Source organism: Equus caballus, chromosome 2 (assembly GCF_041296265.1).
Source record: "Equus caballus isolate H_3958 breed thoroughbred chromosome 2, TB-T2T, whole genome shotgun sequence".
NCBI classification, from domain to species: domain Eukaryota; kingdom Metazoa; phylum Chordata; class Mammalia; order Perissodactyla; family Equidae; genus Equus; species Equus caballus.
The window spans coordinates 27,719,263-27,837,345 of record NC_091685.1 but is presented as its reverse complement, the minus strand read 5'-3'; the positions used below and the strand labels follow the sequence as shown (position 1 = coordinate 27,837,345).

At 45.0% G+C, this 118,083-nt stretch overlaps 3 protein-coding genes and 2 long non-coding RNA genes across 8 annotated transcripts; 2 read left to right on the top strand and 3 right to left on the bottom strand.

Moving 5' to 3' along the window:
• Nucleotides 1–17,633: 17,633 nt before the first annotated feature.
• LOC111772121 (uncharacterized) lies at nt 17,634–41,867 on the bottom strand. Of its 2 annotated transcripts, none has more exons than XR_002806012.2 (3): nt 41,771–41,867; nt 18,550–18,682; nt 17,634–17,887 (listed from the first exon to the last, which is right to left on the bottom strand). It is a non-coding gene; the product is annotated as an uncharacterized lncRNA (long non-coding RNA). The 2 variants fall into 2 exon arrangements; XR_002806014.2 differs by lacking the exon at nt 41,771–41,867 and adding an exon at nt 35,424–35,560.
• A 1,145-nt stretch (nt 41,868–43,012) lies between these two features.
• PTAFR (platelet activating factor receptor) lies at nt 43,013–70,033 on the bottom strand. 3 transcript variants are annotated; one of them, XM_023635058.2, is made up of 3 exons: nt 69,882–70,033; nt 67,993–68,063; nt 43,013–46,589 (listed from the first exon to the last, which is right to left on the bottom strand). In XM_023635058.2, exon 3 carries the CDS (start codon nt 46,540–46,542, stop codon nt 45,514–45,516), a length of 1,029 nt encoding a protein of 342 aa, XP_023490826.1. In that variant the 5' UTR covers nt 46,543–46,589; nt 67,993–68,063; nt 69,882–70,033; the 3' UTR covers nt 43,013–45,513. The 3 variants fall into 3 exon arrangements, with proteins under 3 accessions (XP_023490826.1, XP_070116745.1, XP_070116746.1); XM_070260644.1 differs by lacking the exons at nt 67,993–68,063; nt 69,882–70,033 and adding an exon at nt 65,553–65,824; XM_070260645.1 differs by lacking the exons at nt 67,993–68,063; nt 69,882–70,033 and adding an exon at nt 63,528–63,913.
• LOC138923202 (uncharacterized) lies at nt 66,985–72,548 on the top strand. The gene is made up of 2 exons (XR_011436485.1): nt 66,985–67,144; nt 70,260–72,548. It is a non-coding gene; the product is annotated as an uncharacterized lncRNA (long non-coding RNA).
• An 11,668-nt stretch (nt 72,549–84,216) lies between these two features.
• DNAJC8 (DnaJ heat shock protein family (Hsp40) member C8) lies at nt 84,217–105,008 on the bottom strand. The gene is made up of 9 exons (XM_001503994.5): nt 104,848–105,008; nt 102,541–102,642; nt 95,753–95,809; nt 92,712–92,778; nt 92,098–92,192; nt 90,460–90,531; nt 87,913–88,004; nt 86,130–86,205; nt 84,217–85,045 (listed from the first exon to the last, which is right to left on the bottom strand). The coding sequence occupies exons 1-9, from the start codon at nt 104,923–104,925 to the stop codon at nt 84,923–84,925; spliced, it is 762 nt and encodes a 253-aa protein (XP_001504044.1). The 5' UTR covers nt 104,926–105,008; the 3' UTR covers nt 84,217–84,922.
• ATP5IF1 (ATP synthase inhibitory factor subunit 1) lies at nt 104,923–109,149 on the top strand. Its single transcript, XM_023635050.2, has 4 exons — nt 104,923–105,056; nt 107,037–107,230; nt 107,324–107,415; nt 108,882–109,149. Exons 2-4 carry the CDS (start codon nt 107,144–107,146, stop codon nt 109,027–109,029), a joined length of 327 nt encoding a protein of 108 aa, XP_023490818.2. The 5' UTR covers nt 104,923–105,056; nt 107,037–107,143; the 3' UTR covers nt 109,030–109,149.
• The last annotated feature ends 8,934 nt before the right edge of the window (nt 109,150–118,083 follow it).

Here is a 118,083-nt window from a genome sequence, read left to right as displayed (position 1 = left end):
GGGACATATCTAAAGAAATATGGCAAGAATATGATTTTGTGGGGCCGGCCCCGTGGCCGAGTGGTTAAGTTTGCGTGCTCTGCTTCAGCGGCCCAGGGTTCAGATCCTGGGCATGGACGTGGCACCACTCATTAGGCCATGTTGAGGTGGCATCCCACATGCCGGCAACTAGAAGGACCCACAACTAAAATATGCAACTATGTACTGGGGGGATTTGGGGAGAAAAAAAGCAGGAAAATAAAAAGAATATGATTTTGTTCAAGCTGGCTTGTAAGTACTTAGATATTTGTTATGTTATTTTGTATTCTTTTCTGTAGATTTGAAATATTTCATTCAAAATTTAACACAAAAGAAAAGCTATTAAAATAGTCCAAAAATATTATAACCAAATCTTTCTGAACAAAAGCCAAAATGTAAACCAAAGCACAAGCCTAATTACACTAAAGCTGTCTAAAAATAAGGCCTCTGAATTATATATTTCCATTAAAAAAGAATTAATGAGTATATCATCAATGTTTTATAACAAATATCAATTTAAACTCTCCTGATTGATATATCTGAAGTATAATGGTCTGGATTTTGTTTCTGTTCTCTACTGTACTTAAAGCAATAGCTTGTTATATACATGACAGTTGAGCCTCTCCAACCTACATTTGGTGAGATTATAAAATGACGCAACTACTATGGAAAACAGTATGGCGGTTGCTCAAAAAATTAAAAATAGAACTGCTATATGGTCCACCAATCCCACTTCTGAGTATATATCCAAAAGAATTGGAAACAGGATCTCAAAGAGAAATTTGCATGCCCTTGTTCATAGCACAACTATTTGCAATAGCCAAGAGGTGACGCAACCCAAATATCCATGAACAGATGAATGGAGAAACAAAATGTGGTATATACATGCAATAGAATACTACACAGTCTTTAAAAAGAAGGAAATCCTGTCAAATGCTACAATATGGATGAAACTTGAGGACATTATGATGAGTGAAATAGTCACTAAGGACAAATACTTTATGATTCCACTTATATGAGGTACCTAAAATAGTCAAATTCATAAGTATAGAAAGTAGAATGGTGGTTACTGGGGCTGAAGGGAGGGGGCAAAAGGGAATGGCTTAAGTGGTATAGAGTTTCAGTTCTGCAAGATAAAAAGATTCTGGAGGGGCTGGCCTAGTGGCGCAGCAGTTAAGTGTGCACTTTCCGCTTCTCGGTGGCCCAGGGTTCACTGGTTCAGATCCCAGGTGCAGACATGGCACTGCTTGGCAAGTCATGCTGTGGTAGGCATCCCACATATAAAGTAGAGGAAGATGGGCACGGATGTGAGCTCAGGGCCAGTCTTCCTCAGCAAAATGAGGAGGATTGGCAGCAGATGTTAGCTCAGGGCTAATCTTCCTAAAAAGAAGAAAAAAAAAAGATTCTGGAGATCTGTTTCAAAACGCTGTAAATATGCTTAAGACTACTCAACTGTACACTTAAAAATGGTTAAGATAATAAATTTTATGATATCTTTTTTACCACAATAATTATTTTTTTTAAAAAGCAATCTATAACAATCTATTCATTACTATAGTAAGCATGTGGGTCACTTTTTGCCTACTTGGCCCTGCGTAGAGTTTATTAGAGTCTTTCTCACAGTTTTGTTCAAATTTCCACCAGCAAGAAACCTTTGGAGTGGAATAAATTCACGTTTTCAAGATACGCGGTAACTATTGCTATCTTCAGAGCAAAACATTTCTAGTCTCCTGAATATATTATCTTCACTTTACCCACAGGCATCTTTTCCACATGGTCACTGTTATTGTTCATCTTTTTTCCCCAACAAATCAGTATCATTTGGCAACATCCAAGATCTCTTGCTTTATAGAGAATGATTCTTGAACAAAACTCATGTGTTTTAGGAAGACCTCATAGAAATGCATACAGGATTAAAACTGTAGTGGAGGAAATAAATAAATAGGACATTTTCTGCATCCTTACCATAGTGTATTTACTAAGACCACACTTGAAGTGTATTCTGGTTATCTGTTGCTACATAACAAACTATCCCAGAGTTCAATGGCTTAAAACAACCACTGTGTTATATCTCACAAGTTGTTTCTTTTCTAATTTCTTGAACTCTTCCCGCCCCCGCCCCCCCCCCCCCCCCGCCCCAAAGACTGGCACCTGAGCTAACAACTGTTGCCAATCTTCTTTTTTTTTTTTTCTGTTTTTTCTCCCCAAATCCTCCCAGTTCATAGTTGTATGTATTTTAGTTGTGAGTCCTTCTAGTTGTGGCATGTGGGACGCACCTCAGCGTGGCCTGATGAGCGGTGCCATGTCCCTCCGAGCCCAGGATCCGAACCAGCAGAACCCTTGTTCCCAGAAGCGGAGTGCGTGAACTTATCCACTTAACCACGGGGCCAGCCGCTTTCACAAGTTTTGAGTCAGGAATTGGGCAGGGTTCAGCTGGGTGATTCCTCTCTTCCTTATGGTATCAACCAGAGTCAGTTGGGGGTATTCTAACTGGCAGCTAGCCTAGTCTGGAGGCTCCAACACAGCCTTTCTCATGTGCTTGGCACTTAATGGGGATGGCTAAAAGGCGAGGTTCAGCTGGCCCCCTCTCCATGTAGTCTCAGAGCCTCTCCATATGGTCTCTCCATCAAGGTAGTTGAACTTTTTACATGGCAGCTCAGGGTTCCATAGAGACAAGTTTTAAAGCTGTCATTTTCTCAATGCCAGCCTGGAAACTGACACAGAGTCACTTCCATCCTAGTCTATTGGTCAAAGCAGTCATAGAGCTCAGGGAGATTCAAGGGAGGCAACATAGAGCCCAGCCATTGTCAGAGTAACTTAGACCTGTTGCTACTGCTGTTGTCTATCTGATGTTCATCAAAAGAACTCCCAAGGAAACATGCGTTTTGATGTGTGTCTCCCTGTTTATTTAGCAACTACTTTGTAACGTTCTAGGCCCTGAGGACACAGCAGAAAACAAATCAGACAAAACCCTCTGCCCTCGTGGAGCTCACATTCCAATCAATCCATAGTCAGAAGTGTAGCGTGTTGAATACGTTCAGCTGCGGCTCAGCAGCATTCCCACTTCCTTCTAGTGAGCCTTCTTGTACAGCGGAGGTGGGAAGGTTAAAGATGGCGTTTCTCAGGCTCCCTTACAGCTAGGGTTCTGGATGAAAACTGGGTGTTGTCAATTACATGCCCTTGGGTAAGATTTGCAAGATAGAAATGAGAAAGAGGCCTTTTTCCTGCACGTTGGCTGTTTCTGCTGGCCAAAATGATCATCACTGGAGACATGGGGTTTTCTGCAGCAGTATTTCAGTTTCTAGTCTCCAGCTCCATGAGTTTTGAAAGGCAGTTGTAGCAACAGCAGCTGTGAGGGCAGAATTATCCAATCCTAACTTTCTGACCCCCGAATCTTGGTTGTAGAAGTATGTTCCTGAAATCAGTAATTCCAGAGTTGGCCTCCTGATTCTCTCTCCTCCATGCTTTCAAAGATTTTGTAAGCACCCAATTTCCTGAAATGAATTGCTTTCTGTTTAAAACACCTAGAATGATTTGTTTCCTGAGCTGAAACCTGAGTGAGAAGGTATGACACTAAAATTGAAATACTCACTTCCCGCTATCTCTGCCTTCTACGTAGACCCTTCCATCTTGACTTGATGATTACATTAGGATACCTCACATGGAATTCTGAACATCTGATGTTCTTGCCTTTAACTCCTCCCAGACGTCTGGAGTCCCAGACAGCTCTACAGCTTTCCAGGGACTGTGGACACGATCAGCCCCCTGGCAGAGAGAAAGCCGAGAGCAGACTGCCAAATGTTGTAGCAGAGGCCAAGTCCCAGAAACCAGGGGAAGCTTGGGAAGTGCAATCGCTGCAGTGAAGCGTCCCGGGACACCATCTCAGCATTGTCTCTTCAGGGGCAGGACGGCCTGGTCCCTCCCCTGCTCCACAGCAGCGTGCTTTTCAGCTATAAAATGGGACTAAGTGGGCCGGCCCAGTGGCGCAGCGGTTAAATTCGCACGTTCTGTTTCTCGGCGGCCTGGGGTTCCCCGGTTCAGATCCCAGGTGCGGACATGGCACCGCTTGGCAAGCCATGGTGTGGTAGGCGTCCCACATATAAAGTAGAGGAAGACGGGCATGGATGTTGGCTCAGGGCCAGTCTTCCTCAGCAAAAAGAGGAGGATTGGCAGTAGTTAGCTCAGGGCTAATCTTCCTCAAAAAAAAAAAAAGGGGGAATAAGAATACTATTCCTGATTCAAGGAACTTTGTAAACTATACAGTTAAGATGCTACATATTATCTATGCTGGTGGTTCTTAAAGTCTGGTCTCTGAGACACAATCAGGGGGTAAGTGAAATCAAAATTACTTTTAAAATACTACTAACTCCGTAACTTACTTTTTCATTCTTATTCTCTGAAAAGTGTGATAGAGTTTTCCAGAGACTATGTGATGATGTCATTGCTCTGATGGCTAATGGAATATATGCCTGTATATTCTTTTTTTTTTTTCTGCTTTTTCTCCCCAAATCCCCCAAGTACATGGCTGTATATTTTAGTTGTGGGTCCTTCTAGCTGTGGCACGCGGGATGCTGCCTCAATGTGGCCCGACGAGCGGTGCCATGTCCGCGCCCAGGATCCGAACCAGTGAAACTCCAGGCCGCCGAAGCACAGTGCGCGAAACCAACCACTTGGCCACGGGGCCAGCCCCTCAGTTTTAATTTCTGAAAGAGCAGATATTAATAGCTATAACCAACATAAACAAAAGCTCTTGGGGGCCTCAATAATTTTTAAGAGTGTTAAGGGATCCTGAGATCAAAACATTTGAGAACCACTGACTTGGGCCATTGTGTATACCCATTTTTGTACTGTCTACAGTGGCCCCCACTTTAACCATTTCTGGATGCCTGATTCCCACTCATGGTCATACGCCTGCCATGTCCAACACTCTTCTACTAGGATGCCTTTCTATTTTGATTAACACACTTGAGACAGAATCTTATTGCACACATGTCCAGTAGCAGCTGTCTTGCACAGCCTTGGGATTCCACATAGCTGTGAACTGTCCTCATGGGCAACACGAGACCACAGACCAGCCACTCACCTTACTGGTGCTGGATCATACTTTCTGGATGGACTCATCTGGGATACCTGGTTTCTGACCCTGCTTTCACCCTATTTAGCTTTAGTCTGACCCACTTTGGCCTCCTGCTCCCACTCTTGCCTCCCCTCCTGTTCAGGCGGCCCCCCGCTGTAGGGATCATTGCCAGCTGCCCACGACCAAGCTGAGCCGTCCGCATTTCTTATCCCTGTCCAATTCCAGAGCTTGAGTTGGGTCAAACTGAAGCCTCTTGAAAATTTCCTGGCAACCAGATGGTGGATTAATATTTGCTTTTAATTGCGGCTGTATCTCCCCCGAAGAATGCTATTATCTGTGTGCTCTGTAATTAGATTTAAAATTAAAACATAAACTGTTAGTAAGGATATTTCTTGTGGATAGGATTAAGGAAACTATTAATTTCTATGTTATATATATCTGTCAAGTTTAATTTTTTTTAGAATTTTCCTATAGTGAGAATGTGTAGAGATTAAAAACAAAAGCCCTGGAGAGAGATTGTGTCCGTTTGAATTCTGGTTTTCCCACTGATAGTTGTGTGACATTGGGCAGGTCAAGTAATCTCTTAGTGCTTCAATCTTCTCACCTATAAATTAGAGATTTTAAAAAGCACTTATCTCAACAACAGCAACAACAACAAATGAAGGAGGAGGAGAAGGAAGAGAAAAGAAAAGAAAAAGCCCTATCTCATAGAGTTGTATGAGGATTAAATGTATATAAAGTGCTTAGAATTATGCCAGACACATACCTATATAAGTGATTAAAAATCAGAAAAGAATGAAGATATCGAATATATGCCATGAAGCTTGTACAAGTTTAGAGATACTTTAAAGAGTCATGATAAACCCTGAAGTCCTGATCTTTATCAGGAGATTTGAGAATATGAGAAGCTATTAATCCCATGTGCTTTAGTGAATGCCGAGCACCGGATTACCCATTCTCCCTCGTTAGAAAGATGAGAGAGAAGGTTGGTGAATTTTTACATAGGAGTTACCATAAAATTTAAGCTAGATCTAAATGAATTCTGAATCATGTCATTATAAAAATTATAAACATGTAATTATAATTTTGAAAAGACAAAATTATAATTTTGCAAAGAGCTTTGCTATAATATTGGAATACTCCTTTTACTAATTCCAAGGAGTATTTACTTATAACCCTGAGGCGGATAATTTTTATTATAGGAAACTACATTTTTTAAAGAATGTTCATTGTAGAAAACAGTGGTTATTCATTTGAAACTGTAAACTATGTTTGTTATGGAAGGTTAATTTTATTCCAGTTTGGTGATACATTAACCCACCGCCTGTGACCTCACTGATCTAGCTCTCATTCACTTGACCAGTATAAAAGTCTGGGCAGATTCTCTTAAATTTGGTAATACATTTAAATACATTTCTTGGTGTGAAAAAAGTTGTCTTATAAGAAAGTAAATATAAGATTCTAACAAATTAACTTTTAAAAGCAATGGAAGGGGTCCAGCCTCATGGCCTAGTGATTAAGTTTGGTGCACTCTGCGTCAGTGGCCTGGATTCACGGGTTTGGATCCCGGGTGCAGACCTACACCACTTGTCATTGGCTGTGCTGTGTCAGTGGCCTACATACAAAATAGAGGAAGACTGGCATGGATGTTAGCTCAGGGCGAATCTTCCTCAAGCAAAAAAAGGAAGATTGGCAAGAGATGTCCGCTCAGGGCAAATCCTCTTCCTCAGGAAAAAAACGGAAAAAAAAGGGCAATGCAGAGAATGAAGTTCTGAGACATGCTACAACATGGGTAAACCTTGAAAACATTACACTAACTGAAATAAGCCAAACACAAAAGGACAAATATTGTATGATTCCACTTGCTGAGGCACCTAGAGTAGGCAAATTCATAGAGACAGAAAGTAGAATAGAAGTTACCAGAAGTTGTGGGGAGAGAGAATGGGGATTTATTGTTTATTGGTACAAAGTTTCTGTTTGGGATGCTGGAAAAATTCTGGAAATAGATAGTAATGTGATTGTACAGCATTGCCAGTGTGCTTAATGTCACTGAACTGTACACTTAAACATGGTCAGGGGCCGGCCCGCGGCCGAGTGGTTAAGTTCACGCACTCTGCTTCGGCGGCCCAGGGTCTCACCGCTTAGGATCCTGGGCGCGGACATGGCACCGCTCATCAGGCCACCTGATGGCGGCGTTCCACATGCCACAACTAGAAGGACCCACAACTAAAAAAATATACAACTATATACTGGGGGGGGATTTGGTGAGAAAAAGCAGAAAAAAAAAAGATTGGCAACAGTTGTTAGCTCAGGTGCCAATTAAAAAAAAAAAAAAAGGTTAAAATGGCAAATTTTATGTTATGTATATTTTACCACAATTTTAAAAAGTACTGTAAAAAATACAGACGGGGCCAGCCCTGGTGGCCTAGTGGTTGTTTGGCGCACTCTGCCTGGTCAGCCAGGGTTCACTTCCTGGGCGTGGGCCTACACCATTTGTCTGTCAGTGGCCATGCTCTGGTGGCAGCGCACATACAAAAAGAGGAAGATTGGCAACAGATGTTAGCTCAGGGCAAATGTTCCTCAGCAAAAAGCAAAAAGCAAAATAATAATAATAATACAGAGAGAAAACAATGTAAAATTTTCTACAAGACAGCTAGCCTGGACTCTCCAAACTGTCCATGTCATGAAAAATCCAAAAACATAGAATTGCTCTAAATTAAGAGAAAATAAAGAGACCCGACAACCAAGTGCAATGAGTGACCTTTGATTCAATCCTGATTTGAAAAAAAAAATCTCTAAAATACATTTTTGTATCAGTTGAGGAAATCTGAACATGAACTCGCTATTAGAAGATATTATGGAATCTTTATGAACTTTCTTAGATGTGGTAATGCTATTGCGGTTATGTAGGAGAGTGTTGCTATGTTCAGGAGATATAGGAAGTATTTAAAGGGTAAAAGGCCATGCTGTCAGCAGCTGTCGAATGGCTCACGAAATAAAAATTGCAGAGAGAAATGAAAGCAAATGTAGCAAAATGTTAGCAATTGTTGAATTTTGAACAAAAAGTATGTAAGTGTTCATTGTTTTATTCTTTCAACTATTCTGCATATTTGAGAACAATTGAAAAATTCTGAATCTTAATATTTCCACACGGAGAGAACAGTATTTGTTGAGGACACCTGCTGTTTGTGCTCACCCAGTATATCTACCCCTCTTCCAGAAACAGCACCTCCATCTACCTTCCCGGCATTGCTCTCCCCCTGTGTGTGCTCAGTCATTATGAATTTCAGTCAAGGTGCTCTCTCCTTCCTGGAACAAGGGAGTAGGTGCACAAACCGAGTGAGGTCGATCAAAGGCTCCCTTGGAAGGATTTAGCCTTGGGTGGATTAACACTAGACACATCTGATAGTACCTGGAGAGAATGCTCAAGACTTCCTGCCCCCTAGATCCTTGGAGCTACCCTGGGGGCTTTTTCTGAGCCTTGACGCCGTTCAGCTCTTTCTTCAGTGAGCTATCCCATATCTTTCCAATCACATATTTTCATTGTTGCTGCTGTCATTAATGATGCGGGGTCGGTGAGCCAAGGAGTCGAAAGAAAGATTTCTTAGACTCTCAAGATCTGGCAGTAGTGCTCTTTTATTTAGAGAATAGTGTGGAATAGCATGGGGACAGGACCCACGGGCAGTCAGAGCTCCTGCTGCTGCCGCTGCTGCTGCCCCCGCTGGCATGGGGACAGGACCCATGGGCAGGCAGAGCTGGTACGTGGGGACAAGACCCACGGGCAGTCAGAGCTCCTGCTGCTGCCGCTTCTGCTGCCCCCGCTGGCATGGGGACAGGACCCATGGGCAGGCAGAGCAGCTGCTGCTGCCCCCACTGGCATGGGGACAGGACCCATGGGCAGGCAGAGCTGGTGCGTGGGGACAGGACCCACGGGCAGTCAGAGCTCCTGCTGCTGCCCCCGCTGGCATGGGGACAGGACCCATGGGCAGGCAGAGCTCCTGCTGCTGCCCCCGCTGGCATGGGGACAGGACCCATGGGCAGGCAGAGCTCCTGCTGCTGCCCTGAGTTGAGGGTTAGGGCTAATTTTATAAGGCATGGGTACGTGACTTATTTTTACTGGAAAAAAAGAAAAGATGATGTAAAAAGTCATTAAATGATTTCAGTGCAGATGGGGTCTGGTTATTGTGCGGTCATATAACTTTAGATACGAATCTGGCCATATAGATCGGCATGCAGGTGAGGATGCCCCGGGCTTCTCTCCCTGGGGCAGTCCTAATTCATACCATAAAAAAAGTCCACTGGGTCGTATAGTTTGGCACGTAGGCCAGGTCACCTTGGGCTTCTCTAGCTGGGGCAGCCTTAATCCACATCAATTAAGACCAGAACTGAGGGGCTGGGCTCCGTGGCCGAGTGGTTAAGTTCGTGCACTTGGCTGCGGCGGCCAAGGGTTCGGATCCCGGGTGCGGACATGGCACCGCTCGTCAGGCCATGTTGAAGTGGTGTCCCACATCCCACAACTAAAAGGACCTGCAACTAAGATATACAACTGTGTACGGGGGGGTTTGGGGAGACAAAGCAGAGAAAAAAAAAAAGACCAGAATTGGTCACTGATGTTTTTAACCAATGAACCATAGGTAATCCAATGTTTTACCTGCAAAAGACATAGCAAAAGAGCATAGAGAAAATTCCTAGCTTGAAAAATCTATTGCTTTTATATGACAAAGTCTAGGCATGAGACAAATTAGAGTTGTGAAATGAGTTGTGAACCATAAAACCAATAAAAAATATTCAGAGAATGAGCAAATGAAAGGTGAGAGAGGCACTAAATTTACTCCCTTCCTGGAATGCAGTCTCATTTTCCTGCCAAAGTTGGCAATGGCAGTGACAGTAAGCAGAAAGTAGAAAAAGCATCACCGGCTCCACTGAGGATGGAATCTGGCGATAATATGGCGGCCATTTACCAGGCACCCACCATCCCAGACACTATATTTGTCCTTCATAACCATTACCTCACTGAATTCTCTCAACGGCACAATTATTATCTATTATTTGGCTATGTATACTCTGATTATCCTCACTTTACAGAAAACTGGGGCTCCTAGTTATTAAATCACTAAGCCGAGGTCTCAGGAGGAGGAGAGACAGGCTCCAAACCCAGGTGTGTGACTCCAGTGCTCTGGGACAGCGGCACCAGGATGAGCAAGCTCCAGCTTCCTGGTCCAGCATCCCTGAGGCCTAAGCCCCTCCCCCTCAAGTTTCTGAGCCAATCCGGAGAGAGGTCAATGGATAGTGAGATCTGCTTCTGCTTGTCTCCGCCCACTCTGGACCAAAGAGCTTCGTTTGCTGTCACCTTCCACAGCACTCCACTGCTGGCTCCTGAGGATCCACTGAGTCACCTCTGCCGCCCTCAACAACTGGGTCTGGGGGAGCCCCAGCCACCTCTATGCCACACCCAAGTTATGGCTCTTGCTAACCTCGGCTTCGCCATGTTATCTTCACCACAGGAACTAGATTTCTCCCGCTCCCATTCTCCCTGACTTAGTAAAGCCTAATGATTGAAAGTAATGGCTTTGAGGCCAGACACACCTAGGTTCAAGCCCCTGCATGACCACTGCCTATCTGTGTATAAGGTCTTCATCTTCACGCCCCCTACCTAAAAATAGGAATGATAACCCTCCCTTTTTAGTGGGATTGTTGTGATGATAAGGCTCACCAACCTATAGGAAACATCTAGCACAGTGCATGGCACTCTAAACACTAGATAAACAGTAGTTATTGTTCTCATTACTTATTATTCTCATTATCTCCAGGCTAGAGTCTGTCCAGCCTCTCAACTCCAGTTTTCTGGTTTGAAGCCTGCATCTCCTGCCTTCTCTTGGCATTTTTTTTTTTCTTTTTTTATCTAGAAGTGAATCCCAGCCCCGGAAGGATTCCCAGCTCACTGGTGGGTCTTCTTCATTTAAACAGATGTTCCAGAAATAAGAATTTAGCCTGCCTGCGCGTTGTACTTATTAAACTTATTTCCAGGTGGAGTTTTGCTGCAACGCCCACCAATTTTCACCTAGAACTTGAAGGTAGGTGATATGCCCCCGAGAGAACCAATAAAGGATGGGGGGTCATGAGGTGGAGCTGGAGCCTGGGCTCTCAAGTCAGCTGGGCCTGACCCTGCACTTGCTGGCTGTGAGGCGCACACACTGCTTCTCATCCCTGAACCTCAGCTTCTGCAGCTATAAAATGGGGGAGTCTTACTCTTAACTTGCAGGCATGTAGTAACGATTCCGTAACGGCTGGAAAACCAATGTGCATGGTGTAGAGCAGGCGTGGATAATGTCAGTTCCCTTCCCACTGGGAGACCATCGCCATCTTGAAATACTGCCACCAGCATCTTAAAAGAGAAGTCCCAGCCCTAGGGAAATAGCAAGACTCCCACTCTGCTATTGCCCCTTCTACCTTCTCTCTAGTCACTTCTTCTTTTCTTTGTCTGAATCTTAGTCATTCTGAAATTAGGAGTGGGGTGACACAGGGCAGAGAGGCTGTCCCCCAGTCTCACCCTGCCCCAAAGTGGCCCTGCTCAGAGGCCATTTGGTCAGGAGCCAGACTTGCTGCTTAGAAAAACACATCCGTTCTGGGCACCACTACCTAAGGGAAAACTCTGAGAGACTTCAAAAACAGCGGCAAAGATGATTAAAGAGTAGGGGAAGACGGCCTGTGAGGAAAGTACAGAACCTGGATTGTTTAGGTTAAGGAAGTGAAGGCAGGAGGGGAAGGCTGGGCTGCTGAGAAACAGTTTTCAAAGAGAGCCAAATAAAATACAAAAAGTATGCTGGTAAGTCTATGCTGTAGATTGAGAGGGGTGGGTGGCAGGGCAGTGGAAGGGTTCTTGGCAGATCCACTGCGACGGGGCCTTAAGTGTGAGGACCTCTTGAAGAGAAAGAATGTAAACTCACCTGTACAAGACTGCTAGGGCCTTCCTGGATTTTGGAAGGGGTCTGTGCAGGTGAGGGGCCCTGAAGCTTAAGCTCTGTTGATTTCACAGTAAATTTGCCTGTAATCAAGGGTATGAGAAGTGAGCCAGTAACAAGTTTGAGAAATGGTCGCAAAGCTTGATTGTTCTGCAAACTCTGCCTGGAAATGCCTTCTCTCCCTTCTTCCCCCAACTAATGCCTTCTTAGGCTGCAAAACGTAGTGGAAGCCCGCCTTCCTTGCAGAAGTCTTACCAGGAGCAGCCCTTCCCCACCACAGTGGTTTGGTGCCTCACCGTCGCATGTGAACCTGTTGCACACTGTGCTTCTTTGTACCGCTCCACTTGTGTATTAGTTTTCTATTGCTGCATAACGAATTTCTCCAAAATGCAGTGGCTTAAAACAACACAAATTCCTTATCTCACAGTTTCTGTGGATCAGGCATCCAGGCACGGCTTGCCCGTGTCCCTGGTCATCTTAAGGCTCAACTGGAAAAGATCTACCTCCTAACTCACATGATTGTTGGCAGGATTCAGTTCCTCACAGCCTGTTGGACTGAGGCCTCAGTTCCTCAAAAGCTGCTGGCCAGAGGCCTCCCTCGGTTCCTTGCCATGTAGGCTTCTGCATCAAGCAAGCATGGCAGCTGGCTTCATCAGAGCAAGCAAATGAGGGGACAAGAGAGGTAGAAGTCACAGTCCTTTGAACCTGATTACAGAAGTGACGTCTCATCACTTTTGTCATATTCCATTCATTAGAAGCAACTCACTACATCCAGTCAATACTCACAGGTAGGAAATTGCACAAGGGCATAAATACCAGGAGGCAGGGATCCTTAGGAACCTTGTTAGAAGCTGCCTACCACAATTGTCACGCCTTCTACTCTGTCTTGTCATTGCCTGTTGTCTTGCCTGTCTCTGCTGTTCCATTATGAGCTCCTTGAAGACAGGGACCACATTTTACTCACCTTAGTGCCCTTAGTGCCAGCATGGGCCTCTTGGGCTTGTTAAGTGAATGGACAGTGAACAAATGAATGACTGGTTACTCAAGATAACAGAAATAGAACTAAAGGCAAGTGTATCATTTTACTTACAAGAATGTGCTATTTGTTACTTTTTACCCAGTCTTTTCATTTCTAGAAAATTAAGGAAATAATCAGGAATGTAATTACAAGGATATGTTCAGAAGTTTCCAAGTTAGTTGCAAGGATCTCCTATAGAATTGTTTATAATAGCAAACTTCCCCCTCAAAAACCTAAACAGCTAACCTGTAAACTACCTGAATGTCTGATGATAAAGGATTAATTAAATGCATTATGCTGCACTCATGCAGTGGATAGTCTGCAGTCATTAAAATAAAAAATGTTGAACAATAGTAGATGACAGGGGAGGGTGCTTACAATATTGTACCTTATTTTAATATTGTATAAAATTGCACATTATTTATTGTACATCTGGAAAGCAGGTTACAAAGGAGTATATCTATTTCATATTTTTACAAAGTAAATATACACAGAAAAAATTTGGAAGGATTTAATCAGTTTCAAATGGCCATGAGGTTCAGATAAACCAATTTTAAATTGCTTAAACCAGCGAGATTCAACAATTTTAAATTGCAAAAACAGGTGTTTTTGTTTTTTGTTTTTTTCATGTAACCAGATATCTGGAGGTAGGCAGCCTCTGGCCTTGGTTCCTTCTGGCACAGTATCACCCCAATTCTTTTGGCCTTCTCCTCATGCTTGTCACCCCATGGTCATTAGGTGGATGCCCCAGCGCCAGGTATCACACCCATATTCAAAGCAGGAAGAACAGAAAAGGGGAAGCTCCAGTCATGGCTGGCTCTTTACTAGGAAAGCACAAGCTTTCCCAGAAGTCCCCCACAAGACTTCCCTAACTCTCTCATTGGCTGAGTCACTTGGACACTCCCAGCTACAAGGGAAGCAAGAGACACTAGAAACAGAAATTTCATTACTGGCTTAGAAAATCATGATTTACGTCCTAGTTACACTACCACCCAAGCAAACTTGGAGGTCGGTTAGCAAAGAAGAGAGAAGGGACATTGGATAGGTAACTAGCTGTTGCCACCTTTACACAGGATATAGTGCTGCCCACCTTGTCACTGTCATAGTCACCTCACTCCTTCTAGTCTTATCCCCAGACTGCTTTATTCACTTAATCACCTGCTTGCCCATGATGGCATCTGAGCTTTCAATACATGAATATAAGACTCAGGGTTAGAAAGTGTGAAAAAATTGATAGTTGTCCTCAGTTATCCATTATTTTCTTCTTCCTTCTAGCAACAAACTAATTCTCACCCCAGGATGTAGCAGGGCAAATGGCTGCCCAGCTTGAGATCATATTTCCTAGCCTCCCTTGCAGCTCGCTGTGTGTGACCTGCAAGAACTCACCACTGGAAAGTGAATGGAATTGATATGAGCATCACTTCTCAAAAGTAAATTGTTAGCGATGTACTTCCTCCTTTTTGTTTTTCCCTCAGGCCAGGAATGTAGATATAGTGGTGAAGAACTTTCTTCAACAGTGTCCTAGGAGATGGCAGCCAAACAAGACCAAAGGAACCTGTGTCCTTAAATAACCACCTGGAACAGAGCCACTTACTACTCACCTCTGGACTCCCTCTGGACCACTCATATACTTAAAGAGATAAAATAGCAGCAACTATTAAGCAAGAGATTTTTTTTAAATGTGTCCTATATTTTTGAATCCCTTTATTAAAACAGCTTATTCTGTTCCCTAACTAATATAGAAAACAAACTGTATTATGCTAACAGGTGTGGTTAATAGTTAAAAAGGGAGATAGGAGCTAAGATGAGAAAAGAGAGGAGTCAAATAAATGCAGGAATAGGAGACGATGTTTTTATAAAGAGGTCTTGGAAGATACAAAGGCCTGTTTTACTGGAGGAGACAACTGAACTATTAACAGGTAGGACATTGGCAGAGCTTGGTCAGAAGCCCTGCCGGGCTCTGCTTTTGTCTAGAAAGGAGTTAACACAATTGGGGCTGAAGCTAAATGCAAAGATCAGGGTAAAGTTGAACCAGTGCAGCCTGTGTATGGTGCAAAGGCCCACGATTCGAGAAGAGTCTGTGCAGCTATGAGTTAGGTGAGAGGGCCGTCAATCAGGGTCTTTAGGTTGCCAGAAACAGAAATTAACTCTGATTCTCTCAAATAAAACAAGACCAAAAAGGAATTTAGCAGAAGGACACTGAGGAGATCAAAGAATCTAAGGAAGGTCTCAACAGCCAAGTGACAGGAAAGGACAAGATCCAGTCAAGCTCTGGAAATCCCACTAGCAGAAACTTCTAGTTTCTCTAGGGCAGAATCACCTGGAGAGCTTGTTAAAACACAGATTGCTGGGGCCTACTTCCGGAATTTCCGATGTAGTAGGTATAGGGTGGGGCCTGGGAATTGGTATTTCTAACAAGCTCCCAGATGCTGATGCTGCCGGTCCAGGGACCACACATGAGAACCACGGCTCTAGGTAAACACGTCAAATGACTCAGCTCCAACCACCTTCCCTCCCCACATGTCTCCACTCAAGGTTCCAAAGTCCTGAGAAAGTCAAGTTGACTCAGTGTTGAGTCACTCTTGTGGTCAGAGAGGTAGAGTCCTGTGATTGGCAGCCCTGTGAGTACGCCATGGGGCGGAGGTGGGAAGGAAGTTCCCCAAAGGAAGCAATGCTGGACACACAAAAATAAATGTCCTTAAAGTGGTAATTGGCCAAGTTGAATGCACAGCTCTCCCCTTCCGGAGCAAGATCTGCTGCAGCAACTTCTCCGCTCAAGGCAGAAACTTCCAGAAGAGAGAATTTAAAAATGAAGGAAAATAAAAAGGAGGGAGAAGGTGGCCTCCCGTGGTCCATTATCTCTATTCAAACCTCATTCTATTTTCCTGCCCAAGAGAGGAGATTCCTGCCCCCTAAAGGTGGGGGATCGATTCCGCAGCTGCCTTGGTGACTTAAGAAGCCTGAGGAGGCTGTGGACTTTGCATTGGGGCCCACTTTGACCAGTTAGGCCACTGCCCAGGACAATACGTCATCATACATGATGTAAATTTTCTCAGCCTCAAAGAGACTGGCACTAACAGATAGTTCCTAAAAAGCCTAAACATTTCATTTTTGCATCTTATTTTATGTTCTCACAACGAATTTTCTCTTTCAGAAAAACTTTGTAGACAGAGAAAAGGAAATCTTCATTAACCTAAGCAACCAAGCCTATAGTTGTGTAAGTCTAGATTGTCATCTCTCAAATTTTCCTAAAATGAGGTCCGCTTGAGCTTATAAACCAAGATGGTGATTTAACATAGCAACACGGAATGTGTTAAAAACATCGTGTTAATATTTCTTTACACAGCAATCAATGTAATACACCATATTAGTAGGATAAAGGACAAAAACCACATGATTATCTCGATAGATACATAAAAAAACATTTGACAAAATCCAGCACCCTTTTATGATAAAAACACTCAACAAACTAGAAATAGAAGGGAACTTTCTCAATCTGCAAAACACCCAGAGCTAACATCAAACTTAATGAGGAAACACTGAATGTTTTCCTTTAAAATCAGTTGTTAGGATTAGTGGTTGCCAGGGGCTGAGGGAAGGGGAAAGAGGAAGTGACTGCTAATGGGTACAGGGTTTCTTTTTGGGGTGATGAAAATGTTCTGAAATTCCATAGTAGCAATGGTTGCACAACCTTTTGAATGAATGTACTAAAACTCACTGAACTGTATGATTTAAAATGGTGAGTTTTGTGATGTGAATTATATCTCAAATAAAATTGTTATTAAAAAATATATATTTATTCAGGGGCAACTAGTAAATGTGTAGGTAGAGGGGGTGGGGAGCGAGGGATCCCGTAATCCCTGGGAGCTTGCTTGGGACAGAAGGAGAAGTATTTGTTATAGTATTCTCTTTAGCTTCCCAAAAACTGATGGGAAAGGGAGCCCAGCCTAAGAATTTAATTTTGTTAAAGAAAAAAAAAACCCTGTCATTCTCAGGTGTACTTGTTCCTTTGTTTCCAGCGGCACTTTAATGAGTGTTCAGTGGGTCAGCTTCAGCCTGAAGTTTATACTTTGTATTGTAGAGTAAGAAAAGTTTTGGAGTAGACGGCTAGAAACTAGAACGGAGCTGGAGAGAGGCTGGAGGAGAAGACAGCAAGCTCATTCCCAAGGACGGATATAGCTAGAAAGAAGTTCTTCTTGGCAGTAATGGAATGGCCCATGAAATTTTAGGACAGTGATCATTTTGAGTTGGTGCCTATACTGTGCTGAACTTCTCCCTGTTTCCCCAAAACCTCAGTAGAATCTGGTAAGTATTAGAGATACTTGGAGGAGTGAAGGAATCAGGAATGTGTCCAGAAGGGGCTAAGGGGGCCTGCAAGAAAAAATAGCATCCAAGGAGTAAGAGTAACTGTGAGAAGCAAACCATTCCTTAGGCTAGCCAGAGGTATGTCACCCCACCTCCACGCTATCCCTGCCAAGATCACAGGAAGGAGGCGGAGAGGGCTGGAGATCAAGTTAAGGATGGTTTTAGCTACATTTAATAAAAAAAACAATTCAAATTTACTTAACCAATAGGGAAATTTTATTATTTCACATAACAAGAAGTCCTAATTGAGATGGGCTCCAGGGTTCGTTAATTCAGCAGCTTAATGGTGTCATCAAGGGCTCAAGTTCTTTGCCTCTCGTTGCTCTGCTATCCAAAGCTTGTTGGCTTGTCTTCAGGCCACCATAGACCAAGTCACTCTGTTTACATATTATGGTGAACCTGTGTACTGGTCAGAATTCTTTTGGGTGCAATTGTCAAAGATCCATCCTAGACCAGGTAAAGGAAAATAAAAGTCAAAGGGGACTTCAGGCTTGTGTGGATCCAGGAGGGCATCAGAAAGCTTTCTTTCCCTCTTTCAGGTTTATTTGATTCTGCTTGGCTTCACTCTCTGCAAGATGGCTACTGGCCATACCAAGCCTTCAAAACCTTGTAAATCATGATGATGATGATGATGATGAGAGAGAGGGAGAGAGATGTGTTTTCTTCCAATGTCCATGTAACATATTTCATGAAGGGATTCTGATTAACTCACAGGCCTATCCCTGGACTAATCACTGGGGACAAAGGATGTAGAACTTGGCTAGAGCAGCCTTGGGTCTTCTGCCCACCCCTGAGACTTGGGGTGAGGACCACCCAAACCACAAGGACTGAGCTGAATTTGGGGGGTGAGGAATGATTTCCCATAGTAAGACAGGCTGAGCAATGAAAATGTCTGCCACGTCCCAGAAGGCTGTAGGACACGAGGACACCAGGATTCCAATGCAAACTGAGGCTTAATAGGCACTTTCCAAGAAACCAGAAGGAAAGAGTAAAAGGAACTAGGATTTTTGGAGGGCCTACTATGTGCTTTCCCAAGGTCCCAGAGCTAGGACATGGCAGAGCCTAGATTTAAATCCACGCCCTTTTAGTTCTGAAGTCCATGCACTTACCACTGGGAGGACTGAGCAAAGGCTGAGGGGCCAAGGCAGAGAGAAGCTTTGCTATTGTGATAGAGAAGACATCCAGCAGGCACCATGGCGGAGCACTTGGTCCAGCCTGGGAGTATGAACCAGGGAAGACTTCCTGGAAAAGGAGATATTTGAACTGAGTCTTAAAGAACTGTTGGTGTTTATCAAAGGAGTAAAAGAGAGAAGCAAGAAAAGAGGTCGTCTAGGTAGGCACAGGGAAGTCATGAAGCCCAGAGTTTCAGCTTTGGACAGTCACTGTCTCCGTGGGACTGGGGCTTCCTTATCCTGCCAGCTGCTGCCTCCTCCCAGCTCCGCCACATGCCATTGCGCCACGACAAGCCACCATTTTTCTGACACACAGAGTTATTTTCATGGGGATTTTCCAGAAGCTTTCTCACAGTGATTGGGACAGTGGCTCGGGTTCTATCAGTTACTCTCTGTGTAACTTTTGGTTAATCACTTCCCCTCTTGGGAATGGAGTTCTCTTACCCATAAAATTATTGTGGGCAAACTGTCTATGATGATGATTGTACCTATCCATGACTATACTGGAAACCATTGAATGGTACACTTTAAATAGGTGAATTGTATGCTATGTGAATTGTATCTCAATAAAGCTATTTTTTAATAAAATTGTGGTGAGCTATTTGATGGGGAAAGTTTGGTCTAAGGGCTGTAGAACTGTTGCAATCAAGGCTTGGCTACTTTTTTTTTTTTTTTTTAAAGATTTTATTTTTTCCTTTTTCTCCCCAAAGCCCCCCGGTACATAGTTGTGTATTCTTCGTTGTGGGTTCTTCCAGTTGTGGCATGTGGGACGCTGCCTCAGCGTGGTCTGATGAGCAGTGCCATGTCCATGCCCAGGACTCGAACCAACGAAACACTGGGCCGCCTGCAGCGGAGCGCGCGAACTTAACCACTCGGCCACGGGGCCAGCCCCAAGGCTTGGCTACTTTATAGCCAGGTGACCTTGGGTATGTTTCTTTACTTTCTCTCTCTGACCCTCATTTTGCCCCTTGTAAGAGGGGAATCATATCCTTATCTTGTTTAGGTGGTCAAGGAACAAGTGCAGCCTGGGGTTGGAATGCTTGGTTAGAATTCTCTTCTGTCGTGACGATCTCTCTGTGCCTCCCCTTCCTCATCTGTTTAACGGCATCTACTTCATCTGTTTAATGGTACCTACATCATAGCATCATTGGGAAGATTGAATTAATACTTATAAAGTTCTTAGAACTATGCCCAGCATGTGGTTCAATCGTTCAGCAAAAATAGTAGCTAGTTTATTGTATCTATTTCATATCCTAGATTCTTTTGGGGATCTTCCTGACAAGGTGTAACTGCTTACGCAAACCTAGGACTGGACTCCCCAAGGACTGAGGATTCCCCACACATGAACCCTCCTTTCAAGGTGGTACACAGGTTGGGGGTGGTCTGCCAGCCCGTGCTCCTCTTCTCTGAAAATGCCTTTCCCGCAGGAATGGGATTCAGCAGTCCCCACTCATAATGGAGTAGAGAGGGGTGGACCCCTCACCCAAGCCGAACCAGCCAATTTCTCTCTCCTGGAAAATTGGGATTAGGATTCCGAGATATGTTAGCACATGACGCAGAAGCTAGGAGGTGACACAGCCCCAGGCTGAGGCAGCCATTTTATGCCACGTTTAATGTGGGTGCCAAGAAGCCAGAGAGGAACCATGGAAGAGAGTCACAAAGAATAACAAGAAACCTCATAGTCACAGAGGGTTATGGAGACAGGAGTGAATACTTGAATCCTGGTGCATTTCCATTCAGTCATTTAACAAATTTATTGAGCACCCACTATGTGCCAAGCCCAGAGATACAGCAGTGAACAAGCAGGACAAATTCTTGTCCTCAGGTATAACAGGAAACTACTGAAAGGTTTATGCAAGGAAACAACACAATCTTACAACATTTTAAAAAGATCACTCTAGCTGCTGTGTGAAGAATGGATTGTGGGGGGACGAGAGGAGAAGCAGAGAGAATGTTGCAACAGGCCAGGCAAGAGACGATGATGTCTAGGACTAGGGTGGTGGTGGCGGGAGTGGTGAGGAAGAGCGGGAGTCTGGACCTATTTTGAAGTTTCCAGTTCCTGGTTCTAGTTCCTCATGAGACCTGTCTACTTCCTGCCCCTGAGTTCATCCAGATTCCCCCCTATTTCCTCCCCCAAAATGTCTGTCTTGCTTAGGCTGGTGTGTGGGAAGCATTCTGTTACGTGCAATTGAACCATCCCTAACTAAAGTGCCTTAGCTCTTCAGGCTGGTCTAATTCACCACCAACTAGGAAATGACTGGTTTCATTTTCCCCGTCCTAAGGAAAGTGTTTTCTCTTGTGAGTAATACATATAGGAATTAACCTCCAGAGGGAAACTTTTCTTCCGGAGGAATTTCAAAGAAAGCAGTCAAAGAGGATTTATTTTACGATGTGGGGAAAATGCTTATGATATATCATATGCCACCTCCAGTTATGACTACAGCATCAGATAAGGGGAACAGATAATAGGGAGAGTTACTAAAATGTATAGCTTATTTTGTACCAGACCTCATCCTAAAATATATTTAAAATATTTAATATAAATATAAGTAAATAAAAATATATTTTATAAAACTCGTAAAATAAAATATATGTATTACCTCATTTAAGCCTCAGGTCAAGCCTATGAGGTAGGCTATCATTGTTCCTATTTTACAGATAAGGAGACAGATGTGGGGCCAGCCCCATGGCGCAGGAGTTAAGTTCGTATATTCTTCCTGGGCGGCCCAGGGTTGCTGATTTGGATCCCGGGTGCAGACCTACACATTGTTTGCCAAGCCATGCTGTGGCAGGCATCCCACATATAAAGTAGAGGAAGATGGGCATGGACGTTAGCTCAGGGCCAATCTTCCTCAGCAAAAAGAGGATTGGTGGCAGATGTTAGCTCAGGGCTAATCTTCATCAAAAAAAAGAAAACTGAGACATTGAAATGTTCAGTGTCTGAGGCCACAAAACTAGTAAGTGGCAGATCTGTGACACAACCTAGGGATTGGGCTCCGTGCTCTTGGCCAGCGTTTCTCAACTAGGAGCACTAATGGCCGTTTGGGTGAGATGCTTCTTCACTGTACAGGACTGTCCATCTCACTCAGCGTGATTAGATCTGTATCCCTGGCTTTCCATACATTAACTCAGTTTCATCCTCTCCACCACCCTAGGTTAGTCCCATCTCCATTTTAGAAAAGAGGAAACTGAGACCCAGGGAGGTTAAACAGCTTGCCCTGGGTTACCCAGCTCATAAGAGGGGGAGTCAGCTTTTGAACTCAAGCAGTCTGGCTCTAGGGCCTGTGCTTTTAACCATTCTGCTATCCTGCCTCACTAAGAGTTAAGAGAATAAACGAAAGCATGGGGTGCCTTGGCCAGATAACACCCTTGAGGAGAGTCCAGCAAGGCTGTCAGAGTGGGCTCAGGAGCTCAAGGGAGCCACCAGGCTGGAAAGGTGAAGACTAACAGGAACCGGTGACCCTTTCCTCACGCATGACTGGCCAATAGGTTAAGTGGGGAAGGGGGATGTGGTTGGAAAAGGCCTAATCTGTAAAGGACACAGCCCAGGAACTGGGGATAATCAAGAAGTGGGAGTCAGGAATCCACAGCAGAGGGAAGCCGAAGGAATGTCCAGAACGCTGGGTGCTGGATGAGGTCCTTGTCTTCCCTGACATTTTTTCTGCATCTCTTCCTTCCCTTAAAGCTGCAAAGTTGCCTGGGCCGTCCTAGGCACTCCTTTGCCTGTAACTCTGCACCTTCATACGCCCCGATGGGCTCACGTGTGGCTAATGCAGGGCCGACTGGCAACATTTTGGGCAAAGCCATTGGTAGCTGGTACCAAGAGTCAAATCTTCTGGCTTTATAATCCCACTCCAAAAACAATTCAACAAAAGCCAGAGGCCAGAGACCTGGAGATATTGGTGGCTCTCGTCCCTGACCTTGTACCTTTAAGCCAACTGCACGTTACAGGCTGTGGAGACTAAAAAGCAAAATTGTGAAAAGTGGAAGTGAGCCATTGCCCAGCACCACTTCACTTTGAATTCAATCTTCACCTCTTCAGTTACAATTCATTCAGCTCCGGGGCCCAGGCCTGGCTCTTAACTCTGTCTTCCATTTTCTGCCCCATTTCAGGCCATTGAACTTGTGGGAGATTTTGGCTTAGACTCTCTGCTCTGCTTCCTCTGGCTTCTTCCCACTTCAGGAGGAACACCCCAATAGGGTCATGTCATTATTAGGACTTGTGTCTTGGTCAGCAGTCACTTGTTTGCAAGTAGAAGAAACCCAATCAGACTAGTAAAAGGGAAGAATTTATTACGAGAACCCAAGGGTCTCATAGAACCCAAGGCAATAAGAGCAGCCATATAATAGGATGTTGAAATGGGGCCTTTCCCCACCTGTTTCTACAGAGATGCCAGTACACGGATATCATATCCCAAAGCGAATGTGAAGCCATTGCCTACGTAGAAGTTACAAAGGAAAAGTATAGAACCAGTTTTACCACTTTTGGACCTCTCAGGCAAATCAAAGAGATTAAAAGGTGGTCAGAATGTGGAAAGGAGAGAGGATTTGATGAAGACACATCTTCGGAGAGGGCTGTTATCTGTACTGTCATTCTCACTATCTTACCACCCCAAGATGAGAAGGGGGAGAGGTGGAGAGGTGTAGCATATATCATTTCAAGCCCAGGGAGGCAGTTCTTAAATGATGGGGTGCCTTTCCATACTGTGGCCCGGGGGCTGACTTCTCCCTAAGAAATCCTGAAGATGAGAGATGGCTCACCAACTACTTTGGCAACACGTATCAAGAACTTTCCTTTTGCTAAACACTGTTCTATGTGCTTCACACACAATTAATTAATTAATTAATTTTTTTTTAAAGATTTTATTTTTTTCCTTTTTCTCCCCAAAGCCCCCTGGTACATATTATATATTCTTCGTTGTGGGTCCTTCTAGTTGTGGCATGTGGGACGCTGCCTCAGCATGGTTTGATGAGCAGTGCCATGTCCGCGCCCAGGATTCGAACCAACGAAACACAGGGTCGCCTGCAGCGGAGCGTACGAACACAACCACATGGCCACGGGGCCAGCCCACACATTAATTTATTTACTCCTCCCAGTAAGCCTGTGAGGTAAGTGCCGTATATTGAAGCCTGATGTATTCGCTCACCAACGTATTGTGAGTATTTTCCCACGTCAATAAACATTCTTCTGCCACATGGATTTAATGGCTATGCAGTCTTGCTTTGCACAGCCACAAAGCATCATGGTTAAGCACATGGACTCTGGAGTCAGCTTGCTTGTTTTCAAATCTTATCTCTACTAATTACATATGATACAGGATCATTTTTATAAAGGAAATGAAGATATGTAACCCAAGAGATGGTAGCCTGGATGTCCCCCACATCTCTAGCCCAATAGGGTCACCTTACACTCCATTAATATTTGTTGAACATCTAGCATCTTCCAGAAACTGGAGATACAACATGAATGAGGCAGATGCATTCCCTGCCTTCATGGAGTTTATATTCTAGCAAGGGCGACAGACAGTAACAGGTAAAAATGCCAAAGAAGAAGAACGCAAAGTAGTGGAAATGACAAATTCAATGGAGCAAAAAGAGAAATGGGCAGCTGAGATAGAGAAAGTAGTAAAATTGGCTTGAACGCCCAGACCCTGAAGAGTGGGAATCTCTCTCAATATCTCTAAGGATGTGATTAGGGGTGGAGGATAGTGAATCTAAGACAGTGAATCTTGGATTCTTAACCCCCTGTCATCCTATGTTCCTAGGGTGAACAAGCAGGACATTGAGACTCACCATGCCGCTTAGTCTTGGCTTAATTCCTCCTCCTCCCAAGACATGTTTTGCCAGTCAAGTCCTTTCAGGTCTTTGCAGGCCAATGAAGCTGCTCACTTTCAAATGTAGGGCCCTTTGAGATTACCTCATCCCAACCTCTCCCTCCCATTTTACAGATGGAGAAACTGAGTCTCAATCATCTTCAATAATTTTCTAGAGAAATTTAAATTTCTCCTCTGAATTGCAAAGTTGTCATGATAAAATGCATGTTTAAAGGGACAAAGAAATTGATCTGAAGTTTCATCAAAAGTGTGTCTTGTGTTGTTAAATTGTTATCATTAAGGGCACTTCCACATTCCAGATCTACAAGTGTCGAAGCCAGGGGAACTGAACAAGATACACAGAAAAGGATGTCTCAGAAAAGAGAAGTAGCAGTATTTGACAAGAAGAACAACATCCTCAATTTTCAAGATATTTACAAAGTGTGTGGTTTTTTTCCTTTCTAAGTTTCCTCCCCAAAGAAATTATCCCTCTCCAGTTCTGACAAACTTTTACTTAGTGCTCCATCCTGTTCACATTTGCTGTTAAAGGGACAAAAACTGAGTCAACTATGAGGCACCTTATATATTAGTAAAAACTGAAAATAATTATAATGGTCTGTGCTGGCAAAGATATGACAAAACCAGTATTTACACAATTTGCTGATGACACTGTAACTGGCACAACCCTTTAAAATGTAATTTGGCAAAATATTTTAGAAGGCAATAATTCCTCTCCTGGAATGTTACCCTAATTAAATTATACAAAGAAGAAAAAAAATAAAGAAGCAAAAACTTGGAAATAGATCAAAGGTGTTTTGAGCGCTTACTTTGCAGCAGGTGCCACATTATACACTTGACACAGATGGTTTCATTTAATCTTCAAAACAATTCTAGGTGGTGTATGCTATTTTGCCCTTCATATACCAAGTGGGGAAACTGAGGCTACAGGAAATACTGTGGTTTGCCCTTAGCTCAACAGAGTGAAGGCTAAGATTTGAACCCAAGCAGTCTGCCTCCAGGGTCACATGCTCCACCACTGTGTTTTGTTGCCTCCGCCTGGTCCAGCATAACTTCCTGTTCCCAGATTGGCCCCCAGCACATGCTGATATCTTGATCCGATAACAGGCTTATGAAAAGCTGAAGGGCAAGGGACAGCTTAAATAGTTGAGGAGTAATGATGATACAGAACTCCTTTTCCTTGTACAGTGGTGTGTGAAGGGGCAGTGGACAGCCGTTTCTCAAGCTTCTACAATGTGCTGGCTACTATAGATAGGTCATGGCATTAAATCCTCACATCTCCGCAGTAGAGGATCATTAGCCTTTTTGACAGGTGTGGAAACTGAGACTCAGAGAGGGGAGGTGACTAGCTCAAGGCCACACAACAATTAAGTGATAACGGTTCCAGAATCCTAGCCTGACTGTCTGATTCTAGAGCCCACGCTCCTTCCCCAGGCTGTCTCTTGGACAAAGACTCAAAATATAATTACTGTAGTCGACTCAGGCGTGGGGAATGCTGAGCTGGCGGAGGCAAGGAGGATGCTTGTCAGGTGGGTCTAGGATACACTGACCCAGCTCAAGTGGAACATCCTGGGCAGGAAGTCAGGCAGTCCTACGTTTGAGATCCAAGGATGGGTGGGGAACTTGGTGTGGCCTTGGCAGATGCATGACTTGTGCAGCTAAAAGGAAGGTAATATGCCTAAGGGAGGAAGACATTTCCTCTACCCACTCTGGGTCCCTCTGGCCAGACAATGAGTTAAATTCACATGAGACAGAATAACAGGAGAAAATTAAATAAAGCTTTATAACGTATACATGGGAGAGGCTCAGGCAAACCGAGCAACTCACCAAAATGGCATAAGCTCTCCCCTTAAATACCACCCTCAGCTAAAGACAAAGGAGGATGTTGGGGGTGGGAGGAGTCAGTTACAGGAGATTACCAGAAAAGCACAGCAAACAAGAGTAAGGTTATTATGCAGACTTAAGTCCTTGCCTTCCGCGTTAAGAGTGTCTAGAGATAAGGTCATCCCGTCTTCTTCCTTGTACAGAGAGGGAGACACCTTTACAGACAGAGATTTCCTTTACAAATGTAAATATCTCTTAACAAAGGATAACTTCTGCTTCTCAGAGTTCCTCTCCTGTCTGCAGTTTTTTTTAAAGTAACCAGCCCAAAATAATCCTCATGCCAAAGAGACGTATCTTGGGCTGGCCAATTCCAGTCCCCCACATATGCAAAGTCTGAAGCTATGTTCATGCACCAGTAGAGAACTAAATAGGGAAACTGAGGCAGAATTCCAGTCAAGGACAAGGCCAACATGCCAGAATGAGAAGGCTGCAACACCATGAATTTATGGGTCTCCAGAAGTATTCTCCAACACTTTATGGCCTTTTCAGTGTCCACAACTGTTTTCTCCACAGGAGAGAAGGGGAGGGGTCAGGGACAATGATGACAGCTGACTCATCTCTAGGGATTGACAAATAAAAATGGCAAGTAATAGGATATATTGGAGTATATGAGGAAGCCATTTGGTGTAAACCTAATTCGACCTGACCTTGTCTTTCCAAAAGGGCCTGACCGGGCGTTGAGCATGCATTGTATATCTGCTTTAGATATTCCCTACGGCAAGAGCAAAGACCCTTGAGATAAAGGTGCAACTTCCCTCCCCCTCCCATCGTTGCCATTTCTTTAAGGATTAAGCATCTTTCCTTAGGCTAGGAACTGATTGCTGCGCTCACCTGTGCTCACCTGTGACCACCCAGCTCAAGACAATAGACTTGCCTCCTGCTACGCCCTCTGAGAAAGCAGACCACTACCTGCTGTGTCCATCAAGTGCTGTGCTGACAGGGCAATCTTGTGACTATTGTGGGAGGGACATTTCAATCATATGTGAAACACCCTGTTTGGGGGTATGTAACCACTCTGTACACCTCACTTCTTTGGTGCCCTTTCTTCCCTTGGGAAGAAAGACCCCGGGCCATGGTCCTCAGATTTCAGTTCAGAATAAACTCACCCAAATTTTCATTTATAGATTGGTTATGGATTATTTTCGTCAACAGGATCACTCTCCCACATGCCCACCGCACCCCCCAGATGCAAATGGATCCAGGAAACACAGCTGGTTCTAGAACCTCCCACTCTACTTACCCATACCTCTTGCCCTTGCTGGTTTGGCCCAGGGGCTGGGCTGGGCTGGCTTAGAGGAGGGGCCCCAAAGGGAGGAGCCAGGACTGTTGAGAAAGCCAGCCCAGAGGGAGAAAAGCTCCCTGTCAGGGACTTGCTGTCCACCCTGGAATATTATCACACAAATCAAGAAGTTTTGTTCACATCTCCAAGCCTCTTGCTTCTGTCCTCTTAAGGCAGTGGCACACCCTTCTCCCTTCCTATGTAGCTCCCAAGTAAAGGGATTGTGCCAGCAGGGGACAAATGAGGAAAACCAGGTTCAGCTCCCTGCCCCCACCCCCAAGGGCTGCTGTGCCCTGAGTCACTTCTCCAGCAATGAGAAAATCTAGAATACATCCGGAGATGAAGTCTTCCTGGAGGAAGGCACCTCACTGATGCGGGCTCGGTGAGTCGAGGAGTCGAAAGAAAGATTTCTTGGACTCTCAAGGTCTGGCAGCAGTGCTCTTTTATTCAGAGAATAGCATGGAGTAGCATGGGGACAGGACACATGGGAAGTAAGAGCTGCAATGTGTTGAGGGTTAGAGCTAAATGTATAAGGCATAGATACATGAGTTATTGCTTTACAAGACAAAGGAAAGACCATGAAAAAAATTGTTAAAATGGTAGCAGTGTAGGTGGGGTCTAGTTATTGGGTGGTCCTATAACTTTAGATAAGAAATCAGATCAGATTAAGTCAGGACATCCTATGCTTCCTGGAACATGATATAGATCAGTATGTAGGGCAGTATGTACCTTGGACTTCTCTCCCTGGGGCAGCCTCGATCCTCATCATCAGGACCAATGATTCATTCCTCCGAGTGCAGAAGGAGGTATCGAGATGTGTGGTTCTAAGAACCTTGTCAGAACAGATCTGACTCACCTTGCAAAGGAGCCAAACTAAGCTGTGGGCAGGACCATCCTCACCAGAAATACCGTCCTACACACTTGGCCCCAGCCTGGCCAAGATGAGTGAAAATGGTTGGAGTCTGAGAAAGGTGGGGTAGGAAGGATGGGAAGCGCACAAATATTGGGTACCTACAGTGTGCTAGGGGTTTTGCTTATCTCATTTAATCCTCACTACCATTCTAAATACTCAAGAGTCTTAACTTTCCCCATTTCTCAAGCAAGGAAAGATAGTAGTTCAGTTCTTTGCATTGGAATCAACAATCCACTGAAGTGAGCTTTTCCTAAGGAGGGGAGGATATTAATTTTAAGGATCAAAATGTGTGCCTGGAATCCATAGACATGGATAATAATAACACGTAATGCTTACTTAGTACCTACCACGTATTAGATATTGTTCTTTGCACTTTTATTTAATCATTATAGCAACCCCATGAAGTAGGTATTAATGTCATTCGCATTTTACAGATGAGGGCCAGGGCACAGAGAAGTTAAATGACTCAGGCAAGTCACACAGCTAGTAAGTGATAAGGTAGAATCTGAACCAAGGTAGTCTGGAACCAGAGACTATGCCATTAACCACTACACCTGTGGTTACCTAGCTACCTACCTAGCTGTTTGAGAGGAAGCTGGGCCTAAGAAATAATCTGGAATAATATTCTTCTCTCCTGCTGCAGACCTGCTCTCTTTGGTGGAAAATGGCCATGGCCAGTTCCTGAGTTCCTATCTCCTCAATTTAAGAGGCCAATCAGACAAAGAGTGGAATTCCAAATTCCCGAAGAACAGACTCTGATTGGCCCATTTGGGGTCAGATGCATACTCCCGGTCCAATCAGTCGGGATAGGGTTAGAAGAGGGGGACAGGGTCATGTAATACGAGAAGCCTCATCAATTAAACATGTGAAGATGGAAATGAGGAGGTTGCACTGGGAAGTCACCCCAAAAGATTTTGCAGGGAAGGAAAACTTTTCCTCTATCCAATGTGGGTTCATCTGGCTGGAGAACGAATTAAATTCACATGAGACAGAATAGCAAGAGAAAATTAAACAAAGCTTTATGAGGACCATGGCCCGGGGTCTTTCTTCCCGAAGGAAGAAAGGGCACCAAAGAAGTGGGGTGCACAGAGTGGTTACATACCCCCAAACAGGATATTTCACATATGATTGAAATGTCCCTCCCACAATAGTCACAAGATTGCCCTGTCAGCACAGCACTTGATGGACACAGCAGGTAGTGGTCTGCTTTCTCAGAGGGCGTAGCAGGAGGCAAGTCTATTGTCTTGAGCTGGGTGGTCACAGGTGAGCACAGGTGAGCGCAGCAATCAGTTCCTAGCCTAAGGAAAGATGCTTAATCCTTAAAGAAATGCCAATGTTGGGGGGGGGGGGGAGGGAAGTCAGTTACAGGAGGTTACCAGAGAAGCACAATAAAATGCAGATTTAAGTCCTTGCCTTTGGCATTGATTAAGAGTTTCTAGAGAGAAGGTCATCTCCTTTCTTCTTCCTGGTACAGAGAGGGAGGCACCTTTACAGATAGAGATTTACCTTACAAATGTAAATGTGTCCTAACAAAGGGCAAGCAAGTTCTACTTTTCAGTTGCTTTCCTGTCTGCAAAGGAACCAGCCTCAAATAATCATCATGCCAAAGAGACATATCTTGGGGTGGCCATTTTCAGGTCCCCACAATTTCTACTACAGGAAACTGAGGCTCAGGAAGACTGGACAATTTGCCCAAGTTCACCGGGTAGTAAATGACGAAGCCCAGATGCTAATCCATGTTGGTTTGTCTCCAAATCTAAGTCTTTTCCTCCATAGCATGCAGCCTCTCCCACAAAAGTGAAAAACTCTGGTGAGATGCATAAGGTAAGTTCACGAGGTAATTGTCTTCAACCACCATTTGTTAAGTACCTGTTATGTATCAGGTACTGTTCTTGAGAATGGGGTTACACGGTGAACAAAACAGACAAAAATCTCTGCTCTCACGGACCTGACATTTTAGTGATACCATTGAGTGAGGGCAGAGGTCCATCCTGGAGAAAAGCTCCTTTGGCTAGGGCCCCAGGTGGTATGAAACATGGAAAGAACTTGGACTTTGATGTCTGTCACAGACGTTGGCTCCTTTTAGCAGTATACATCTTCCCCCTGTGAATTGCAGAAATGGCACCAATTCTTCATCTTTTCCTATATCTATACCCTTTGCCACAAAATTTTGCAGTGCTCTCTCACTCTGATACTGGCCTTAGTGGTGTGACTTGCTTTGGCCAATAGGACATTAGCAAATGTGATGCAAGCTGGGGCTGAGAAAGCACTTGTCTGATAGAGTTTTCCCACTCTTGTGCCTCTGCCATTACCTGTGAGAACATGTAAGAACTAGCCAACTGGAAGAGCCAAGCCAGAGGCCCCAGCCTTCCCAGCCAAAGTCAGACTAGATTAGCCACTAGCCAGCCAACCTCCAGCCATGCGAACAAGTCAACCGAGACCAGCAGAGCTGCCTAGCTAACCACCAGATGTACGAGCTTATTGTTACGTGCTTCTAGAGCATGCAATCATTTGCCACACACCATTCAGTGATAGATCATTGATGGACCCCCCTTGACAAGTAACTCTAAATGACCCATTCCGGTGAAGAAGCAATATCCTTCTTCACACCCTGAAAGAGAGGACTACAGTGGAAACTAACCCCATCCAACACCTTCTCCCAAAGAATCTGGATTTTGAGACAGTGCAGCCAAGATAGGAGATCTTGTTGGAGGTCATTTATTGTGGTGGTGGCAGTACTCAGGTGTGATTATGTCTGCAACCTGATCCTAGGCCCTCCCTCTCTCCTTTGGTTTCTGTATGTCCCCAGACCTGCTTCTCTAGCTACCTATAAATCCTTTGAGCCCCACCTACATCCTTCCAATAAATCCTTTTTTGCTGAAAATTGGCAGAAGTGGTGTCTGTTACTTGCAGCCGAGAGCCCTAACTGCTCCTCCACCAGTTAGAGCCAAATTCAAGTCCCAGCCCTGTGACTTAGCAGCTGATCGCTGTCCAGGGACTTGACCGATAGATGACTTCTCAAGAGGTTCTTTGGCCCTGGTGCCACCCAAGAACCACAAGGAGATGAGGACAACAGCGTCAGGGGCTCTGAGTGCCAGCTCCCATTCCACCCTGAAAGAAAGCAGTTCTCTCTTCTCCCTCCATCTGGGCAGCTGGAGTCTGGCCAGGTGACTGCTCCCTGCTTGGTTCACAGGATGCCCCCATCTGGGTCTTTGAATATTGAGAGGCAATCTCAAAGACAGACAGACAACTGGAGTAGTCACAGTGGGGACCGTGCCAGTGACGTTGTCCTGACCAGCTTGTTCCTACAGTGTGGTCTTGGATCCATTAGCTGCCAATCCCTCTGTTTTCTGAGGCTGGTTCTCCTGCTTTCCTTTCAATCCTGGAATTCACCCAATGTCCTTCCGGTAAATTCCATTCCAGACTCGGTTTCAGTTGCTTGCATCCAAAAACTCTGACTGGCGTGGTAAGGATGATATCCGTTTTACAGAGGAGGAAACCATGCAGGATTGGAATTTATTTACTTGACCTAGACCTCTAATAGGCTAGATTTTGAGCTCTTTGAGGGCAAGGACCATGTTTGATTCATCTCTTTTTCACCATCTACCAGAATAGAGTCTGGCAATGAGCAGGAACTCTGTGCTTGTTTTGGAGAGTAGGAAGAGAAGAAAGGAGGGAGAGAAAAGGAAGGAGGGAGAGAGAGAGGGAGGAAAGAGAAAGATGCAGATGGAAGAAAAGAAAAAGGAGAACTTCCCTCCACCCCTGAGTGGTCAGGCAAACCATCAGCCCTTTCAGATCCGTTTCCAAAGGCTGCAGGAAGCAGGTGAGTTTTCTAGAGCTGCATGCCCAGAAATAGCATAATCCCAAGCCTTCCCCCATCTCAGGGGATGGCAGAGTGAAAAGAAGAAAGGGCAGGTTTTGGAGTCCGATTTGGGGTTTACCCCCATTCTGGTTATGTGACTTTGGAACAAGCCTCAGTGTCCTGATCCAAAAATGAGCATGTGCATCCTTATTTTTAAGAGACATCCAGTGCTCATAGAGCAAGGTGCTGGAGACTTACTGGTGAACAGACACAGACAAAGCCCTTGCTCCCCTGGAGCTTACAGACTGGTCGTGGCTGTGTTGGGGAGAACAGGTGTTAATCAAATGAGTACCCAAGTAAACAGAACATTAGAATTGTGTTGGGGCCGGCCGGGCGGCACAGTGGTCAAGTGCGCATGTTCCACTTCTGTGGCCCGGCGTTTGCCGGTTCCGATCCCGGGTGGAGACACGGCACCACTTGGCAAAAGCCATGCTGTGGTAGGTGTCCCACATATAAAGTAGAGGAAGATGGGCATGGATGTTAGCTCAGGGCCAGTCTTCCTCAGCGAAAAAAGAGGAGGATAGGTAGCAGTTAGCTCAGGGCTAATCCTCCTCAAAAAAAAAAAAAAAAGAATTATGTTAGCACTACCTAGCTGAAGTGCACAGTCTATAATGTTTATAATGGAATACAAAGAGAGTCCTGTAGGGGAGGAAAACTTCTCTCTCTTTCCCTTCTAGTTTCTTTGGCTGGCCTAACAACTAAATTGACATTAGTCAGATTAACGGGAGGAAAAAAATTAATTTTGTAGGTACAGGAGCCCCACAAAGACATGAGAGGCTCCTGGACAGTCACATTATTGAGGTTTATATGCCATCCTGAGCTCAGGAGGAGCGAGTCAGGGTCTGGGGCCTTGAAAGGGAGGAAGACAATTCACAGAAAGATGGGAAAAGCAAATGCGTGGTAAACAAATGTTTCCCATGCCATGCAGGGAAGGCTTTCCAATGTAAAAATGTTATCTTTGGTAATAGCTGTCTTCCTGGTACAGGATCCCTATCTAAATTCTCTTAGGCAATTAAGGGGGATGTAAAAAGCTCTTCTTGAGTCTGATGGGCGTTGATTGTCTTCAGATCAAAATAATCCGTAAGTCAAAGTGACACATTTTAGAGTGGCCTGCCTTGAACCCTGTCAGTTTATAAAGGGAGAATTTGATCTCCTCCAGGAGGTTGAAGAAGGGTCCATGGGGGAATATGAGGGATGAGTTAGAGGTAATCTGGCAGACTCCACAGAATATGCAGTGGTTAAATGATGAGAGAGAACATGGCAAGTTTGAGGAAAAGAAAAAAGGTAGAAGACCAACAGAAACCTGACAGAAGGCAAGTCTAGACAAATAGGCCGGGGGCAGACTCTGTAAAGCGTTAGATACCACAGGAAGGGTTTCCATCTCTCTCCTAATGATGTGGACTTCAGGCTGGTTAATTTTTTTTTAAAGATTGGCACCTGGGCTAGCAACTGTTGCCAATCTTTTTTTTTTTTTTTTCTGCTTTATCTCCCCAAATCCCCCCTGTGCACAATTGTATATCTTAGTTGCAGGTCCTTTTAGTTGTGGGATGTGGGACGCCATCTCAATGTGGACTGACGAACGGTGCCATGTCCACACCCAGGATCCGAACCCTGGGCCGCTGCAGCGGAGCGCGCAAACTTAACCACTCGTCCACGGAGCCGGCCCCAGGCTGGTTAATTTTAAAACTGCAGATGAGAAGCAGGTTCCGAGGACTGGAGTTTGCTTGCCCTTTGTTGGGAAACTTTTACATTTGTAAGGGAAACCTCCATCTGTAAAGATGCCTCCCTCTCTGCACCAGGAGGAAGGCAGGATGGCCTTATCTCTGGAAACTCTTAATGGGGAAGACAAGGACTTAAGTTGGTTACTGTCTGGCAACCTCATGTAACTGATTTCGGGTGGTGGCTTCTGGCCTTTACTTAATCCGATTTGATTCTTATCTAAAAGTTGTGGGACCACCCAATGGCCAGACCCCACATGCACTGATACCATTTTAACTTTTTTACATGTTCTTTCCTTTGTCTTGTAAAGAGATGGCTCACATACCTATGCCTTAAATTTAGCCTTACGCTCCACGCATGTTTGCAGCAGTATCTGGGGCAGCAGCAGCTCCTCCTGCCCTTGGGCCCTGTCCCCACACAGCAGCCTGACTGCCCATGGGTCCTGTCCCCACGCTATTCCACACTATTCTCTAAATAAAAGAGCACTACTGCCAGATCTTGAGAGTCCAAGAAATCTTTCTTTCGACTCCTCGGCTCACCGATCCCACATCACTAAGAGCATTGAAAAGTCAGTGAAGTGTTCTGATTGGGTGAGTTACTGAGTCAGATTTGCATTTTGGAAAAATAACCCTGACAATGGTATGGAGAACAGGCAGGAGGTGGGTCAGAATGGACCCAGGAGACCAGTGTAGATGGCCAATGCAGAAGTCCAGGCAAGAAAAGTTAACAGTTTAGACAAAAGTGGTGGCTTAGAGTGGAGGATTAGTATATTGAGAGAAGTAGGCAGATTTTTGATCAAGGAGGTAAAATTGAAAAGACTCAGTCAAGGATTGGATTGAAGGCAGGGAGAGAATAGACACTACAGATGATTGTCTAGCTTTCTGGCTCCCATAACTGGAGGGATGGTGGTGCTATTTACTGAGTTAGGGCTGGGTTTGGAGAGAAGGCTTTAGACATTTTTAATTTGGAGGACCATTGAAATAGCCGAGTGGAGATGTCATGTAGACATTTAGATAAATTGGTCTAGACTCAGAGAGGTCTGAGCTGGAGATGTGGATGTGTGAGCGTAATTATGCTTTAGATTCAATGAACTTGCCTGGGGAGAGAGCTGAAACTTGAGAAACCCAATATTTAAAGTCAGGTAAAGGAGGATGAGTCTGCCAAAGATACAAGGGTAGCCAGAGGGGTAGGAGGCAAAGCGGAGATAACAGACATTTGTTGCCGTTATCGTTCAGCATCCACTCTGTGGTGAGTGGAATAATAGCCACCCTCCCAAAGATGTCCATGTTCTAATTCCTGAACTCCAATCCCTGAATATATTACCTTATATAGTAAAAGGAACTTTGCGGATATGATTAAGTCAAGGATCTTGAAATGAGGAGATTATTCTGGATTATTCAAGCAGGCCCAAGATAATCATAACGGTTCTTATAAGAGGGAGGAATGGGAGTCAGAGTTAGAGAAAGAGATGTAACAACAGAATTGGAAGTTGGAATGATGTGACCATGAGCCAAAGAATGTGGGCAGCTTCTAGAAGCTGGGAGAAGCAAGGGAATGGATTCTCTCCTGGAACAGCCAGAAGGAACACATTTCTGTCAACATCTTGATTTTAGCTCCATAAAACCCATTTCAGACTTCTGACCTCCAGAACTATAAGAGAATAAATTGGGTTATTTTAAATCACTATGTTTGTGGTAATTTGTTGTAGCAGCAATAGGAAACTAATGCATACCCCCTCTTCTTTTGAGAACGGTACCCCAATTTGGCTCTGGGGAAACCAACCCCACCCTAAGCCTATATACTCCAATGGGGCTAACTCTAACCTGGGGCTCAGGGGTGGGGTATGTGATCTAGCCTAAGCCAGGCTCCCCGCTCTACCCCCCAGCCACATTGATCAATCAGGATTGGGCATATGATCTCAGCCAGCCCAATCAGAGCAAATCTCAGGACTTATGCTAGGGCTACTGGGGAAAAGAGCCTCACTCCTCTGCTAGATATGAACGAGGAAGCATGTAGCCCCGGTAGCCCCTGGCAGCCATCTTGCAACCATGGGAGAGAGTGAGGATAGAGTCAACATGGAAGAGCACAACTGAGAGATGGAAAAATAGAGTGACCAGATCCTAACACAGGACTGTTATTCAGCTGGTACACACCGGAATGGCTGATTGTTGTTGAAATATTTCTGTTGGTAAGTAAATACTGCCTAAACTGCCTGGGAATAGGAGTCATTCCCCCACTGCCTCCCAGCCACCCTTTTTCTGGACTCCCTGGACTTCCCCATCATCCAGTAACTAAAGAGTTAATGCCAGGACCAGTAGGGGACTTCCAGGTCACCCCCTCGGACATCTGTTCTAATGAGTCAGTGACAGTGTAACATCAGTTGTTAAATATTTTGAATGTTACTCCTGTCTTAATACTGTTGTTTGAACCCCTCTATTCAACTGGATCCAGACATCTACCCCTGGATTACTGTTGAGTTACTTGAGACAACATACCCTTTTGTTGTTGTTTAAGCCAGTATAAGTCAAGATTTCTGTCACCTGATGATCAAAAGAGATCCCACAAACACCAGGATAATGTGAGGTCACAGAAGCCGGGGGCCAGTTTTAAGAAGAAGGGGATGGTCAACAGAGTCAAATGCTGCTAAGTCAAGTCAGAAGACTGAAACCATGTACATGCGTTAACCGCGTGAGCCCATCACAAGTGCTCCATAAGAGGTAGCTGCTGTCCGCTGATGTCTCCCACAGCTCCATCCAGCAATATCCATCAAGGTTCGTTAGATTTAGCTGCAGAGAACAGAAAATCCGAAATAACAGAGCCTTAAACAAGAGAGAATTTTGTTTTTCCCTCACATAAAAGTGGTCCAGAGATAGGCAGTAGAGGGCAGGAATGCTACTCCACCAATGTCACGGACCCAGGCTCCTTGTATCACTCCATTCTACCATCCTGGCAAATAGCTTCCATTTTCAAGGTCACTTCAAAGCCAAAGACGGGAGGAGATGCTCACAATGGACTCTCAGAAGTAGACCATGGAATAGCAAACGTAACACTCTATTGCATTCTTAGCACGTCTGCCACTTGCTAGAGTGTGAGAGCAGAGACTTCATCTTTCTTGACTTGTCCCTACAGCACGTGGCAGAGTGCTACCTACGATGGGCAATCATTAAACATTGGTGGAATGAAAGAAGGACACCCATTCTCTTTTCACTACGCTGTGCTGCCTCAGACAGCCACACATACCAACAATATCCCATGTGTATAGAGTTTTATGGACTAAGTTCTTGCACACACTGTAACTCAAGCGGAGTTTGTTGAATCAATGGCAGACAACACCATGTTGAATATGATGGACCCACTGTGAGAGGGGCTCCTTTGGGAGCTGGAATTTCTCCCTCCTCACCTCACTTTTCCTAACCCATCCCGCCTTTTAAAATAAACTTTTTTTACTGTGATAACATAAAATTACCATTTTGACCTTTTTTTTTTTTTTTTGAGGAAGATTAGCCCTGAGCTAACTGCTGCCAATCCTCCTCTTTTTGCTGAGGAAGACTGGCCCTGAGCTCACATCCGTGCCCATCTTCCTCTGCTTTATAAGTGGGACGCCTGCCACACCATGGCTTGCCAAGCAGTGCCATGTCCGCACCCGGGATCTGAAGCAGTGAACCCCGGGCCACCAAATCGGAACATGCGAACGCAACTGCTGTGCCACCGGGCCAGCCCCACTTTGACCATTTTTAAGTTTACAGTTCAGTAGCATTGAGTATATTCAGATTGTTGTACAACCATCACCACCATCTATCTCTAGAAACTTTTCCCCTTTCCAAACTGAAACTTCATACCCACTAAACAATAACTCCCCACTCCCAGGGCCGGCCCAGTGGCGCAGTGGTTAGGTACGCACGTTCCGCTTGGGCCGCCCAGGGATGCCGGTTTGGATCCCGGTGCAGACATGGCACCACTTGGCAAGCCATGCTGTGGCAGGCGTCCCACATACAAAGTAGAGGAAAATGGGCACGGATGTCAGCTCAGGGCCAGTCTTCCTCACCAAAAAGAGGAGGATTGGTGGCAGATGTTAGCTCAGGGCTAATCTTCTCCAAAAAAATAAAAATAAAAAATAACTTCCCATTCCCCTCTCCTCTAGCCCGTGGCAACACCATTCTACTTTACGTCTCTGTGAATTTGACTACTCTAGGCACCTCATGTAAGTGGAATAATGCAATACTTGTTCTTTTGTGTCTGGCTTATTTCACTTGGCACTAAGTCTTCGAGGTTCATCCATGTTGTAGCATGTGTCAGAATTTCCATCCTTTTTAAGACCGAATAATATTACGTTGTATGTATATATTGCATTTTATTTATCCATTTATCCCTTGACAGACTTGAGTTGCTTCTGCCTTTGGCTATTGCGGATATTGCTGCTATGAACTTTGGTGTTCAAGTCCCTGCTTTCGATTCTTTTGGGTGTTTACCCAGAAGTGGGATTACTGGGTCGTACGGCTATTCTGTGTTTAAGTTTCTGAGGAACTGCATACTGTCTTGCACACGGCAGCTACACCATTTTGCATTCCCACCAGCGATGCGCAAGAGTTCCATTTCTCCGCAGCCTTTTCCAACTCTTGTTATTTTCTGGTTGCATCTCATTATGGTTTTGATTTACAGTTTCCTTATGATTAGTGATGTTGAGCATCTTTTCACGTGCTTGTTGGTCACTTGTATATCTTCTTTGGAGAAATGTCTATTCAAGTCCTTTGCCCGTGTTTTTCACTGAGTTGTTGGTTTTTTATTGTTAAGTTGTAGGAGTTCTTTGTATATTCTACATATCAGCCCCTTATCAGACATATGATTTGCAAATAATTTCTCCCATTCAGTGAGTTGCCTTTTAACTCCGTTGATAGTGTCTTTCATGCCCCATCCTTTCTTTTAAGGAACTGACTCATCATTTCCTTTCAAAGGTTCAAAATCCCCTACTCATGTATGTGGCAATTCTGCTTAAAACACCCTCCAAACATATTTTAGAATGACCTAGGAAGTTAAATAAAAAGAAATCCAGACACACTCTGTTCCTCTCTTATTGCATAGTGTCACAATCCCAAGGAAAGTACAGGGTTACACAGTATGAACTTCTTGAAAGAAGAGGCAGCATGGGGAGCAACACAATCTATCAAATCAGGACACAACACTCACTAAGTACTTATTCCATGCCAGGTCCTGTTCTAAGCAATTTTAAATTGTCAAAACTATCCTATTACGTCGACAATGAAATTATTCCCATTTTACGGATGAAGAAGCAGAGACCCAGAGAGGTCAAATCACAGATTAGGTGGAGCTAGAAATTGAGTCTTCACAAGGCGGCCCCAGAGGCCATTTTATTGATCACTACACGACACTGTGCAGGCTTCGGCGTCAGAATTATCTGAATTCAAACTCAAATGACTCACAAGTACGTGATTACAAACCCTTTAGTAATCTGAGAGAAGATCAAACTAAACACAAGATTTTACTTCACACCTGCCAGCAATTTGAAAGTTGGACAATGCCGTGTGGATGGAGGTTTGGGGAAATAAAAACTTGCATGTAACTGTGGGTAGGAGCGTAGACTGCTGCAGCCATTCCAGAAGGGATAGGGCAGGTCTTCATCCAATTCAGTAAGAGTGTAGCCTGTGACCTAGGAACATCACTCCTGGGTATACGTCCCAGAGAAATTCTTACCTTGGCCCATAGGGGAACATCCGGAAGGACCTCCTCACAGCATTGTTTATAGAAAAGGGGATTGAAGGCAACCTAAATTGGCAGGGGAATTGGTCAGTTGGAACTGGTCCATTGCTGGGGGACTAGGTCAGTAAAATGTAGATGCACACGATAGAGGACCAGGCAGATGCTTGCATCAATGAACCAGATATACACAGTTCACCATGGTTAAACTGTAAAAATAATGCTGAATGGGGGAAAAAGAGAGACACAGAATGAGGTCCGTAGACCAGTTTATGGAAATCATGTCTTCACGTAAATTTAAAATGAATATGCACAGAAAATAACATTACATTTTCCAAGGATACATGCAAAGTCAAATATATTTATGGAATGCACCAGAACTGTTGCGGGAGATGAGACTGGAGAATGCCGATGAGAGAAAACAACATGCATTCAGACAGAAAAATGTACAAGAGAAGCGTCTTGAGAAATGGAGGTTAAGAAAAAGGATGTATGCACCCCAGGTCTACCAAGTTATTACTGTGTGACCTTGGATAAGACATGCCATCTCCTTGATACTAGTTTTTCTTGTGTGGAAGATGGGGGATAAGGACCTTCACATCCTGTGTCATGAAGGATGTCTACAGAGGAAGTCAGTGCGGCAGAATGGAAAGTGCACGGGCTTTGGAGCCAGACAGATCCAGCCATTCACTGTGTGGCCTTGAGAAATCACTTCACTCCCTAAGCTTCTGTTTTAAATGATGTGGTCGAGGCAAGCTTCACTGAGAAGGGTACATCTGAGCAAAGCCTTGAAGGAGGTGGGGGAGTGAGCCATATGGTTATCTGGGGGAAAATGCAATTCAGGAAGAGGGCAGAGTCACCTCTATCCACAGGTAATACTGTGAAGTAGTCCTCACGGTGCCTGGCACACGGTGAGTGGTCAGCAAGTGTCAGATATTCATCTCTTTCCCTCCTCTTACAGAGAGGCCAGGATCCAGGTGACCAGTTAATACACTGTTAGCTTCAGTGACAATGGCACTCTGGCTTCAGAAGTTCTTTGAAACACTGCATTCATGTGCACCATCCACCTTCAGGAGTGCCCTCCCTAACTGACCACAGGAGCCTCATCCTGGAAAGAAGTCATTGCTGCTGGGGCTTCAGCCTACATGGGGAACAGGAGAGCCCTCAAAGAAGACTCTTGAAACAGCAAGGCAGGGGCCCTTGCCAGCTACTATTCCCCTTGAGGGATCCCTGCCCCAGCGCACACCAAAGCTGGGACAGTGCCTAGAGCAGCTTGGGTGAAGGCACAGTCACACAGGGGGAGGAGAAAAGGGAAGGGACCCATATTTTCTAAGGCAGATCTGGGTTTGAATACTATTCTGCCACTTACTAGCTGTTTTACAAATCACTGAACCCCTCTGAGCCTCAATTTTCCCATCTGTAAAGTAGGCATGAAAATATCAATTCTGTACAGTGGTTGTGAGGACTCAAGGAGATAAGATTTATGAAAGTGGCAAGCAGCTGTCTGGGGCTTAACAAAAAGTAGGCCCCTTTACCCCTGTACCGAGTACCTGGGAGGCAGCCACTGTCTTATTCAGTCAGCTCCAGTCCTTATTACTTTATTCATTTCAGTGGGGATGGAATCACCTACCTTTTGGGGAGGATGTGAGGTTTCAGTGAGACAACAGGTAAAAATTGTGCTCCACATAGCTATTGGACCAAAATAGGTACTCCATAGCTGTTTGTTGGATACCCGGATGGATGGATAGATGGTAGGTGGGAGTACGGCTTGCTGGCAGGATGTCAGGGGAAACACTGTTTGTATTATAGGAATACAAGTCTGCACAGAAATCAGGTGTTTTACAGGGAGGTTTTATCATACCTATTTACAGCCTTAGGTCTTAAGCACAGATTTAACATAGATGAGTAAAAACAGGCATAAACATGCCCAGTTCTAGTCATCTGTGACCTACACTTACCACTCCTGTGGCCATGACTCATCTCGATGAGGTGAGGGCCAGGCCTTGCCCGCTCCAACATTCTCCAACTGAGATCACTGTGGTTCCCTGGGGTGAAGGCAAAGAGCAGAGGCAAATGAAGGGTGAGAGCTTCCTGACGTATGAGGTAGCTTAGAAATCCTGACTGGTGATGTTTCATCAAAAGAATTACAACTCAGCTTTTCCTATAATCGCTGGCACCATTGCAAGAAGCGAGAGAAACAAATGAGCAGGCAGTTCTGTCCTGGCTGCAGTCCCACGCTGGGTGATTTCTGCAGTCACTTAGCCCCTCCGAGTCCCATGGTTCCCTTAGTAAGATGAGGAGAGTGGGTCTTCCCATCTCCAAAATGCTCTGATCCTCTGAAAATCCCTGACATCTTCTTTAAAATATGAACATAGAACTTTGGAAGAGTATGTATTAAATTCCTTCTTATTTGTCCCTAAAGAGTCTCCTTAAACCCTTTCAAAATAAGTGCATGGATATGTCAACACGTCTGTTTATGCTACACTCAGAGGAGAGCAGTAAGCTTTGAAGACAAACAGATCTCAATTCCAGGCCTAGATATGTTCAGGATTAAGACACAGTTCCTGCCCCAGGATGGGGAAGACAGACATTGAAATGGATAAACTTTGATAACCACGGTAATTAGGGTATAAAAAAGTTGGACCCTCCCGGCTAGAATGCTGCTAGAAGGAAGCCATTTACCCTGCCGAGAGAAATTCAGGAAGGCTGCCTGTAGGAGGTGTTCTGGGCTAGGTCAAAAAGAAGAGAAGGTCACAATGGGAGTAAATGTGGCTGTATTCAGAGTGGTGAGGAGATGAGCAGGACTGTAGCACGGACTACAAACTAAGATACGCCTCCCACCCCCAGGGGCCTTGGTGGGGCGGGAGACCCTGGCCTGTGTGTAGAGGCAACATTCTGGGAGAAGCAAATGGGCAATCACGAGTTACCATCTCAGGACTGTCAGACTCACTCTTTATTGAGCACTTACTGAATGCAGACCCTGTGCACTTTATACACAGCACAGCGGTGTTTCCTGAAGTGTGCTGTGTAAGTCACTGGGGCGTATGAGGTGACTCTAGACAGGACATCAAAGGCATTTTTATTTTAATAGTTACAGGCTTTAAGTTTGTATTTACCTTCTATGTGTGACAAGTAGTATTAGTTTTCATTTACGATTTAGTTGTAAAGCATCCTTTTAGGGAGACAAGTTTTGAAAAGGATTTAAAGATTTAAAGAACAATATTTATTAAGTAAACATACAGATGGTACATAGATATGCAAAAATTGTGAGGAGGGTACAGGGATGACCGAAATTCGAGAGACACTGTGCTTTAGCAACAAGATTTTATCTTATTCAGAGCTCTTTTGGTTGCAAGTAATAGATAATACTTCAAATCAGCTCAAGCAAAACAAGAGAATGCATCCTAACAAGGGCATCTCACAGGACTCAAAGGAAGGAGGGCGGACTTTGAGGCTCGAGAAGGGTTTGGCCCAGAGGAGGAGCGCCGGCAGGCTCCGGGAAGCGCCTCCCCCTGGCCTCTCCAGGCTCCTGGGGTCTCCCTCTGGTCTCTGATTTGCTCTGCACATCTCCATCTTCTCTCTGAGTCGAGCCATTTTCTCTAATACACTCATGCAGGTGGCCACCCCCTGCCGCCACCACCCCCAAGGCTTGGGTACATAGAGACACACATGTAGACACACGCTCACAGCTCCAGAGTTTGTATATCTTCAGGTAAGTGACTTGCAGAGCTGGAAACAGCATCCCTGAGTCTCGCTGCTTATTCCTGAGAGAGAGAACCAGACTGGCCCAAGTACAGCCAGATGCTCGCCTCTCATCCATTCAGCTCCTATATGAGGACTGAGGGGAACAAATTCTCAGAAAAAGGGAGAATCTGGGATGAGCAGTCACCTTGACCAAGAGGTGTCTGCTTCAGCATCCACTGCTCATTACAACCCTATGAGGTAGGAAATTCAGCTCACAGCCCCTCGGCAGGCAAGAGGTGGCAAAGTGAAGACTCGAACCTGGGTCTGTGTGACACCAAAGCTCTAGGATGCTGCACTATCCACCTGGTCACCATCAGCTAAGTCCAGCCCACAGCTATCATTCCAGACCCAGGCAGGTTACTGGCCCTGGGAGGCATTTATCAGATTCAGCAATCCAGTGCTTGCCCAGCAGATAGGAAATAAGGATCCTAGCTTTATGGGGACACTAGCTGGAAGGTAGGAAAATTTCTCAGGAGAACCGCGGGGCTCTGGACACCAGGGAAAGCTCCTCCAAGCACAGGGTCTGAGGCTGCCAGGTGCATACTGCAGGCACTCAGCTCAGAGTGTGAGAGGAGGCTCATTTGAATATATTTTCTGACATTCACAAGCAGGCATCTAGAGATCCTCAAGAGAGGCTGACACCTCTCTTCTGCCCCCAGAATTCAAAGTGCCAGCTGGCCCTTGGAACCATAACCACTCCTCCCACCTCCTGGAAGCTAAATTAGGAGGGCCCCCCAGAAAGCGAGGCAGGAGAGGAGATCTGACAGGCTCCTTCCACTCTGGAGGCCTCACCCACACCCAGGCACTTCCCAGCCTAAGTGCCCACTCCCGTGGAAGCCTCTGGGCCTCGTGGTGCACTGGATGACCTGAGTTTCGCTTTGAGGGACCTTGACTCCACAGTGCGTGGCTGCCACATAGAAGGTAATTCATCAGGGTCTGTTGTTGAGACAGACAGATGGATGTGGAGGTTGTGTCTCTCCCGCTGGCCCAGAACTGACCCAGACTTGAGGCGAGGGCTGTGCAGAGAGACACATCTGCTTCAGGAGACAAGCTCCCCATTCTAGCTTTCGGTTTCTGCATGTTTTATCTTCTCTGGTCACCATTCAGGACAGGTTGTTGGGTGAGTCAGAAGATGGTTCCACCAAGCCACTTCCCCTAAGAAGAGTCACAAAGACCTTGTGCCTGTGGGTGGAGACGGTGGCACTGTTCTAGCTCAAAAGTCTGCCCCAGGGGCCAGCCCGTGGCCAAGTGGTTAAGTTCACGGGCTCTGCTTTGGTGGCCCAGGGTTCACTGGTTCGGATCCTGGGCATGGACCTAGCACCGCTCATTAAGCCATGCTGTGGTGACATCCCACATAGAAGAACTAGAATGACCTACAACTAGGATATACAACTATGTGCTGGGAGTTTGGGGAGAAAAAAAAGAGAGGAAGCTTGGTGACAGATGTTAGCTCAGAGCCAATCTTCCTCACCAAAAAGCATACTTTAAAAAAAAGTCTGCCCCAAAGATAATGTCACTCAGCTAGAGGGTTTCCAAAACCCCCCTTCTCTAACTTTATAGTGATAAAAGGAGTGGTTGCCCAAAACTTTAGGCCACACTCACTTGAGGTACTGCCCTGCTAGGGTGAACTGAGTGGCTTAGAGTCTGCCCCCAAGGTCTGCCCCTGGCCCTGATGTTCCTCCCAGAGCTATCAGACTCAGGCTCAGGATAAGGTCACCAGCCAAGATTGCTATGGCCTATGCCTAAAGGTAGCTGGAGGGGCTCATTCAAATTCCGGATTTTCCCATAATCTGGTTCTGCCATCATCCCCACCTTGGGCAGCTAGCCTCCATATCTAATGGGCACCAGTGCCCAGGGAGGAGGTGACCAGACCACAGCAGATACCCCTTCTTCTCCCAGGTTGGTCTGTGATGTCCATAGAGGAGAAGCCTCTGGGCCTGGCCCCAATAATCAGGAACTAATTTTTGAGGGAATTGACAGGGATCTGGTTGAGTGGCATGACCCCTTCAATGCCCGTCTCCGTGGTGGCCAGGGGGCATTTCCGGCTGCTGCGCAAGCTATATAATTTCTGGGTGAGGTGCTTGCGGAAACTCTTGGTGAGGAAACAGTAGATGATGGGGTCTAAGACACAGTTGGTGCTAAGGAGGCAGAGGGTGACCTGATGTGCATCGTTAATAGCCTGGTGGAATTTGTTGTTCTGGAAGCCCAGCTCAGCCAGGGTCCAGGGCAGCTGCACCATGTGGTGGGGCACAAAGCAGATGATGAACACAGCCAAGACCGTGCAGACCATCCACAGTGCCCGGCGCTTGACTTCTGCATTGCGCTGCAGATGCTCTGGCTGCATGAGTAGCTTGCGGATGATGACCAAGTTGCAGACGAGGATGATAAGGAAGACAAGGAAGAAGCTGAACACCAGGAAGATGTGGATGATGAGGACTGGCACACTGCCTTTCTCATAATGCTCAAAGCAGCGAGTGACGTTGCCTGAGCCAGCCTTGTTGGGCACTATGTTGGTGGAATCCATGAATAAGAAGTATGATGCAGCAGCCACAATGGCCAGCCAGATGACCAGGGACAAAGAGATGCCACGCTTGCGGGTGGAGGCCTGAGCGGTCTTGATGGGCTTTGCCACTGCCTGGAAGCGGTTGTAAGTGATGACGCCCAGGAAGGCCACAGAGCAGTAGGTGTTGATGAAGAAGCAGCAGCCGGTCAGGTTGCACAGGAACTTGGGGAAAATCCAGTTGCCCTGGTTGTAGTAGTAGACGACCCACAGTGGCAGGGTGAGCAAGAAGAGCAGGTCGGCCACGGTGAGGTTCACCATGAAGATCTTTATCTCATTGAGTTGCTTGGAAGAGTACAAGTGGCCAAAAACCCACAGCACGTAGCTGTTGGCGATAACCCCCAGCACAAAGATGATGCTGTAAACAATCGGGAAGAGAGTGTACCGAAACTCAGAGTCCACACGAGAGCTATTATTTGACTCCATCGCTCTGGGCTGGAATGAGGCAGCTGGTCACAGGGTCCTGCCTGTGCCTGGAAGATCACACAGGAATTCTGGTCAATGAGGGGCCAACAAAGGACTATGTTATTTCATCAATTCCAAGACTACCGCTTTGCACATTTTTAAAACCCTAAAATCAAAGGCGTCTTCCAATTAATTGGCAGCATCTTTTTTCTTTCTAGAGAAAATAATAGTGTGTTTCTACAATGGATGACATCTGAGATTCAATGAAACTAATGGCAGTTCAATATCTTTTCTACAAGAGAAATGTTCCATTTAAAAATACATCTTTATATGCTTCTACATGGCAAAAGAAACCATCAATAAAATGAAAAGACAACCCACCAACTGGGAGAAAATATTTGCAAGTCATATACTGGCAAGTGGTTAATTTTCAAAATATATAAAGAATTCATACAACTCAACAACAAAAAAATGAACAATTTGATCAAAAAATGGGCAGAGGATACAAACAGACATTTTTCCAAAAAAAGAAATAGCGATGGCCAACAGGCACATGAAAAGATGTTCAACATCATTAATTATCAGGGAAATGCAAATCAAAACTACATGATATATCACCTCACATCTGTCAGAATGACTATAATTAACAAGACAAGAAATAACAAGTGTTGGAGAGGATGTGGAAAAAGGGAACCCTCATACATTGCTGGTGGGAATGCAAACTGGTACAGCCACTAAGGAAAACAATATGGAGATTACTCAAAAAATTAAAAATAGAAATAGCATATGATCCAGCTATTCCATTACTGGGTATTTATCCAAAGAACATGAAATCACTAATTCAAAAAGATAGATGCACCCCTATGTTCATCACAGCCTTATTCACAATAGCCAAGACTTGGAAGCAACCCAAGTGCCTATCAAGGGATGAATGGTTAAAGAAGATATCTATATCTATATCAATATCGATATTGATATAGATATAGATATAATGGAGTACTACTCAGCCATAAAAAAGACAATATCATGCCATTTGCAACAACATGGATGGACCTTGAGGGTATTATGCTAAGCAAAATAAGTCAGACAAAGACAAATACTGTAAGATTTCACTCATATGTGGAAGATAAACAAACACATAGACAAGGAGAACAGATTGGTGGTTACCAGAGGGGAAGAGTATGGGGTGGGCATAAGGGGTAAAGCAGCACATATTTATGGCGAAGGATAAAAACTAGACTATTGGTGGTGAACACTACGCAGCCTATACAGAAGCTGATATAATAATGTACACCTGAAATTTACACAATCTTTTAAGCCAGTATGACCTCAACAAAATAATTTTAAATATATGTATATACCTTTTTATTCGTTGGCTTATTTTGACTTAAAGTTTTAGATAATCTATTTATGGTGATAAAATACATAAAAATTTATACTATGAAATTTTTAATTTTCTGACAAAATTTGTATATTTTTCTATTGATGACATTTGAAATAAAAATTTTGATGGTAAAATGTTCTACATTGAAGTATAATTTATGGGGCCAGCCTGGTGGTGTAGTGGCTAAGTTCACACACTTCACTTCGGTGGCCCAGCGTTGGCAGGTTCGGATCCTGGGCTCATCAAGCCACGCTGTGGAATAGAGGAAGCCTGGCACAGATGTTAGCTCGGCGACAACCTTCCTCAAGCAAAAAGAGGAGGATTGGCAACAGATGTTAGCTCGGGGCCAATCTTCCTCACAAACACACAAAATACTAATAATAGTAATAATGATTTATGTGTTTATAAAAAATCAGGAAAACACAGAGAAGTATAATATTAGTGTCATCCAGGGATTGAAATACTAGTCAGTTGTTCAAAAGAGTGAGTTACTGATTGTACTGACGTGGAAAGTTGTCCCTGGATAATATAGCTAAGTAAAACAAAACGAGTTGGTAGGACCCCAGTATATATGTGTATATGAATAGAAAATGATCTAGGGTACACCTCTAACAGTTGACAGTGGTAAGTAACCACTGGGAAGGTAAAGTGGGCTTGGTAGGAAGTCTATTTACTTTGTAGTTTTGTTTGTTTGAACTTTTTATTTTTTATTTATTTTTTTTAAAGGTTGGCACCTGAGCTAACAACTGTTGCTAATCTTCTTTTTTTTTTCTGCTTTTTTCTCCCCAAATCCCACCACTGAATAGTTGTATGTTTTAGTTGTGGGTCCTTCTAGTTGTGGTGTGTGGGATGCCGCCTCAAGATGGCCTAACAAGCAGTGCCATGTCCGCGCCCAGGATCCAAACCATTGAAACCCTGGGCCGCCAAAGCAGACCACGCAAACTTAACCACTGGGCCACGGGGCCGCCCCTGTTTGAACTTTTTAGGAGCATTTATTACTCTAGCAGCTAAAAATTTTTGAAGATAATTTTAAAAGAAAAGTATACAGTGAAGAAGCCCTTTAGACAATACTTTAACCAAGTGATCGAGATTAACATCATCATTAGCAAGACTTATCAACATCATGTCCCCCGGAATTGATGGACTGGAAAGGACATAACATCACTTCTCTGGTATTCTTCCCCAAAATGCATAATCTCAGTTTAGTCATGAGAAAACACCAGACAAACCCAAACTGTGAGACATTTTACAAAATGACTGATCAGTACTAACCAAAAGCGTCCCACAACTAGAAGGACCGATAACTAAAAATATGCAACATTTGGCTTTGGGGAGAAAAAGGGAAAAAAAATTTTAAGAGAAACAAGTGTCAAGGTCATGAAAGATAAGGAAAGACTAAGGAACTGTCATAGATGACAGAATATTAAGGAGACATGTGACAACTAAGTGCACTGTGGGATCCTGGGTTGCATCCTGGAACAGAAAAGGTCATTAAGAGAAAAACTGGTGAAGTTCAAATAAGGTCTATAATTTAGTTAATATTCTACCAACGTTCATTTCCTGGTTTTGATCATCGTATTATGGTATTATAAGCTGTGAACTCTAGGGAATGTTGGGTGAAGGGCATACTTGAACTCTTTGTACTGTTTTACAACTTTTTTGAAGGCCTAAAATTATTTCAAAATAAACAAGTTTTTAAAAGTATATTAAGGAAGATTAAAACCAGCCACAACCCCATCACCCAAAGTGCGGTCCATTTTCAACAGTGCCTCGCCGTCATCTGCTCTCCATCAGAACCCGTGGCTCCCTCCCCACCTCTTGTTCCTCCCACTTTGTCGCTATCACGTGAGCCTGGAAGGCCCTCTGATGTTTTGTTGCAGCTGATGGGGAAGGGATGGCAAGAGACTTAGATTGGGATTAAGCAAGGCCTGAGGCTCGTCATATATCATAATGCAGTGAAAAGAGCCCAGAATTGAGCGTGAGAAGCAAGGAAGACAGTTAACACTTCAGAGCACTCCTTTTAGAGCCAGGCACCCTTTTAGGTGCTTCCACATGCACTACTCATTTGAGTTTCACAAAAGCCCTTTGAGATAGGAAGTAAAACCCCCCTTTTATGTAACAGGAAACTGATCGTAGGGTGGTTATGTGACTTGTCCAAGGTCACACAGCCGTTAAGGGATGGAGCCAGGATCTCAAGTCCAGCTCTGTGTTCATTTGTTCATTCACATATTCATCCAACAAATATTTCTGAGCATCAACTGCCTGTCAGGCTCTCTGCTAGGCACAGGAGATACAGGGTGAACACAGCCAATGGGGCCCTGCACTCAGGAAACTTACAGTGTCATGGGGGAGGCAGACAAAAGCAATGTAAACAAACATAGCTGCTATACAAAGAAAATGGGGCACTGATATGGAGAATCAAAAAAGGGATTTGCTTAGAAAAGAGGTGACCTTTCCGTTGCGGCCTGAAGGAGGAGCAGAGGAAGAATTTCCCAGGCAGAGGGATCAGCACGGGTCCAGGACTGAGGCAGGAAAGAGCTTGGTAGGTTCCAGGAACTGAAAAAAGGGCCACCTGACAGCCCTTTGTCCTAACCTCCAGCTGCCACTCCACCCTCACTTCATGCTACCTTCCCCCGAGGCTGCAGCCAAAATGGACTTCCCACATGGGTCTTCAAACCCACCCAAACCTTTCCTGCCTCAGCCTCCACACGTCCCCACGCCGATGCCTTGAACATTCCTCCCCACCCACACCCCGCTTCCACCTGGCCATGTGAGCTAATGCTTCAGACCTTAGCCGAATTTCACTTCTTCAGAGAGGACTTCACTGACTCCAGGGCCAGTTCAGTTCCGTTCCTGTCTCAAAACTCACTGTACTTCTTCGTAAATCTGAGCACGCTTGTAATCATATTTGCATTTGACTGCACTTGACTACGAGCACGAGGAGGAGAAGGGCCTTATCTGTCTATTCAACACTATTCCCGGCATCATGAACCAATAACCGAAGGAATGAGTGAGAAGCCTTTTAATTATGCCCATTCTTTAGGGGGCCCCGGAGTAGCAGAGACACTTGAAGAAACCTATAGATACTTACAGGTGAGTTTGAAGAAACGACTGGCTCTAATCGGAATTTTGTTGATTGAGAACTTTTTTTTTTTGAGGAAGATTAGCCCTGAGCTAACTGCTGCCAATTCTCCTCTTTTTGCTGAGGAAGACTAGCCCTGAGGTGACATCCGTGCCCATCTTCCTCTACTTTATATGTGGAACGCCTACCACAGCATGGCTTGACAAGCAGTGCCATGTCTGCACCCGGGATCCAAACCTGTGAACCCCGGGCTGTGGAGAAGTGGAACACGTGGACTTAACCGCTGTGCCACTGGGCAGCCTGATTGAGAACACTTTTGTGCTTTGCCCCATTCCTGTAGTCGTAGTTTGTCTATGTTAAATTAAATAAATGTAGGTTCCATTATTCCAATAAATCGTGATTCCTTTAAAAACAAAAAACCCACCAAGTCATGTTGTAAATTACATAGTTGATTTGAATTACACAGTTTTTTTTTTTTTTTTTTTTTGAGGAAGATCAGCCCTGACTTAACTGCTGCCAATCCTCCTCTTTTTGCTGAGGAAGAGCGGCCCTGAGCTAACATCCATGTCCATCTTCCTCTTCTTTATACATGGGACGCCTATCACAGCATGGCTTTTGCCAAGCGGTGCCATGTCCTTACCTGGGACCCGAGGCCAGGGAAACCTCAGGCCGCTGAGAAGCGGAACGTGCGCGCTTAACCGCTGCGCCACTGGGCCAGCCCCTGAATTACATAGTTTTATGCTGCTTCCCCAGCAGCAAAATTGCTAGCTTCTACTCGGCTGGGACCTTTTCCACTCCTAAGGTGGAACCCACCTGATGCCGCCACTCTAGGATAATAGATCTCAAGGGTGGTCCATGGAAACGAGGGAGGAGAGAGGAATCTCTCTGAAACCGTTTAGGGGATCCCTGAGGTCAAAACCATTGTCATAATAATACCAAGAGATTATTTGTCTTTTTCACTGTGTTGACATTTGTGCTGATGGTACAAAATGATGAGCAAAACAGTTCCCTCTTTAGCACAAATCAAGGCAGTGGCACCAAAATGTAGCAGGAGTTACGTTCTTCACAGCCATGCACGCAGTGTACCAAAATTTAATTAAATTTTTTAAAAAGCCAATTTCACTTTAAAGTGTCCTTAATAAAGCAAGGAAATTATTAACTTTATTAAATTTTGAGTATACATCTTTTTAATTGTCTGTGTGTCGAAACGGGAAACACCCATGAGACACTTCCGCCGCACACTGAAGGACAGTTGTCTTCAGGAAAAGCGCTTATGCCATTGTTGGGGTTGAGAGCTGAATTTTGCTTAGTCACCATTATCTCTCAGAAAAATGACTGACAAACTATGGCTTTCAGACTTGGGTATTTGGCAGACATTTTTTCAAATATGAACGAAGTGAACCTGTCACTTCAAGGAAAACAAACGATGGTATCTGTTGCCGGTGATAAAATTTGAACTTTCAAGAGAAGATGACAATTTTTGGAGAACTTGTATTTGACAGCATGAGCTTGACAACTTTCCCATACTTAAAGAATTTTCCGATGAGATAGGTGGTGATATTAATGAATGCAATTTCTTTCTTTTTTTTTTTTTTTTTTGAGGAAGATTAGCTCTGAGCTAACTACTGCCAATCCTCCGCTTTTTGCTGAGGAAGACTGGCCCTGAGCTAACATCCATGCTCATCTTCCTCTGCTTTATATGTGGGACGCCTACCACAGCATGGCTTTTTGCCAAGTGGTGCCACTTCTGCCCCCGGCATCTAAACCGGGGAACCCCGGGCCGCAGAGAAGCAGAACGTGCGCACTTAACCGCTGCACCACCGGGCCGGCCCCTGAATGCATTTTCTTGATATCTTATCATGAAAGGTCGAGATGTAGAAGACCTGCCTAACTCAGTGAACCCGAATTTTCCGAAGGAAGAAGGCGTGATATTTCAAAATTATGTCTAGGTAAAAGATTCAAAGGGCAAGCTGGATCGACACATTGCTGTGTAACAGATCCCAAAAAGTTCATGGGTAGGGTTCAGGTTCCACATCGCAACTAACCTGTAAGAAACAGACTACCATTTGTGAAGCCTTGATGCAATGTCAAAGAGCATCAACTATCATCCGAAAAAGACGTTAAAATATCCTTCCGTTTACAAACACACAACCGCGTGAGGGCGGATCTGCTTTGTGGACGTCAACCAAACAACATCTCACGACAGACTTGAGTGCAGACGGAGGTACGAGAATCCAGCTGTCTTCTATTAAATCCAACATTAAAGGAATTTGCAAAAGAAATAAACCAATGCCACTCTTCTCTCTAAATTGTTTATGTTTTGAAAATTTTAGTTATTTTTTGCTAAAAATATTATTTATGTTACCATGGAATGAATGTATTGCTTGTTTTCATGTTTAAAAACCAAAAAGATTTTTAGACTGTCCTCGTTTTAACTTCAAATATGGTAAAACTTGAGAGATATGACCTGCATACACACAAACTCTCTGGGGCCCTCAACAAATGTCAAGGATATGAAGAGATCTTGAGACCAGAAGATCTGAAAATCACGGCTCTACAATTTCAGCCCTGCCCGCCTTTCCTCTGAGCCCAAGATGCCCATTCATCTGGGCTGACTTTGTTTCTTTCTCGTGCTGGACCCTTGGGACTTGGGGGACGCTGTTCCTGGGGGCTGAGAGAGGCAGGGAGGCAACCACTGCTGGGCAGTGCGTGGTGCTCACTCTGGGTCTGTGAGGAAGTCACATCTCTAGCCACCCCACTCCCCACCCCTGTCGCTCAGTCAGTCCCTTCCTCTTCTTGGGTTCAGGCTCCAGCTCAGTGGGGTGGGGGCATCTCTCCCCTGAAAACTGTCTTTCTCCAGCCAAAGGACTTAACCCAGGACACCTTAAGCCAGGGCCCCCTGTCCCCGTGCCATGCCTACCCAGGCCTGTGGACAAAGTCTTCCCACCAGGAAGCAGCAGGACTAGGGTAACTCTTGCGAGGCGCTCACCTGGGTACAAAATTTAAGGGGGTGCCCAAAACCTCAGGAATCAAAATAAATTCTATTTTAATGCAACATTTTAAAAAATCAAAATCAGTGTAACTACTGATTCTTCCCTGTGCCTCATGTTCTAATATGGCTCTGCCTGGCGCTGTTAGGATCCTGTCTCCATTTAAAATTTTGGTATTTTGTTCATCATGAATTTTTTTTTTTTTTTTGCATTAACTGGTTCTTTAAAAAGCCTTTTCACCATGTGAATGGGGCACACATGCAAGCTGACCCAATTCGCCCATTCGGTCACTCATTCATGCGCTCACTGGCCGAGCGCCCGCTGCTCCAGGCCCTGGGCAGAGCACCGAGGCCCCGGAGAACAGACCTGCAGCGGCTCACAGACCATTCTGTAAGAGAGAGATTCAGAAACAGACAAGTGATAAGTGTGATGATGGTGGAGGTCCCAGATGTCAGGGTAATTCAGAGAGGGTGCTGTTAGCACAGACTTGAGGGTCAGGAATGACCTCCTGCTCATGCTGAAGGGAGAGAAGGAGTGGGCCTGAGGAGGAACGCCAGGCAGAAGGGACGGCACCGCGGAGCCCTGGAAGAATAGGAGAGGGTGTACCTGGTTCTTAGGGAACTTGAGACATTCGGTTTGGCTAAAACATAAAGTGAGAGCAGGGATGAGGAGAGACAGGGCCTACAAAGTGAGCAGCAGTCAACTTAAGGGTCTTGAATATTAGTCTAAGGAGTTCGTACTTGATTCTGCAGAAAATGGGGAGTCCTTGAAGGATACGGAGTGTGGAAGGGACAAGGCTGGATCCGGGTTTAAGGAAGATGGCTCTGGCTGCTGTGCACAGAATGGACTGGCGGGGCTTCAGACCGGAGGCGGAGAGACAGCCCAGAGACAACTGCAACTGTCGCAGGGCTGGAAGAGGCTGGGACCATGGCAGAAAGGATGGAGGGAAATGGATGACCGTGAGAGTTATTTGAGAGATGAAATGGACAGAACTTGGTGATGGGCGGGATGTTGGTTGATAGAAAGGGAGCAGTCAAGGACTGCCAGGTTTCTGGCCCAGACAGCTGGGGCTGAGGTGGTGTCTATCCTCATGGAGACGACACTGAGGAAGAACAGAGTGCGGTGGGGAGGATGAATTCAGCTGAGGACATATCATATTAGGAATGTCTGTGAAACATCCAGGAGAATCCAGGATTAAACCCTGAAGAGCCCAGCACTGAAACAGAGGGCAGAGGAGGAGAGAAACCTACGGAGGAGGCAGGCCCAGGCCAGTCCGAGTGGTCGGAGGAGAGCCAGGCAAGTGCCATGCAGGAGACCTAGTGGAAGAAAGTTTCAAAAGTGGGGAGTAAGTGGCCAACAGTGTGAAAAGCCACAGGGAGATGTAGACAGAAAAACAAACATCGCATGTGGCAACACGGAACTCTATCTTCCTTCATCAGAGGGATAGTGGTTTCTGAAGCATGAGTTGGGGAGTAAGTGAGATGAGGAAATGGAATGTTAAGTTCTCATTCAAGAAGCTTAGTTCAGCAACTAAATTCTGTGTGTGGACCTTGTTTGTATCCTGATCAAACAAACAAACTAACTTAAAAAATATTTGTTAGGGGCTGGCCCCGTGGCCGAGTGGTTAAGTTCTCTCACTCTGCTTCGGTGGCCCAGGGTTTCGTGGGTTCGGATCCTGGGCACAGACATGGCACCGCTCATCAAGCCATGCTGAGGCGGCATCCCACATGCCACAACTAGAAGGACCCACAACTAAAATTATGCAACTATGTACTGGGGGGCTTTGGGAAGAAGAAGGAAAAATTTTTAAAAATCTAAAAAAAAAAATTGTTAGACAATTGGGAAAACTTGAACATAGACTAAGAATTAGATGCAATTATGAAATTAATGTTAATTTTAAGTATAATAACAATATTATGATTATACATTTTTTAATTTTTTAATTCCTTATCAATGAGATATCCATACTGAAGTATTTATAGGTAGAATTATACACTATCTGGGTTTTGCTTTAAAATATTCCAGGAAAAATGTGCCTACATGCTAATCTCCATCTCAGCGTCAGCTTCCCAGAGTCAGCTGTGACAATGTATACTCCGATCTGTCTGAGCCCAGAGCCTCCCCAGTCCACAGAGCCTCCCCAGTAGGCCCAGCAGTGGTAGGCCACTTCTTTCCAGATAAAGAATGAGAATCAGTGTGGGGAGTCTTGGGTGGAACCCCTGCCTTTGCCCGAAGCCTTGCCCGTGGTGGTTCCGGTACCCATCGCCCTGGCTCTTCCTACTTCTGCTGCCTGCTATCCAGTCCCAGGTCCTGATTCCCAGGTGACTCCCATTTGCTTGGTCCTCTTCCCAAACTTAATACCTAGCTGTCCTTTTCATCAACAGAACCCTTAAAATCATCCAAATGTAACCAGTCAAGTCTCCTGTAGGTCTCGGGGCTCATATTCCGTGCCTTGGTTCATGCTTCCCTCCCTCTCTCTGCCTGGCCGACTACGGATCATCCTTTAAGACCACTCAGGCCTTCGTTCCTCCAGGTAGTTCTTCCTAGGCCTCCTTGCCTTCCGCACCCTCCCCTCTGCCCCCAGGCCTGGTTAAGTGCCCATCCTCTGGGCTCCCAGAGCTCACGGCTTCTTATCCCACTGAAATTGCCTGTGTATGTCCGCCTGCCACACCAGACTGAAGCACCGAGACTGTGTGCATTCATTCACCAACAGTAATTGACATCCTGCTGGGTGCTGGGCACCGAGCTGGGGATACTGCAGGAATAAGACAGGCAAGATTGCTGCTCTTGAGGAGCTTACACTAGTCAGGGAAATCAGACAAAAATAGTTAGAGAGATAAATGAACAAGGGAATTTCAAATTGTGATGAATTCAATAAAAGAAATACAAATAGCGACATGACGACGAAGATTGAGTGAGGGGTTGCTTTAAATAGAGTGATCAGGGAAGGCTCCTCAGAGGAGGTGACATATAAACGAAAGCAGAGGCAGATTTATCACAAAACCAATGAAGCTTAAGCTTCTAGGCCCCCTCCTAGGCCTTGTAGCTAATTGTGTATTTATAATTTGGTATCTTTTCTTCAAAGATGGCCCCCAAAATTGTATAAGCTTTAGGATCCTGCAAAACCTGTATCTTCCCCTGGCTAAAAATCTAAAAAATGAGAAGAAACAAGTCAAGAGAAAATCCAGAAGAAGAGTATTCGAGGCAAAGGGTATGATGTATGATGTGCAAAGAGTCTGTGGTGGAAGTTAGTTCATCATCTTTTGAAGTGGGAATACATTTGTCATATTCAAGAGACTAAAAGGTCAATGTCGCCGTAGGGGCGTGAGAAATGGGAAGAGTGGGAGGAGAGCAAAGGGTAACAGGCTCCCAATAGCTCCCAGGCCACAGTAAGGAATTTGGATTTTACTCCACCAGCGTCGGAGAGCTGTTGGGGTATGTCAAGTGCATGAATAACCTAATCTGACTTGCTCTGGCTGCTGGGCAGAGACTAGATGGTAGGGGACAAGAGTGGAAGCAGAGAGACCATTCTGGAGGCAAGAGATGGTGATGACATGGACCAGAAAGTGGCATTTCCAATTCCTCTCTCCATCCCCAGCACTCAGCACAAGCTTGGCCAGAGCGGGAGCTGGGTAAATGTTTGTTGAGTGAACAAATATCTGGTAACCAACAACACTGATCCCTTTGTGACAGCTGCAAGAGGGCTGAGCCAAGAAGATGGCGGAGGCCTGATCTGTCCAGTGACGTGAGAGCAGCCTCCACACAAGGCAGACTGAGCCCTCACAACTTCACAACTCAAATTGTGGTCCTTGGGCCAGCGGCATCAGCACCGCCTGTGAGCTTGCTAGAAACGCAGAATCTCAGACCCCCCCCCCAGACCTGCTATATCAGAATCTGTATTTTAACAAGATTCCCAAGTGATTCATGTGCACACTGAAGTTTGGGAAGTGTTGTGCCTCAACACACTGGCAGCCACATAATTGCCTGATCTAACACCTTCCATGGCTCCCCATGGCCCAGGATCAAGTCTAAGTTCCTTACCCACCAGCCGCTACTACTATTTACCCTCAACTCCAGCCACACTGAATTTCTTGCTGGGTCTCTAAAAACTCCATTTCTCCTCAAACCTCTGTGCCTTTGCGCACACTGAGGTCCTTTTCAAGGGTGCCCTTTGACTATTACTTTACCTAGCAAAATCTTACTCATCCTTTCAAACCTGATCTAAAGAGTGCTTTCTCTGGGCCACCTTCCCTGATCACCCCAGCAGAATGAGCTGCCTTCTTACCTGGGTCCGCATGGTCCCGGGCACACTCCTCAGTGTAGCACCTGACACAATGTTTTGCTGAGTATTGATTTCTGTGGTGGTTTCCTCACCAGGCAGGGAGCTTCTTGAGGACAAGGACTAGGTCTTTTTCATGTCTTTATCTCCAGTGTCAGACGCTGGGGACTAGATGGATGAATGAATGACCAAGCCCTTGATGACTATTCAGAGGAAACTGGCAGGAAGGAAAGGTGTCTAGTCTCTCTTGGGGAGGCATAGTAAGGTGGGGAGAACAAGGCTTCCAGAGTCAGAAAGATCTAGGTTTATACCTGGCTCTGCCATTTACTTGCTGTGTGACATTGGGCAAGTGACTTTACCTCTCTGAGCCTCAGTTTCTACATCTGCAAAATCTTGTGATCCTAACAGTGGTTCCAAAGATAAGCATGCAAAGTGGCCGCAAAAAGCCAAGCCTCCCTCTTCCTATTGGCCCAGCTATGTGGAGCGAGGGGAGGGGACGATGGATTACCACTGACCCCATGGGCTCTAACCCACATGATGGCTTCCCTGTCAGCTCCAGACAGGCCCTCAGGCTAACGCCAACAAAGCTTTCAACAGCTTAGAAGGGGAATGAGCACTTGGAAGGAGAAGGAGGAGATGGCTCAGACCATTCACCTTAACATAAGGGCATGGTTTCCTGACGGATCAAGGCTGGGCAGAAGGCCCAGTCCCAGTACTCAGCCGGGGGTGGGCTAGGGGGCCATAAATATTCATGGAGACAAGAAGAATTCTGCCATCTGGATTTCCCATCCTCCGCCCTGCAGAATGCTCAGCCCCAACTCCCACTCTGCCTGCCATTTGCATCCTGTCTGGAAACATTCGCAGCCCCTAGGGAACCCGGAGAAAGAGCTCCCATCCTCAGCTGGACAGTCAGAGGGGACGGACCACGAGGATCTGGGAAGAAGGAAGTATTTGCTGGTTACCTCCCCAGCACAGACGGTGGGTTGGGAAGTTGGGTTTACCAGTCAGACTGGCCCCTAACATTTGGGGGGGCCATTTGATGTCAAGAGTACAAATTTCTAAATATTTATAAAATCAGTCACGTCCAACTTCACATATATCCCATGCACCAGCAGCTCCTCGCAGCCCCATAAGCCTGGGGGTTCACTCACCAACAGAGCGTGGGCTAGAAGTGGGGTGTGGGAGAGACACAGGCTCCAGGTGGGCCCTCTCACATGGATCTAAGGACTCCCTGCTGTGCGAGGAGGGCAGGCCTGGAGGTGAGCCAGAGCCAGAGACATTCTCACCAATGATCACGTTTCTTCCTCAAATCAGCCCTGTGAGAAGAATTTTATGAAATGTCCATTTTTCCTGGGAAGAAAGTGAGATCAGAGAGGGAAACAGACTTGTCCACAGTCACACTGGGACAAGTGGGATTTTAAACTCCAGGGCCCATCCTAACTCTCCTAGGCCAAGCTGTGACCTCTGCTGTAAGCAAACCATTCCTTGGCCAACGGGTCCACTCACAGATCCGACCGACAGCCTGAGAAGGAGCTTCAGGTGCTGCAGGGCCCCAGGACGAGACGCCTTTGCCCTGGGAATCCTGCTTGTACCTTTGCTCCCCAAAGTCGGGTATTGAAAGTGGTAAAGGGAGGGCAGGGTCTGCTCTGCACCCATCTCGCTCTTGCCAGGCAGCGCTGGAGATGGAATCGGACTCTCGTTCAAACACTAAACTCACCCATGACTCTGGGTCTCTGTTTCCTCACTGGTAAAACGAAGACCTAAAAATGGGCCTCAGAGAAAAGGAAATTAAGAAAACAATCCCATTGACAAGAGCATCAAAGAGAATAAAATACTTAGGAATAAGCTTAATCAAGGAAGCAAAAAACTTGTACACTGAAAACTACAAAACACGGCTGAAAGGAATTAAAGAAGACACAAATAAATGGGCAGACAGGCCGTGTTCATGGATTGGAAGGCTTAATATTGTTAAAATGTGCATGCTATCCAAAGCAATCTACAGATTCAACGCCCTATCAAAATCCCAATGGCAGTTTTTGAGAAAATAGAAAAAAAATCCTCAAATTTATATGGACTCTCATCTCAAAAGACCCCGAACAGCCAAAAGAATCTTGAGAAAGAAGAACAAATCTGGAGTCCTCAAACTTCTTAATTTCAAAACACATTACAAAGTATAATAATCAAAATAGTATGGTGTTGGCATGAAGACAGACACACAGACCAATGGAACAGAATAGAGAGCCCAGAAATAAACCCACACATATATAGTCAATGATCTTTGACAAGGGTGCCAAGAATACACTATAGGGAAAGGAGAGTCTCTTCAACAAATGGTGATAGGAAAACTGGACATCCATACGCAAAAGAATGAAGATGGACTCTTATCTTACACCATATAGTGTAGCCCCCCCACTTATATGTGGCTTAGCTTTCCGCAGTTTCAGTTACCCACAGTCTGAACTCAGTCTGAAAATATTAAATGGAAAATTCCAGAAATAAACAATTCATAAGTTTCCAATTGCACGTGCTTCTGAGCAGCATGATAAAATTTCACATCGCCCCCCTCTGTCCTGCTTGAGATGTGAATCATCCCTTCGTTGCATCTCCAACCATCCCCATGGTCTGCTCCTGACATCCGGCTATTGACAGCGTCATGGTTCAATGATCCTCCTTCTGACGTAGCGTTAGGCTATGTCACAATACCTATGTCATTCACCTCACTTCATCTCATCAGTAGGCATTGCATTATCTCATATCATCACAAGAAGAAGGGTGAGTACAGTACAACATGATATTTTGAGAGAGAGGGAGACCACATTCACATAACCTTTATTGCAATATATCATTATAATTGTTCTATTTTATTATTAGTTCTTGTTAATCTCTTCCTGCACCTACTTTACAAATTAAACTTTATGATTGGTACGTATGTATAGGAAAAAACATAGTATATATAGAGAGAGTTCAGTACTGTCCATGGTTTCAGGCATCCACTGGGAGTCTTGGAACATATGCCTCACAGATAAGAGGGGCTTACTACACAAAAATTAATTCAGAATGGATTAAAGACCCAAACATAAGACCCAACACTGTAAAACCCCTAGAAGAAAACATAGGGGGAAATCTTCATGACATTGGAATGGGCAATGACATCAAAAGCACGAGTAACAAAAGCAAAAATAGACATATGGGACTATATCAAACTTGAAAACGTCTGTGTAGTCGCAAAGGAAACAATCAACAGAGTAAAAAGGCAACCTACAGAATGGGAGAATATATTTGCAAACCTATATTAGATAACGGGTCAATATCCAGAATATATAAAAAACTCTTACAGCTTCATAACAAAATAAATGAATAAGTAAATAAATAAATAACTCATTAAAAAATGAGCAAAGGCCTTGAATAGACATTTCTTCAAAGAATATATACAAATAGCCCAACGAGCATATGAAAAGATGTTCAACATCGCTAATCATCAGGGAAATGAAAATTAAAACCACGATGACATATCTCCTCACACCAGTTAGGAAGGCTACTATCAAAAGAGCAGAAAATAACCAGTGTTGGTGAGGATGTGAAGAAATTAGAACACTTGTGCATCATTGGTGGAACCAGAAAATGGTGCAGCCACTCTGGAAAACATGCAGCTTCCTCAAAAGATTAAAAATAGAACTACCAGGTGACCCAGTAATCTCACTTCTGGGTATATTTTCAAAAGAATTAGAAATAAGATCTTGAAGGGATCTTTGTACACCTGTGTTCATAGTATCACTATTCACAATAGCCAAGAGGTGGAAGCAACCCAAAGGTCAATCAACAGAGGAATAGGTCAATGAATGTGGTATGTGTGTATAATGGAGTACTATGCAGCCTTTAAAAGGAAAGAAATCCTGTCATATGCTACAACATGGATGAAACGTGAAGATATTATTAAGTGAAATAAGCCAATTACAAAGAGACAAATATTGCATGATTCCATCTACATGAGGTGTCTACAGTAATCAGACTCATAGAAACAGAAAGTAAAATGGTGGTTGCCAGGGGCTTGGGGGGAAGGGAAATAGAGAGTTGTTGTTCAATGGGTACAGAGTTTCAGTCATGCAAGATAAAAAGTCCTAGAGACCTATTCTACAACAATGTGCATATAGTTAATAATGCTGTAACGGACACTTAAAAATTAAGAGGGTAAATTCATCTTATGTGTTTTTTACCACAATAAAAAAATAAATTTTAAAAACGGGCCTGAGAGACGGCAGATTTGAAAGTACATTGTCTATTTCTTTTTTTTTCTTTTTTCTTTTTTTTCTTTTGAGGAAGATTAGCCCTGAGCTAACTGCTGCCAATCCTCCTCATTTTGCTGAGGAAGACCAGCCCTGAGCTAACATCCGTGCCCATCTTCCTCTATTTTATACGTGGAATGCCTGCCACAGCATGGCTTTTGCCAAGCGGTACCATGTCCTCACCCAGATCCGAACACGGCGAACCCTGGGCTGCAGAGATGCAGAATGTGCGAACTTAACTGCTGTGCCACCGGGCTGGCCCTACATTGTCTATTTCTAACTTGGAATCATAGGGCTCAGTTTTATGACTAAATAGCTGTGCAACCTTTGGTAAAACTGTTTCCCCTCCCTGGGCCTCATCTATAAAGTGGGGACAATAACACATTTACCTCACGGAGCTTTTGTGAGCACCCAGTGAGATAAAAGATATAAAGTATTTGGAAAGGACAGTGGTTAACACACAGACTCCGGAGTCAGACAAACCCGAGTTCAAATCCTGCCTCTGTCACGTCCAACTTCATGACCATGGCCAACCACGTCACCCTCCGGGCCTCAGGTCCTTCCCTTATAAATGGAGCTGGTCATATTCCAAGTGCATATCTCCCTAGAGTGGTGTGAAGATTCAACGAATAACGCGTATAAAGTGTTTAGCACAATTCAAGGTATTCACACTCCACAGCTCTAAAAAGCTGTATCTACAAGCAACCCAGACAATCTGCTGATTAAATCAGATCAAATGTTTTTCAAAATAGCACCGCTGTCACTGTGATCACTCAATCAAGCTCACCCCAGCCTGACGCCGCCTACATCAGGCTTCTGGATATATCATCAACCCTGAAAGCTTCTGGGAACAAGTCACATCTTTTTATAGCAGTTGGGGACAGCTGGCAAAATGCTATCAGCCAATTCTTGCCCAGGGTGATTAATTTAACTTCCATGAGCCCCTGTTTATTCATCTGTAAAACAAAATAATAATAATGTTACCTACCTCATAGGAGAGTTGTAAGGATTAAATGGAAAATGCCTGATCCATCACAGGAGCTCAATGAGTGTTGGCTACTGTTAGTCTTACTTCTCTACCCCTGACAGGGTTAGAGGTGCCACCTCTGATTCCTACGACACAGCGCATCACGTTGCATTACAATGGCTGTAGGCTTCTCTTTCCTTCTGGGTTAGGAATTCCCTGGGTGAAGGCTTCTGGCATTTCACCAATACGCATCAGAGGCCCTCCTGCGCAGCAAACGCTCAAGGAATATTTACCAAATAGATACTCACACACAAACACAGAGTGTCTAACTGATCCCCCCCTTCACTTCCAAACCCGCACGTACCAGACTCAATGACTCCCAGCCCTGGGATTCCCTGGGGCCACTCAAACACCACAGTTTAGTCATTTCCCTTCCGTGAGTACTAGTTTACTCATCTATCAAAGGGGAATAGTATCATCACTGACCTCATAGGACAGCCCTGACGTTGAAGGTAGATAAACCTCTAAGATGTTTGGCATACAGTAGGTGCATAATAAAGCAGTTACGTCCTATTCTGACCTCCCCTGTTGCTGACATTTGTGCCCTGGCCTGGCCATGCTGGCCATACCCTCTAAAGATCCCCTTGTGGAGTGGTTTCATGACCATTTCTCCAAGAAGCAGAGGGATTTGAGGGGCAAATTAAGGAAGCAAGTATGCTGAGCTCCGGAGAATTCTGTGCTGGGCTCCCCACGGGTTCTGGTACAAGGAGTCTAGTGCCGTGCCAGGTACACTTTTTGGTGGACGAATGGAGCTCCTTGTCTGGGGAGAGGTCAGGGACAGGGTCTAGGGTCCTGGAGATGGGGGTGGCCTGGGTACCAGAGTTGCTCAATTTTCCTTGTCACTGGGGCCCTACCCTGACCCCAGGTATGTATGTTACACTGATGAGACTCAGTCTCTGCTCAGCTGGCCTAGGGCATCCCTGTGGAGTGGGGAGACCCTGAGCCTGGCCTGGGTCTCTCCTGGCTCCCAGATACCCAGATGGTTTCTGTCTGAGTCATGCTCCCTGCTCCTTGTTCCCTGAAAGTCAGCCAGGGCAGGGAGGAGGGAGAGGAGAGGAGCTTCCTATTCTGGGCTTTTCCAGAACTGGCCACACCCCTCTGTTACATCAGGAACCATGCTGACCACGTCTTCCCAGCCTGCGAGCTCCTGAGTCCTGCGGACACTCTCATGGGAACCCAGGGCCTGGCCCAAGGGAAGACAGAGAGTACAGGGCGCAGTCCCTGGGGTCACAGGGACCCTGATCTGTACCTGGCTCTGCTCTTTCCTAGCTGATCGTTGGCTCTCATAGCCGCCCTTTCTTCATTTGCAAAATGGTGATAATAAAACTTGCCTCACAGGGTAGTTGTAAGAGCAGAATGAAGCAACTTAGGCGCTTGGTTACCGGTCAATAACTGTGAGCTCCTCCCTCACTCCGAAAATATTTGTTGAATGAACCAATGAATGAATAAGCAAACAAACCAGCCATGCCCCCACGAGCCACATCTCCTTCTTTGGAAGCAGCAACAAGGGGTGGCTGAAGAGAAATCACAGGAATTGGGATCAGAGAATGTGAGTTCTGGCCTCGGCTGTGCCACCCACAGTCCTGAGTGAGTCTCCTCCCGGCTCTGAGCCTTGGGATCTTTATCTGTAAAACGGGCCCCCCCACTTCAAGCATTGCTGTGAAAGGGAACTAAGATTGTTGGAATAAAGGGTTTGGTACACAGTAAAGTACTTGGTAAACTGAAATGGATTTTATAAACTATAAACAGATCTGCACAAATTTTTGACATGCTTCGCCCATCAGCCATCTAAGCTCAACTCCAAACCCAGGCCCCGAGGGTCCCCCTCCTGCAGAACTAAGGGGATGGGGAAGGGGGGTTGCTGAGTGGTGGTCCTCCCCCCACATATTCTCTCTCGCCTTTTTCTCTTTCACACACACACACACACACAGAGCCTGGCTCTGATTTCCTTTGTCTGAAGACACAAGGAAAGAAAGATGTACCCACCTCTCAGCTGCTTTTGTCGATGATCCTGCCTCTGGGAACCGCTCGGCTGTACCAGCCTCACCTGCAGGTTGGACATGCTCCCGGCACATGTGGATATAGCCAGAGCCAACTCCCCAGCTCACCCCACATAACCACAGACACACACGCACGCACAAACATACACCAGAGGGTTCTCTACCCTCCCACTGATGAGGATCAAGGCTACGCCAGGGAGAGAAGCCTAAGGCGTCCTGCCCTACATGCCAATCTATATCGTCCTCCAGGAAGTATAGGACTTCCTGACCTGATTCGACCTGATTCATAGACAAAGTTATAGGACCACCCAATAACTGGACCCCACCTGCACTGATACCTTTTTAACGACTTTTTTACACGATCTCTTCTTTGTCTAATAAAGAAATAACTCATATACCTATGCCTTATAAATTTAGCCCTGCCCTCAACCCATCACAGCTCTTCACTGCCCATGGGTCCTGTCCCCATGCCTGCAGCTTTTTACGGTCCATGGGTCCTGTCCTCATGCTATTCTTTAGATAAAGGAGCACTACTACCAGACCTTGAAAGTTCAAGAAATCTTTCTTTTGACTCCTCTGCTCGCAGAGCCCACATCACCACCATGCAGCCTAGGAACCCAATAGTGCTGGTCAGAGAAGTGGCCACGCTGGGCACCCATCATTTGTCCTTGTGGGAACAGGCTCCACTCCTAACCCAGACATACCCCCCAGGACCACTCGGGGCATGCTCCCAGGCTACAGCTCAGCTGTTGCCCCCTCCTTGCCCACCCATGGGGGAAGGGGATGGGACCAGTGTGGGAAAGGAGGGGCTGCCCCTAAAAAGAGGAGCATTCGCTTCTCCTCAACAAGGCCTTGTTCACAGGCCCAGAATGGGGAGGAGGAGGTCTCCCCATAAAGGTCTCCTTAGAAAAGGACACGCAGGACCCCAGCCTTTCATCACACCCCCTGCCACCCCAATACCAATTGGGAGTAGAAACTCGGTCCTGGAGGCACATTGTATTAATGTCATAGACTGTGAATCCCTTACCAAACCTTCATTGCACAGATGGGGAAACTGAGGCCCAGAAAGGATTTGCCCAATGCGACAACAGTATCAGGGGCAGAGCTGGGACTAGATGCTGGGTCTCTGGCTCACTGTCCATTCTCTTCCAAGTACAAAATACTACTTTATCATTCATTTATTCAATTCATATTCTAAGATTATATATAAGCCAAATTCTGTGCTAAGGGTAAGGATAAAGCCATGAACAAAACAAATTCCTCATTCTTAAGGCATTTTCAGTAAGAATTACAGTGTTGGCAGTGGCAGTAACACATTGCCTCACGTTCGTGTAGCATCTTACGATTGATGAGGCATTTTCCCACCCAGCTTCTTACTTCATCCTGCCCACAAACCCACAAGGTCAGTCCTTTTAACTGCAATCTGCAAATGAGGAAAGCGAGGCTCCTGAAGTGCCCAAGGTCCCAGCTTGTGAGCCAGAGCCGAAATCAAAACCCTGTTGCTGGCCTCAGGCCCAGGGCCATTTCTTCACCTCCAGAGCGGGCGTCTTTCCTTGGCTGGGTTGTCGGTAACTAAAGGTAGGGATGTCTCTTTCTTTTGCTTTCCCAGCACCTCCCGACACAAACACACACACACACATACACTCTCTCCCTCTCTCTCTCTCTCTCCCTCTCCAAGCACCAGAACACAGCTGTGGAGTCAGTCAGCGCTAAATTAAAGCTGCCTGAATGCTCAGGGAGAGAGTGTGCTGGCTCCTCATTTCTCCCAGCCGAGGGAGTGCCTGGAGCATCTCTGGGTCACCAGGTCTACATCCGGACCTCCTGCCAGCAAAGGACAGGAGGGCACAAGCCTGTGCTCTGTCCCTACCCCCTGGAACCTGGTGGAAGAACCTGGTTGTGGGCCAGGCCCTTTGTACCAACAACCTCTGTCTTCATCTTCCCCCGGGAAAGCCTAGCATCTAGTGAGTTCTTAAGCACCCGTGCCTGTACCAGACCCTTTACTTGTCCTGACAACTCTGCTGGGGAGATGGCATTATCCTCATGTGACAATTTAAGAGACTGGGGTGCAGAGAGGGAGTGCCACTTGGCCAAGGTCACACAGCTAGTAAAGTAGGCGGCATTCAGCTCCCCGAGATCTAGGTAGCCCCTCTCTCATCACCATCACCACCTCCCAGTGAGGTCTCTGAGGTCACTTCAGCACTGCGTTGGCCTCAGAGAACCGAAGAGGGGAGCTGATTTCGTGGGAAGTTTGGTCACGAGAAATTCTTTCTAAATATGATACTCTGGGCCCAAGGAAGATGTGAAAACAGTTTCTTAAAAGCAGAACCCCCCATTTGCTTAGGCATAGTCCAGAAGCACGCCCTTGGTCTCCTGAGGACGCTCTCATATGCCTCCCCCTTGCCCAGCCAGGGCTGGGACCCCCTTACCTGCACCAGGGGCAGCAGCTGCAGCGGCAGGATCCTGGTGTCTCTGTCTGCAGACCCAGCTTCTGTGCCGTCTGGAAATTGCAGAAGTGAGGAAACAGAGCACGCCACTGCCAAGTCACCCCCGGGAGGAAATGCCGTGACCTTAGGGCCTCTCCAACGGATGCCACGGGAACCTCCAAGTTGGGTCACCCAGGCCCTGGGCACTGCTTGGAGATTTCTCACCAAGCAAGGGGCACGGTAGGGTGTGGGCAGTGGCCACTGTGCCAGAGAATTAGAGTGAGAGAGAGAAAAAGCAAAGAGAGGGAAAGCAAGAAGTGAGAGAGCATGCACTTGAGAGAGAGAAACTGAGCATGAGCGCAAGGAAGAGGAGAGAGGAGAAATGAGTGATGGAGAAAACAGAATAAGAGCAGGAGAGAGGGAGTCAGGAAAAAAATGAGAAATGGAGAGAGAAAGGCATACGCAGAAAGACAGACAGATGTAAACAGAGAGAGCGCATGAGAGGAAGGAGGAGATATAAGGACAAAAACCAGGGGAGTTAAAAGAGAAAGAGGACACAGACAGCGAGCGTGTGCCTGCGTGTGCCTATGTAGGTGTGTGTCTGTGCATCTGTACAGGCGGCAGAGAAAAGAACGAAAGAGAGAGAGAGAGAGGAGGAAAAAGAGTGACAACTAGAATTTAAAAAAAGATGAGAAGGGAGGAGCTCAGAAGAGCTACTGTGGTCAGCGGCGTGACTGGGCTGGGCATCCTTGGTGACCAAGAAGCACTGAACCCAAGGAACCCATGGGGACGGAGTGCCATGGGCCTGGGGGAGGGAGGGAGCGTCATAAGACCCTGAGCGGGAGTTTTGCAGTGTGGGAGTGAGTGGGAAAAAGTGAGGGTGAATAGGTGTGGGCAACTGAAGGGGTGAACACAGGTGAGTTTGTGAGTGTGTGTGCATGTGTGTCTGTGTGTGTCCGTGTGTGTGAAAGTCGGTTGAGTGGAGGCTTTGTGTGTTCATAAATGAGGGATGGGCCAGAGCTTCCTGCCTCAGTTTCCAATCCACTTACCCACACATTCAACCAATAAACATTTATTGAACATCGCCAGGTACCGGGCACTATAGTGCACACTGTCTAAGAAAGCAAGGTGGATATTAGCCAATCCCACCCCCCGCTACACAGAGAGGGGAACAACTGTAGACAGGACCAGGGTCCCAGAGTGAGGCAGGTGCAAAGCAGAGCCAGGAGTATAGGCTCTTGACTCCCCATGCAGGGTCCAGCCTCAGCTCTGCCCTGCGTGTCTGGGCCAGCCTCCTTACGCTGATTGGGACCCACTGCCGTCCTTTGTCAAAGCCAAAAACAGATCTCAAAGGACAAACCAGCTTTAACCTGTGCCTCGGCCCTGGAGACTAGAGCCCCAAATCTGCCCCTCTACCCCACCCTCGCCACACACAGGGAGAAGCACTCAAACCACTTAGGCATACAACCCTTACATGTTCATGTACGCTCAATACATTCTATCATGCAAAGACACCCACGCACAACCACATCCCTCCACTCACATGCACACTCACGTACTCAGGTGCCCAAATCTGTCACCCCCTTCCTCACATCTGCCCAGAGTCACCTCCTCCCTCATGGTCATTCACACACACTTCCCCACGTTCACCCACCACAGACACTGTCCTCGAATCCCAAGATGCGGCCCAGGCCTGTTCAGGACTTTGCAAAGGCACAGTTTGGTCATCCCTCCTCGTCTCCCTTCGAGGCATTTTGAGCCTTGAGTGCCCTGAGACACAAGCGAACACAATCTGTTCATTGCGTTTAACCTTCTTGCAAACTGTCCGCTGGAAAGCCCAGGCCTCCACTCTGCTCCCCAGCCCAGACCCGCTTGCCCCAAATTGGCTTCACCTTCTCAGCCATCCTCCAGCCGCCACACTCCAGCAGGGACGTCAAGCCTGGAGGGACCTCCAGGATCAACCAGGCCCTGTTTGACCACAGATTCCAGGACACCTGGCTCAAACCCAGGGCTGTTCGGCTCAGCCTGTCTTTCAGTAGTCCCTGTTCCTGTTCCGGGGTTTCTGGAGCAGTTGCCTTTCAGTACCTCTTTTGCGATTACCAATAAGCGGGGTAGGTAGGCAGAGATCGTATCAACCTTCTACAAATGAGGACACTGAGGTCGACTCCTCCTTCCTCTCACATCCACATTCATTCCGTTAGCAAACACTGTGAGTTCTACTTTAAAATATATCCAAATCTGAATCTAATCAAGCCTTTGGATCTAACCAGTTTGTAGGAAATACAGGAGACAGAGGAACAAATGAGAAGACCTGGCAAGGAGGCAATCAGCCAAATCCGGAATGTGGGACGAGGACATTCTACAGGACAACTGATCCAATTCCTTCAAGAGACCAACCACCTGGGGGAAAAAAATGGAGAGGGGACTATTCTAGATTAAAAGAAACTTAAGAGACATAAAAATCAAATGCAACTTGTGGATCTTGTTTGGAACCTGGAGCAATTAAATCAACTGTAAAAAGACATACGTGTCAGTTACGGTCCTGGAAAGAGATGGCACACTCAAAATGGGCAGTCCAAGGATGAAGGGAGCACTTAAAGAGATGCGGGCCGGGCTGGAGATCCAAAAGGAATAGAGTAGTCCTCCAGGGCTGCAAAGAGTGGGGCACCCTTATCATACGACGGGCTGAGGAGAGAGAGCAGTTACTGGAACCCAAAGAGGGTGGCTATTTGGGGAGGGCTGAGGGACAGGAGCTGTGACCTTGGGCAGGAGCTGTGACCTTGGGTAGGAAGCTGCAGCTGATCCTCAATGACCCGGCAGAGAATGAACCAGGAAATAAATACCCAAATCTCTTTCTTCTTCCACCCTCTGATGTCTTACCAGTGCCTCCCATTGGCTGACCCCAACCAGAAGCAAGGGAGATGGTTAACGTAGCCCATACAGACCAGCCTCCAGGGGCACAGAGGCGGGTGGAGAAGGGCGAAGAGTGGAGCTGGAGGGGAAAATAGAAGATATCTAGGACAGACGTATTTGAGAAAATCAGGGAGAATTTAATATGGACATGATTTTAGATGATTCTAAGGAATTATTGTTAATTTTATTAAGTGATAATGGTGGAGTGGTTATATAAGAAATATTTAGAGATGAAATTACAGGGAATTGCTTTAAAATATTACATTATCCAAGTGAGCCTTAATGCCATCACAGGAATCTATATAAGAGAGAAGCCAACGGAAATTTGATCATAGACAGAAGAGGAGAAAGCAATGTGGCCACAGAGGCAGAGTAACACGGCCACAAGCCAGGAATGCCAGCAGCCACCAGAAGCTGGAAGAGGCAAGGAACGAATTGTGCCCTGGAGCCTCTGGAGGGAGCACAGCCCTGCTGTCTCCGTCCGCTGATACTGATTTTGGACATCTGGCCTTCAGAACTGTAACGGAATCAATGTGTGTTTGTTTTAAGACACCAAATTTGTGGTCGTTTGTTACAGCAGCTACAGGAAACTAATACAGGTATAAAAGGATTTATTATACTCCTCCCTCTCTTTGTGTGTATGTTTAAAAACTGTCCTAGTACAGTTGTGTTTGTACACACCCAAATAGTATTGCCAAGGAAATGGATACAGAATTAGCAATTTCAATCACTAGTTTACAGGAAATATAGAAGAGAAACTGATCCTAGGCATGCACTCAGCAAATGCAGACAGTAATGAATGCACAGACAACCTGGTTTCTTCAACAAATAATTATAAGAGAGAAAAAAAGATGATGGAAGAACCTGTAGATTAAATGAGAATTAAGAGACACAGCAACCAATTGCTACGTGCGAGCCTTGTTTGGATCCTCATTCAAACAAATTATAAAAAAAGAAAGAAATTTATGAGACCAACAGAAATCTACACACTTAACAGATATTCAATTATATTAAGGAATTAATGTTAATTGTTAGGTCAATGGTTTCACTGTTATGTTAAAAAGAATTCTTATCTTGTAGCGACATACAGAAATATTTATGGATGAAATTATATACTGGAGATTTGCTTCAAAATAATATGGGACATACTTCAATTAAAAAAATGGGTTTATAATTGTTGAATTTGGCTGATGGTACATGGGGATCCATTATAACATTAAGTACACTCGTGTATGTGTTTTCAATTTTTTATAATAAGAAAGAGTTTTTTGTTGCGTTTTTTAAAGTAACGTAGCACTTGTTCGGATTTTAGAGAACGACTGAGAAAGAAAAACTGTCCCAATATTACATAATGGATAATTGTGTCTTGGGATGTAATTTTCCTGTGATAGCATCTTATTAAGATGCTGGGTTCATACAATGTAGAAGGAAGGGAAAATGATGTAACCTGGAAAATTCTGTTAAATGACAGGCCAGAAGAGCAACAACGAAGGTGTTGACATCAACGATGCACATAAAGGGTCTGAATAAATCTGTTTCATGAAATTTGAGAGTGTAAAAAAAGCATTACTTAGAAAATAATAAATTATTGCCCAAAATATTAAGGTGTATGAGCAACTAAAAGAATAAATGAAATATTATAATTTGACTACGCATTTGACAACATCAGTGATTCTCAACATTGGCTCCATTTGGCAATATCTGGACACATTTTTGGTTGTCACAACTGCCAGGGAGGAAGGGACAGGGGTGCTGCTGGCACCTAGTGGGTGGAGGCCAGCAATGCTGCTAAACATCCTACAATGCACAGGACAGTCCCTACAATAAAAATTTATTTGGCTCAACATGTTGATAGTGCCGAGGGTGAGAAACTCTGGACTATATCATCTACGTTCCCAGGAGTTTATATATTCAAGTTGCCCTAAAAATTCTTTTTGGGATCTTATCATCAGGAAAATAAGAGATTGCTTTTTTAAGGAGTTGCCTTATGTTTGGATTTATATTTTAAAGTTTCCTTCATCAAATCAACTTATTTTAAATTTTAAAGTAAATAAGTTTACTTTATACTTTAAATGATGATAGATGGTAGAGAGAGGTTCAAAGCCTGGCCATTTTTCACCATCTCCGCTGCTATGGCCCTGGTCCAAGCCACCAGCCTCTCTCACCTGGATGTGGCCCCCTCGCTGGTCTCCCTGCTTCCACCCTTGCGCCTCACTTTAGTCTGTTCTCAACACAGCGGTGCAGTTGAGCCTATGAAACAGCAGTCAGATTAGATCATTGCTCTGCTCAAAACTCTCTAGTGGCTTCCATCTCACTTAGAGGAAAAACCAAAGTGCATTAAAATGCCCACAAGGCCCTAAAGACCTGACCTCACCTCCTACTTCCTCCCCACTGCAATCCCGCCCCTGCTCTCACTCCGCACACTGGCCTGTCTGTTCTTCCTCAACACGCCAGCCACACTCTTGCCTCGAGGTTTTGCACCTGCTCTTCTCTCCACCTGGTACACTCTTCCCCAGACACCCAGAGTTCAGGTCTTTCCTCAAATGCCACTTTCTCAGTGAGATTTTCCTGATAACCCTAACAAGCTGTAGGGACCCCCTGACATTCCCTAGGCCCCGACCCTGCTTTATTTTCCGCCACAGCACTTAGCACATCCAATATACCATCCATTTTACTTCTTCACTTTGCTCACTATCTGTCTCCCCCACTAAACAATAACCTCTTTGAGAGCAAGGATGGGTTTGTTTATCACTGTACCCCATTATCCAGAACACTCCCCGGCACGTTGCAGGCGCTCCTCGATAACGTTTATTGAATGAATGAGGTCGGAGAGAGGAAGTGCGGTACGGGAGGAAAGACAGCTGGCAGGTGGCAGAACTGGAATTAGGACCCAGATACTCTAAACACTAATTCAGTCCTGCACAGTGTTGCGTAGGCTTTGTGAACTTCTTTCCGCTCTCTCAAACTGCCCTCTGCTCAAAGTGCTGTGGACACTTCACCGCTGCGAGCTGTTCTTTTCTTGTCTATAAATGGAGGATAACGTGGAAGGAAGAACGCCACAGGGAAAAGAGCGTGGGTTTCAGAATTAAAGAGATTTGAATTTCAATCTTGACTGCCGCCAACTCTCTGTGTGAACTTGGAAAAGCTAATTTCCCTCTTTGAACCCCACTTTCCTAATATGCAAACTGGGAGGAATCGTAAGTACCTCACTCTGCTGTGAAGAACATGAGAGAAAAAAAAAAGAGGCCTACGAAGATTGGAAAGGAAAAGTAAAACTGTCATTTTCACAGGTAATGTGATTGTTTACACAGAAAAAATTAAAGCAATTCCATGGACAAATTATTAGAATCAACAAAAGACTTCAATAAAATTTCTGGATATAAAATCAATATATATATATATAAATCAATTATGTTCCTCTAAACAAGAAATAAACAGAAAATGTCATTTTTAAGAAAACCCAATTTACAATAGCAAGAAAACTATCTTGGCAAATAACTTTTTTGGCCAAAGATGTGCAAGATCTTGATGGAGGAAATTACAAAGTCATTGAAAAATACTTAAACGACAACTAGTTTGGGCCTGCCCGGTGGCGCAGTGGTTAAGTTCGCATGTTCTGCTTTGGCGTCCTGGGGTTCGCCGGTTCAGATCCCGGGTGTGGACATGGCACCGCTTGGCAAGCCATGCTGTGGTAGGCCTCCCACATATAAAGTAGAGGAAGGTGGGCACGGATGTTAGCTCAGGGCCAGTCTTCCTCAGCAAAAAGAGGAGGATTGGAAGCAGATGTTAGTTTAGAGCTAATCTTCCTCAAAAAAAAAATTTTTTTTAAGAACTAGTTTAATAGATAAATGTAAAATATTCATACATGGGACTGTCAATATTATAAGATGTAAGTTCTTCCCAATTTAATCTATAAATTCAGGGCTACTCCAATCAAAATCCCCACAGATGTTAGTTAACTAGATGGTGGGATCCTTTCACAATGTATATGTATATCAAACCACCATGATGCATACTTTAAATATCGTACAATTTTATTTGTCGATTATACCTCAGTAAAACTGGAAAAAGAAAAGAAATAAGATACGTAAAGCACTTCAAAAAAAATCCCAATAGAGTTCAAGGAAATTTACAGGCTGATCCTAGAATTCCAAACAAAAAGCAAAGAGCCAAGACTAGCCAAGAAATTCCTGAAGAGCAACAAGGACATCTGAACAATAAGGACATATGATAATATTTTCCCTATCATATGTCAAGTCTTAAAGTTACAGTATTAAGACAGGGTGGTATTAATAAAAGGATAAGCCAAATAGTCCAAAGGAACAGAATAGAGATCCCAGAAATAGCACATATGTGGAAACTTGATACATGTGACAGAGTTGCCATTACAGATCAATGAAAGCAGAGCAGATATTGGTACAAGTCACTGGCTATCCATTAGGGAAAAAGAATAAAATTAGACCCCTACCCCTTCCATGTCCACGATTAAATTGCAACTGGCTTGAAGACCTAACTGTGTAAAGCAAAATAGAAAGTTCTGGAAGAAAATGGAGGATACCTTTATGATCTAAAAGCAGGGGAAATTTTCTTAAATTAAAAGACAGAGAAATTATAAACAACAAAAAATTGGATAAATCTGACCATATAAAGTTTAAACCTGTGTACATCAAAAGACACTATAAAGAGAGTGAAAAGAGACAGACCAGGAGAAGATATTTGCAACACGTCTATCAAAAAATTTGTAGGGGCCGGCCCCGGGGCCGATTGGTTAAGTTCGCGTGCTCCACTTTGGTGGCCCAGGGTTTCGCTGGTTCGGATCCTGGGCGTGGACGTGGCACCGCTCATCAGGCCATGCTGAAGCAGCATCCCACGTGCCACAACTAGAAGGACCCACAACTAAAATATACAACTATGTACCAGGGGGCTTTGGGGAGAAAAGGGAAAAATAAAATCTTTTAAAAAAAAAAGAATTTTCAGGCATAATCTAAGTTCCTACAAATCAATAACTTAAAGACAAGCCCAATAGAAAAACGGGTCCAGGAAGGAGGCAACAATCCCCGGAAGAAAAAGCCTGAGGGGTAAGAAACATAAATTATGATCAACATTTTGGGAAATCAGGGGTTCAAATGAAAAGAACCAACCACCAGATAGGAAAAAAAATTGAAGTGTGCCCATTCCAGGTACTGGGGAGGATGCAGAACAATGGAACCTCTTATTACACTGCTAAAAAGAGAGCACTCATGGCGCCATCATTTTGGAAATGAATTTCATAAGGAACCAGAAAATGTGCACATCCTTCCTACGTACACTCTGGAAATATTTGTATTCCCTTGTCACGCATTTTCTTGGAAATACATATTTGCGTGTTTTTACAATGTAATCTTGTAAAACACATGCTAAAATGAACAGAGCTACATGTAATAACATGGACAAGAAACACAATGCTAGACTCAAAAAGCAAGTTGCAGGATAAATATAGCCTGATACTATTTCTTAAAACTAAAACATTATTGCTGTCGGTGGACACATACATATGCATCAATGTATAAAGATGAATTCAGGATATGATTAGCTCTGGGGAGGGGTAGGGACAGGATTGGCCAGGTGCGCAGGAGACTGACTTCTAGTGCGTCTGTAATATTCTGTTTAACTCGGCAGTGGGCACACAGGTATTTGTAGTATATATATATATATATATATAACACGAGCCTGAGATTAGCCAAAATAAGTTGGAGAATGAGAAGTCAAGAAACATGCTGCATCATACATCAAGATTTACTATCAAGTTACAGTAGTTAAAGCAGGATGGCAAAAACACAAAGATAGACAAATAATGCAAATGAACGGAATAGGAAAAGAGCCACTGGGGGAGGGGGTTCCTACAAAACCAGAGACCCCTAAGAGCCCAAAAGTCACTGGGGCGGCGGGTTCCTTCTCAGACTCCTCTCTGGGCCGGCCAGCCGTGACGCTTGGCAGCCCTGTGTCCTCTCTTCCTCCTCACCATCACAACCTCAGGTTCCCTCTCTCTCTCTCTTTCTCAAACGACAGGGAGTTTGAATCCCAACCTTGCCACTTAACAAGTGGGCCACCTGAGCCTCAAGTTCTTCATCTGTAAAGTGAGGATAGATAGCACCACCAACCTCCCATGGGATTAGGTCGGTAAAGGACGGTGCCTGGCAGCCAGGCAGGAGCCCTAGAGGGGCTTTGGGCCCCACTCCTCACCTGGACAGACAGAGGCAACTGGCTGTGTGCCTGGGCAGGAGGAGGGCGTGGGAAAGGCCCCAGGGTCTGGGTGCTGCTCTTGGAACCCTTGGGCTGCAATGCCTGTGACGGTTGTTAAAAGAGAGGTCTCCAAGAGGTAGGCTGGGTTTCCTCCAGAGAGCAAAATAGGGTGGTTGGAGAACAAAGATGGGAGGGAGTCTTTTCACTGTGGATTCTTTGATATCTACTGAACTTTTAATTTGCTCATTTGTTAACTCTTTAAAAAATTAAAAAATTAAAATATGTGGCTGGCCCCGTGGCCGAGTGGTTGAGCTCGTGTACTCTGCTTCGGCGGCCCAGGGTTTTGCGGGTTTGGATCCTGAGTGCAGACAGGGCACCACTTGGCAAGCCATGCTGTGGCAGGCGTCAAAACGTATAAAGTAGAGGAAGATGGGCACGGATGTTAGCTCAGGGCCAGTCTTCCTCAACAAAAAGAGGAGGATTGGCAGCAGATGTTAGCTCAGGGCTAATCTTCCTCAAAAAAAAATAAAAATAAAAATAAATAAAAAAGAGATGGACTCTGGTTGTCAGACTTACCTCTGTCCAAATCTCATTGCTGCCTCCTAGCTGTGGTATATCAGGCATGTTTCTTAACCTCTCTGAGCCTATATTGAAACAGCTGTAAAATGAGGTTAATAGTATCTACTTCATAAAGATATTGCATAATTAAATAAGATAATGTTTGTAAAAGCACTGAGCATGGTGTCTGACCCACAGCAGGCCTGTGACAAATGCTAGCCAGCTTTTTTCTTTTTGCTTGCGCTGAGTCCCAGGGCATAGGAAGCAGCACAGGTGTCTCTCCTATCGTGCTCCATGGTGTGGCCAGGACCCGGGCTCTGCTCCTGACTGCCCCTCAATGCAGAGCCCGCGGGCGGTGAGAAGTGGGAATGGTGTTGCTGACTGGGCCCCTGTCCCTGCCCCAGCTGAGCAGTAGCACTCAGGGATCTTGGGGGCCTGTTTTGGGGTGAGGGGAATCTCTGTGATGTGCACAGGTGATTGCATTGATCTGTGTGTGTGTATGTGTGTGTGTGTGTGTGTAGGGGGATGTTTGTGTGTCTATGTGGAGTAGGTGTGTTTGCAGAGAGCGTAGGTAAGGACACGCATCACACGATGGGTTGTGTCAGTTGTGACAGTTTGTTTTTTTGTGTGTAGTGAGGGGTCACGGGTTGCATCAGTGGACATCAAGCGTCCGTTGTGTGCTGCATGTTTGCGAAAGGCCATGAACTGTGTCTGTGGTGATCAGGGTGTGTTTTGTGTGATGTGTGTGAGGGAATGCTATGACTGTAGGTGACTGTGTATGTTAAACGGCTATGAGGGGTGAAAGGATGCATGCTGTGTCTGTGAGTGACGAAGGCGGACTGTGTCCATGAGCAGGTGCTGAATGGAGGGAAGTCAGGCATGACCTAGCTCTTCAGACCCCTCCAGAGCCTGACCGGCCTCAAGGATTCTGTGGGGCAGCTAGACAAAGCAGCCATACCTGACCCTCTCACCCAGGCCACCAGCCTCTTACCTGAGAAACGGCGGGGGCAGTGGCCTAGGAGGTGGCAGAGAAGCTGAGGGGCAGGTGGGGGCTGCTGAGAGCATATTTCCTGGACAGCTTCTCAGGAAACTCAGGAAGCAGGGCACACAATGGGGAGGAGGCAGAAGGCAGGCCCAGACCTAGGTGTGTGACTCAATTTCCTCTACGTTCCAATCCCCAGTCGCCATTCAGCAATGGCAGGATGAAAAATTAGGGGAGGCCTGCCTGCCGGCTGTGCTGGATGGGCAGGGCATAAGGCCAGGAAGCCGCTCCTTGGTGGGGCCCCAACCTCGAGGTCACTGGGAACACTCACATCCAGCCAAGGAGTCTCTGCCAACACCACCAGGCTGGTCCCATCCGATGCAGAACCCTTCTGGGACAAAGGGCTGGGCCTGGGCTGGCAGAGGAGGGAGGAACCGGGGCTCTGGTCTGAGGGGAAGATGGGCCCTGGCCTAGGGTACTCCAGCCCCGTCCTCAGGAGCCCAAGCTTCGATGGGCACAGCTCCAATTCCAGTGAGCCCCAAGCTATGGAAAAGACCCAAAGCTGCTTCCAGAAGATATCCCTGTCTGAGAGGACACACAGCCAGTCTTGCCTGCAGAGGCCACGGTCCAATGGGTGTGACACAGCCCACCCACAGGTGCCCCCAACCAAGAGGAGACCTCCCCACCTTCAGGGAAGCCCAGTCTGTTGGGAAAGAGAAAATTCTGCCTTCTGAAGCCACCTCTATCTGAGGGGGAGACGCAGCCATCCTTGCCCTCATGAGCCCCCAGTCTGAGGGAGAAGACAAATCCTTGCTCTGAGGAGGCCCCTTGTCTGATCCAAACAAAGGACCACCGTTCTGCCAAATGCCTATGACTGCGCTAGAAGCTCCAGCCTTGTGCGTTCTGTGCGGAATGTTATTTCTTATCTCCACCTCCACCCCCGACCCCAACTTCGCCAAAATATCTGATTGAGCTTAGCAGGAAGCAGAGGTGTTAGGCCACAGAGGAAAGCAAACTGGGCCATGGCATGGTTGGACATTCTCAAACACCGGCTCTAAGAATCCACTAGACCCGGCTTTGACCACCGCCTCTGCTCTTCAGCTTGAGCCCTCCACTGAGCAGCAAGGAGCCTCAGGCTCCTGGGTCGGGTAACAGAGACACATCTTCCCTATGTTACACCTGGCGTGATGCCTGGTACATACTAGGAACTCATTAAATGAAAATCACTTTGTTGAACCAAGTTCCTGCCTAGTGTCCCAGAATCAGAGTTCAAATCCTTTCCCGACATCAGATTAAGCTGGAGAGCTTGTTAAAAATGATGGGTTAAAAAAAGCAGTTTCTCAGGTTCTACGTCAAGAGATTCCAATCCAGCAGTCCTGGTGGTGGGGCCCAGGAAATGAATTTTTGACAAGCACCCCCATGGTTCCAAGGTAGGTGGCCCATGTTGCAGAGCAGGCGTGGAGGGACTCCAGAGGAAGCAAGGGACTGGGGAAGGAGAATTCAACTACGGAAGCACTCTTAGTAGCTATGCTTACCTACCCATCATCTTAATAATGGCTGCCCACTGAGCCACAGGTGTAGGGTGAGAATATTGGCATCTCTGACAGAAGCTCAAGCTCGCCCCACCCCTTACCTCATGGAGGCCTGTCAGTCCCTGTCTGATGTTCTAGTGCTGGCCGAGTTAACCTGGGAGCTTATTAAAGATCCAGCTGTCTGTCTCCCCACTGCGCACACCCCACATACTCCACCCTAAATCCTGAATCAGAATCTTGAGGGAGAGCAGAGAATGTCTTTTTTTTTTTTAGATTGGCACCTGAGCTAACATCTGTTGCCAATCTTTTTTTTTCTTCTTCTCCCCAAAGCAACCCCAGTACATAGTTGTATCTTCTAGTTGTGGGTCCTTCTAGTTGTGGCATGTGGGACACCGCCTCAACACAGCCTGATGTCTGCGCCCCGGATCCGAACCGGCAAACCCCTGGGCCACTGAAGCGGAGCGCACGGTCTTAACCGCTCGGCCACAGGGTCGGCCCCAAGAATGTCTTTTTAACAAGTGTCCCAAGTGTCCTTAATCCTCTGCTCTTTCACCCAATTCTTGGAACAGGGAACACTATGCTGGAAGAGGGGGGCAGGGAGGAATACCCACTGTGCACCTCACTGTCCTGGGCACCTGGTTTCTCTAATCTCCTTAACCCTCAGGGCAACATATTTAAGAGATGAGGAAGCTGAGGCTCAGACAAGTTTCAAGATTCCAGTCTGTCTGACCCCAAACACAGGCCTGTTACTTTCATTTGCAAGGTTTGTTCTTTTTGCAATAAACAGAATGTCACCAGAGTTCACGGAACAGGAACAGGGCGGGTGAGGGTGTATTTTACCCTGGTTTTACCGAACAGGAGGAAGCTAAAGCCCAGAGAGGTGAAATGACTTGCCGGGATTACAGAGCTGGTGAGCGGGAGAGCAGGTAATCAGGAAGGTGACTGCAAGCCCTTTCGATGCTCCTTGCACAGCATTGGGGGTCAGATGTCCCCACAGTTCCCCATTCCAATGGTGAGAAGAGCTGATAACCTCCAGGAGGGGGCGGATGAACCAGATGTGTTGGGACAGGGACAGGGACGGGGAAGAAGCAGCAAAAGGAGGCGCAAACGCTGCTTTACTGAGGTTCCGCCCTCAGGGCAGGCCCAGACTCCTCTGCAGCCTCCCACTCACTCACTGCCACCTCCTCTGGGGCTCCAGGGAAGCCAGAGGTGCCAGAAGGTGGGGCCTGGCTGCAGCTGCCCCGGGCAGCTGCTGAGAAACCTTGACTGAACTGCCAAAGGCAATGACTGGTGCTGCAGAGGGTTAGACCTCGTTTTAAAGGTAAATTGCTACTTTACACACTACTTTACCCACGAGGAAGCAGAGGCTCTGAGTAGCGGTTGGGTTGATTCACTGGCCCAGTTGCCAGGACGCTAACCCCCTCTGTCCAGCTCCTTCCACTGCCCCGTCACCTGCAGCAGTCCTCAGGCAGCGGTCGGCTGGCAGTGGGAGGTGTGGGGGTTGGCTAAGTGTTCCATTAGTCACAGCAAACCGCAGGAAGAGGAGTGAAGTGGCTCTTCCAGGCTTTCATTCTCTCTGGGCCCTGGGGCCTTTCCTGCCCAAAGAGCCCCTTCACCTCTTCACGGATGAAGGCGCTGGCAGAACTGCCACAGCCACGGCCCCACCCTGGAGACATCTTGACTAATACTGTCTTAACTCAACACCCCACATACAGCCCTCTCCCTGGCCAGGTCCTCACTGAAGATTGCCCTGAGAAGGGTCCTGAGAATGGCTGAGACCACTGCTGATCCTCCCAGTGGGTCTGTGGCTAAACTGTGCCAGAGAAGAAATGGGCAGGCTTTAGTCTGTACGGGAAAACAGGATGTCATGGCTAAGATGCAAATTCCTCATGACTTTCTGATCTTCCTGGTCTCACCTCACCCTTTCTATGCTCTAGGCATGACAAAGGATGTTCGATTCCGTGAATGGGCTATGCTCTTACCGCTGGGTCTTGGCACACACTGTTCCCTCTGACTGAAACATCTTCCCCTCAAGTCCTACCCCAACTATGCCAGACACTCCAAGTCATCCCCAGATATCAACCTCTATTTCTTCCTCCTTACAAACAAAACATTACTGGAAAGAGTAGGTGCCCAGCCCCAAGGGACAAGTCCTGGTCTATGACCTGCCCATTCTCCTTTGCTGTTTTCCCAAATTTACAGTTAGAGGCGGCCATGTGACCCATTTTTCTGGCCAATGACATCTCTTGGGGAAAACTTGGCTTCCAGGATGACCTCTACCTGGCAATTGACATGGGGTGTGGTGCTGCCACAGCCTTCTGTGAGACTGTGCACCCTAAGATGACAAGCCCTCCTGAGAGGATGGAGGGGAGGCACTCTAAGAGCCTGCTTCCCTGGGGGTAGCGTTGAGCCCATGAACAACACCTGAAACTGCCTGCCACCAGCCTTCTTACGTGAGCAAGTACTCCCGTGTTTGTTGATGCGAGTTATCCCTTGCAGCTGATAACACTGCGAACTGACGCAACGGCCTCTGGGTTCCAAGTTTAAAAAAGCCCCTTCCTCCAGGAAACATTCCCTGGCTGCCTAAGAATAGGATCAAGCGCCCCCTCCTTGGAGCGGGGGATGCACCGTGCCTTTCACGATCTTTGCCCCTCTTCACTCATCCATGAGTCCCAGTAGAGACTGTGAGGTAGGCAGCAGGGGCCCCAGGAGGATCACCGTTTATTCTAACCGTTTATTCCAGCAGACTTGAAGCATGAGCACACTCATAGCTGATTGCCGGCACGACTTCCTTGAGGGCAAAGACTGGGCCTGGCCCTCACGAGCTTGCAAAGACAGTTGAGCTGTGACCACCAGAGAACCTCTAAGGAAGGGGTGGGTGTGTACACACATGCTGGAGTGAGGTGGGCGTCGGCTTGCCTGGCTAGAAGAGATAGCTGCTGCTCCCTGCACAGGACAGTCAAAAAATGCAGCCTGTGTGACCCTGCAGGGTGACAAAACATTTCCTTCTCTCTGCCTTGGTCCAGTTTTAGCTCTAGCCACCCCCACGCACCCCTGTGCTCTAATTCTCCTGTAGTTTGGACGTGCTCAGCTGTATGGACACCCACACTTCTGTCCCCTCCAAGAAGCAAATCAAAGCGGCACTGTCTTTGGATACTGTAAGACCTCGCGCCCTCGTGACCACTGTACCTCTTCACTCATCTACAGAATACTGCAAAACGTCTAATTTCAAGTTGCCCCGTTTCTCCTATCATCACACTTTAGGTAAGAACACTTTTAGGTGTTCTATTTCTCACCTTATGTCCCTCCCAAGGGCTAATCCTGTCTCTCATAGCCAGCAGGCCATTTGAATATATACTATCAGCTGAGTGCTTTCATACATTATTTCATTTAATCCTCAAAATACTCAGTACCTTCATTTTGCACAATGTAATACTGGCGGGGACCAGCCCCATGGCCAAGTGGTTAAGTTTGCATACTCTGCTTTGGCAGCCCAGGGTTTCACTAGTTCGGATGCTGGGCGCGGACATGGCACTGCTCGTCAGGCCATGCTGAGGTGGCATCCCACGCAGCACAACCAGAGACGCTCACAACTAGAATAGACAACTATGTACTGGGGGGCTTTGGGGAGAAGAAGAAGAAGAAAAAAATACAAAAGATGGGCAACAGTTGTTAGTTCAAGTGCCAATCTTTAAAAAAAAAAAAAAGAGTATATGCTCTGGGGTCCATCAAACCTCAATTTGATTCCAGGCTCTGCCATTTGCCAGCTGTAGAGCTTTAAGCAAGCAAAAGAACAAAAAAAGAACGAACACTGGCAACACCCACTGAGCACTGTGGTAGTTACCCTGTACATGCCGCAGCTAGTCCTCCCGAGAAGCTACCACAGTAACCTATATTCCCATTTTGCAGATGAAGGAACTAAGGTTCAGCAAATAAGGTAAGGAGCCAGGTCTGCCCAACATCCAAGCCAGACAAGAGACCCACCCCTGGAATAATACCTGAGGATGAGTACATCAATGGTTAGGGTATAAAAATTTATTACACATACAGAATACTACCGCTAACAAACGCAGACAGGCTAGGACACAATGGTACTGGGTGGAGATGGCTAGCTCTTTGGAAAGTGAACAGGTTTGGGTGGCTTGGCGCCTCATGCCACGCGGATGGGTCAGATGGGAGAACACATGCCAAACACCATGGGATGTCAGGGCAGCGAGTAACTGCTCCGTGTGCCCAATGCCCTCCCTGCCTGACCTGGGGCTTCGAAGGATGCCACATCCAGAAGCAAGCAGTGGAAGAGAGGGTGGCCCAGGCTTCCCAAGGTGGCCTAGGCTTAGCTCTGAAGTCACGGCAACACCGTTTTAAGCAATATGTTTAATTGCATGATTTCCACAAACTATACACGAAGTTTCTAACCATCACAATTCAGTGAAGTACAAAACATTAAGTTACAGGCTGTGGGAAGGAAAGGCAGCACCAGCGGTGGTACCTTCCACTCCTGGTTGGTTTAGGGGTATGGGGTCGGGGAAGGTTTTTTTTAAACCAAGCCCCTGATTTCAATGTACAAAAGAATGACTCTGATCGATATTAAATTGTATTGAAAACAAAATGGACTAAAAAGCAAATACTACTCTATGTTGGGGTGGAAATGGGAGGAAAGAATGAGTCCTTCAAAGCAGGAGGGGAGACAGCTGGGGGAAGGTTCTGCGGCTGTGACCCCACGCGGTCACTCGCGCTGCTCCATTTTTACTTTTGGTGGTCTCAGGAAGGTCCGATTTTTCTTCTCCTTCTTCCCCTTTGTATTTGCTTGGAAGTTTCGCCAGCTGTCCACACGACCATCTCGACTTTCCTAAGCACAAAAGAGGTTTGAGGTGAGGAAACCAGTTAATGAGACGAAGAGCCTGAACCTGCTCTGCCATGCCCCCACAGCCCAGTGCAGCTCAGTCCTCTGGAACAATCCAAGAGTAGAACAGAGCAGAGCTTTTCTCCCATTTTGTGTGGCACAAAAAGGTGTCACAGCATCCCCAGAAGGAAGGAGAAGCCACAGGTTGGAAGACGAGGACAGATGAGTAACACTCATCAGAACAATGAGACCACCAATCACTGGGGACCTCTGGGTTGGACATTTAGCATATGCTCTCTCTAATCCTCACAAAAAGCTGACTGCAGTGTGTAGTGCCACTGGCATTTCACCAATGGTGACACTGGCTCAGAAAGGTTAAATCATCTTCTCAAAGCCATATGACTAGCAAACATATGACTGCCACTCTTTCCACTGCACATTCCTTCTGCCCCCTAAAACTTGGGTGGAGGTTCAAAGCCAGCGCAATGCCTAGCTGGCTGTGCTGAGAGGGCCACTACGATCTCTTCCTCCTTACCAAGGGGCCTACTCCTTTTCTCTCTTTGCATACAGAAACAAAGTCATCAACTCTGGTTAGCTAATCCCTAACCTAGGTTCTGAATCTTAAGAAGACAAGACTAAATGTTGCTCAATTCAGGAAATTGGCTGGGCACCTGAAGGATGCAACCAGGGTGTCACAGAGGAGCCCAGTTCAAAAGCCATAAGTGTCTCTGTAGGCAGGACACCAGGGCCACAAGAACCTCGGTTTCTAGTAACAGCCCTCTAAGCAGGGCACTACTCCATGATTACCCCTAAATTAAACATGCAAGTCTTTCTCTTCAGCCCACTTGGCAGCTGAGCCCACCACAATCTCCAAAAACCCTTCAGGGAGCCTCACGGCCCTTGCCAAGGCAACAGAGCTTAGAGGTGGCTGGGCCAGGACTCATTCTCCAAAGCCCCCACTCTTCCCTCCATATCCCATTTCCCTGACTGACTGCCCCAGTCAGTCCCGGGAATGCTCCAGAACCAAGTTTCTAGGCTGGGGAGTTTTCTTAGTCTGGAATAAGAACCCCTGGCCAGCCTGAAAATTTACCTCAAAGTTTTTCTGCCACTCCCTTTCCCGTTTGGCTTTTTCTTGAGCTTCAATCTCTTCTTCCCTTTGTCGCTTCCTAGGAAGAAAACCAGACCATAGTATTTAGATGAAACTTAGAGCCCATGTTAACTAAGCAAGTTAAGGCATCTCCCCACAGAAGCAAGCAGACAAAGGAAATCAATTCCCTAGGGTTCTACAAAGATGGCTGCCTGGCAAGGGCTCAAAGCACTTTCATGAATGTCTCACTCTAAAACACGCAGAGGCGACCCTGCGCAGGGCTGTGGGGCAAGATACAAACACTCCTGTCACGTGTCATCAAAGCTCAGCCAATACTAATGGGAGGTTCTGGGCTTAGTTCGTGACGAAGCCATCTTCATTATATTACATACTTCATCACATTACATACATTCTTCATTATGATATTACAATAGCAGAGGTTCTTACTCAAGAGGATCTCTGGACCTAACCCAAAACAAAAAAGCCTATCCCAAAACCTATCCCAAAACCAGGATATTTCACACAACCTCAACTAGCAAAACGTATTTATTGCTAAACAGTAATTAACAATACAAAACATATAAACTAGCGGCATTGGTGGTACAGCGGTGAGCACAGCTACCTTCCGAAATACATAAACTAAATTAACCTCAATATTTTGATGAGCACGGGAAATCCTACTTTAGGACAATAAACATTTTGTCAGTGATTACGCTGTATGACGCTGCATACTCACCACAGCTGCATCCACTAGCCACACAAAGGCTCTGGCCTCAGTAACAATGGCCTCAATAACTCTGCCTATTTCAGTTCAGGAAATCAGGAAGAAAACACATAGCACTCTTGACGATAAACTCCCTAAGGATAGGTCTATTCCATATTTCCCAAAAGTGAGAGGAAATTTCTCACCCTAGTAATTCAAAAGTTTGGCTGTTTCAGAGAACTATTTTTTTTTCTTTTTTCTTTTTTTTTTATTGACTTAATGATAGGTTACAATCTTGTGAAATTTCAGGTGTACATTAATGTTTGTCATTCGTGTTGTAGGTGCACCCCTTCACCCTTTGTGTCCACCCCCCACCCCACCTTTCCCCTGGTATCCACTAAACTGTTCTCTTAGTCCACATTTTTAAATTCCTCATATGAGTGGGGTCATACACAGATTATCCTTCTCTCGCTGGCTCATTTCACTTAACATAATTCCCTCAAGGTCCATCCATGTTGTTGCAAATGGGATGATTTTGCTCTGTTTTGCAGCTGAGTAGTATTCCATTGTATATATGTACCACATCTTCTTTATCCATTCGTCTGTTGATGGGCACTTAGGTTGCTTCCATGTGTTGGCTATTGTAAATAATGCTGCAATGAACATTGGGGTGCATGGGACTTTTGGAATTGCTGACTTCAAGCTCTTTGGATAAATACCCAGTAGTGGGATGGCTGGATCGTATGGCAGTTCTATTTTTAATTTTTTGAGAACTCTCCATACTGTTTTCCATAGTGGCTGCACCAGTTTGCATTCCCACCAGCAGTGTATGAGGGTTCCTTTTTCTCCACAACCTCTCCAACATTTGTTACCATTAGTTTTAGATATTTTTGTCATTCTAATGGGTGTAAGGCAATATGATATCTTAGCGTAGTTTTGATTTGCACTTCCCTGTCAGAGAACTATTTTAGACAGCCTCTTAAGTCATGTATTACCTAACCCCTTCATTAAGAAAACCCCCAATGACCAATGTTGGTAACCAAGGCATTTAGATATGATTTAAATGAATATACTAATAGATACCTTTCATGCATCTCTTTGGCTTCTCTCTCTTTCCTTTTAATTTCCAACTCAGCGAAGAGTTTCATGGTCTGTTTGTATACTGCTTGTTTGAACTACAAGAAAATTAAGAACAAAAGAAAATCCAAGTAAATATTTTACCAGCAACTTGAATCAAGTACTTTTAGATGGAGCCCAAGATAAAAGCAGATTAGAAGCCGGCATGGAAAAAGATTCTTCAGAGAGAACCACTTCACAATGCTCTCTCAGGAGAAAAACAACACATCCACCTATGAGACCTGCCCACTTTCACCACATAGATGATACACGGGAACCCTGCTCTAAAAAAAGCACCAATAAGGGAAAAAAATCTACCTGCTCATCACAACCATTTGAGATTTCGGAGGGCCTTTACCTCCAAAGACCTTCCAAAATTTTCACAAATATTTTATAATTACTCTGTGCTAGGCACTGAGCTAGGTGCTAGAGATACGAAGTTGCTATCCAGCACACCAGTCTTAGGGGTCTACTGACTGTGGCAGGGCTACTAGTTGTCCCTACTCCTCATCTCATTATCTCTTTTCCCTCCATCTAAAATTGCTTGTCTTAAGGCACATGACCACCCAATGTAAAAGTCTGTATTTCCTAGGCTTCCTTATAGCCGGGAGTGCCAAGGTGACTTAAGTTTTAGCCAACAGGATGTTAGGAAAAGTGATTAAGCAATTTCTTGGAATGTTCTTAAAAGGAGCAGGCTTATCCCTTCTTGCCTCCTTCCTCTATTCTGCTGTTTGGCACATGAGTGAGGTGATGACACATCCTGGACTGTGAGGATGAGGGCAACATCCTTGCTGGCAGAGCCACAGAAAGGAGGAGACTAAGTCCTTGGATTACAGATGGTCCAGGGCTGCCATACCAATGGCCATCTTCCCAAAGACTATTACATGGGAGAAAAAACAAACTGCTATCTTATTCCAACCACCACCATTTTGGGTCTCAGTTGTATGCAGCTGAACTTATATTCTAATCACTGCCAGAAACAGTTTACACAACATTAGATAGAAAGCAGAACTTTATCTTTAAAACTCTTTCCCCCAAATACAAAGGATTTTAAATATAAAAAGAAACATAGAAAATAACCCAACATGCAGATTTCACAGGGCCTATACCCTAAAATCAGAGACGGTGGAGCAAAGAGTGCTGCGTGGAAAAGAAGGCAAGTAAAAGAGGTCCAGAATTGCCGTCGCTTCCACTAGCCAGGCACTGCTTAATGAAAGCAGTGATGCCACTCCAGCCCTAAGAAGGACAAACATCAAAGGGGTGCAGGTGTCTGCAAGGAAGACTTCAACACCTTTAAAGTTCCAAACTCTTCTGGATGGACAGAGACGGGGGGTTTTTCATCTTTTCATATTTTTCTGCTTTTTCCAAATATTCTATTATTAGCATGTGCTCCTTTATCATCAGACAAAAAAAAATACAACTACAAAAAGTTAGGGTCTTTAACAGCTCAGGAGGGCCAAGGAGTATTTGTAAGAGGGTCTTCAGAAAAGACTGAAGAGGACAATTAAAGAGAAGAGCAAATAGGACTGAGGAGAAAAAACTAAATATGGGAAAAGAGTAAACCCAAAACAGGTGGCTGGTGGAAAAGATGACCTAAGAGTTCTCAAGCAGCGTTACCACCCAGAAGAGAGGACTGGTCACCATGAGCAGAATCACTGAAGCGAGCAGGTGCAGCCTTTCTTCCAAAAATCTTCAACAACAAGATACGCACATGGCTAAGTTACATACCAACCTCAACTGAGGGATCAGTAAGAAGACTTTAAGTTTGCAGGCTAGGGAGGCAATTAGACACAAATATTTAAGTAGAATCTCCTAACCAATCTCCACTAAATAACCCAGTGGATTAACCACTACTCTCCATTTCTCTGCAAACTATTACCTGGAGCAAAGCGAGCACTCGTGCTACGAAACAGCTGTCTGTTTATCAAGAGTTATTTGTGGTTGCTCCCAAAATTGTCTACGCCAGTTGCAATGACTACCGTACTTAAGTTATTTAAATATCATAGAAATTGACGTCATTATAAAAACAAATGCTTGTTGTTGTTGTTTTAAACTACATTGAATGCTTTAGAAAGATTTAATAAACATGAGTCCCTAAAAATAACTGCTGTTGAATTAGTTACAGGTGAGACATCTGGAAAAGACTGAAAACAGAATCACAAATATCTAAGATTTTGCTCTTGGTTTGCTTCCCGAGTACCTACATTTCCAATGCACTTCAAAAGGAATTAAGAACAGAAACTATGGATAATGCTTGGCGTGCGTGTTTTACGAAATTAAGTCAACTATAAACTCTGATCAGCAGACGCACACGCAAAAACATGGCCGCAGCCCTATGTCAAAAAAGGGGAAATTTTTTAAAAGGGCGAATGAATGTACATTTAATATTTTAAGTCAAAATAAAATGTTTATAGCATGCATGTGTGCATCATTCTTTAGGCTTCCCTGTCTTTAACCACTAATCAGTGAACTCAACCGCACAAGATAAGGTGGCTCTTCTCATGTTTAACTCACCAGCTCAGGATCATCCTCCTCCACATTTGTAGGTTTTCCTTCCTTCTTTAATTGCTTTTTTCGCTCTTTCACCTAAAAAGAATTTTTTTCATCAAAAAATGAGCACTCATACTTTGAGAATGTCCACTGAGTTGCACACATATAATATGCGCACTTTTCTATAGGTATAATAAAAAGTTTGCGTTAAAAAAAGATGAACTTCTCCCCTGCCCTCCAAAACAGCAATGCAATCAAGGAAAACCAGGAACCAGGGATCCTTTTTCTAACTTCATCTAAAATTCTTCTACCTGGACGGATGAAAAGGGACCAGAAGGGAGTTTTCCTCAACTCATCGGATCCTAGGCCAGATCAAAAGAGGCTCTGATAAACTGAACAGATTACCTGTTTACCTTTCGCACTTGCGGTTACGTGTTTATAGCAAAGAAAATATATTTGTCACGTTTTAGAAGAAGCTACAGAACATGCGACATTAAGCATTGTTTCTCTGGCATTTCTACAACTTCATTCTTAATAATTGTGACTGTGAAATGCCCTTAAACCAGTAATTTTCACATCACATTAACTGATGTTATTACCACTTCGGTCACTATTGAGATCCAAAACAGTTAAATATACCCATTCACCCAAGAACGACATTACTCCATTAACTAACGATTCAGTCTATCACACCAGCAAAAAGCCAAGTGGCTTCCAAGCTCAGAAAGGCCCTACTGCCACCTTGTGTCAGAGAGTGAGGATGGCTTCTTCAGGCAAAATACAGAAGAAGGGTAACTACCACAAGGAGTCAAGAAACTGTCAGGTACTTTTCTGATTTCTGCCAGAACTGGGCCTACAGGTACCATTTCCAACACATGACCAGCTGGACACAGTTATGTTGGCCCATCTCCTCTTTTTACTCATGTTCTTCATCTAAATTGGACTCATTATTACTATCAATTAGATAGTTCTGTTTCAGATTCCAAAGCTCTTCAAAGAAAAGGTCACATCCATATTCACCCCGGATTGAAACTGCTCTGATAAATGGCCTCGAGATTCTTGCCCCAGCAAGCAAAAAATTAAAACAAAGACCTTTCTCACCTCAAGCAAGCCATCTTAACATCTCCCACCACTCAGAAGATTTAGGTAATGAAAAAAAATAATGCCAGCAATAACAGAATTTATTTCAACTGAGTCCTTCCCAATCCTGTTATTAATAGACAATTACCTCCTCTTATTTTTTAAAAAAAGTTACTCATATCCCCTTGCCAGCCTTTCTCAAGCCCCTGTTCCAACCCTTTCACAGGGACAAGAATAAAAATCAGGGGTCAAGTGTCACCATGGCTGCTCCAGTTTTCCACTCTCAGGATGGGGTAACGTGACAACATGTGATGAGAGGGCAAGAAGAGCCCTCCTTCCACAACACAGGACTGGTAAGGAAAGAGGTTGGAGCAGTGTCCTAGCCACTCCTCATCCTGAGCTCTGGGGGTGAATTAGAGCTTTAGGCACACACTATTCACGACCACCACAGCAAAGTGCTGGAGACACATAAGCAGTCACAGTTACGCCAGGAGGCACTGCGAAGTTAACATTCACCCTCCTACAAGGTGCCCAAGGCTTGCTAATACTTCCTGTAAACACAGCAGCACTATAAATACTTACAGTGTGTTCCACGTATTCTTTTCCTGCCTGAATTACATCCAGGGCCCTCTTCTTTTGTTCCTGATCCAGTAGCAACTTGTAAGCTTTGTCCACAGCTAATGCAAAACATTGAAATTAACTGTTTCTGCAAACACCCTCTGACAGTCTGAACTATACTCAGGCAGTGTAAATGGACTTGTGCTGTCTAAAAGCACTCCCTACTTTGTTAAATTATTTACTGTTGTTAAACTAATTAAAAAACATACAACTATAGCAATGGCTTTCCTTGAAAGCCTTAGAAAAAATTAGATACACACTCAAGGCTAAATATACCACATCTAGATTTAACTCAGAGATAAAATACTTCCAATTATTTTTTATGTTCAAGGAAAAAAAAATGATCCTATGCAATAACACTCTTTGTTGGCACATAAAAGTTCTAACAAACCAAAGTTAAGGTCTATTTCTTAAACAGCAACATTCTGCTTTGGAACGACAATTGTTCTATTGAAAACCACAGCTTCTTCAGGACCAGAAGACAAAACTATAACATTCTTTTCTTGATCCAGGACAAGGAACAGTCAGTCCCTACCACTGACAATACATTACTCAGAAGCAGGTAAATTTACAAATACCTTCAAAAGCCTTTTGCGCTCTGTCAGCATCATCTTGATTTTTATCAGGATGCACCAATATGGATAACTACAATAAGAGACAAGTTAAGTTTGTCAATAAGAGGAACATTTAATAACTCTTCACCTGCACTGTGCCTCTTTAAAACCAAAAGCTCTAAGGTATTATGGCAAAAAAGACTGTCATCAGGGCTGGCCTGGTGGTGTAGCAGTTAGGTTCACACGCTCCACTTCAGTGGCCCGGGGTTTGCAGGTTTGGATCCCTTGTGGGTTCAGATCCTGGGTGCAGACCTGCACATTGCTCATCAAGCCATGCTATAGCAGCATCCCACATACAAAATAGAGGAAGACTGGCAACAGATGTTAACTCAGGGCCACTCTTCCTTACCAAAAAAAAGAGACTATCAGCCAGAGGCATTTTTTTAAAATTAATAAATATCATAAAATGACTAGAAATACTGGTCTTTATCAAAATTCAAGCACCAAAGGCTAAATGCACACCTGGGAAACATTTATGGTTTTAATCACACAGTTGAGAACAAATGTAAGCCTAGTATTACAAGGACGTTGTGATAATTTGGAGAGAGTAGACTGAAAAGTACTGGGTTCCTATTACATATTGAAAAGTACTCAGTTCCTTATACTGAGCACTGAGGTGGATAAAACAGGTATGAGACATCATCTCGTTTCTAAAAGAACTTTTAATTTAAAGCAGTGATTCTCAGTTGTGGCTGTGCTCCAACCCTGTGAAGCTTCTCAAAAATCCACAGGTCTACTTTTTACCTTCAGACCGCTGAATCAGGCTCTGGCATCCTACTCTTTAAACTTCTACTAGACTGGGTATCAGACGATAGTAAGGAATTAGTGTTAATTTTGTTAGATGTGAAAAGCAGTTATGCAAGAAAATGTCCTTTTTTATTTTGGGGGGATATATGCTGAAGTATCACGGTATCTGTAATTTATAACAATTCAGCCAAAAATACATAGTTAATGAAGTGAACTGTTGCATACAGATGGTGAGTATACGGGTGTTCACTATTCTATTCTTTCTTTACAAAATATAATTAAAATTTTTATAATAAAAAAGTTAAAAAATAACAACTTCCACAGGCGACTCCTTCAGACGGCCAGGGTTAAGAATCACTGACCTATGTCAAGTGACAAACAGAAAGCCACTAGCTGGATAACAGGGACTGTTGGGGAAGGAGAGCAAGTGGGACTCTAATACTAACCCAGCATCAGTGGAGCCTGGGGTCTAACTCCAACTTCAAGCACCTACTAGCTGTGAGATCTCGAGCAATTCACTTAACCTGTCTCCACCTCAGCTTTCTCCACGGTAAATGGGACGATGCCAGGTACCTACATCTCACCGAGTTCCCGTAAGGATGAAAGGAGATGATGCAAGCCAAGAGCTCAGCATACTGTCTAACACACATTGACGACAGTTAGCATATAAAGAGGATACACTGTATGCCAAGACTTAGTCTAAGTGCTTATGTGTATTACCTCACTTAAATCCTCATTAATAACCACATGGGGTAGGCACCATTATTATGTGCATTTTACAAAGGAGGTAACGGGCACAGAAAGATTGAAAGTATCTTGCCCAAGTTCAAACTGATTGTAAGAGCTACAGCCAAGATTGAAACTCAAGTCATACAGCTCCTGGGCCCACACTTTTAATAACTTTTAGATCACATTAGAGACGAAATAAGAACTCTTACTGAGTGCTTTGCAGAGCTACATAAAAAGTTGTTTTGACTATGGATTTGAATGCCTGCTTATTAAATTGGGAAAGACTGCTAATGCATTACATGAAGAAACTTGAAATTTTAGAAAAAAGAAAAAAAGCGGAATTTGAGTGCAGAGTAGAACTCAGGAAGGAAAAAAAGCTACAGTTATATAATGAGAAATGACTGAGTAGGCAAAGATAAAAAGCATCTTGGCTTAACAGTAGATCAGATGATGACTGTGAGTCAGCAATGTGGGAGCAATCACCGTACTGAAGCAGCGAGTATAACACTGGATACTGACAAGGATGGCATGCAGGAGCTGAGGATTACGTTAGCATTGGTCAGGCCCTACTAAAATATGATGTACGTAAGAGACAGAAAGAAGTTGGGGAAAGTTAAAAAATATATATATATATTAAATATATAGAAAATCCAATTTGCAAAGACATTACAAGAGTTTGCTTATTGAGCTCATATAAGGAAAGGCTGGTGGGTTACTCAGCTGTTAAAATTGAAAGGGTTTTTAAAAAGGCTACTATAAGACTACAGCTTGAGTCATTAAATATTAGAATGGGCAAGAACCAGAGGTTGTTGATCTACTTTCCTGTTCCAGAAAGCACTCTTTATATTAAACCATGTACCTCCTGGGTATTCATTTAAGTTTGCAAAAGATAAAATTATTGAGGAATGGGGTCTAAAAAATAAAAAACTGCTACAAATCATTTAACATGTTCTCTCCTGGAAGCCAGGGGATTAAGTCAGTGTGACCCCAAGTAAGCATGACTGTTCTACCTTGTACCTCTCCCTCTTAATTAAGGGGCTGCAGAGAGCCTCTTTGGATATAAAATTCATTCTATTCAGAGGTAAGCTATGGTCATTAAATTACTTAAGTTTTTTTTTTTTTGAGGAAGATTAGCCCTGAGCTAACTACTGCCTGTCCTCCTCATTTTGCTGAGGAAGACCAGCCCTGAGCTAACACCCGTGCCCATCTTCCTCTACTTTATATGTGGGACGCCTATCACAGCACGGCGTGCCAAGCGGTGCCATGTCCGTACCCGGGATACGAACTGGCGAACCCCAGGCTGTCGAGAAGCACACGTGTGCACTTAACCGCTGAGCCACCGGGCCGACCCCAAATTATCTAAGCTTTTATGTCACTATGAGTTCTTTTTTAAGAGTTACATAGCCCGAAGTTTAAAAAAAAAGGTTAAATTTTGGCCCAAAAGTCATAATAGCAAGTCCTGAGAGAATCACGTACTTAATATATTTTCAAAAGGTTCAAACTCCATCTATTACAGAGAAATACGGTACCTGCCGAAATCTCTTTTTTATTTCTTCATCTGTCACTTCAGGATCTATCTGAAGAACCTGGAAGAATCAAAATCAAAACTGTAAAAGAGATTTAAAAAATTTAAGGTGTCCAATAATTTATACATATTATAATCAGCATCTAGAATAATACTTAGCATTCTAGAACAGTGCCTGGCATAGTTCTAAAAAATGCTCAAGAAATATGAATGACAATACATCACAATACATACATTCATTCAAACGTTTATATAGTTGCTACTACCTGCTGAACACACTGCCGTGTACTAGAAATGCAAAGATAAATAAGCAGAGGAAACATATTTTTTTAAATTACCATATAATAAGTGCATTTGGAGGAAGGGAACATTGTAAGATACACAATTAAAGCAGATGATTTCATAGTGTAGTCCATGGTTTCAACATAGCACCAATTATTTATTTACTCAGTATTCAAGGCTAGAAGAAGGTGCAGACAGGGTGGAGGGTGAGAAGAGTTTGCTAGAAATTCAGAAGAGCAGGTCCCGCTTCAGTGGTACTGAATCAGAATTAACACTCCAACAAGATCCCCGGATGATCTGAATCACATTAACGTTTGAGGAGCACTAGTAAGAAATGATGATGCAAGTGAGAACCAAGTGCATTCAAAGCTAGTAGAACTGAGGATCGGTTAAGAGGGGCAAAGGAAAAAAAAGGAAAATAACTCTTGAAGTGAAAAATACCTACCAGAGAAATTAAAACTGAAAAATAATCTGCCAAGCTTAATCAGATGCTCACAGGGTCTTAGAAAAACTTGGCAACAAGTAATGTCAAGATTTATAGCAAGCTTTCAAAACATTCAAAGAGCCCACCTACAGCAGTAGTCACTGGTAGGCAGCCAAGCTGAATCACCACTGCATTCAACAGGCTTTTGAAGGTTATGACAAGAGCATACCCGTTCTCAAACGCTACATATACAACTGGGGGTGAGAGAGAAAGAAGAACTTTAAAGAGTCAGTGCGCCCCCTCATAACTTCCCAAGAGAGAAAGAAACTGGGAAAAAGTCACTCCAGAGGAAGAATGCAGCCATATAAGATTTACAGATAAAGGAAGGTAACTGAACACACACAGCTCTTCAGAGAACCTTACCTCCCTCGGCTCTGAGGAAAAGGAATGTCCAACAAATGCCAGACGGTGTCCAAAACGAATGAGAAAGCACGGAAAACTGCCTCCAATAAAGCTGTAGCCTATGCCATGAACTAACCATGCCAAATGTAATTCATAAACCTTGGTTCCCAAGGTGAAAAAAATAAAATAGCTATAATTGAGTTTTTTAGCACAGCTGGAGCGCTCTGAGTGTGGACTCTATTCTGGACGACGTTACTGAGCTAAAGCTGTCTTTCCCAGGAGCGGTAACGGTGGGGTTCTGAGGAAGTGCATTCTGATTTTGAGGAGATGCACACTCAAGTACTTCAGCATGAAGCATCACACTGTCTGCAGCTTACCTTCAGAAGATCTGGCAAAAATGAAGAGGGTATGTACACAGACGCACCCCAAAAGTTATTTTTCCAAGAGTTATATCACACGTGCACTGGTCACTGGCCACAAATATTCCCTGAGTGCCTTCAAAGCTAACCCAACTCCTTTTCTATCTTTAAGAGTTGGAGGTACCATATGTGGCCATAAAACACAATGAGGACAATGGGCTTATACTTGTGGCCCAAACCTCTTGGAAGCCAGCTTTATACATTCAGTCCAAACTTCTGGAGCACCTAGGATTACTAGATATTGTGCTCACTACTGTGCTCAAAGAATTTAAGCAGGGAAGGGAGAGACAAGCAACAATTCTTACATAAATGATACATGTCATATTACCAATAGAGCTCTAAGAACACACACAGGTCCATTCAGATTCTTTTTTTTTTTTTTGAGGAAGATTAGCCCTGAACTAACATCTGCTGCCAATCCTCCTCTTTTTGCTGAGGAAGACTGGCCCTGAGCTAACAACCGTGCCCATCTTTCTCTACTTTATATGTGGGATGCCTGCCACAGCATGGTGTGCCAAGCGGTGCCATGTCCACACCTGGGATCTGAACCGGCAAACCCTGGGCCACCAAAGCAGAACATGTGAACTTAACCACTGTGTCACCAGGCCAGCCCCCTCCATTCAGATTCTCGGTAGGTTTTTCTGAACTCCTATTGTGTCTCAGGATTTGGGGACACTGCAATAGAAAATACACAGTCCTGGACCTCAAAAAGTTAATCACACAGAAACAAAAATGCATGACTGTGGCATTTATATAAGTTCCTGAACTCAAATAAACTATAGTAGTGTCCTCTAGGAGCTTCTGTTTGAAATAGGAATCCAGTCTTAGGTCACACCTGAACTCTCTGACCTTTTAATAACGTACCAAGTTCCAGAGTTCTACGAGAGAAATACCTTTCTTTCCAAGGTGCTGAACAAAATAAACAGAAAACAAAGTCAGTGGAGCTGCCTGCTGGGGCCTTAAAGTTAAAGCAAAAGAAAGAAAAGGAAAAGGGCAGGACTGAGCAGGGGCACAGGTTCATCTAAGCTTATGCAAGGAAGTGGGGCAGGGCCCTTAACCTGAGAACAATGCAGAACATCTAAGAAAGATCTCACATAATGGCTGAAGGTTAGAAATGTATCCAAATAAGGAGCTGTAGAGATGGCAGGAAGAGAAAAAATGCTCCCTGGATAAGGATTCCTGCACTGAGACCCCTAATTTCTCCCTTTCCTACCCGCTGCTCAGCAAGGTGGTGTAGAGGAAGACTACTGACATTTCAACTGACAGCTGAGCGGACAGCTATTACTGCCTTACTTCTCCTTACTAGAAAAACACAGCCTTGCTTACCTCTGTAGAAAAATCTAATTCATTTAGATGTCTCAATAGACGCTACATGAAAACAAGTCGTTGATTTCCTTAATCACTAGGAACAACTAACTCTGACCTGGAGTCAAAAGCAACTTTATAAGAAAATGACACCCAGCCTATAGAGTGGCCAGAACATTTCTATGAAATAGAAAAGACAAAAGTTCTAATGGACAATCATGGAGTCCCGCCCACTCAAACGTATGTTCCTGAGTGTGCCAACCTCATCATATCTTTACCCATTCAAACACACTTCCTATAGTCAGGACAGGAGCTACGGGGCAGTGAGTTCCACTTTGAGAACCACATTAACCAGGAGGCATTAAAATCCCAGCCTTCATACTGGTCCCAATAATCTGTCACTCCTCACCAATCAGATCACCACAGGAAATACTAATTACTTTAACAAATAAATGGGTAAGTTACAGGATCTCCTTTTCATGGTACTATGCTCAATTTGAAAGTATGGCTAAATAGAACATACCATCAAATGTTTTACCACCTCGCAAACAAATTCTCTCCCCTGTGCCCTCCCCAAAATCCTATCAAAAGCACCTTTAAGCTTTGCATCTTCCCCTTCCCTTTCTGAGCAATGCAATCCAAATATATTAACAGGGGCCAGGCAAAGGAGACATCCACTCGGGGTGGGGAGTCAAGATGGCCCAGAGCAAAGTGTCAGAGCCCACCTGGGAGAAAGAAGATAGTGACCACACAGGGAAGAGTGGCCAGTGACATGGTGCTGGAGCACAAATAGGGTGAGAAGAGCATCCACACAGAAGGGCAGCCTGAAATGAAGTGCCCAAGTGGGTTGAGGAGGGCATCTCCACAGACAGGTAGCCTGGGATAGGGTGTTAGAACCTAAGCAGGGTGAGACTGTCAACATCGGAGTACAGCCCAGCACAGGGTGCGAGAGCCCAAGAGGCATGAGGAAGGCATCCACATGGAAGTGGAGCCCAACAAGGGGTAGTTGAGACCAAGCAGGGTAAGGAAAGTGTCCATAAGGAAGGTGGCCCAGCACAGTGTACGGGAGCCCAAGCAAGGACACCTCCACAAAGGGGCGGCCTAGCATGGAGTGTGGAAGCCTGTGCATGGTGAGGTGGATGCCTATGTAGGAGGGCATCCAACGTAAGAAGGCAGCCCAATGCGAAGTATCAGAGCCCGCGCAGAGTGTGGAGAACATGTGCGGAAGTATGGGTGGCACAGGGAACTGGAACCTCAGCAGAGTGGAGAGAGCCTCCGTGCAGGGGGTGACTCGGAGTGTAGACTCAAGAGCCCAAGTAAGATGAGGGGGGTGTTCCCCAAAAAGGCAGGCTGACACAGAGTGTCAAAGCCAGAGCAGGGTAGGAAGGCCCCTGCTTGATGGGGAGGATGCTGGAGCCCAGGGGGAGTGAAGAGAACCCCCAGGAGGTAGAGGGCAGGCACGCGGAGCCACAGCCGGGTGAGGAACATACCCACATGGAAGGGTGACCTGGCATGTGAGTTTTGAGCTCAGGTATGGGGAAAACAGTTTTTGCATAACAAGGCAAACTGGTGTTGGTGTCAAGAGTAAAGTGGAGTGAGGAGGGAAAGAATGGCAATGCGAGATCTAATGCATACAGGAGGGTCAGTTAAGTAAATATCTATATAGTAGAGAGTGGGAGCCAGATTTCTCACTATCAGAGAAGGGAACTATGAACATGGAAAGAAAAAACCTAGAATAAACCCTGGGGTGTTGGATCAAAATTGGACATAAATACGTGTACGCACACACACACATACATACACATACACACACTCCTTAGCCATATCCACCAACAGGGTTTGGGAGTAGTGATATCCCACTAGCAATGAGTACACCTAGCACTCAGTCCTTGATTTCTAAACACCATTCTTCATTAAAGGAACCAGGACTCCTTGATGAAATGGTTAATTCCAGCCTGGGTAAGAAAAAATACAAGAGGGCCTAGTAATCAAACAACAATGAAGAAATATCAAAAAGACAGGAGCTGTCTTAAAAGTAACCTACTGACCAAATTTGGGACAATCTGAGCATTAAAATAAATAATATTGAAATATAACCCACTGGATAAAAGAGGAAATCCCAAGTCCATACTGACAAATAAATTAATAAATTGAAACTTTGATAAAGAAAGGATATATACACAGTCTCAAAACACCTCCCAATAAAATAGTTATTACAAAGGAGAAAAAAAGTAACTTCATGAACAAACCTAGCAAGCACCTCCTTATGTGACCAAGTTAACATCACTATTAACGGGATAATCAAAATCATGTACCACTTTATAAGTTACAAAGGAAAGAATGTAGTATCACTTCTGTGATATTCCTGCCAATAGTGTACAAACTGAATCTAGTATGAAGAAATATCAAACTCAAATTGAGAGATATGCTACAAAATAACTGGCCTGCAATCTTCAGAAATGCCAAGGTCACAAAAGTCAAGGAAAGACTGAAGAACTGTTCCAGACTGGAGGAGACCAAAGAGACAGGACAGTTAAACATAACAGGAGATTCTGGACTGGATCCTTTTGATATAAAGTACAGTATTGAGACAATTAGCAAATTGGAATGGAGCCTGAGGGTTACATAGTAACAATATATCAACGTTTATTCCCTGATTTTGATGCTTATATTGTAGTTCAGTAGGAGAATACTGTTTGTAGGAAAAACACAGTAAAGTATTTCAGGGTGATGGGGCATCATATGAACAACTTAGACTCAAATAGTTCAAGAAAGTCTTCATAGTGTACCTGCAACCTTTCTGCAAATCTGAGTTTTATTTATTTTTTTGTTTTTTATTTGATTGATTTATTTTTTTTTAGGAAGATTAGCCCTGAGCTAACATCCTCCACCAATGCTCCTCTTTTTGCTGAGGAAGACTGGCCCTGAGCTAACATCCATGCCCATTTTCCTCTACTTTATATGTGGGATGCCTGCCACAGCATGGCTTGATAAGCGGTGCATAGGTTGGTGCCCAGGATCTGAACCAGCGAACCCCAGGCCACTGAAGCGGAACATGTGAACTTAGCCAATACACCACTGGGCCGGCCCCCAGTACACACTTTTAAAAATCTTATATAAAAATATTTTAGTGGCCGGTCCCGTGGCCTAGTGGTTAAGTTCGCGTGCTCTGCTTCGGCGGCCCAGGGTTGCGCCTGTTCGAATCTTGGGCAGGGACATGGCACTGCTCATCAAGCCATGCTGAGGTGGCATCCCACATGCCACAACTAGAAGGACCCACAACTAAAAATACACAACTATGTACCAGGGGGCTTTGCAGAGAAAAAGGAAAAATAAAATCTTAAAAAAAAAAAAATTTATGTAACAACATAGTATTTAAAATAGCATAAAGTGCATGATTCTTGTTTTTAAATAAAACTCAAATAAAAGTTTGACTATAAACAGTTAAGAATGGCTATTTCTCTCTTAGTTGGAATAATACATGATTATTTATTCTTGCTTTCTCTATATTTCAGATTTTTATAAAAAATATGACTTATTTTTATCAGAAAAAGTTTAAAGCTATAAAATTAAGGAAATCCAAAAAGCGCATCTGCTTGTCTATAATCTTGCGATGATTTTTTGGTTGTTTGGGTTTTTGCTACTTTTTTATTGTGGTGAAACAGAGAAGTTTTAACACGTAAATTAAATCAAAGATCCTAAATTTATCAAGGCTAGCTATCCCTTCACATCTGAAAATAAATCTTTATATATTCAGGCTGCTAAAAGACGAGGGGGAATGTTTGATGGAGCAAAGACCATTTCATTTTCCTTAATATGCTGCCTCCTCAGCTCGGCTCACAAAACCACCCAGGTTCAGTTCTAACTATGATACAAATGAGGTGTGTGTCCTAAGGTAAGTCTGCCCACAGCTATGCATAGCTACCCATCAGGAGGCCACAGCAACATCACACAGCTCACCTCAAAAGGGTTCAAATTGAAGTAGGAGGAACCAGGTCGGGTCAGTCTTTCAATCTGATTTTTGGACGTTAGAACTGAATCTCTCTTCTCTATCTGTTTCACCTAAAACAAAGGGGATAAAAACTTCATTAGTAAAGCTCAATAGTAAACTCTGAATTGTCACCCTAACAAGTTACTCACTGGCATGTTCAGCAAACATTTGTGTGTCTACTGTTCAAGATATTCTGCTAAACACTTTGAGGAATAATTACAACAGTTACCATTTACTGAATTTTAATCATGTAAAAACTTTACACATATTTATTCCTCTCAGCAATGCTACATGGTAGATATTACTATTATCGCCATTTTGCAGATAAGAAACTGAGACTTAAAGAGGTTAACAAACTTGTTCCCAATCACCCAACCTATAAAGCAGAATTTTAATCCCAATACTTTAATTTTAATCCCATACTTAATTTAGAACTGTATTTTAAGAAAGGAAAATACAATTACACTGAAATATATACTAAAAGCAGCATTAAAAGTGCATAGGGCAGGGAGCAAATAACTCTGCCTAACTAACTCTACTGGAGTTAGAAAAATCCCTGACTTGAAGAGACTGCTAAGGAGAATAGGCACCAGGTACTCTCAGGACAACATCCTTGGTGCCACTGCCAGAGCTGGAATGCTAGTTGGAATGGATCTCTGGTATGTTATATACCATCTTTATTCCTACAGCCAAAATCAGATTAGAAAACATTTCAGTAACATAAAAAGCCATTCTTTCTCAGCATCTTCCCTCTTCACTCATTTTAAAATAGCATGCCACTCCCCCCATCCTCTCTACCTTCTTTCCCAGGCTAATTTTTCCTCACAGCACTTATCACTACCTGACACTATATTGTACCTGTTTGTCTATTGTTTACCCTTCTCTACAGAATCTAAGCTCTATGAAGACAGGATTCTTCTCTCTGTTGTTCACTACCAAATTTCCAGCACTTAAACAGTACACTAGTATATGTCCGATGCTCAATAAACATTGGTTGAATGATAAGTGAAGGGTCCTCCTTTAGGTACTTTCTTTCATCCAATTCAAACAAATCAGGATTTCTTTTTTTTTTTCAACTAAGAGAGGGTAAGTGAAACAAGTTTCACTATAATTACTGAGTAGTCATTAGAGGCCAATAAACTATGGTACCACTGCATCAACGCTTTCAAATGAATTAGGCATCTCAAAAGGACAGACTATAAAGGATGTGCTAATTTCCATTTTAAATTTAACACTTTGGAGAAACTACTATGTAACAGCACTGTTGCAGATCCCTAACATGAAAGATGAATGTGACATGGTGCTTAACTGTGAGCTGCTCACAGCCTGGCGGGTAGCAACTCCATTCTTCAAATCCATGCCAACTTAACGAGGTCCGTCTTCAGCCTTCTCTTAACTCTTAAAGATGCTTCTGTTTTATATTTTGTGAAACCTTTTCTTACACATTAACTCCTTTAACCTTCATAAAAACTCTTGTTTTTATATTAACCCTCGTTTTACAGACGTGGAAACTGTGGATCTGCAAAATCAACGTCTTGAAAGAATTCAATCTCAGACCAGTTAACTCCCTTGCACAAACCCAATCACGGGTCCTCTGACTTCACATGGCATGCTCTTCTTTCATTCATTCATCATTCATTCATTTACTCAACATATATTTACTGAGCAACCACTATGCACTATGCGCTGGAGAGGCGATAGTAAAAGAGGCTCAGACTCAACCTACTCCTGTCCTAACACGATACCAAGCTGTCTGCTCTAAGACCCGGAACAAATGATTTCACCTCCCTAAACCTCAGGTTTGTCATCCGTAAAAAGCGGAGATAGTGCCTACCTGGCATGATGCATACGGCCTGGCGTTCGCGAATGGCAGAAATAACCAGTAATACAACTCACCACAGAGAACTAAGCGTAGAGAGTGCTTCCGTTTAGAACAAAAATGGGGGCCAAGACGCTTAAGTGGCCCCCAGGAAGGCAGAGCCGCTGCCAGCCCCGCACTGCCCGGACTTAGGGAACTCGCGCGGGCTCAGGCACTTCGTTGGCCACACTCGCGGTCTCCCCGCAGACGTCGGACCCCGGCCCCTTTTCCGTTGCCTAGGGGATGCCCCAGCAGCTATCGGGGAGAGACGCACACGCCCCCAGCCCCCCGCCGCCCCGAAGGCCAAAGAGGAGGAGCCACCCAACGGTCCAGGCCAGGAGGACCACTGCCTTCACCCGCTGGAAGAGCAGGCCCGGGAGGGTCGCCCCGGGGCCACTCTTCCTCACTCGGTGTTCACCTCACTGTAGAAGGTCATAAAGGCTTCCTCCGTGCTGCCTCCGCCGCCCGAAGCCCCGCTCTCTCCTGGAGCCGCCATTTCCCCGGCCCAGCCACCACGTGACTCTTCTGCGCAGGCGCTGCCTCACGTGATTCTCACAGGTCCTCCCTAGCCCCGCCCCCTTCCTTGCGATTCTTAAAGGGCTGGAAGCGTAACCGCACTCCTTTAACGTAAGTACATCAACTCTTTTTTTTAATTGAGGTGAAAAACACATAACACACAATTAAGCATTTTAAAGCAAATGATTCAGTGGCCTTTAGTACATTCACAGTGTTATGCAACCACCACATCTATCTAGATCCAAAACAATTTCATCACCCCAAAGAGGACACCTGGCACCTATTAAGCAGTCACTTCCCGTTTCCCCTTCTTCCGGACCCCTGACAACAACCAATGTGTGTTCTATCTGTATAGATTTACCTATTCTGGACATTTGACATAAGTGCAATCATACAATTTGTGACCTCTCATGTCTGACTTCTTTCATCAAAATCTTTTCAAGTTTCCTCCAAAGTATAGAATGTATCATTACTTCATTACTTTTTATGGTTGAATAATATTCCCCTGTATGTATATACCGCAATTCATTTATTCATTCATCAGTTGATGGACACTTGGGTTGTTTCCATCTTTTGGCTATTACGAAATAATGCTGCTTGTGAACATGTGTGTACAAGTATTTGTTTGAATACCAGTTTTTAATTTGGGGGGGGGGGTATATACCTAGAAGTGAAATTGCTGAATCATATGGTAATTCTATATTTAACTTTTTCAGCAACTGCCAAGCTGTTTTCCACAGCAGCTGAATCATTTTACATTCCCACCAGCAATGTATGAGGGTTGCACTTTCTCCACATCCTCACCAACACTTATTTTCCACTTTTTAAAATTATAGCCATCCTAGTGCCTAGACGGATCTTTTGCATAAACAGCCAAGACCCTCTATTGGATGCCCAGCCTAGGGGATAATTAAGAAACAGCAGTACTTGAGAACTACAAACAGAGTTCTGAAACTGGAATGGCACTTCAATATCACCTAAAAACACACCAAATTATTATCACTAGGTAGTGGGCTTGTAAGTGATTTATTATTTCTATCCTTCTGCTTTTGTATTTTTCCAAGTTTTCTGCAATGAACATTTGAAAATGTGCCCCGCAGCCATTTCCTCTCATTTAAGTCAGACAAACCAGGGCTGGTATTTTTCCAACCAAAAGATGATCAACAAAAACAGTTCTACAATTTCATTGAAAGCAAAGAAGGTATTTTTATAATCATGAATAAGATAGATAATCTGGCCCAACCCTCACATCTAAAGGAGAAAAAACTGGGCCCAGAGAGAGAAAATGAGGCAGGCAAAGGCTATTAACTACTGTTGTCTTGTTCACATTTGTTAGACGGCTGAAGGACGGTCAAGGCAAAGCCTTCCCTAGATTCCTACTTATGCGCTTTTCCACTTCATGGTACCACGTTACCAAAATCCCAGTTATCAAGCCCATTCGATAATGTATTAATGCACTTCACAAATATTAACTCCGTGCCTACTTGATCAAGGCCCTGATAACTTCTGAAGATGAAAAGTGCAAAAAGAGAGAGAAACAGAACAAAACAGGGAGCTAGGACAGAATGACTAAGGAGGTCAGGGAGGGTTTCTCTGAGAAGGTAACATTTAAGCTGAGACTTGAGAGCGAAACGTCAATGCAACAAAAGAACACTGACAACCTCTTAAGAGAGTATTTACATATACCTAAAAAATGTTTTTTCCCAACAGCCCTACGTCGGAGCATCCTGGACACAGCGCCGCACCCCCACCTGCCCCCTCCCCCCCCCCCCCATATTACCCATTTTATTGGTGCTAGTAGTCCAGGAAAGGGAAGGCTTCCTATGGGTTGTTTAATAATAACTTTAGGATTGGAATCGTGGGGTGGGAGGCGTGGATGCCACGCCTCGTTCTGATGAATACAAGAGCCAAAATTTCAGCTCCTGACCTTCTCCTCCCCTTCCTCCCCAACCTCCTCCATTATTATTCTCCTGTCCTTTGGCCCCGGAGCCCTTGCTAGGAATTGGCTAAGAATAGGCCCGCCTCTCGCTCAGGATTGGCTGAGAACCATAGGAACCCCGCTTCCTCCCTCTCATGATTCGCTATTCCTAGGTTCATCCCGCCTCCACCGAAGCGATTGGCTGCCTGGCCATCAGCGCGGTTGGGGCCTATAGAGAGGCTGCACCTCCAGTGACCGGAGAGGTGCTGCACTGACAGCAATGGCAGTCACGGCTCTGGCGGCGCAGATGCGGCTGGGCGTGTGGGGCGCGAGGGTCATGCAAGCCCGAGGCTTCAGCTCCGATCGGGTACGCCGGCGGCAGTGTCCGCTGCCCCAGCCCCGAGCGCGGATCCCGTGTCCCCCTCCGCCCTTCACCAATGTCTTCCGTCTCTCTCCGCAGTCAAAGGATCACGACTCCCCCGCGGGCTCGATCCGGGAGGCCGGAGGGGCCTTCGGAAAGAGAGAGCAGGCTGAAGAGGAACGATACTTCCGGTGAGGCCTACGGGGTCCCGAGTCCAGCCCTAGATGTCTCAGGGCCTTCCAGTCGCCCCACCCATCCCTCCTTACTGCCCTGGGGCTCCCTGTCCCCCAACAGAACTCCCGGGCCCCCGAACCCATTACGCCCAACACTCGAAGCCCTGACTGTTGCCACCTATAGGGCGCTCCCAGCCCTGCCGAATATCCCAGGGCCCCTCACGCCAGCCATTCCCACCTGCGGGTCTCCAGAACACTCATCCCACGGCTCAACTTTTCCTGAATCATTTACCATCCCCACCCGTGGAATTCTCCCCGGGTCGTGCGAAACGCCGCTCCGATACTTCGCAGTGTGTCTAGATCCGACCGTCCAATACTTGCAGACCCTCCGAGCCTGACTCCCTCGGCCCTCACAGACCTGTCGCTCCTCCACGCTCTCTTTTCTCCTCCACACGCCTTAGTTTTGCAAGCCCCGTGTGGATGGATTCCCTGACTCTTCAGACCTCCTCAGCCATTTCTAGACCGCCACACACCTCCTATTCGGCCAGCGCGAGTAGGTCCTAGGACCTGGTTGGTGGCAGCTCCTCATGGTTGGAATCCACACATACACACATTTCCTAGAGACTTTTGCCCTGCCCGCCCAGCCCATCTCCTGGGCTGTGTAGATTTCCCTCTCCTTTAGCATCTGGGCCTATCCTCTTTCTCAGCCCTGAGTTATCTTTTACTACTATTCACAGTGGGGAACAGCGTAGAACTAATCTCCTTCTGCTTCTCCCTTGGCCTCTTTTCACTTCTGCCCTCTATTGCTCACTCTTAAGAATTATCACCATAGCCCCTGCCATACCAGAAAGCCAAGGTACAACCCTTAGAGACCATCTAATTGGGCCCTATATTATACAGTTAAGGAAAACTGAGGCCCAAATGTGGCCGAACCAACATTTGAATTGCCCCTCTTGAGACCTAAATTGGACTGCAAGTACTGACCATGCAAGAGACCCCTTCTTTTTTTTCTTTCATTTTGGCCTTTACGGTGGGCCATGCATTTCTTCAGGCAAAGGAAGCCCTAGATAAATTGAGATAGGATGCAAATATTTGTCCTTTAACTGTACCCCTTGGCTTACCCCCCTTCTTTTGCTCCTTTTTTTTCCCCAAAAGGGGATTCTGTTCTCTGGGTTGTTCCTCTTATAAGGTATTGGGGATTTGTGTCACACTTCTCTGGAGTTTCCTACTCTAGCTCGTTAATGCTGGAATTTCTGGTACTAGCAGCAGGAAAAAGAAATCACTTTGGTCATCTAAAGATGACTACATCTTAAGATAGAGTATTCTTTCCCAAGTAGGGCTTAAGGAGGTAGAAGAGGATGACTAGCCTGACTCCCATGAGATTGGAACTCCTGTCCTTAGCCTTAGGTATTGTGGGTTATGCTTAGAGAAACTCTCTGGGGTGGAGGATTGGGATTAAACCCAGAGTGACTGTGTCCTTGTAGAAAGCGGACTAGAGAACAACTGGCAGCCTTGAAGAAACACCATGAAGATGAGATCAGTCATCATGTAAAGGAGATTGAACATCTGCAAAAAGAAATTGAGCGGCACAAGCAGAGGATCAAGACGCTAAAAGATCATGATGATGATTAAGTGCACACAGTTCCCCGTGGAATGGCTACATATCATTACCCAATTCTATGTAGACAGAGTTCTGGTTTAATGACTATCTGTGTACTGCCAACAGATTATAATAAATTGTCGTGTCATCAATGAACTGTGTCTAATGCCTTCTATCTGGAGAGGGGTAGGGGGACACACTCCCTGGCTGAAGTGAATCAGACAGGGTACCTGCAATGGGGAAAGGCCCCTTTCCCTGTCTTGACACTAGTCAAAGGTGTTCAGAGAAGCTTCTTGAAGAATAAACCCCAATGCAGGGCATAAGGTGAGGAGCAGCCTGGAAAATAGAGAGGAATGATTGCTTAAAAAGATACAGTGTGGGCTTTGAATAAGATTTGGGTGGGAGAATGAGGGGCAGGAACTGGCCTGGAGAATCAACTTTTAACAGTTGACCTGGGTAATTTTGGTGAGTGCTCAGTTCGGCAAATTGTTGAATGGCGCGCACTCAGATCCTATATAAAGGGTATGACAATGGCATATATTATTGCTCTGTATTCACAAATTAAGAATAGCCTTTTCTAACCAGCAAAAGTGTGGGTAGGTCTGGAGAAGGGAAGCAAGACTCATGGACAAACTGAGCTCAAAACTTTGGCTGGTTGCTTGCCATACCAAAGGCACATGAATGCGTAAATCGTGAGCTAAAGAGTGGGAGACAGCCCTAATTCCACCATCACCCCTCCTACCTAAAATGCTGCACAAAGCTGTGGATTCAGAAAAAACTATTTTGAATCCTGACTTTGTTCAGGCACTAGCTGTATGATCTTGAATAGGTTGCAGATTATCTACCGTCTGAGTCTTCATTTCCTTATTGTTAAGAAGCTGATAAGAATACCTGCCTTCCGAATCTCAGGATGTGGTTGGGATTAAATGAGATAAAATATTAAAAAAAAAAAAAGATACAATGCAGGGCACCATCAGTCTATTTTGTATTTATAAAATGGCCTAGAGAATTCTTCATATGGACTAGTTAGCCTTGTTCTAATTCTCCTTGTGCAGACTGAGAGAACTGGAATTAGACGTCAGATTGCCTGTGGTTACTCAGTACATTGAGCTGAGACTTGGCCTCCAAGGTTTTTGACTCCTAATCCAAGTGTTAATAACAGTCAGAGTTATTTCTTAGGTTATGTTTTGCTGCGCCAAGTGTGCTCTTAATTCAAATAAGACTTTAAGGCCTTGTTTAAATTGTTATACAAACTAGTTGTGTGACCCCTCTAGGCAAAAAAATTTGAGGTCACCTTTGGGGCCATTAGCAAGACATTTTCAATTCACCAGTTCCATAGATCATTGCCCCAGAATTGTAAGGAGTTGTTTGTTGCCAGACCCTGTTACACAAAGGCCCTTAGGGCCACTGAATGATAAAGGCTTGGACAAGTCATTGACCGTGTCCTCAAAGACCAGGCACTAGAGGACTTTCCAAACCACGTGTCAGTCACGCTGCTGATGGAAAGTGTAGAGACCATCCTGAGGCACGAGTGCGGGGATTCAAGTGGCCAGCGACAAAATGACCTCAAAGATGGAGGGCAAGAAAGGATAATTTTTTGCTCAACTTTACAACAGTACAAGATTTGAAAAGTTTAAAAATTAGTTGAGGAACAGGTAATAAATGTCTTCCATTTTGCATTTTTGTAACAACAACAACAAAAAAGGCATGCAAAATCCCCTAAGTTTGTATGCGATAGAGTTTTTGTGACTTCTTACAATCAACAATTGCCTTGTTAGGAGTGATGTTTCTGAGTTGATTCCTTAACAGGGGTGTACCATCTGCTCTTGACATACGTTTTATTTTAGACAAAAATCAGCCTAATGATGATTGAATGAAGCAAGCAAAAAGTTGAAATTTTAAAGTGTCGATGAAGAATCATAAGCTTGAATTCTTTTTTTTTTTTGAGGAAGATTAGCCCTGAGCTAACTGCTGCCAATCCTCCTCTTTTCGCTGAGGAAGACTGGCCCTGAGCTAACATCCATGCCCATCTTCCTCTACTTTATATATGGGATGCCTACCACAGCATGGCGCGCCAAGTGGTGTCATGTCTGCACCCGGGATCGGAACCGTCGTACCCGGGGCCACTGAAGTGAATGTGCGCACTTAACCGCTGCGCCGCCAGGCCGGCCCCTAAGCTTGAATTCTTAAAAAGATAAAATGAACAATTTTTGGAGCAGCCTAATTTAAGACTACCTGAACTTTACGAAAATGGTAACTCATGGTCTTTTTGTTATGATGTATACCAGTGGTTAATTTTTCTATCATGCTGTAATAAAAGCAAGATGCAAATATTGTTTTAAAATATGTTTTAAAAAATATTTTTGGGGTCCGGCCCGGTGGCACAGCAGTTAAGTTCGCATGTTCTGCTTCAGTGGCCCAGGGTTTGCTGGTTCGGATCCCAGGTGCGGACATGGCACCACTTGGCAAGCCATGCTGAGGCGGTGTCCCAGATATAAAGTAGAGGAAGATGGGCATGGATGTTAGATCAGGGCCAGTCTTCCTCAGCAAAAAGAGGAGGACTGGCAGCAGATGTTAGCACAGGGTTGATCTTCCTCAAAAAATACATATATTTTTTAAATATATATCTGTTTTTAAACATATATGTGTTAAAGTCCTAACATAATTTGTGTGATATGAACCAGTAACCACAGACACAGCACAGGTCATAAGAGTCACCTGGGACCCAGAAGCACCCCAGGTGGTTCTTAAAATTGGGAAAATACTACAGCAGGGCTTCTTAAAATGTCCACAAGCCAGCAGCAGCGGCATCACCTGGGAACTTGTTAGAAATACAAATTCTCAGGCCCCATCACAGACCTGCTGAAACTGAGGGTGGGCCTCAGCAATCTGTTTTAACAAGCTCCCCCAGGTGATTCTGATACGCCCTGAAGTTTGAGGACCACTGTATTACAAGTATTTTCTCATGAAATTTGCTGGCATCTTTGGACATAGAACACTTGTATAAAGGCAGGTTATTAAGTATAATAAGAATAACTATAGGGGCTGGCCTGGTGACATAGTGGTTAAGTTGGTGTGCTCTGCTTCGGGGGCCTGGGGTTTGCAGGTTTGGATCCCGGGTGCTAATCTACACACCACACATCAGGCCATGCTGTGGCGGTATCCCACATACAAAACAGGAGGATTGGCACAGATGTTAGCTCAGCAACAATCTTCCTCAAGCAAAAAGAGGAAGATTGGCAACAGATGTTAGCTCAGGGCCAATCTTCCTCACCAAAAATAAAGAAGAATAACCACATATATTTAGTATAATTCTTAATATGAATGCTATTTTAGGATTTAAAAATAAAAATATATTAAGAATTATTCTTGCACAAACATATTAACATTTTAGAACATAGCATTTCACAGAATACAATTTGGAAAATGCTACACTGGCATTTATGGCATTAGTTAAAACTCTTTGTTTACAAGCAACAGAAAGCAGTACTGGAGGGCTTAAGGAGGAGAAAAGGAGTAATGTATTGGAAGAACAAGGGCTATTGTCTCAGAATCTCAAGAAGATTTGAACAAACAAAACTCAGGAAAGGCAGGGACCAGAGTAGCTCTGAGAACTTCGAGAGCAGATCTGTCTAAGCAGCTGCCTAACCATCTGTGTCACAATCATTGGAGTACATTTTTTAAAGATTTCTATAGAATTTTACACAATGAAGTTATTTAACAATTGCACAACAATTTATATTTATGGAGCCCTTTATAATTATTTGCTCATTAAATCTCATGATAGTTCTGGCAAATAGGTCCAACCCGTTAATTTAACTTTACAACCAAAGTAACTGAAGCAGAGAATTGTGAAATAACTTTATCAAGGTTATACAAGCAGGGTTGTGCTAAGCAAGGACTTTCCTTCAGAGCTCCTGCTCCCGCAAGCTCGAGTTGCAGTCCTAGTGCAGTAGTTCAGCTGCCTATCACTTCCCTCCTCACTGTGGGACAGGTTGAGAGGGAGATGTGCCTGGACATCTGAGAATGGGTGGTAAAGGCGAAGACTCCTGGCAGTAAATGTGGAAGTGCCAGTGGCTGGCTCTGGCGTTAGCATTTTGGCTGCGACATGAACCCCATCAGCATGTCGTTGCATGCCTATATGATGCAAACACATTTGCAATAGAGCCTAGGTTGAGATTTTCACATCAGTAAGTGTAAAATTGTAGTGCTCAACCCTGGCTGCACATTGAAATACCTGGGGAGCTTTAAAATGAAGCCAATCCCTCAGGACCAGTTAAATCCAAATCTCTGAGAGTGGGGCCTGAGTATGGGTATTTTCAAAAAGCTCCCCAGGTTTTTCTAATATGTGGCCAGAGTTGAGAACCACTGGTGTAAAAGATCCTTCCAGAGCTTCTGTATATGGTTGGGCAGGTTGTTCACTGCACAAGGACACCTAACTGAAGGGGCCAAGGACTGAAATTCAGCCCACATTCTGGTCACCAACCAGCATACTCTATTAGGGGTGGCATCAGTTCTGAAAAAGAGTCACCTTTTGTCTAATTCCCATGAAGAAGACCCTGGGTCATTCCACTATTCTTGAATATGCACGGCTGCGTATTCTACATATTCCATTTTCAGATTTTTTTAATGTATTCATTAAAAATTATATTCGGCATTTACTACATACTGGGCACTTGGAAATACAACTACAAAATAATCACAGCTCATGTCCTTACGGAACCCACAGCTTGTTGAGAAAGACAAGTGGTCAAACAACAATGTAGGAAGCGTTCTAATGGGGGTGAGTGCAGAATGCTAGGGGAGGACGCTGGGCAGGCTCTCCACCCAACCTCGTATTCAAAGGGACTGCATGGTGGAAGAGGTATAACAGAGGCCAGCTAAAAATAGGGAGTGGCATTCAAGGCTGAGTGACGGCATTTCAGAAGCCTGGGATTGAGAGAGACCACGGGTTATTAGGGAACTGACAGCAGTTCAGCCTGTCCATTTGGAACATGGTGGGAATGATGAGAGAGGAAGAGGTAATGTGACTGGAGGTTCTACCAATCCTCCAAGGGCCGGGTTGGCCACTTGTAAGCTTAATCACTGCGTCCCACTCCTCTGTCCCCCCTTCCTCCTTCCTTCTTTCCATCCTCTCCCCCTCCCTCCCTCCTTTCCCTCTTCTTTTTAGGTATAGTCCTTTATTAGAGCAGAAAACACCTAAACCACTTGTACCCTACATCAAGGAATCTTTATTTTATTTTTTATTTTTTAAAAGATTTTATTTTTTCCTTTTTCTCCCCAAAGCCCCCCGGTACATAGTTGTATATTCTTCGTTGTGGGTCCTTCTAGTTGTGGCATGTGGGACACTGCCTCAGCGTGGTTTGATGAGTAGTGCCATGTCTGTGCCCAGGATTCGAACCAACGAAACACTGGGCCGCCTGCAGCGGAGCGCGTGAACTTAACCACTCGGCCATGGGGTCAGCCCAAGGAATCTTTAATTTCAAACACTGGAAGGGAACAAAAAGCTTGGAAGCAGGCAAAGGAACAAAGAAGCACGGGGACACATGCCACTGCTTCACTTGCTGCCACCTAGCACAACCTCAGAATTAGCAGATTCCACAGATTTCTCCTTGCTCACCACTCTTTTCTAATTAACGTAAATTCACCTAATATAAAATTAATCATTAACCATTTAAAGTGTAAAATTCAGTGGCATTCAGTATATTCACAATGTTGTGCAAACATCACCTCTAGTAGTTTGAAACATTTTTATCACACAAAAAATTCCGTACCCATTGAGCAGTCACTCTCTCCATCCAACTACTGGTCTGCTTTCTGTCTCTATAGACTTGCCTATTCTGAATATTTCATATAAACGGAATCAAACAATAAGTGACCTTTTGAATCTGGCTTCTTTCATTTAGCATAACGTTTTCAAGGTTCATCCATGTAGCATGTTTTAGTACTTCATTCCCTTTTTACGGGAGAATAATGTTCCATTGTGTGGATATACCACTTCTCGTTATCCATTCATCAATTGATTGACATTTGGCTTGTTTCTACCTTTTGACTATCGTGAATAGTGCTGCTAAAAACATTCACGTCCAAGTATTTGTTTGGACACCTGTTTTCCGTTCTTTTGGATACATACCTAGGAGTGGAATTGCTGAGTCATGTGGTGAGTCTATGTTTAGCTCATTGAGAAACTGCCAAACTGTGTTTCCACAGCAGCTGCAGCATTTTGCATTCCCATCAGCAATGTACAAGAGTTCCAGTTTCTCCACATCCTCACCAACACTTGTTACATCTGACTTTTTGATTCTAGCTATCCTAGAGGTTGTAAAGCAGTATCTTGTTGTGGTTTTGATTTGCATTTCCCTGATGGCTAACGATATTGAGCATGTTTTGGTGTGCTTATTGGCCATTTGTATTTCTTCTAAGAGATATTTATTCGAGTCCTTTGCCTGTTTTGAATTGGATTGTTTGTCTTTTTGTTGTCGAGTTTTAAGAATTCTTTATATATTCTGGATACTAGGTCTATCTGCAGACCCAGACTGTGCTGTCTGGAAATTGCAGAAGTGAGAAGACTATATATATGTAATATTATATATATATATACACACACTATATATATTGCTACACATACTATATATCTTGTTACATACTATATATAGACATTTGCTACACATGTATATATACACATACATATACACACAAAGATATTTGCTACATATATAAATATATATTTGTGTATATATGTACACATACACACAAACATATTCATAACAAAACAATGGTGAAATATTCATGCCAATTACAGTCCTTGTTTCTGTAAATGGTCAGGCTGTAGCTGGTATTTATAACTACTTTCTTCCACTAGCCATCCCCTATTCCCTTTGCCTTCAAAGGGAAGCCTTCAAGCACCTCAGTTGGCTGTTGTTCTTCACCTGGGGGGATGACCCAAACCTTCATTCCTGAAGGGTCCGGGCCATTAGTAGTCCTGCCTGGAGTGAGTTATAGTTTTCCATTGACCTTAACACAGGGCATGGTGATACTAAGAGACACCCTAAGGGATCTCCTGTATTCGAGACATACTCTTCCTTATCTCCACTGTGGAGTGGTGGTCCAATTTCCCCTTGGTAGTCAAGATCAATTACCCAAGCCATCACAATAACTCCCTTCTTTGCCTGTTGATTCAGCAGTATGAAGAGTCAAACATGGTCAGGCAGCAGTCTTAGCTTCCAATTCAATGGAATCATTATTTTGTCTCCTGGTGGAAGCATTCCTCCCTTTGGAACTTAGACCTCTAGGCCAGCAGAGCATAAGTTCACAGAAACAGGAAGCAAAATTTTGCTAGTGGGCCATTGGGGATAATTCCTATTTCCACTCCTTGATTTCCAGACCTGTGAATCTTGGCTATGGGAGAAACAGCACTGTATATTAGATGCTGATTCAGAGCATAGACAGCCTTCTGAAGAACACTGCCCCAGCCCTACAAGGTATTGCTACCCACTGCAACTCAGTCTTCAAAAAACCATTTCACCACTGCATCAAGCCAGCTGCTTCAGGATGGTAGGGAACATGGTGAACTCCATGTGAACTCCATGAACATGGGCCCATTGCTGCACTTCATTTGCTGTGAAGTGAGTTCCTTGATCAGAAGCAATGCTGTGTGGAATATTATAATGGTGCATAACACATTCTGTAAGCCCATGGATGGTGTTTTGGCAAAAGCATTGCATGCAAGGAAGGCAAATTTGTATCCAGGGTGTCTATTCTAGTAAGAACCAAAAACTGTCCCTTCCATGATGGAAGGGGTCCAATGTAATCAACCCACCACTAGGTAGCTGGCTGATCACCCTGGGGAATAGTGCCATATCAGAGGCTCAGTGTTGGTCTTTACTGCCGGCAGCTTGGGCATTCAGCAGTAGCCACAGCCAGGTTGACCCTGGTAAGTAGAAGTCCATGTTGCTGAGACCAGGCGTAACCTCCATCCCTGCCACTGTGGCCACTTTGTTGATGAACCCATTGGGCAATGACACGGGTGGCTGGGGAAGGAGGCTAACTGGGATCCACATAATAGGTCATCCTGTCCATTTGATCATTAACATGGCTTCTGCTGAGGTCACTCTTTGGTGAGCATTCTCATAGGACACAAATATCTTCACATTTTTTGCCCATTTAGAGAGGTCTAACCACAGACCTCTTCTCCAGATTTTCTTGTCACCCATTTTCCAACCACGTTCCTTCCGAATTCCTCACCGTCCAGCCAAACCATCGGCCACAGCTATACAATTTCATGTCTGGTCACTTCTCCCTCCAAACAAAGTGAACAGCCAGTGGACCTACTTGAAGTCCTGCCCTCTGGGAGGCTTTCCCTTCGCCACCGTCCCTCAGGGATGTCCGAGAACAGGGCTATGGTGCTGCAGCTGTCCCCTTTCAGGTGCTGTCTGCATATCACACAGAACCATCTGTACACCAGACCTGAGTCTTTCCTTCCTCTGTCAACAGATTGCAGGGAACTCCCCATGAGGCCGCAGGTGCAGCTGGGAGAGAGAAGGGAGCGTAACAGGAGTAAGACCATGAGCATTTGGGCCACTTCCTGGAACTGACTTGTGCCTTCAGGGCCTGTTCAGGCCCGGTCACGTACACACCACTTCCATTTGGTGATAGAGTGCTGCTGCGCAGGCCCGACTTTACAGCTTGATGAGTCAGAAAACATCTGTTCATGATGGGCAGCTCAGGTCACATGGTAACTTGGTGGCTCATGGTTAAGCGTTCAGCTTCTACTAAGGCCCAGTAGCAGGCGAAGAGCTGTTTCTCCAAAGGAGAGTAGCTGTCCGCAGAGGACGGCAGGGCTCTGCTCCAAGATCCTAAGGGCCTGCACTGACATTCACCTCTAGGGGCTGCCGAAGACTCCAAACAGCATCCCCACCTGCCACAGACACTGCAGGCACCACTGGATCTGCCGGATCAAGTGACCCCAGGGTAGAGCAGTGGCACAGCAGCCGGGACCTGCTGCAGAGGCTTCTCTTGCTCTGAGCCCCACTCAGAACTAGCAGCCTTTCCAGTTGCTCGATGAATGGGCTGGATTAATACACCCA

Coding starts and splice junctions, on each gene's coding strand:
- DNAJC8 (XM_001503994.5), bottom strand. CDS start 104,925: ATGGCGGCTCCAGGAGAGAGCGGGGCTTCGGGCGGCGGAGGCAGCACG. Junction 92,779..95,752: donor TAAAAAAGAGATTTCGGCAG/GTACCGTATTTC, acceptor CTCTTATTGTAG/TTATCCATATTGGTGCATCC. Junction 86,206..87,912: donor GCCAAAGAGATGCATGAAAG/GTATCTATTAGT, acceptor TTTTCTTCCTAG/GAAGCGACAAAGGGAAGAAG.
- ATP5IF1 (XM_023635050.2), top strand. CDS start 107,144: ATGGCAGTCACGGCTCTGGCGGCGCAGATGCGGCTGGGCGTGTGGGGC. Junction 107,231..107,323: donor GAGGCTTCAGCTCCGATCGG/GTACGCCGGCGG, acceptor CTCTCTCCGCAG/TCAAAGGATCACGACTCCCC. Junction 107,416..108,881: donor GAAGAGGAACGATACTTCCG/GTGAGGCCTACG, acceptor GTGTCCTTGTAG/AAAGCGGACTAGAGAACAAC.
- PTAFR (XM_023635058.2), bottom strand. CDS start 46,542: ATGGAGTCAAATAATAGCTCTCGTGTGGACTCTGAGTTTCGGTACACT.